Source organism: Eleutherodactylus coqui, chromosome 5 (assembly GCF_035609145.1).
Source record: "Eleutherodactylus coqui strain aEleCoq1 chromosome 5, aEleCoq1.hap1, whole genome shotgun sequence".
NCBI classification, from domain to species: domain Eukaryota; kingdom Metazoa; phylum Chordata; class Amphibia; order Anura; family Eleutherodactylidae; genus Eleutherodactylus; species Eleutherodactylus coqui.
The window spans coordinates 144227440-144371618 of NC_089841.1; the positions used below are offsets into that span (position 1 = coordinate 144227440).

At 42.3% G+C, this 144179-nt stretch overlaps 3 protein-coding genes across 3 annotated transcripts in view; all 3 read left to right on the forward strand.

Moving 5' to 3' along the window:
- Positions 1–7837: 7837 nt before the first annotated feature.
- On the forward strand, positions 7838–35637 carry TCTN2 (tectonic family member 2). The gene is made up of 18 exons (XM_066603359.1): positions 7838–8014; positions 10084–10188; positions 12031–12119; positions 13932–14127; positions 15045–15145; positions 18991–19190; positions 20807–20939; positions 22166–22310; positions 23895–23951; positions 24166–24297; positions 25802–25876; positions 27383–27463; positions 27982–28090; positions 29479–29585; positions 31264–31417; positions 32336–32446; positions 32603–32691; positions 35392–35637. The coding sequence occupies exons 1-18, from the start codon at positions 7930–7932 to the stop codon at positions 35511–35513; spliced, it is 2091 nt and encodes a 696-aa protein (XP_066459456.1). The 5' UTR covers positions 7838–7929; the 3' UTR covers positions 35514–35637.
- A 5127-nt stretch (positions 35638–40764) lies between these two features.
- ATP6V0A2 (ATPase H+ transporting V0 subunit a2) lies at positions 40765–85132 on the forward strand. The gene is made up of 20 exons (XM_066603358.1): positions 40765–40954; positions 42936–43014; positions 44608–44705; positions 50697–50834; positions 54013–54110; positions 56229–56355; positions 57008–57090; positions 59620–59713; positions 61573–61785; positions 62278–62428; positions 64199–64338; positions 71174–71331; positions 72589–72676; positions 74155–74273; positions 75170–75386; positions 76237–76356; positions 78537–78656; positions 79090–79207; positions 79972–80146; positions 81260–85132. The coding sequence occupies exons 1-20, from the start codon at positions 40838–40840 to the stop codon at positions 81345–81347; spliced, it is 2541 nt and encodes an 846-aa protein (XP_066459455.1). The 5' UTR covers positions 40765–40837; the 3' UTR covers positions 81348–85132.
- Positions 85133–89015: 3883 nt separating this feature from the next.
- The window catches only part of DNAH10 (dynein axonemal heavy chain 10), a 147721-nt gene continuing 92557 nt past the window's right edge, over positions 89016–144179 (forward strand). Inside the window, exons 1-28 of the mRNA XM_066603357.1 lie at positions 89016–89248; positions 90659–90763; positions 91327–91454; positions 94558–94666; positions 95221–95336; positions 98350–98563; positions 98682–98839; positions 99775–100005; positions 100101–100291; positions 100455–100653; positions 108661–108855; positions 108962–109132; positions 110262–110438; positions 110639–110815; positions 112659–112828; positions 114158–114309; positions 116595–116756; positions 118388–118595; positions 118761–118917; positions 119337–119813; positions 121727–121885; positions 122846–122962; positions 124870–124972; positions 126538–126716; positions 129090–129301; positions 130792–130948; positions 131797–132030; positions 132112–132234. Coding sequence (XP_066459454.1) covers positions 89017–89248; positions 90659–90763; positions 91327–91454; positions 94558–94666; positions 95221–95336; positions 98350–98563; positions 98682–98839; positions 99775–100005; positions 100101–100291; positions 100455–100653; positions 108661–108855; positions 108962–109132; positions 110262–110438; positions 110639–110815; positions 112659–112828; positions 114158–114309; positions 116595–116756; positions 118388–118595; positions 118761–118917; positions 119337–119813; positions 121727–121885; positions 122846–122962; positions 124870–124972; positions 126538–126716; positions 129090–129301; positions 130792–130948; positions 131797–132030; positions 132112–132234 — 5013 coding nt within the window. The 5' untranslated portion in view covers position 89016. The remainder of the gene's footprint in view (positions 89249–90658; positions 90764–91326; positions 91455–94557; positions 94667–95220; positions 95337–98349; positions 98564–98681; positions 98840–99774; positions 100006–100100; positions 100292–100454; positions 100654–108660; positions 108856–108961; positions 109133–110261; positions 110439–110638; positions 110816–112658; positions 112829–114157; positions 114310–116594; positions 116757–118387; positions 118596–118760; positions 118918–119336; positions 119814–121726; positions 121886–122845; positions 122963–124869; positions 124973–126537; positions 126717–129089; positions 129302–130791; positions 130949–131796; positions 132031–132111; positions 132235–144179) is intronic.

The window sequence follows — 144179 nt, forward strand, 5'->3', positions numbered from 1 at the left end:
TTAGGCTTTTGAGCGTACAGTGCACTATGAACCCTATCTATCCCCAGCCATTCAATAGGGATATTTGGGCAAAGCTCCTGAAATAAAGCAGTCACAGTCAAGTGCAGATCTTTAATTAACTTAAAGGGGTTGTCCCGCGCCGAAACGGGTTTTTTTTTTTTCAACCTCCCCCCCCCCGTTCGGCGCGAGACAACCCCGATGCAGGGGTTAAAAAAGATCACCGGACAGCGCTTACCTGAATCCCCGCGCTCCGGTGACTTCTTACTTACCTGCTGAAGATGGCCGCCGGCATCTTCTCCCTCGGTGGACCGCAGGGCTTCTGTGCGGTTCATTGCCGATTCCAGACTCCTGATTGGCTGGAATCGGCACGTGACGGGGCGGAGCTACACGGAGCCCCATTGAGAAAAGCAGAAGACCCGAACTGCGCAAGCGCGTCTAATTTGGCCATTAGACGGCGAAAATTAGACGGCAACCATGGAGACGAGGACGCCAGCAACGGAGCAGGTAAGTGAAAAACTTTTGATAACTTCTGTATGGCTCATAATTAATGCACAATGTATATTACAAAGTGCATTATTATGGCCATACAGAAGTGTATAGACCCACTTGCTGCCGCGGGACAACCCCTTTAAGAAGGCCCCAAATGTGCAGGTTATCCCTGGTGCTCTATTCTCCATATCTCCCAGCTTATTGTGATGAAGGTTATAAAAACTGAAAAAATGCTCTTGCGCTGCCTCAACAAACAACCGAGCTTGACAATATGATATTGTCTAAAAAGATTTATTAGAGTACAACGCGTTTCGTCGCGTAAAAGCGACTTTATCAAGTACATAAAACATTAAACCACAATGCATATTTATATAGGGACTTACATTTGTGATGTGGTGATGCTGAGATAGGTTTCTGGGTGTATGGAGCACACATGACCTCCACGTCATGTGTGCCACGTCAGCTAGATGATTACCGGTGGAAAACGAAACTGAAACCACTTCCGGGTACATGGCGATCATGTGACCTGAATGGCCACATGTATAGATAAAGGTTTGTAGCTCTCCGCCTCATCCGCTATCTAATAGATGTATAATTATACTATCGGCGGATGGCTAGATACACTATAAGCTCCGGTTTAGAAACCGGCAGCTGAAGTGAAACGTCATGTCGCGGGGCGACGTCATGACGCTAGTGACGTGAAGACGCATAGTAGCGTTAGTACCTATTGGTGTGTTTCCATGGAAACTGGCAACGTGGGGTAGCGTGGTGACGTCAGTAAGCCGGCAGCGTCATCGGCATCCCAACGTGCGATCATAGGACCGCGTTGCTATGGAGACTGGTGTAGCAATAAGGTGCTATCAATCTATGTTATGATGACTATGAACCCTATCTATCCCCAGCCATTCAATAGTGATATTTGGGCAAAGCTCCTGAAATAAAGCAGTCACAGTCAAGTGCAGATCTTTAATTAACTTAAGAAGGCCCCAAATGTGCAGGTTATCCCTGGTGCTCTATTCTCCATATCTCCCAGCTTATTGTGAAGGAGTTGCATCTCATGAAGCTATTCGACTTCTATTTCATGGGACTCCAAAACTGTGGTTGTATTGTCCTTGCATTCTTCCACAGCTGACGTGCGCTGACCCAACTCTCTAATTTCATTTAGTGAATTAGAAGGTAACATCAGCAAAAGATTTGTATTTTTCCTTCTGTAGGTTTTGCATTTAAAGAATATCAGAGTGAGGAGCAGTTGAAATTTCCAATGGGTGAGGGCTTGCTGGGGCTGAATCTGAGGAGACAGGGTCCCATGTAGATGAACAGGACCATGACCATGCTTCACCTCTCTTTTCTGAGAAGGACTCATGGTTAGCATATAGTCAAGTATCAGAGATTGGCCCAAATAGGAGAAAAACAAGAAAGTCTTTTCAATGCTATATCCTCTCCAATGCGCTATGTACAGACGTGACTCCATGAAGACTACATGGTCTTGTGTGAGTCGCCTCCACAGAGCTACCAAAGTAATTAATGGCAATGCTACAGCTCTCAAGCTCAAATTAATGAACCACAGCTGTAATCAAGCTTAGGGAGATACATTTATCAGCAGCGAGTAATGCAAAATAAGGTTAGATCCACTGAGTATTAAAAGCAAAGCAATTTGAAGTATTCTCTCTTGTTCAAATGTGTGACTGTTAGCTGTATGGCTTGAATCAGGCAGAAATCTCTCCAAACGGCTACTAGGTGGGAGCAGGATATCACTTTTAACTGACTGTCAGGAGAAGAGTTATAATCTGATAGTTACTCAAGGGGATAGAAACACTTTTCTAACAACCCTCACACCTTTTGAGAGTCTCTTTTCAGGAGGGTCCCCTCCAACACATGTAGTATCCCTGATATATGGTCTGCTGATCCAAGAAACATATACCACGGATCCTGGTTTCAAATGGGCTTGGGAACAGGAAATTGGAGTCATGATTTCAGAGAATGAGTGGCGGAAGGCATTCATCTTTACTCATAAACTGTCTATGGCCTGTGCTGCACAGGAGAAAAATTACAAAATTCTTACAAGATGGTATAGGTATCCTACTAGCCTCCATGCTATATTCCCTTCGGTGTCTGAGATGTGTTGGCACTGTGGAACTGATAGGGGTACAATAATGCACATCTGGTGGAGCTGTGACTTGTTGAGACCTTTTTGGGACAAGGTATTCTCCACATATAACTTAATCAGTCGGGGAAATATTAACAATAATGCCCAAATTGCTCTCCTATCCATACTGCCTGGCTCAATAGGTTCACAGAAAAAGGGTTTACTCAGGTTCTGCCTAGCAGCAGCAAGAGCAGTCATCCCGCGCCATTGGCGTTCAACATAAATTCCTTCCATGACTGAGTGGCTACAGGAAATGTCTCATCTGTGCCTTATGGAGGAATTAAGTGCAGAACATAATAGAGAATCTGAAAAATTTCTGTGGGTATGGCAATTGTGGATCGACTTTGAATCTTCTTCAGAGTTTCGAGCGCTGTTTTCCTAGTTGCTCACTCTCTGCGGAGATGAGACGGGTTATTAAAAGGTAGTAATCCGGATATTAAACACTCCCGGGGGTGGCCCTGGATTTCCCTTCTCCCCTTTCCTCACGCTTTTCTCAACCAACTATCTACCCCTTCTTTTACCCATCCTTTTATTAACTTATTTAGAAATATAATTTATTTTTACTTATTCATTTTACCCTCTTGCTCTTCCTCTTCCCATAACTCATCTTCTGTCTTTTTATCTCTCTTCTCTCTTTTCTATATCTCATTTTTGTTTTCATTGTTGCAAGAGGATAAGTCCTCAGGCTTCTACCCGAAGAATGCAGACTGCAAACATTTTATTCTCAAATTGCATGTTCGGGTATTATCATTATTGGGGTCACCCACTAGGCCCCTCCAAGAGTTTTATTTAGATGGATATTTTCAAGAAGATGTGCACTGTCGAAGACCTGCAGCTACTTCCGCTTTCCAAAGTCTAGCAGGGCACCAAGGTCCACAGACCCACCATTGTGATGGGGCAGCAGGTGGACACCATGTGTTACAGAGGAGCCAGGGTCACCACTTGCAGGGTCTCCGGGTGTTCACTGTGCCTTCCCCCAGCAACAGATTATGATGGCACCGTAGGTCAAGATCAGGTAGGCCGCAGTGGTAGTGAGTGAACCACAAATCTGTTGGGCACTCGAGCGGACTGTAAGGCACTCCAGGTTGTAGCATCTGGACTCAGGGGGAAGGTCAGAAGTGTTGCAAAAGGTCATTTTGGCACCAGCAGCAGGATTTTCACCACATAACAGGAGCTATCGCTAGTAGCTTTCCCTCAGCTCGCTGTTATCCAGGTAGAGGATACCTACCTGACCAGAGGAAGCTCTACAGACATTAGGAAGGGTATATTTTGGAAGAGTTAACAGTTTTATGAGGTACGGTTGTATATATCACAATAGTGCTGCTAAGTGTCTAAACCTGAAGTCAGGAGGGAAGTCAATATGCATCATTTATCAAAACAGTCTATAAAAACCTGTCTTTGTTGCCCATAGCAGCCAATCACAGTGCAGTAAAAGTTGCTTTTATGATTGGTTGTTATAGGCAACAAAGACAGTTTCTGTTAAACAAGTTTGATAAATGTGCCCCACTGTGTACATAAATGCAGGACACAGCTATGCATCTGGGAAATTATACTTTAAACTCCTACCAATTAAAACACCAGCTATTTAGAACCTTTTTTATGTTCCTTTTTTCTACTTACATGTGCAGTAAAGATACCAGAGCCCTGTAGACTGAAAGCACCAATGCTATTAAATGACTAACTGGGCCTTCAAAAATGAGAAAATGCCCCCACTGAATGACAAGAGCTCAAGTGGGTCAGGACTGCTGAGGAACCTTCCACTGGACCACAAGGAACCAAAGGAACTGCAAGAAATGAGGAGGTCCAGAAACTACAACGGCAAATCCAGGAAGATCTAGTTTCTCTGGGCCACCAGACAAAGATGTATATTTAGATGAAGCAGCTGTGCTCATGTGCATCCTCTGCTCCTTTCAGGTGGAGACCATTGAGACCCCATTGAATTATAAATTTAGACCCTGTCTTGTGCATAGGGAATAAAGGTTGATTTACACGTAACGATTATCGCTCAAAATTCGTTCAAATGACGGCTGTTGAGCGATAGCTGTTGTGTGTAAATGCGTGTCCATCATGCACTTACCGTGCACTCTTCGTGCATCACTGAGTTCAGGTCAGCATGAAATCTGTTGTCCCTGATAAGAGAGACGGCATTTTGGGTTCTTTGGGGGCAGCGCTGATAGCATTGTATGCAGCCGGCAGCCCATGGGAGAACAAAAGTGATGTATTTAGAGAACAGACCACCTGCTGTTCTCTAAATACTTGCAAATGAAGCCAGTTAGCTACTAATGGGCTGATTAGCCCATTAGTAACTAATGCAAAATGTTCACTCAAAACTGTCAGTTGCTGATGAATTTGGAGCGATCATCTTTGCCTGTAAATAGGGCTTAACTTTATGTCTTGGTATAACCAATTAAGGGGGTATTCCAAAGATTGACTTTTATCACCTATTCACAGGATAGCAAGTATAGGATCCAACAGCACCCGCTGAATAAACAAAGTCCACACAGGGTATCATCTATTCTCTCTATTCACAGGATAAGTGGGGGTCTCACTCTTGTCCCCCTCTTTTTCATTGTGGACTGCACACTAAGCATTCATGGAGATTGCATGGAGTTGTGGCCGCTGAGCACGTGTGTTGCTGTTCCATTGATTTCAACGTGGCTCATGGAAATAGCAGAGTGTATGCGCTCGGTTATCTCTTGCACGCCCAGTAAAGATGAATGGAGGGGCACTGGACATAGTTAAACACTGCTCTATTTAAGCTCCTCACTGCAGGGGTAAAGTAGAGAGGAGAGAGGACAAACATTCCAGTTCTAATGATCGGTGGGGGTCTTGGTGGTGAGACCCTCATATGATCAGATATTTCTTACTTAACCTGTGGATAGGTGATAAAAGTCAGTCTTGAGAATACCCCCTCAAGCATTTGCGGATCAGCCATAAACACCTTCTAGGTGTACGTCTCACCTCTTGGACCCTCAGTTTTCTGTAGAAGGGGGTCTGGTGATCCATCTACATGCCTGTCTAAGACCTCATTCACACAGCCGTAAATACGCTGCAAATGTTTTATGTGCAGAATTAATAAAACCCTTTGATTTTACATAAGATTTTCAGTCTCGTGAAAAAATATGCAGCATGTCCTGTTTTGCTGCATATTACACATCGAAATAGGCCATTGGAGTAAATGGTATTGCGCAATTCCACTGTGAATACGAATGATACATAAATATTTACTTAGTATTTACGCAAGAAATGAATGTGCTTTCTTTTGCTCGCTTAAATATGCAGCATTAGAAGAAATTGCAGGAAGGCCCAAAATACGCAGGAATAGCAGGCAAAATCGCATCTTTTATTCACTGCGTTTTGTGAGCGTCAGCGATACTTTTTTGAGAGAATAATCTCGCATCGCTGCCACCTGCGATAAAATTGTGCGTTTTTTATCGCAAAAGTCAATGGGGTTTCTAATGTTACCATTGCAATGCGTGTTTGCAGTGTTGGGATGTGCTAAAACGCAGGCTTCATAGAATATGATGGGAGATTTAAAAAATCGCAAAACGCAGAAAGTTAGAACATGCAATGATTTTTTATCTCCTGAACATCGCATCAGTGAAAACGTCGCAGGTGGGAAAGAAACAATTGACTATCATTGGTTCCATAATCTGCTTTTTAACTGACTATCACAGCAGGCGAAAATCGTGGCAAAAACGTGTGTTTTTTTCGCCCGTGTGAAACCACCTTAAGGCTAAAAACGCACAATTAGCATCAGATTTGCGCATGTGAAAAAAACAATTGCTTGTGGTTCTAGCAGTAAAATGCTTTAAAAATGCATCGCATGGCTTGTGACTGCAATAGTATTTATCACGTTCCTCCCCAAAACAATGGGTGATTCTTGAACAAGTCCAAGTAAAAAACAATGGCAGCATGTCCTATTCTGGTAGCACACATCAATGTGCAGCGTTCAGCACCCTGGACAGCACACAGATGGGATGTCCAATGTGAGTTGCACACGAGAATTTCGGGCACAATTTATATAAAATGCCCACGTGCATGTATGTACCCTTAGGGTGCCTTCACACGGGCGAGTGTGATTTTGGTTATTGGCCATTTTCCAAGCAATTTTCACATACGTGAAAAACACGTTTTTCTTGCACGGTTTTCACGGCTCTGCCCGGTTCTTTTGTTTCATGTGGTTCCCATAGTAACCAGCATTAAACAAGCATCGCACTCACATGAAACTTATATGGCATGTAATACATTTTTTTTTACGCTGACACAGAAAATAATGAGCAAAAAGGTCACACAAAAATAAGATACGCTGCGATATCTCCAGCTTGGACTACAGGGCCGAGGGACAATCACTTGGGGGAATTAAGCCATTTAAATGAATGCGTTATTTTCCCGTGCGAGTTCCCTGCATCTGGGAATCAGACAGAACTTGTCTGGGTAAAATCCCCCGGGGAATATACCCTCAGGGCGGTGCCACATGAGCGGATGTGTATTTATGTGCACATTTGCGGATTTTACTGTACTTTTTGTGCGTGCAAGTCATGCGCAATTGTGCGTGCAAAAAAACATGCATTGATGCTCTCAGCCATTGAAATGGCCAACTAGTTTAAGAAGTTCAAGATGAGATCTTTCCCGTGCGAATGTGCAGGAAAATAGAGCATGCTGCGTGCCCAAAATACGCAAGAAAAGTACGCGCTTGTGAAGGAATCCATTGAAATCAATGCGTTGTAATTTCTGCGTGTTGCGTACATAAATACATCCATATAACACAGGCCTGAAGGGCACAAAGAGACCCACTTCATGCTATCCTTCTTGGGGTAGTCCTGCAGTTCGGGGGCCACTTGGGCCCCCAGATCTAGCCATCAGCTGCGGCCCCAGCATTCGGACACCCATCAGTCCAGACTTCAGTGGTTTTATAGATAATCTACTGGAAGATTTAAGAATGGCTATTCCAGTAAACTAAAGCTGCCGCACTCCATAAGCCGCGTCCTCTGAACACTGATATCATTAGTTAACAAGGCATAAATATATTTCTCGTCCAATAACAAAGCATCTCCAGCAGAGGCCGCAAGAGAGCAGCACTCGTCCTAGCAGCCTCTGCGCTCAACCAGCAGCCACTCTCATGTCCCTTCCGTTGCCGTAATACACTTCCGATCGGCTGTCGCGCCTGCAGAAACTCACGTGATCTAATTTATCTTTTTGATTGGTTAATTCTCGCTTGGTTACCGTGGAACGCACCGCGGGCTTGATATGGCGCCTTAGCAACGTGGGTCTTGTGAAGACTAAGGGCCGCTATGATGCCGCCTCAGGGTACCCCGTGCCCGGTAACGCTGGCGGTGCTCGGAATATTAGCTCAGGTGGGCGCACAGTCGGTTATAGGTGAGTATGAAGAACGGTTTAGTCGCTGGGGCTGTGAGAGGCGGCTCAGATATGGCAGAGTGCTTGTACGCTATGCGGGATTGCAGAGACTCTGTGCTATTTCTTTCCGTACATTCCGGTAACACAATCAGGCCCTCTGCTGTTGCTGCTTCCATCTGCAGGAATCTGTCTGATGGCGACCAGATCACTAAATCTTTGTAAAGTAGTGAAATCTAAGGTTGCCTTGCAAATTACAGCTAATTGCTGGCAGCCAATGCTGTCACCCCTGGTCATCCGCTTATTTCCTGGGTACCCTTTTAGACTGGCAGCTTTCTTGCCAGGAACAAGTGCCAATCAACATTTTTGTAAGTCTTTGGCAGCTCATTCAGCTCCACAAATGTGGAACTGCCCAGGTGTGCCCGAACCATCGGCAGCATGATCACACAGCCAGATACAGTTCCATTGTTGTGGGCAGCACATCCCTGTTTACACAGAGTAGTATGCTGCCCAAACAGATGCGTTGTGGTGCCACATACCCGATGTGATCGCCCAGTAAGGGCCCATTCACATCTGTCTGTGCCCTTGTTTTTCGTTAGCTGTTCTGTCGAGGAGCTGCCAAATGGTAAACATCTGTTTAAGTTCTCATTGATTTCAGTAAGCAGTGAAATGCTTCAGTTCAGCTCAACGTGCCTCTGTTCCGTTTGATTCCCGCTTCTAAGGGCGCCCACCCACTAGCGTTTTTTTACTGCGAAATTCGCGGCGTTTTTTTTTTCTGCAGGTGTCTTTGGGCTATGGGACATGCAAAGCTAAAATCGCGATTGCGCAAAATCGCGATATCGCGGTAAATCGCGATTTTGCGCGATCGCGATTTTTACATTACAAGTCCCATAGACCCCCTGCAGAAAAAAAAACCTGCGAAGTTTGCAGTGAAAAAAAACGCCAGTGGGTGGGCGCCCTAAGGCCGAATGCACACTTTATGCACAGAATCCGCGTGGGGAATCCTGCATGGAATCCGTCAGTGGCCGCGGCGGGTTACCCTGTGTACCTGTGTGTGTAGGCGGTGGCATCCCCATGGACCGCTCTTCTTCCGGTTTCTCTGTACTACAGATGGTCTGCGCGACGCACAGTACAGATTTTTTTTAAACTCCTGCTTTTCCCACGGAATCCGCGGCCCATCCACAATGTCAATTGCAAACAAGTCAGAGGTCGGACAACTTGTATTGACTGTAAAGGAAGCCGTCCATGCGGGAACCACAGTAATATGGAGCATGCTGCAATTTTTCACCCGCGAGTAGAAACCACAATTTGGTTTTTGCTCGTGGGCATGAAGAATCATTTTTTCATAGCGTGCTATGGAGGGTTATTGCTGTGGTTATTGAAGTGGACGCCTGCTCTGGATTCCGCAGCAAAAATACGCCTGTGGACATGACGCCTTAAACAAAAATAATAGCTTGGACTGCTGCGCTATTGTTTCCATGTAAATGACAGAAATCAAAGAGAAATGACACTTTTGTTTTTTTAAACATTTGTAGTCAATGGATAACAGAACTGAACAGAAAGTGTTCAATTTGGTTCCGTTTTTGATGTCCGTTTAATGGACCAGTTTGTAACTCTGTATGCACAGGGGGTTAGAAAGGCCAAAGAATACAAAATAGATCCATGAAAAATGAATGTAAGCAAATGGAAGCAAACTGATAGAAACTGCCTGTTTTTCTTTTTACTGGTCCGTCCACTGGATCCGTTTAAAAAAGGGAAACTATTGTCTCCGATTTGTTTTCTTCTGGATTCCGTTTTGTTTTCGTTCCATTTAAAAAAGAAAACGGATCTTTTAAAATAGAAGTCAAAACGCTGATGAGAACGCTCATTTCTGATTATCAGCCCATGTAAAAGGCCCTTAAACAAAAACGGATTGTACAAATTGGGCATCCTCTTTAAGTTGTGTTATTCTCCCCTGATCATGGAAAACATTTCAGGAAAGGGGAAGGAAATTATAACATGAGTAGAAACTGGGTTTAAACCGTGAATGTGGCCATGTCCTATTTGAGACAGAGTTTTATTAAAGTTTTTTTTCTTTATACTTCTGTATTTAGGTTTCTATCCTTCCACAGTCTTTTTGTCTGGACCACAGATGACAACATTTCTTGTTGCAAACGTATCTTCTGATCAGTTATCTCTTGCAGTCATTGCCAATACAAGTAAGTTCTGTCTTTTTCTTTCTTTTTCATTAAGGTGCTTGTCTCATTTCCAACTATTGATTACCTTATCATCTTGATGGGTCATCAATAGCAGATCATTGGTGGCCTGTCACCCAGGAACATCGTTGATCAGCTGTTCCTCTAGACGGTGTCTTAGTGTACAGAGCTGATTTTTGTTAAGCTGAGTCCATTGAAGTAAATGGGACTGAGCCTGCAATATGAATCTGTGCTACTGCAGAGCTGTCTGCTTATGGCAAAAAGCAGCGCCTTACACTAAGATAACGGGAGTCAGACCACCACTGATCTGCTATTGATGGCATAGAAAATTGACAGCACGAAAAAGACCACATGGTCCATCCAGTCTGCCCTTATATTAGTTCCTTAGGATAGATATATGCTTATCGCAGGCAGTTTGAAGTCCTATATTAATTTTCAAACCACATCTGCTGGAAGTTTGTTCCAAGCATCTACTACTCTTTCAGTAAAAAAATATTTCCTGACTTTGCTTCTGATTTTTTTTTTTTTTTCTCCAATTAATCTCAGATTGTGCCCCCTTGTTCTAGACTTTAGTTTACTAATAAAAACACTTCCCTCCTGAACCTTATTTCTACTTTTAACATATATATAAAACTTTTGATCATGTCCCCCCTCTCCCTTTTTTGTTCCTGGTTATAAATATTACGTTTTTTTAAGTCTTTCCTGATAAGTTTTGTTCTTGAGACTTGAGACCTTCCATCCTTCTTTGGACTTGTTCTTGTAAATTTCTTTCTGTAGGTGAGGTCTCCAAAACTGAACACCATATTCCAGATGTGATCTCACCAGAGCTCTATAGAACTGAATCACAATCTCCCTCTTTCTACTGGTTACACCTCTAGCTATGCAACCGAGCATATTACTTGCTTTCTTTGCTGCTTGACCGCATTATGGACTCATTACCTGTTAAACCTTCTCTTGTGTCACTTCCAAACAGATTAAAAAGAATGGGACCCAGAAAAGACCCTTGTAGTCACCAATTGTAAATAATCCCTTTTTAGAATACACTTCATTAACAACAACACTGATAGTCTAGTGGATTCACAATCGGTTAAAAGATAGATATCAAAGGATTAAGTGCAATTTTCAATAACTTATGTATAAACTCTTTATGTAAAACTGTGTCAAAGGCTTTACTGAAACACAGGTAGCCGATATCCACAGCACCAGCTTTCCCACCAGCATAGGCGTTTTTACATGCGCGCACACCGGCGCCATAAAAACACGTGAACAGGCGCACAAACCTAACATTTGTGTGCCCATTCAAAAAGGCACGGGCCCCGGGCATATGCGCCAAGGCGGCAATACCGTTGCCTTCCCTTCCCTCCCCCTTTGCCGGCTCACCTCCTCTCTCCTTCCCTACAGCTGTTTTCAATGGGAGTGGGGGGCGAAGCTAAGCACCAGCCCACTCCCATTGTCCGCAGCCAGCAATGGGAGGGGACAGAGCTTAGCTCCGCCCCCATCCCACCACCACATCACATTGCAAACATCCGGAGGGGAGGAGAGAAGGGGTGGGGAGTTTAGCTGTCATTGGCTCCCATAGGAGTCTATGGCAGCGGCTGACGTATTACGGGCACAAAGATAGTTTCAGGCCAGGCGCTCTTGCACTGCGGGCATACGCAATCTTGCAATCATGTGACCACTGGGAGCCCCCTGTAAAGCAGAGCTGCAGGGTCCTAGCAGGCCCTCATTAGCTCTACCAGCGACTATAAGGTCATCAATAGTTAAAACGTGGGTCAACCAAATAGTTCATACGTATTTAGCATTTATGGCATTTGTGTCTACCAGTTCTTTTCCTTTTCCTTTTAGCTTCTTTACCATCTCCAAGCTGTAATGGACAGAATACCACAGACAACTGGTTATCAAGTATTGAATCTTTTGCTGATGGGGCACAACTGGTGAGAGAAATGCTGGAAGAATAATTTTCTGAAATATAGGGTCCATGAGTTTGGACTTGTGTTGCTTCTTCCCAATCTTGTTTGATGCTACCCAAAAGAACACCATACTCACTTTATTTGGGGTAGTAGTCAGTATTCTTATTCCTAAATCTACAAAATGTTCTTACGTGTTTATATCAAACCGGCATGAACATAATTACTAGATTGTCAGCTGCTATGGTGCCCAGCAGGATCTGTCAGCCTCCATTGACATGTCTGTTTTAGTAGACTTGTATTTGCCACAAAGTGACAATTCTGGAGCATTTTTTCTTACGACTCTGAATGATGCCGCTCCTGTAATTCCTCCTGGAAATTTACAAATTGATTGACAACTGGATGTTGCCATTCTCCTTGTCAAAGGGGTGTTCTACACATGGTGTCATTGCCAGCACTGATTGGACATCCTCACAGTGTGATGGAACCCCACCCAAACTTGTAACAGCCAGACGTCCATTCCTTCCTAAATTTGTGGGAGTAGTAACACAGGAACATTATAAGGTAGTGTTGTATCAAAGATGCCCAAGAATTGTTATTTTATGGGAGATGCAATTATTTACTAAAACGGCTATATCAATAGAAATGACAGGTCCTCTTTTGGAGTATGTGCGTTCATACATGGCATTTACGGTATATATTTTCCACCGTGGACTTATGCATGGAAAATGCACAATATATTACTGCACCAAATGGATGAGATTTCAAGAAATCTCATTCACTTGCTATGGAAACATACACAGCGTAAATTGACCTGTGGGAGGGATTTTAAATCCGAAACCTGTTAAATTGTGCCGTCAATTTTCACAGTGGATTTAACTGTGAATCCGCATCTAAATCCACAGCAAATCCACCTGTAACAAATTCTGATTTGGGCCACAGACTCATGGTGGATTTTCCATTATGCACGGTATGTCCCATGTGGACGTATCCTAAAAGGGAGCCACCTCTACTCAAAGCCTGGTGAAGTGCAGTTAATGATAATTGTGGACAATGGAAGTGGAAGGAGCTGTAAAATTGAAGGTAGATCACTGGGAAATCAAGCAAAAGACACAGTGGTGATCAAAGTAAGGGCTCTTGCACACTTTTGTTTTTCTTGCGCTTTTTTTTTGTCACGCGATATCGCTGCTTTTCTTTAACACAAATATCAATGGGACTTTCTAATGTTCAAAAAGGCATCACACAAAAATCACAAGTTTGGGCTTTGCGATTTTTGTGCGATGCGTTTTTAACATTAGAAAGTCCCATTGACATCTGAGTTAAAAAAAACCGCAGCGATATCACAAGAAAAAAACACGCAAGGAAAAATGCAAGAGCCTTAATCGTGATATATATAATTTTTTTTCCCCTTGCCCTGTCCTCATTTGTTGCTGAAGGTTGTAATGGTAAAGAGGGGTTCCATTCTAAGCTTCGGGGCCCCATGGTCACTTGTTAGGCTGTGTCTAAACACTTGCATTGCGGCTTCTATACCTGTATGACTGATACCTCTAGCGTATGGCGATCCCCATTGTCTGTTGCCTTCTGTCTTGCTGTGCATTGTTTTTAATGGGTGCTATTCTTTCCATCAAATTTGCTGGACTTTTTAATCATTCCCATGCAAATATGAATAAAGCATTACATCTGCATATTCCACTTAAATGAATGCATTTTATCTAAAGGGGTTTTACAGTTTTATATAATGATAATCTTTGGCAGTAATGCAAGGGCATTTCTACAATGTCTGCTGTACACATGGAAAGATCTGTTAATTATTATGCTATTCTGTGTTTCATTTTTCAGATTGTGTCTAAAGTTATGGTGATGCTGCGTAAGAATCTGACCTTATGTTCAGACAATGACACAAACTGCTGCCAGGAGGATCGGTGCATTGTGGAAACCCTTCAAGTCACCGCCTGTGAGAATAACCGATCCATAGCTAGCTTGCTCATTCATGCAGACCTATTTATCAATACCACTTTTCAAGGGATTGTCTCAGGTAAGGAGCTATTCACCATGCTCCATTATTGAGGGTTGTGCTGCGTGTAATGCAGCGTTTCCCATGTCCAGTTCTCAGGGACCGCCATCAGGTCATGTTTTCAGGATTTCCTCAGTATTGCACAGGTGATGTAATTATTGTCGATACCTCAGACATTGCCACAGGGGTTGTTACTATAGGAAATCCTGAAAACAGGACCTGTTGGTGGTCCCTGAGGACTGGAGTTGGGAAACACTGGTCTAATGGAAGCCATGGCATAGCATGGTATCATGTTCCTTGTACACACTGTACATGTTAATTAAAAGGATTATTCAAAAAAGACAAATTGGAATATGAGCCAAAGGACTAATAACATTTTATAATTGTATATTTAGACTGTAGCTACAAGGTGCCGTTTGGCTGCTTTTAAGTTATGGCACGAACACTGTAAAACCTCAGTGTTTTCCTATGGAGAACAAGTTTGTTGGTGACGGTCTGACTGAAACATAAAGTACAATTAGGTTTGACTTTTTGCAATGGGCACACGGTCAACCATAACTTTGTTTCCCTTATGGAAGCATTGAGGTTGCAATAATCTCGTAATCACAGAACGGCTGATATCTGGACAAATCGTGCAATGCAGACCCAGTTTTAGGTCCACAAAAGTCCAGTACTGCACGTATCACACCCCAACCACCACCCGCAGTGGTCAATGATTGCACAAATGTATCACAAAACCGTGCGGCTGTTGTCCACCGCAGATCGGCGCGGTTTGGCTGTATGTGGTTTGTTCAGATAAGTGAACTTCTTTAGCATCAATCTATTTCAGTATTGAAATCTGCTGTGTCTCTGTCAACTTATCCTCAAAATGTGCACAAATCTTTACTGAATGACAGAGTATTTTGTCGGGAAAATCACAAAGTTGTTTATTTTTTCAGAAAATAAAACAGTGATACCTAACCAAGTGTACCAACCACTAGGACCCTGTCCCTGTAATCTAACCGCCGGGGCTTGTGATGTCCGCTGCTGCTGTGATCAGGTAACTTGCTTGTTGCTTCTGGGGCCATGTTCTTTTATCTTAGGTGGCATCTTTGTAATCACTGGAATGTGCAAAGTATTAAAACTTGGCTTTTATTGCAGCTGAAAATGCCACACAATGTCCTGGAGCCCCCAAATACTTATAAGTATTAGGCTACTCTCACACTACCGTTCTCTACCATGTATCACACGTGCGGGTTTTGCACATGGTAATTACCTTTACGTTACCGGCACTGGTACCTCTCACACAACACGCAAATGTGGACGCAACGTATTACGTGCCAAGATAATGTATGTGGATTTGTTGGCATGCAGCAGTACGCAGGGTGGTATGTGCTAGCACAAGCTAATGTAAGAGCGGCCTTGGACCACCTCCACACAGGCAACAGGCAGTAAACGCTGTGGAAATTCAGCAGTTTTTACAGTATAATGTGGCCGAGATTTCGGAAATCTCCTTCACAGGATTTGGGAATTTTCCGAACACGAATCTGCAGCGGTTTTAATAAAAACTCTGTGGATTCTAAATTTGCAGCATGTCTATTTATGCTACAGAATGATGCTGCTGAATCCAACCTGTGAAATTCCGTAGGTGTTACGCAATTAATAACGCAGCCAAATCTGCACCATTCAGGTGTGGATTTCGCCACCACAGGTTTCCTGTGGAGTTGCTGCAGGTATTCCATTGCCGAGTCCTCCCAATACATTTCCTTCCAGTGTGTAGCTGATTATTTTTCATATTTACAAACATGTACATTCTTGTGATGTAAAAGAACTACCGTATTTTTCGCTTGATAAGACGCACCTAGGTTTTAGAGAGAGGAAAGTAGGAAAAAATATTTTGAACCAAAAAGTGGGCTTAAATATTTAATAAAATAACAGAATAATATGTAAGCATGAACAGCAGTCAGTCAACAGCCGCATTAAGAACTATTATCACTGTAATTAACAGATGAGCAGAGCTTTTTATTTTAGAACAATACACCTCTAGTCATCAGGAAACCCCAAAAACTCCTCACTGCTGTCCGAACTTATCAAGCTCAGTGACTCACTATCACTGGTGTCAGCATCTTCAGAAAGGATTCCATCCTCAGAACCGTCCAAGGCATTACTGATGCCACATTTTTTGAAGGATCCTACAACAATTTCCTCCTTCACAGCCAGCCACGATGTTTTCACCCACTCACAAACCTGAGTGATAGTGGGCCTTTTCATGCGTCCAGTGGGTGTCAGGTCATGATTCCCAGCAGCCATCCACTTGTTCCACTCCTCTCGCATGAAAACTTTAAATGGCTTGTTAATAGAAACATCCAGAGGCTGCAACTGGCTGGTAAGCCCCCCAGGAATTACAGCTAGATGGGTCTTTGCTTCTTTAAATATGTCTTTTGTGTTTTCACTGATATGTGCCCTAAACTGGTCAAGTACTAGCAGGGCAGGTTTCTTCAGGAGCCCTCCAGGGCGTCTGGACCACATTTTTTCGATCCATATTTTCATTCCACCTTCATCCATCCATCCGTTCTCATGAACATGGACAATAACTCCTCGTGGGATTGCCTCTTTTGGCATGCTTTTTCTTTCGAAGATTAGCATTGGTGGAAGTTGGGTGCCATCTGCACAGCAGAACAACACAACCGTGTAATGTGTTTTCTCATGTCCTGACTGAGGTTTTCACAGTTATGGATTTTGCACCTTTCAAATCAACAGTCCTGTTTGATGGAACATCAAAAGTTAACAGGACTTCATCCATATTCCCAATCTGGCCTATTTCAAAGCCATTTTTCTTTCTTGCATCAATTACAAATTTATGAAAAGAAACAATCTTGGCTTCATATTCTTTAGGCATTTTTTGCGCCATCCTAGTTTTGGTGCACATAGCAAGGCCACATCTCCTCCTGAACCTGTAGCACCATGATGCGGATCCAGTGAAGTCCTCAATGCCTTTCTCTGCAGCAAGACGCTTGGCTTCAAAGATGATCATTTTTGTAGAGACTGAAAATCCGTTGTTCCTGTGATGTATTATCCACTCTTTCATTTCCACGTCTATCTGTGGCCATTTTGCAGTACGCCCATGAAAAGTGTGCTTACTTTTATCTGCTTTTTGCAGCTACTCCTGCATGTTTCCTCCATTCACGTATCATTTTTTTCTGTTGGAGGCAGCCCAAAATGTCTCTCAGCTGCTCTGTTCCCATGTTCGTTGGCGTATTTCACTACCTCCAGTTTAAAAGGGATATTATATGCTAGTCGTTTCTGCTTTGACATCTTTCTAAAATTGGATGGATGCAGCAGGAGACCAAGGTAGCTTTGTCATGCAATAATGAAAGAACTGTAAGCACTTCCTTATAGGAGGAAGGGGTCAAGCTGATTAGTGGAGGAAGGGGAGCAACAGTTGTTCCAGCCGGTGCTCACCACCAATCAGTGGGCAGCAGTGCAAAGGAGAAAGAACTGATTCTTTGGCCGAATGTTCGCATGATTGCGCGTTAAACTCGCAATCGTGCGAACAAGCGGCACGTTCACTCTATAAGATGCACTGACTTTTCTCCCCCACTTTGGAGGGAAGAAAAGTGCGTCTTATAAAGCGGAAAAAATACGGTACTTATTTCCAAAGAGAAAAAGATTGGTATGGAGTAAAATGTTATTTCTGTGGACTCGCTTATGTATTCAGACATGCAGAAACATCAGCAGTCCTTTTTCTCCACTGTAAAGCAGTCCCTTATTATATAAGCCTTGGTTTAATCTATCATTAAAGGAGATGTCCCGAGGCAGCAAGTGGGTCTATACACTTCTGTATGGCCATAATAATGCACTTTGTAATATACATTGTGCATTAATTATGAGCCATACAGAAGTTATAAAAAGTTTTTTACTTACCTGCTCCGTTGCTAGCGTCCTGGTCTCCATGGTGCCGACTAATTTTTGGCCTCCGATGGCCAAATTAGCCGCGCTTGCGCAGTCCGGGTCTTCTGCTGTTCTCTATGGGGCTCCGTGTAGCTCCGTGTAGCTCCGCCCCGTCACGTGCCGATTCCAGCCAATCAGGAGGCTGGAATCGGCAGTGGACCGCACAGAAGAGCTGCGGTCCACGAAGATAGAGGATCCCGGCGGCCATCTTCAGCGGTAAGTATTGAAGTCACCGGACCGCCGGGATTCAGGTAAGCGCTGTGCGGGTGGTTTTTTTAACCCCTGCATCGGGGTTGTCTCGCGCCGAACGGGGGGGGGGTTTAAAAAAAAAAAAACCCGTTTCGGCGCGGGACATCTCCTTTAAGGCCGCCTGTCCATGGGCATTGCGATATACCGCCGCGGGGGAGCACTAATGTCACCGCGATTTTCCGCATTGAACCTTTTTTTTTTTTTTCGCTCGTGTACATTGGGCTGTGCTTTCCATAGTTATCCTATGGAAAGCATGTCATGCGTGCTCCGCGTGCAATTTATCACCGCGGATAACGCTATGACAAATTGCCTGTGGACAGCCAGTTTGCTAGTTAGTTTGCTATTCTGGTATTTCCAGTATTGTACAGACTGCAGCATCATTATCCATCATATTGGGTGTATATATCCTGCAATAGGTTTATTCCTGCAGCCGTTCCACATTGCCAGCAATTCCTCTTGGACCATATCTGAGGGACTGTTTGATGCAGCTTATTAGTAATGAACGCACTCCAGCGTTCTGTTTTCCTGATTTAATTCCAGACTAATTTCCCTTAACAGCCTTGAAGTTGTATGATGACACTTAGCTTTCAGATCTATATTGTATAGGTTATCTATGAAATGTCCAGAGGCTTCTAGCTTCCTCCAAGAATTCCTATTAATTATACATTGCCACTGAGACCTTTCTTTCACTTCCTTCTTTGACAGGACTGCAGTCTTAGCATGAAAGAGCTATTTAACGGATCCTGTTACTCTGGGGTTTTCGGTGGAAATGTCTCTCCACCTTTTGACCAGCTTTGTAGTATCCAAGAAAAGAACCATGCTCCAGATTGGTATCCATTCCTCTGCGTCCAGTCTGACATGGACAATTCCCCTTTTCTGGGCTATTTCTACCAGGGATACACTGGGTAAGTTTCCATATGCTCATCTAAAGAAGTTGTTTGCTTTATTCAACCCTTTTCGATATGGAGGTAATGGAGGGGAAGGAGAGGGATACCTGCCTGGAATTCTCCTCTACAAAGAATGTTTGAAACTGGAGGACCTGGTCTATTGATTTGTATTGGGTGCTGCATCATTTCTGCATCAGCAGCGGCTCAAAATAATTTATACTACTGCTTTCTTGGGACCAAATGATAAAAGGAAGTCTGCTTTCAAGGGGTTGTCCCACTTTTAGGTGATAAATGTCTGACCGCTGGGATCCCCACTGATCACTAGAATGGATTCTGCCCAACCACAGTCAGTAGGGAGGAGTTTGAATGTAATGCTGGGGCTTGGGACCCCTGTTTTAATGATGGATGTGGGTCTCAGCAGCTGAACAGCCTTGTGTGGTCCAGTGTTAGGCTGGGTTCACACAGGGCGGATTCCCGTCGGAAATCTCGCGGTTTGGCCGCAGCAAAAATCGCGAGATTTCCGCCGGGAGAACCGCTGTGGTTTAAGCCGTGGCGGCTTTGAAGCGGCCCAGCCTCTTGCTTTTCCGTTGCGGCCGGCGCTCTCATAGAGGAGAGCGCGGCCGTGACATAAATAAACAAAAAAGAAAAGGTAAATAGACACGCTGCTTCTTTTGAAACCGTGGCTGCGGCGGCCGCAGCCGCGGTTTCAGCCGGATTTACCACAGCGGATTAGCCATCCCGTGTGGACAAGGTTTCTGAGAAATCTCGTCCACATGGCTGGCTAATCCCGAGATTAGCGGTCGCGGGCGGTTTTGCCGCGGGCGGATCTGCTGCGGCAAAACCGCGCCAAATCCGCCCTGTGTGAACCCAGCCTTAAGGCAGCAGAAATACAGTCCTAAACTCTCACTCACGAACTGAAGGTTGCAGGTTCAATTCCCGCTTGGTACAGGTAGCCGGCTAAAGGTTGACTCAGCCTTCCATACTTCTGAGGTTGGTAAAATGAGTACTGGGGGGTAAAAGATGACTGGGGAAGGCAATGGCAAAGCACCCACAAAAACAGTCTACCAAGAAAACGTCACAGTGGGACGTCAGCCTAGGAGTCAGTCATGATTCGGTGCTTGCACCAGGGGACTGTACCTTACCTCAGCAGTGGGGTGCCTAAAAATCAAATATTGAGCACCTCTCCTGTGGATAGACCATTAAGTGTAGTTTGAGGGCTCCTACTCACTTGCGTTTTGTTAAGGCTGCGTTTTTTATTTAACGCACTTTTCAATGGGGCTTTCTAATGTTAAAAATGCATCGCAAAAAAATCGCAAAGCACAAACTTGCGATGCGTTTTTATCTTTAGAAAGTCCCATTGACAATCGCGTTTAAAAAAACACAGCATTAAAAAAAAAAGGCAAGTGGGTAGGAGCCCTGAGGGACCAACCCCTTTAAGAACTTCATAGAGAGAGCTGTCTGATCATATGGCTGCCCACAGTTATCCCTGCTGTCTTGCAGATCTATTATTTCATCACTACAATAGGTTTTGATGTATAGTCAATGACAGGTAAACCATATCTTTTTAATTGGCAAGGAAATAATATCTAATATAGTTGTATAATTTCTGACGTTTTCTTTCTTCATGTTCACAGAATACCATCTCCGAGTCCATCTTTTAATTTGAGCTTCCAGTCCATTTATGAAAAAGCCCTCAATGGTTATAAACAAGGAGATGCAATATTTGTAGATCTAATTGGATTTAACGAATATCTTACAATTCCACAGGTACTACTTGCCCTGGACCGCAGACTTGTGTGTGCAAAATATATTTATATGTTTATAATAGGAGTGTCTGAACTATTATTGCAGGAAGTTTACTACATGTTTCAGTAGTTCATGTTTTTAACTATTTCATATCATTGGTCTATAATTGTAATGAATTAGGCCTCATGTCCACGGGCACGCACCATTTCTGATTGTGAAATCCTGCAGTGGTTTCCACCCATGCCCGCAGCCTTGAGGCATAAAAAACATTTTCTTTCTTATCTGTTCAGAGCCGGTGCGTCCAGATCTTCTTTCTTCTGCACTGCGGATGCGCTCGACGTGCCGGCCGGTGTGCCGCGTGCATGCACAGTGCTTTTTTTTTTTTTTGCTTTTTTTTGCGTGTGCGATCTGCACACTGGGATAAAATGACATCCGCATCCTTTTAATTATTTTGCCGACGCTAATGCATCCCTATGGGCGGCTTGATTTGCATTCCGCAAATCAGATCCGCCAGTGGACATTGGGCCTAAGAATAGACATACTCCAAGTAGGGCTGGGCAATTAATCGAATTAGGTTGATTAATCGCCATTTTGTGGAGGCATGATTCTAACTTTCGTCAGAATCATGAAATCGTAGATTAGCCGAAATTTTCCCTGTGGGTGGAGCTAATGTCAGACTGGAAAAAAGTTGATTGTGCAGAACACTGGGAAGTAGAGCTGGGTTGACATGGAGGAGGAAACTACATGGGCTGTTATAATGGGGGAGAGGGACAGTATTTGGAGACTGTGATAGGGTGCGTGCTTAGTACATATGGGGGCCTAAGATGATTGGGGGTGTGTGCATAGTACATGGGAGTCTGGGAATTGCATACACCACAATTCCTTAATATGTCATTCTCTTGCGTATAAAAATGCGTCTTCATCTTTTTAGCTTGTTTAGCAACAAAAAGAAAAAGAAGATCGAGATTAACATTGAAATTCAAGGAGAGATTGAAAAAAAAATTTGAGATTTTAATTTTCTTCCAAATGGCCCAGCCCTAACTCCAAGATAGTGTCTGATAGGTAGTAATACATAGTGTAAGCATCTGCTGCTGAGCAAATCTGTGGCCGCCTGCAGCTTCTCCTGGGGATATCTGCTGATAAACAAGGGTTTCGGCAGCCGGGAACACACAACAATCGGTTGATTCAATCTCTCCATGATCTGACAGGTACTTGGGTCAAAGTGACATTTTTCTTTTTCTCCCCAGCCTTCTGCTATTGGGACATGCATGAGAAATGCACCAGTGGCTTATCTTCAAGATTTCAATGCCACATGTGTGACTGATATAACGGTGTGCTCAGATGCTTGGACATTTCATTTGAATGATGTGGAAGTTAAGGATGGCAGTGGAGGTAAGTTCTTAAATAATTTTATTTATTTTTTGCAAATTTTAACTATTTTAGGCAAAGTAAGATAGACGTGGTGTTTGACTTCTCACATGTCATAGAAGTATGTCCATTTTCTTTAACCCCTTGAGTGGCACGCCCGGAAATTTTCCGGGACTAGCTCCACTGCTCATAGTGACATAGCCCGGAAGATTTCCGGGCTATGTATCACTATGGGAGCTGCAGAGCACAATGCCACAAGCTGTGACAGTGTGCTCTGCCTGCACAGACCCACACAGAGCAGTGCAAGGGCTTTGAAAAAACAAGCCCTTATATGGCTGTGTCAATGGAAAAATGAAAAAGTTATGGCTCTTGAGACGCAACTGCAAAATTAGTTGAAATTCAATGATTAGACCATTTTAAAAAACCTGCCCTGGTGGGCACGACCGGGTGGTAGGAAACCCGCCACTCAAGGGGTTAATAGAGGTTTATCAGCTAGGCCCCCACCCAAGCATATATGTACGACAAAGACACCTGCTATGAGATCCATTAGGAAGGGGGCTAAGGTTGGGTTAATTGTTTCCTCTGCCTTTACAACTTTACCCCTTCTCACCTTTTCACGTGCATATTTTTTTTGCATGAAGGATCGCTTTCCTGCATTCCAGCATACATGCATGTGATTTATTTTTCTCAATCACTACTCGCTTCTCTCCAGCCTTCTTAAAAAATACATACGCTCGTGTAAATAAAGCCTCAGTGTCAGGCTTCATTTACACGAGTGTATGCGTTTTTACGGTCGCCCGCATGTGAATGTAGAAAAGACGTGATCAAGTCCCGAGCTTAATTTGCGTTTTCTCGTCCATTCATACGGCTGGGTGCGACCTATTAGCGAGAAAATACGCCGCAGCCCGGAAATCCCTTGCTCAGCATTCATCCTCGGAATTGGTCAAAGATAGATCAAGACCTAACTTTTCCGGCCGCATATAAATTTAGTCATGTATGTGCTATTTTTTTCCATCATGACCTTTTTAGGTGGCTAAAAATTGGTCATCTGATCAAATACATGATTTGATACAATGCTTCAGATGGCTGCGATTTTTGGGCAACGTAAAAAAACCGCGGCTAAATAACCGCGTAACAATGCTGGCGTAAATAAAGCCTGAGGCTGAGGATTCCCTGCAGTGATCACATGTGCTGGGTCATGTGATCATAACCAGGAAGTCAGTGGGGCAGTTAAAACTAAATGGCGCTGACTACTGCCTGAGGGGAAAAAATTCTGAAAAAAAAATTAAGGAATGAAGGCATATTGTTGGTTCACTTTCCATTCGTTTTTGAGAAGCTAATTCAAAACTGCCATTCTGTCAGCCTGTTAGTAAGTAAGTGACAGTTTTTTCCTATTTTGTGTTGCCCTATTTATTTTTTTTAAATTTTAAACACAAACCAGAAGTGGGAACTATAAAGGAAGGACTTCTACTTCTCCTTCCTGCTGGATCCATTTCTGGCTTTGACTCAGAAAATTGCACTTTTTTTCCCCTCTAAAAACTTTTATGTGAAACCACCCTACATTCTCAAAGCCTTTTAAACATGAATCCATTTTTGTTTCTATTCCAGGCACAATTCCTCTTAATGTACAGCTTACAGATACTACACAGGATGTTGTTCCTACGGGTATGGCATTTGTCTAAAAGAAAAAAATATATAAAAAATTAAATAATTGCAATATACATGTTCCTAACTCTTTATAACCTATTCTCAGGATGGGTCATCGATTGTTGATCGGAGTGGGTCTTCCGCTTGAGACTCCCAGCGATCAGCTGTTTGCTAGGCCAACTCTTAATATAATTGTGTGGATGTTGTTTTGTAACTCCTCTTTTCTCTGTAGGGCCCGCCCTCCCACAACCTGTGCAATGTGAAGTGAATGTGTTTGCGGACTACACATTTATTTGGGAAGCAAATAAAATAAAGGAAATACAGGTCACCATTGAGACTGCTAATATCACTCTTACTCATCAGGGTACCATCATTTTTATTACTTTGGATAGCATTTTGCCAGTTTAACACATTCTTATGGTGCCTATATTGCACTGCTCTTTGTAGTAGAATTTGGGGATTAAAATAGCTTTTGTATCATAAAGTACCATATATACTCGAGTATAAGCCTAGTTTTTCAGCACATTTTTTAATGCTGTAAAAGCCCCCCCTCGGCTTATAATCCAGTGAGGTAAAAAAGAAAACAACAAAAAAACCCCCGCAAAACTCTCCTCCCAGCTGGCATCTGTGTCCCTGGCGCGGTGGTCTCGCTGTCATCTCCATGCTCAGCTTTGAATTCCCCCGCAGTCAGCGCAGTGTAGGTAAGCGCTGTGGTTGGACTGAGGGCCAGCCAATCACAACTGGCGCTCGATCATTCAGTGGATGACATCACTTAATGGCTGTGATAGGTTTATTGAGCGCCGGCTGTGATTGGCTGGCACACGATCCAATCACAGCGCTTACTTACACAGCGCTGACGGCGGGGGAATTCAAAGCCGAGCAGGGAGATGATAGTGGGGAGAATTCTCAAACAGCTTGCCGCACCACCAGGGAGACCATTGCACCGGGGACACAGACGCCGTCTGGGAGGTGAGTATTGCATTTTCTCTTTACCTAGTATATACTCGAGTATAGCTCGGCTTATACTGAAGTCAATAAATTTTACAATTTTTTTTGTGGTAATACTTATTGACTCGCCTTATAATTGGGTCGGCTAATACTCGAGTATATACGGTACCTATTTCACACTACTGTTGACTATTACTTGAAGAAAAATCCACTCTGTCTACTTTACAAAGTAATTTTGTCAATTTATGTACATGACTGTTATTGTCTTTGGTATCGGTTCACATGTGCAGACTATGTTGTCTGTAGTCACCCCTCCCCCCAATTTGGTTTGAGGTGTGTGGCTGCATTTTAGTTTGCACTGAACAATTGCTCCCTGACTCTCAGCATGTTACTAGGGAACATGGCGATTGAGCCTGTCCTGCAGCGTATCAGGGGATGCATGTTGATTTCTATGAGAGCTGCATCTGCAATCACAAGCCGCGGCCACTGCATGGGGTCAAAGCAGAGCTTCCGCTCAGAACCCGGTGGACGCTGCCTAGAAAACCTCTTTAGGCTGGGTCCACACAAGGCGGATTTGCTGTAGAAATTCTGTGGTCTTTACAGTAACAGCAAAGTGAGTGAGACTTTGAAAATCCCTTTAATTGCGGCTGAGTCATTCCCAGCCTGGGAGCTACAGCAACCCTGGGTGGGTTCTAGCGGCACCCCCATTGGGAATCGCTAGGGTAGACCAACATATGACAATGTTTTTGATCATTTTGATCCTTCCTTTACCGGCTGCTAACATCCACTATTTTATTTACACAGTATAGTAAGCTACCAGCAAGTGCATCTTCATGTAGTGGAAGTGAATGTTTGTGACTTATCATTTGTTGGCTTTTACCTTTTGCATTGAAAGTGATTATATTCTATTCTTTTCACAGCAAAACTAGCTCAAAGGTTCACCGCTACATTTCTAACAAGCAATGCTACAGCAGATGTTTTCTCTGGAAATCCAGGTATAAAAATTCTTAAAGGCGTTGTCTGCCAAGTTTTTCCACTTGATTCTCTCAGTAAGGGCTCCTGTCCATGGGCGATGGTTCATTGCATTATCCGCGGCGATAATCCGGCCGCGGGTAACACAGTGAACGCTTTCCATAGCATTGCTATGGAAAGTGCAGTCCCCTGTCCACAAGTAGAGATTAATAGGCTCAGCGCGGAGACCTGACAGGTCTCCCCACTGCTCCCCCGTGGCGGAATATTACATTATGCTATAATAGTTTACAATATTGGATTGCTCACAATACAGCTATATAGGAAATTTCCAATTTTATTGTGGCCTGAGCACCCTCTGCCTGCAATGTGATCTATACCTGTACAATCTAGATCACTTCTGCAGTGAATGCTTCTTGCGGTTATTACAGGAGGAGAACGTTGTATGTATATAACTTCTTACTACAAAGTACTAATCTGTGCTGTAGGCACACGGGTGACAAAATCACGTGATTTTCTAGCGATCCGACAGTGCTGCGAATCGAATATATGTGAAGCCCATGCTTTCCAATGGGTACTGTCACATAAGAGATGTTTTTTGTAGCCTGCTGCATTGCGAGAATACAAAATCGCGGCATGCTCTATACAACCATGATTTGCGAGGTTTTGTAGCCCATGTTTCCCTATGGACCCTTCCTATATGTTGCAGCACACGAAAATGTGATTTTCAAGTGCTATAACTTTTACAATACATAATCCTACTGTAAAAGCCCTAAAATAAGCCCTATCTGCATTAAAAAGACAATGCATCACCTAAGGGGCACTGTCAGCTTCGTCACACATTTCCTCTGCATCTCCGTCAGACTTGCTTGTAGTTTTCAGCAAGCACTTCCTGGTTTGGAGGTTCAAAATCCCCGCCTACAGGAAGCGCTGTGTGTGATTGGTTTTCGAGTGCAACTGCTCAACCAATCGCTGCAGCGCTCGATAAACCAATCATTGCCAGCGCTTCCTCGAGGTGAGATTTTGAACCTCCAAACCAGGAAGAGGCAGGGTTGACTGCACCTCTTAGGGGATGTATTGTTATCTTTCTTTTTTCAAAGGCAGATAGGCCTTATTTTTGAGGTGCGCCATGCCTGTTAAGGGATTCACGGACTCTATCAAATGCTCGTAATTCCTTGCTATTTATCATTTCAAAATTTACCCTGTTTTATATCAAAGTTCATAGAATGTTAGAGTTGGAAGGGACCTCCAGGGTCATCGGGTCCAACCCCCCCCCCCCCCCCCCCTGCTCAGTGCAGGATCACTAAATCATCCCAGACAGACCTGTTTAAGCTCATGCCTCAGTGGCCTTTAGGATAATTGTTTGCTATAGACAACTGCTCTGAGTTTTAAAAAAAAATTTTTTTTTCATTTCTCTAGTTCACTTTTGCCTTCCAGCATCATCAATAGTTTCTGGTCCATCCACAATTTACTCATAAATGGTAGTACTCTGCTGTAATTTTTATATTTTCTGTGTTTTCTTTTACACGCAGGATACCAAGTTGGAAAACCTGTAATAGCTGCTAATGGAAGTGCACCATTTACTAAGACCACTCTTAATGTCTGGAAGCCTGGTAAAACTTTGTTTTTGTTTAGTACATTTTTCATACAATGTGTGTATAACACAGATCTAATATATCTAGAGGAGTTTTCCAGCTCTAAATAACTGATAACCTATCCTCAGGATAAGCTATCATCAACTGAGCCACCACTTGGATCCCTGCTGGTCAACTGGTCGCTGTTTCAGTGCATGTAGCTGGAAACAGGCCCTTTCGTACATTGTACAGTGGCACAGCATGGTAATGCATGCACAGCTCCCATTCAAGTGAATGGGAACTGTGCCTGCAGTAAATACCATGCTGGGCCATTGCACAATGTATGAAGCTGTCTGCCTCCAGCTCTGCACACTGAAACAATGGCCTGGCAAACGGCTGAGCGGAAGCGGTCCTGAGTGGCAAATTCCTGCAAGTAAGCTATTGATAACCTATCCTGAGGATAGGTATTTAATTATTTAAAGCTGGAAAACCCCTTTAATGGATGCTGTATGCATTTGTTCAATTAAAATAGTTACAATTTGCATACTTTATTTCAGTTTTGGATAGTTCATGCTCTAGCGTAACTCAGACAGCTATTCTCTTTGGAGAAAATTATTTTTCTGGATGTCTCTTCAAAGTGGTGAATGAGAACTGTACACAGCTAAGGTGAGCCTGAATCTTTGTTGTTCTTTAATTCTATATTTAATTGCCAATAGCTTGTGCTTATACATTAAATCGGGGTTACACATCTTGTGCCCTGCTATGCCGTTTTATATGCCCCCCCCCAATCATCAGGACATGGTCATGCTTGTTATTGTATCAAGCATTCAGAAAAACGATGCTGTCAAAGGATTGCATTGATCAAAGTATCGTCATTCGACGACCGCTGAATTCTCTCTTCCCTGATCATAGATATCCGATGACTGTCCACATGTATCTTTTATGTTGGAGAGAGGAAGAATGGTGTGCAGTGCATGAATAGGCTGGTGCATTGTGTGGCCTGCACTGTCATGGGGGGGTACCGTCGGGCTGTATGAGTTTTATTTTAAACACTTTAATGCCTCAATTGCTCCTTTCTGTGTTACAGCTAGTGCAAGTCTGGGGGGTTGATACATGACTTGAATTTTCTTTTTGAATCTCTGCGTTACCACGCAGTGCCTCAGTTTTTCCCAGATTAATGCTTTATATTGTTATTCCCATCTGAGATGTTTATAGCCAATCCATAGAGATGCCATACATATATGATAGTCCCAGAGATGGCATCCCCGCCTGACATATATCAGGAGTAGAGATGAGCGAGTATACTCGCTAAGGCTAACTACTCAAGCGAGTAGTGCCTTAGCCAAGTATCCTCTCGCTCGTCTGTAAAGATTTGGCTGCCGGCGCGGGTGACAGGTGAGTTGCGGGGGTAAGGGAGGGAGAGAGAGATCTCCCCTCCGTTCCTCCTCACTCTCCCCCCTGCCGCCGCTCCCCGCCCGCCGCCGGCCCTCGAATCTTTAGAGACGAGCGAGAGGATACTTGGCTAAGGCACTACTCGCTTGAGTAGTTAGCCTTAGCGAGTATACTCGCTCATCTCTAATCAGGAGTCCTCTGTTTGGCACTCCAGAGAGGAGGAAATAGGATAAAGAAGTGGCCAGGCATCTATACTATTCTTGATGGGAGTTGCGAAACCTGGTTACCATCCTCACTCATTAAGCGGGAGTGCCAAAAGTGTAACTTTCACATGTCATATACTCTCGATACCCCAGAAATATCTCATATGGGAATATCCCCTTAATTTTACTTGTCATACAAACTGACAATATGTTACTTTGGCCAGAAAAGGTTGTACCATTCTATATTAAGCATATTCTTTACTTTCACTATGAGAGGGATTATTGCAGTTTGGTCAGCATGTTCAAGCTGACAGACTCTCTTTAACAAAAAACATAGTAAAACCTAGGCAAGCTCCTGAGGTTTCTACCTTTTTAATACCATTAATGCAGTTTATCCAATAAAAAAAACCTGTTTGGTCTTCCATTAATAAGAATATATAATTATTTTCTGTATTGTAGGGAGAATGTACTTTCCTGGTTTCAGACTTCACTACTTTCTGTGAATCGCATTTCTATGAGAGGAAACTCAAATGTCCGTGACCCAAGCGAATGGATATCAATAATATGTAAGTCATTGAGTGTCACTGTAATTAATTAGCTCCTAGAAGTAATTGTACTGCACAGCAAGATGCAGGTGCTTAGTTGAAGAATTCTTAAGTCCAGTCATATGTGCAAAGAGTATCCATAACACACTTTCTGGCTGTAAAAATACAGTTTTGCTGCAAACTATGGGTAATTTAATAATCACGACGTTTAACAAATTGGTGTGATATTACATATCTTAATAGATAACCTTCTGAAATGGGAATACCCCTTTTATCAACAGGATAGGGAAGAACTTGCTGATCGGTGAGGCAATGAGTGCTGGGAACCCCCACTGATCCCAAGATTTCATCCCCAGCACATCCCATCTGGCAGTGCTGGCCATGCGTGCATCTCAGTTCTCGTTACTTCAGTGGGACCACTGGTGATTCCATAGCTCAAGCACTTATACATGGCGTGTTATGCTGAAAAAAGACAAATGTCCATCTAGTTCAGCCTATTACACCTCCAATGTTAATCCAGAAGAAAGGAAAAAAACGCCAATGAGGTAGAAGCAAATTTTCCTCATTTTAGGGGACTAAAATTCCTTCTGGACGCCGATATGGCAATCAAAATAACTACCTGGATCAACAGTCCTTTTGAGTAATGAGTCACTATAACATGGAATACTGTTACTCCCAGTCCATGTCTACGCTATCTTCCCCTCTATCTCTCTGGTTGCATTCCCCCTAGTTTACACACTCCTCTAACTTTCTAGCCATCTTCAATCTGTCAACCCAAACCACGATGTCTTGAACTTGAGCACCAGGAAGACCACAAACTGTTCGACAATCCCAGTCTTTGTGGCAGATGACTGCCAGTTCTCCTAATAACTGAGCCCCTCACTGTCAGGACTTGTCTAGTCTGTCCTGCACTCTTATTCACCTTCTTACTGGAGTAGACATGTCCCTGGCGGTCAGAGACCATGTGGTCCTGCAGCAGTGCTCATCCTGTAATGGCATCCCCCTCATCTGCCAACTTTGTAAACTTGTTGGAATGTCCCAGTTCAGGACTAGCCTCCCTGATCTCTTCCCTCTACCCTTCCTTTTCACTGTGACCCAGTTAGTCTGTCGTGGACCTTTGTAAGCTTAATCATATTTGTGTACAGAAATGATGACTGTTAGAAGGTACATGAAATATCCATTGAACAAATAATACTAAATGTAGTAGATATTAGCAAGCTAGAACAACATAAAATATACAGACTATAAAAAGTTTGTACAGGCAAAAATGATGTTATGGAAACAAACGAATTATAGGAATATATTGTATCCCCATAACTGGGGGGAAAAGATTGAGTATGTTAGATATGAAAATGCTCAATCCTTTTTTTTCTCCTGGAAAATAAGTTATTGCCAGAGGTGTCTGGCAGGGATTTACAGCCCTCTTCCTGTTGAAAACCGATGCACGCTCAGCTGAACCGAGCATACACGTGTATGGGGAAATAGGGAGAAATAGCTGTCAAAAGGTGCATGACTTCTTTTTGGTTTGTACATGTTAATGACCATATCCCGTTCATTCACAGGCAAAAAAAAGTTCTAAACGTTGAAGAACTGTAAGACACACTACATGAGAAAGTTGCATAACTTTGCATTATACAATGATTGTGCTTTAGTTACATAAATCTGAAAAAAAAACATTATTTGTTGTGATTTCCCATAGATGAAGAACCCAACACAACATGCACAGAGAACTGCGAGACAGAAAATGTAATGTGTTTAGGAGTGCCATCAAACATGAACATTCAAGTCTTAACAGCTGTAACTGGCGTTGTCGAGGGCATTCCTCAGGAAGAAATCCTTGCAGCTAAAGTTAGGTCAGTGTCTAGTTCATCTTGTTGTTCATGCCTGCGCTGCTACTTTTATTTCTTTGTGCCTTTGGATAACCCTTGTCACACAATAGCTGTAGTGTGAAGCTTCCACCAATTAAACTTGTAAGAAATTATATGTTTGTAACAAAAAAGTCAAGATTCTACACATATTTTTACTTCTCTCTCTAAGGTCCATTGTCCACGGGTGGAATTTAATGATAAAATCCGTGCGCGTCTCCAGCGAGGGAGATCCACAGATCTAGAAGCCCGTAGGGATGCATTAGCATTCGCAGGGCAATTTAATGTATGCGGATGTGGGGTTTTTTTTCTCTCCCTCCCCCCCCCCCCCCCCCCCCCTACCATGTGCGGATTGCACACTTTGGAAGCAATCGCAGCACGCTCCATTTCTTTGTGGATTCCGCGGGGACGGCTAAAATTGAAGTCAATGGAAGCTGCCACACCCGCAGCTGTCACTGTGGACGTGCTTGAGAGCAGGAGATTTAAAAAAGAAAACGTGTTGCATGCGCACCCGCCGGGCAGAAGAAAGAAGATTGAGGCCACGATGGAGGAGAGCAACGCAGCGCTGGATAGGAAACAAAAATTTCCTTTTTGGCCTCGGGGCTGCAGGCACGGGTGGAAACCACTGCGGGATTCCACACTTTGAAACCGTTCGGGCCCCGTTGACATGAGGCCTAACTCAACTCTTGATATGTCGGCCTTCAATTTGTCACCTCTATTTCTGAAATGGTGTAAATGGTGGCCAGGGTTTTACAGCAGCTGCATGATGTGGATTCAGAGCCAGAAACTGGGCACACTTAGTGGTGCCATAGTGTTTCAAGCAAATGAGTTAAAGCTATTATTTTAGTAATAAGCCACTTTGACATAATGTCAAGGTATTTTATATGTGCGGTATTTCTTTTTCAGCTTCTCAACAATAATTGTGAATTGTGTGTCTGCTTGTAACTTGTCATTACCGCTCACTGCCTCTGTGGAGTTCATCAAAGTTCCAGCCCAGCCGCCTTTGAGCATCACAAGGTATAGAAATATGGAACAGAGTCCATTAAAATTATCAGTGCCATGTAAAATCAATGTTTAATTATTTTCACCTGTTTACGTGTGTGTAATAAATATATACAACTACATACACTAATAGGATTAATATAATATTGACCAACTTCCTTTAACATCTAGATTTCAATTGATGAATACAGAGTATGACTGTGAGAAGAATGATGTCTGCTGGCAGCAGCTTGCTTATCCACTGACTAAGTATTACTCAGGTAAGAGACATGGTAGAATATCTATGACTATCCCCCACAGAACAGTTAACTTTTTTGTTTCTAGATGTTTGTATTTCACATATTTCTGAAATGGGTAGGTTAAAAACTGTATTTATGAAAAAAATATGCAAAAAAAATACAAGAATTCCAATTTGTGACTAATGCCCCATTTACACGGGACGACTGTCGGCTAAACTATCTGCCCGAGCAGGTGACTTCACCACTGGTTCTTCATGTTCATGTAGAACGTTTTAGACAGGCCAATCTTCACTGAAAATTTCTCACTTCTTGCTAAATTGCTTAGTACGTCACATTCTATGTGAAACACTGAGTGGGGAGAGTTTAGATGCAGCAAGAAGTGAGCAAATCAACAATGATTTTTATGCTGGTTGAAAGTGAGTGGCAAACAAAAAGTAAATGAATAGTGCACAATGGCTCTGCATTTAGACACAATCATTATCACACATTTTCATTCGGTTGAACACATTTTGCGTGATAATCGTCCTGTGTAAATGGGGCATTACGCTTTAAACATTGTGTTATCCACAGATTTTGGGTGTCGGGAATGTCTACATATTACATTTGACGGTCCAAATTAACACGTGCACCAGGTTTACAGTTTTTATAAACTAGTTTAATACACAGTAGTCGGCGTGCTCCAAATCTATTTCAGGAGGTGGTTTTCCATGATGCGAAGTGGTCTAAACTTTGGCAACTGCATTGATGCCTAGAAGAAAGCAGCAGGGGTCATTTCTTTGCACAGTGCCATTCACAGTCAGCAGCTGTACAAAAGCTACAAAAGCAACTCATTTGAGTATGGCCGGACTTACATGGCCATATGTGTGTTGCAACTCACAACAGACAGCACATAGCTGTACATTACATGTCCTAGTCTTGTCCATGAAATAGAAGAGATTAGGCCATACAGCGATTTCTTCTTTTTTCAAACAGACCACTGGGATGCATAGACAGTCTGAAAATACAGCTGTATGAATGGACCCTTGCTGGCTTTGTAGTCCTTTCATTCTGGAGATCAAGTGGTTAGGCCCCTAGCAGTCAAATAATAAAGATTTTCTAGAGATGTGCCATCACTTATGCATAGAAAACCTTTTTAATGCTGATAAACAATCCCCCTATATTCTTTTTCAATAGTTATGATAAATCCCCTTCCCACCACCACCACCAATGACTGTGAAAATGTTTTACAATGGGACAAAACATCCATGGCCAATGTGGCAGAAGTGTTTTTTTTTTCATACTGTATATTCTGTCAGCCCTTTTACAGTTCTGCTTGGCATTCCTCATTTCCAGATCAGCTCCTCATATGCTCTGTCCTGTAGTACAAGTCTTTTGTTTGAGTTTTACTGTGCATTTGGGGATGCAAGAATAAACAGGCTCCTTCGTACACATTCTAAACATTTATAAAGTTTACATAAAGTGATGAAAAGTGGAACATCACAAGATGATACATAAGATCAAAAGGTACAAACAGCATACACATATAGTATATGAACACGATCTGGAAAAGTAATACAATATTATACCTAAAATCCATGACATGCAGTTAGCCATTTGGAGAGAGACCATATTGTGCCATTGGTCAACAGCCAAACTTCAAAAGTAGACTTCCATCTTTGTACAGTTCGATGGTGGACTCTGGCTGTCCTTTGTCTACTACAACCTTATATACCATGGATGACACTACGTGTTCTATTTTACAAAATGCCCAATAAAGCATTGTACAGCCATTTTCTTATCAGTTAGAGAGGTTCAAGTATCTTCCCTAAAAAATGTAAAGCATGTTCAGCAAAGCTAAAATCAAGTAACCCTTAATATACAGTTTCAGAGGCTTAATTAAAGTGGTTAATTCACAATCCAACAATTTTTGTCAAAAGCTACATGCCTATATGAGCTCACTTTGTGCCAGCCTAGCCTGAGGCTCAATATAACGTCAACTAATCTTGTAGATATCCTACATTTTATTGGCTAACAAAAATACATGGTTTCTCTTACTGAGAACAATCACATCTTACAGTCAAGGTATTTACATTCTGTTAGTCCCATTGGTAAAGTGTTCAACACTTAGCAAACAGGACGGTCCTACTGCTCAGCCGATGTGACCAATATTTCTAATTGGCAAACTACAACTCCCAGGAGTACCTGCATTACCTCCTACTGCCAACATCTCCTAACTCCGTGCATTTACCAGTAACACTATTCTGCCTGTGCACTGAAACGGTTAATTGGAGCAGGTTTACCCTTTGTCCATCCCCTGAGCTTATGAAGAGCAGGAGCCAGTATTTACAAAGTGTGAGGAGGGGAGCTCTGCTTAACTTATCTCCCACAGTCCTGATAAGACCCATGCAACTGGACCTGTTCATATGAAAGGGTTAATGTTTTTGTCCAGGGAAAGGAGGGGAAGCTGAGCAAATTGAATGTAGAAGAGCATAGACCAAGCCTGCCCTGGACATACTCATTCTGTGTCCTAAAGGCCGGGACAGAGCAATTACACAAAAGGCAGGATGAACTGAGCGTGCTCGACCACAATTACTGGAGGACATGTCTATGAGCAACCAAAAGGCAAAGAGGAGTTGGGGATGAGAACTAAGGATTGGCACATTTTCAAAAGTGGGTGTATTTGCAAAAATGAATCATTTCAGAGATATAGCACACTGTTCATAGTTTGTGTCTTATTTTTAGGAGAACCACAGTACCTGACGCTGGCTAAAGGATTGATTCTGGCCTTCTTTTTCATAAGTGCTGCAGTCCTTGGAGCCCCATGGAACAGAATACGTAAAGCATGGAATGAAACTACCTTTTAAAAGGGGCATACAGAAAAGATACTCTAAGATTAGCTGGAAAATACTCACCTTTAACAGCCCCATTAGGCATTTTATCAACCAGACCTACCTATAATTTTTATTTTAAAACCCATTAGCCCCTCCCCCCAAATAAAAGTGTAATTGTAACTTTTTTTTTTTATAATGTAAAGGGCTGCATACCTCCAACAATTCCTCCAAGTGTGTCTGGCAGGCACTTCAAAGTTTCTGTCCTCCGCACAGCCCCAGGCATAATGCTTACAGATCAATTTATGGTCTTATTAAGATTGTAAATGGCTCTCTTTTTGTCAGAACGGGGGATCTTGCATTCTGAGCCCGGCGCTATGAGGAATGTTGGGATGCCACAAACAAAGTGCCTGCCCTGCCCCCCCATTGGATGAATTATCAGATTTACACAGTGGTATGGAGCTATTTTTTTTTACTAATTAGTAAAACTTTTGGTTTAGGGGAGGAGTTACTGGGTTTTAAAATAAAAATTATAGGGTTAAGTGATATGCTCCCTTTCAAGATCATTCAGCTACCCCATGTCTCAAAAACCATAATTTTTTCATTGCTTTGGTTTTTACGGCACATAAAATTGGCACAATATTTATATTTTAAATACCGGATTGCATTCTTGTACTTGAAGATATTACAACTTTATTTTTTTATGTAAATTGTCTCTTATCAAAATATTTTAAATGCTTTATGAAACTGTGTGTTTTGGCTCTTTTTTTAAAGGTATATTTTCATTTTTTTCTTTTAGTGCTTCTTATAGAGCTGTGCTTTAATGATGTGTATCTATATTTAAAATGGCATAACTTACTTTATTACCTTTGGGAAACTACATTAGTAACATGAAACTAGACGGAAGAACTGATGGAATTTCCTGTGAGTGCAAAGAACTCCATTTTTAAAAAATTAAGGCACCTCAGATCATTCTAAAAGTTGCCAAAGGACAGCAAAGATCTGTCCGTTAATAAAATCTTCACTCCGAGGGTACATTTATCCTGGTGATTTTCATGAACAGTTTGTGTGCGTTGCGAGATGCACTGAAATCGCATTTGAAAAGAACCTATTATTTTAAATGGGTTAATTTACAGGGGCGATTTATACATATTTTTAATCTGTTCTCTCCCAGAGATCCCGCAGGATCGAAAAATGGTAGCATGTCCTATTTTTGGATGATATTGCCCATTATTTTCTTTGAAACTGAAAAAAAATTGCATTGAACTTGCATGCCATATCATGCGATTTCTCTGTTTCAATAGTAAAAAAAAAAAAATAAAAATCTACGATTTTTCCCACATGAAAATTGCATGTGCAGCAATGCGATGCACATTGCTGATTTCACATATCCCACACAGCTCTGATAGGTTTCTTAGGATGCTTCCAATTACCGTATATACTCGAGTATTAGCTGACCCGAGTATAAGCCGAGACAATAAGTTTCACCACAAAAAACTGGGAAAACTTATTGACTCAAGTATAAGCCGAGCTATACTCCAGTATATACTAGGTTAAAAAAAAACTCCATACTCCCCTCCCAGTAGGCGTCTGTGCGACAAGCTGTTTGAATTCTCCCTGCTGTCATCCCCCGCTGTCCTCTCTGCTTGGCTCTGTCAGTACTGCGTATGCTGGTATTTTTTAACATGGAGGAATAAAGAATTTAAAGTTTAATTGCATCTCCTGCTGCCTGGATATTCATTATATGCTCTGGTGTAAGCAAGCGCTGTGCTTGGATTGAGTGCCAGCCAATCACAGCTGGCGCTTGATGCAATCACAGCGCTTACTTACACAGCACTGACGGCAGGGGATTTGAAAGCCGAGCAGGGAGATGACAGAAGGGAGAATTCTAAAGCAGCTTCATTGGCTGTGAATGATTGAGTACCGGCTGTGATTGGCTGACGCTTGATCCAATCACAACTCCTACTTACACAGCACTGACGCCGGGGGATGACAGAGCCGAGCAAAGAGGACAGCGGGGGATGACAGCAGAGAGAATTTAAGCAGCCTACCGCTGGAGACACAGACACCGTCTGGGAGGTGAGTATGGAGGGGGTTATTAAGCCTTCCCTGACTCGAGTATAAGCCAAGGGGGGCTTTTTCAGCACAAAAAAAGTGTGCTGAAAAACTAGGCTTATACTCGAGTATATACAGTAAATAGTATTACTTTTTTTGCATAAAAGAACATCTATTTATATAAAATACAAGCTGCTACATTAACTGTAATGTTTCCTATAAGGCCAAAAAGGCACACCTTAGGATGCAAGGGGTCCCAATTAACCTATATTCCAAATCTATCAAAAATGGAGAGCACCGAAGTCAAACAAGAACAGAAGAGTGTCGTCGGCATAGAATGCTATATCCTACTCATAAATCTGCAACTTAAACCCAATTACGGACATGGATGTACTGATCTGCATTGCAAGTGGTTCAATTGCAATAGCAAACAGGGCTGGAGTCATGGGGCAACCCTGGCGTGTGCCCCTAGTGAGAGACAATTGTGTACCTGTATGTATTGGTCGAGACCCGAGCTACAGGAGAACGATACAGAACTTGCACTCACCTAATGGAAATCAACCCAAACCTAAAATGGGTCATCACCGCCCATAAATACCTCCACTCCACTGAGTCAAAGGCTTTAGCTTGGTCAATAAATACAGCAATACACTTACCCAAGTTAGAATGTTTAAGTGTAAGAGTACTAAATAGTTGCCTTATATTCATATCTGTACTCTTGCTCTTCATAAATCAGTGTGAATAATCTGATTAAGCACTCTATTTATGCAGATTGGCAGTACTTTAGCCAGGATTTTGATTATGGAAGAGAAAGATAGGGCGGTAAGAGCCTCAGTTACCTGTATCTTTCCTAGTTTTGATCCCCAAACCTATTAGAGCCTCCTGCATAGTAATTAGTGGGACTTCCACCTGTAAAATATAATTTTAAGTAGTATCTGGGACCATACACTCAATATTTCTCTTAGGCTCTCTAATGAGTGGTATATCAATGCCTGTGGACTTTGTACTTTGGAAAGATTGAATATTCTCTACACTACCTTCCTGCCTCAAACTCCCATCTAAAGAAGCCACACTACTTTGGGATAATGTTGGGAAAGGAATAGCGTTCAAAGAAGCATCCAAGCTTTCCTCGGGAAAAGGAAATATATAGAGTTGCTTAATTCCTTAAGAAGTGACTCAAGATATTCACAGGGTTGTCTCTATTCCTTCTGGCAGTCCTATCAATCTGATATTGCATTGGCGAGTGCAGTCGTCCAAGTCATCAAGTTTGTTGTTGTGCCGAAGACGTAGACTCAAGAGCCTGTACCTGAGCTGTAAGTGGTGCAGCCACATCCTCCAAATCAGAAACCCGTGTTTCCACTGTAGTAGTGCATTTTCTTAAGTTTTTCACACCCGCTCATAGAAAGCTAAAATTGGGATGTAAAGCATTTATCTTTGCTGTTACGTGGACCGACACTCTGTTATTACTTTGATAACATCCATAATGGTCAGGCCAGTCGGTAGCTGTGATAGCAGTTCCAGAAGAAGACTCCCTGAGACTCTAGAGACACTAGGCTGAGGATCCAGACTGTGCAACTTGCTGCACCTTATTAGTGAGCATGATCTGCTTGGTGGGGGCCAAGCAAACTGGGAAAAAGCATAATCTGGAGCAGGAGCAATGCCAAGCCAGAGCTAATGTCGTGTCGCAGAGAAAGAGTTCAGTTTTCACCACATCATAAAACGCATATAGATATCAGACCCTCATGAGTAACCCATAGCGGCCACCTGGCGGCAGCAGCAGTCCTCCATCTGCGTGCAATACTGGGAGCAATTCCCTATAGCAGAGTTATGACAGAGAGAACGCTATTTCAGGAGAGGCGGGATGGGGGTGGGGCTAATTATCGGAACTTAGCCCCACCCCGTCCCACCTCCTTTCATTGCAAATAGTGCAGAGGGGCAGAGAGGAGGCAGAGAGGGGGGTGGGAGCTGCAGATGAAGACGACGTATATCGGCTCGGCGTGAAAACCGAGCCGATATACGTTGGTGTGAATGCAGCCTGAGGGCTCCTTTCCACTGGCGAGATAATCGTGCGTTTCCAGTGCGATGCGAGAGTGCGAGCTCTCGCGGGAAAGTCCCACACATGTTGTTATATAACAACCTTTCCATTAGCGATGTTTAAGGGCAAGCTGCGATGCGAGGATTAAAAATCGCAGCAGGGGAATTGTTTCAGTGTTTTGTGTTTTTCCCTCGCACATACAGTGTAATGGCAAGACAGATTATCGCATCACAACGCGTGCGATTTTGCAGCGATGCGATTTTAACATTGCTATTTTCTTGCAGCGATTATTGCCATCGCCAGTGGAAAGGAGCCCTAAGGGGGAGGCTTCCCAATGATGGACTACGGGGGTGCACCTCCACCCTTGGAGTCCCATGGAATTTATTTTAATTGATACCATAGGCATTTTAGTTTTATTTGTATATATAAATAATGTATTTGGAAAAACGTAGTTTTAGAAGAAGTGGCTAACGGCTTCCGGCTAACGAGGACCCCGCGCCCCTCCTCTGCGGCTTCCGGCCAACGAGGACCCCGCGCCCCTCCTCTGGGGCTTCCGGCTAACGAGGACCCCGCGCCCCTCCTCTGCGGCTTCCGGCTAACGAGGACCCCGCGCCCCTCCTCTGCGGCTTCCGGCCAACGAGGACCCCGCGCCCCTCCTCTGGGGCTTCCGGCTAACGAGGACCCCGCGCCCCTCCTCTGCGGCTTCCGGCCAACGAGGACCCCGCGCCCCTCCTCTGCGGCTTCCGGCCAACGAGGACCCCGCGCCCCTCCTCTGGGGCTTCCGGCCAACGAGGACCCCGCGCCCCTCCTCTGCGGCTTCCGGCTAACGAGGACCCCGCGCCCCTCCTCTGGGGCTTCCGGCTAACGAGGACCCCGCGCCCCTCCTCTGCGGCTTCCGGCTAACGAGGACCCCGCGCCCCTCCTCTGCGCCTTCCGGCTGGCGAGGACCCCGCGCCCCTCCTGTGCGGCTTCCAGTTAATGAGGACCCTGCGCCCCTCCTCTGCGGCTCTTCGGTAACAAGGGCCCCGCGCCCCTCCTCTGCGGCTCTCCGGTAACAAAGACCACAGTGCCCATCCTCTGCGGCTTTCTCTACAAATGACAGTAAGCTTCATAACGGCTCCTTCCTCCCTCGCGTCATACCAACTGCCCGCTGTCCCGCGGTCACGTGGTCTCTACGTCACCTGACTCATCCCGGAAGCTGTGTGGAGAGTGCAGCTGCAGGAAGCGACGTGGAGACCCTTAGAGCGGCGGCAGACTGCGGCGGGGCACCATGGGCTCTCTGTTCCGCAGTGAGGCGATGTGCCTGGCGCAGCTCTTCCTGCAGTCTGGCTCTGCCTATGACTGTGTCAGCGAGCTGGGGGAGATGGGGCTGGCGGAGTTCAGGGATGTAAGTACCGGGTGGGGTTACCTTGCACCAGCTGACGCCCCCCAGCGCTGGTGTCACCTGGAGCTCCAGGTCCCGTTACTTTACAGTGCTGGAGGGGGCGTCGGTGGGGGTGGTGCTGGGCACACGTGGGTACCTGTTGTGTATCCCTCCCCCGGGTCACTCAGCCTTCTTGCTTTGTGATCTGATTGTTCTTCTCATAGACGTCACTTAAAGTTTGACGTTAAAGTTTGTACCAGAATCACAAGTTATTCTCTATCTGCAGCACAGGGGATAACTTGCTGATCGGTTGTTCTAGAGAACAGGGGTCCTGCGCCCCTCTGCAGTGAGGAGACTGAATGCAGTGCTGGTCACACAGGCATGCTGGCACTTCATTCACTTTCCATAGGAGATAGCTGAGTGGCAAGGGGCCCGAGTAGTCCCGCTGGCACCAATGAATTGAAGGGAGCACGAACCACGCATGCTGCTCTGTACTCCATTAGTTCTGAAATTACTGTGGGGGAAGAAGTGACCCTACAGTCACAGTCAGGTGTCAGAGGACTGCTGTTCTCCAGATAGGTGGGGGTCTTAGAGGTGATTCCCCCATTATCAGCAAGCTATACCCATCTGGTGCATTGGGGATAACTTGTAATTCCGGCACAACTCTTATGAAGAATTTTTTTAAGCAGCAGCGTCCTGATACTTCTCCAAGTTCTTACCGTAGTTCTGTCCTCCAGGGCGGTGGAGTCAGTAAGCCGAACCTCTGACTCCTCTGCTTCCTCGCTCCGGCTCCTTCATAAATGGCTCATATATAAGAATTAGTAATGGCTCTATGTTAACATCAGGCTTAAAGGGGTATTCTGGGACATTTTTAACTTTTGCTATTGATGACTGGCAGGTGATAAATAGGGGGGCTCAATGCTCGGATTCCTGGCGTTCAGCGGATTACCAGCGCCATTGTTGCTATGATCGGCACAGAAAGCGCTGACCGTAATGCAGCTGCCTGGATGGTACTGCAGCACACTTCCCATTGAATTCAACAGGAGCTGTGCCTTCAATATCAGTCCGGGATGCTGCGCTATGGTCAGTGCTTTCTGCTTCCTCTGTGACCATGGCTACAGTGGCACTGGAATCAGCAGATTGGGAAGGATCCGATGTGCATACCCTGCCGATCAACTACTGATGACCTGTCAGTCATCAATAGCAAAAGTTAAAAATGTCCCGGAATACCCCTTTAATATATTAAAGTGACCTTTTGGTTGCAGAACAAAATTTTGTACCGTAAGCAGAGGGTGGGGGAGAGCTGTTCCCTGCTGATGTCCCTCTGATCCACCAGGTCCCATGTTCAGTCGTCCGAGATGGCTGATAAAATCTTCAGGAATGCCAGCCCTTTTTATCCCCACAGTGCATTGGTAGGATTAGCCTGGGTTCCCATACAGCAGAATCCCGGCAGAAATCTCGCGGTTTGGCCACAGCGAAAAACCACAAGACTTCCGCCGGGAGAAGCGCTGCTTCAAAACCCGCGGCACTTAGCCACAGGTTTTGAAGTGGCACGGCCGCTCGCTCTTCCACTGCGGCCGGCGCTCCCATAGAAGAGAGCTCGGCCACAGCGGAGGAAGAAAAAGAATAAGCATGCTGCGGCCGGCTAATTCGCGCCGCAGTGTCGGCTTTGCTGCGGCGGATTTGCTGTCCCGTGTGGACGAGATTCCTGAGAAATCTCGTCCATATGGCTGGCTAATCCCGGGATTAGCGGCCGCAGGCGGATTTGCTGCGGCGAAATTCTGGACGGAATTTCCACGGCAAATCCGCCCCGTGTGAACCCAGCCTTAGACTACTAGCACACTATGCCTGGCCTTATTGGTCACATGGTCAGCGCTGCTCAATCAGAGAACAGTACAGAGTTTGCACTTGGTTAGAGAATCGTAGCAGTCATGTTGGACATCCCAATCTATAATCCTAAATGTATTTGTTTAATTAGTACTAAGTGTCCATTAATTTATTGCAGCTCAACCCTCAAGTCAGCGCGTTCCAGAGGAAATTTGTTGGGGAAGTCAAGAAATGTGAAGAGCTTGAAAGGATTCTAGGTATGTAGATGCAATACTCTGATTGCAGTTGTGCAAATATTTGTCCTGCTGCCTGCACCCCTTCCCAATGTAGATGTGGGTTCTGTGCAGGGGTACTAGGCACTTCACTCCCACTTCTACATGTTAAATACATACGTATGGAACATTTATTAAAGTATGTTTAAATATTGTATCAGCACAACAATTCTATTAGAAGTTACAAGTGATCCTCACGTTTCAGTAGTTTATCTTTAACACACAGCCGTATTTCTTGGGCCATTGTAACTTGAAACCACATTCAATATACAACATCACAGACAATCTGGATTTGCAAGTACAAGTGATCAACAGGAAGATCCAAGCAACCAGCGAGGGCATTTAGATGACCTTTTGGGGATTTGGAACATTTATTTATTTTCTATAGAGGTATGGTCTCAAATTTGGAAAATGTTCAACTTGCATTGTGGGTCTACATCCAGAGAATGAAACAATATGCCATCACTTCTAATAGTGAGAGAATTCATTTAACCTCTTGCCTGCTTCTGAATGACGTTGTAGCACTAGACTGTTAAAGGAGATGTACTATAAACAACAATTATCACAGAATAGGTGATAGAAGTCACCGCTGAGACCCCCCACCAGTCACAAGAAATGGGGGTCCCATGTCCCCCTCACCTCTTTACTGTGGTTGCACTGCACCCCCTCCACCATGGGGAGGAGGAGATGGAATGAAGGTTCAGTAGCACATGGGCAGTGCCATTCCATTCATTTTCATTGGGACTCCCAAAGATATCAGAGTACAAGTACTCAGCTCATTTTCATCAGCCCCATTGAAATGGCACAGCACACCTCACTATGGGTGGGTGCAGCGATTCCCCCAGTGATGAGAAAAGGGGGACATGGACCACAAGACCCAATTCTCTAGTCTCCGATCAGACTTTTACCACTTGTTCTGTGGATATCCTACTTAAAGTGCATTTAGAGTGCAATGCAATCAGACCGATATTGCACTTTGAAAATTGTGATTTTTGTGCAATCTCAACTCGTTGTGGTTTTCAGATCTGTTTAAAAAAAAAAGTCTATTAAAATTGCTCATTATTTCCTACGAGAACATTTGCATGAATCCTGCATCAATATACGAGCACAGTGTTTTTCTTTAGCTTCTTAAGATAAAAATGGGCAATTTTTAAAATGAATTGCCCCAAAATAGCACGTGCTACAATTTTTTTCACATTCATGCAAGAGAAAAATTGCACACGTAAATACACTCATTAAAGACAATTTACCCATGTCATTTTTGTGCATCTTGTAAAACATAGAAAGCGTGCAGGAAAATTGCCTGTGTAAATGCACCCTTGTACTTCTCCTTCCTGCTGAAATCTCTTCTGGCTTCTTTAAAAAAAAAAAAAACTGCTAGAAAAAACATGCATTTGTGCTTGTGTGTGACCTCCGTAAAATAGTTTTCATTGTAGCTCCAATGGTTAATTGTATTACTTCACATCAATATATCTTAACTACAAATTGGCTGTTTAGGCTCTAAAGAACGTACTGAAGATGGACTTTATTCTGCATGCAGATAATAGTATACTAATATATATTTTATTTGGTTGCCAGGATATGTAGTCCAGGAAATAAAAAAGGCTGGCATTCCTGTTCCAGAAGCAAGTATGCTGCCAGCAGCCCCCCTCCCGAAACATGTGCTGGAAATACAGGTAATCTAGATCTACTGTTTTATTTAACCCCTTAACGCCACAGGGCATAAGTGTATGTTCTGGCTGCAGGGTACTTAACGCAACAGGACGTACACCTACACCCTGTGGATAGCATGAGAACAGAAGAGATCCATCCGGTAGCGGGAGCAGACTGTTTTTGATAGCCGGGAGAGCAGGGAGGAACGGAGGGGAGATCTCTCTCTCCCCCCGCTCCCCCCTGATCCCCGCCGCAACTCACCTGTCACCGACGCCGGCCCCCGAATCTTTAGAGACGAGCGGGAAGATACTCGGCTAAGGCACTACGCGCTCGAGTAATGTGCCTTAACGAGTATACTCGCTCATCTCTAGTTATGAGAAGCTTCATGCATGATAATGTATTTGAGCTGACTCTAATACCCTGCAGATTTATTCAAAGGAATGTAATCGCTTTTACGGAAAAAATGTTACATCACAAAATAGGAGTATACAAGGAGAGTTATTGTGCTTATACAGGATTGGTTAATACAATAATGTGGTAATTCGCATGTTAGTAAAGTATCAAAAGTGAAAGAATCTTATCTGTCATAAAGCAGCTTATCCAATCAGAATACAATGCTGCTCTGTGAGAATCATGTGTGGGAGGCAGATACAAGAGTCTAACACATTCTGATGTACATGAACACATTTAACTGCCAGCTATTTCCTATAAAGGTGGATATAACTGTGTGTGTGTGTGTGTGTGTGTGTGTATAAAATATATACATACATACACACGTTTGCCTAGGCTGATTTAAGAAGCACATTTATTAATACTACAACAGCTATTACAAGCGATAAGGCATTGCAGAACTGATCATAGCTGTTATGGTACAAGTCCCCTCCCGAGATATAAAAAGTGTGTGTGTGTATAAAACGAAAAGCTATTTGTGCTTTTTTCCCCCCCTATTTGTGTGTGTGTGTATATATGTATATGTGTGTATGGTATGTGAAATCCCACATATTTGGTGTTGTCCTATTCGTAATGACTTGCACAGTAAATTAAACACACTTTTTATCCTACACGGCAAAAAGCATTAAAAAAACTGAGGCAAAATGTTTATTTTTTTCATTTTACCTCCCAAAAAACGCAATTAAAGTGACCAAAAAAGCTGTATGTACCCATAAAACCTACAGCTCGTCACGCAAAACACAAGCCCTCACAGAGCTCCATCCATGAAAAAATAAAAGTTATACAAAAAATGTATTGTTATGAATAACGCTGTAAAAAAAAAATCCCAGTCACCACCATCCAACAAAAACTAGACGACTACTTCCAGCACAATGGCCCAGAAGACACAGAAGTAGATATAAGATGGCTGGCACACAAACCAGTAATACGAGGGACCCTTATCTCCATAGCATCACAAAGGAAAAGGGGGAAAAAACAGAGCCTAGGTTACATTAGAACATAAGATCCGCAAACTTGAGATAGCATACACACAACGCTCTTCACAGTACTTAAGAAAAGCCATCCAGGACACAAGAATAGAATTAAATACATTACTAACCCATAAAACAGAAAAAGCTTTAGCCTGGACACAAGCCACCTACTACCAACTCGCAAACAAGCCTGACAAATTACTAGCAAGAAAACTCAGAGAAAAACAAACCACCAATGTAATCCACAAAATCCAAACAAAGCACGGACAACTAACCTCTAACCCCGACAATATATACAAAGCATTTCAACAGTACTATCAAAAACTATATAACAACCAAAAAAGTATCTCAGAAGCACAAATAACCGAATTCCTAAGCCAGCTCAAATTGCCCCGACTATCTGATTCTGGACTACAAAATCTTAATACCGCTATCACTGAGGAAGACGTAGATTGGGCGATTAAACGTCTCAAACGAGGGAAAGCCCCAGGCCCAGACGGCTTCACATCTCTATACTACAAGAAATGTACTCACACCCTAAAACCACACTTGGTTAACCTATTTAATCCCATACTTCAGAAAGGACACATACACTCAGACTTTCTACAAGCACTCATCACAACAATCCCTAAGCCAGGGAAGGACCAAACCCTCCCACCCAACTATAGACCAATCTCACTTCTTAATATAGATCTAAAATTATTTACTTCCATAATAGCAAACAGCATAAATAACTTACTCCCTGCACTTATACACCGAGATCAAGTAGGCTTCATACCAGGCAGGCAAGCCCCTGACAATGTAAGAAAAATCCTTAACCTTATAAATCACGCAAGCATAAATAAAACCCCCATGTCACTACTAGCATTAGATATAGAGAAGGCCCTCAATTCCCTATCCTGGACCTATCTCCGGTCAACCCTACAGAAAATGAGGTTCTCCGGACCTTTCTTGAATGTTCTATCAGCTCTCTACTCCAAACCTATAGCATATCTAAAAATCCCCTCAACCTACCCCAATCCAGATACTTAGAGGAACGAGGCAAGGCTGTCCTCTCTCACCAGCTCTATTCGCCCTAGCGATAGAACCACTAGCAATAGCCATATGAGATAATATCAACATCACAGGAATCCAAACCGGTAATACTAACAGCAAACTAAGCTTTTTCGCGGACTATTTACTTCTCACTATAACTAACCCACTGACCTCTCTCCCTAATCTAATGTCGACACTAAATAAATTTAGCATCATCTCAGGCCTTAAAATAAATCAATCAAAATCCGAAATCCTCTACTGCAATACCCCACAGAACACACAAACTAATTGAGATAAACTTCCAATTTAAAACTCAAAAACACTATATATCCTACCTAGGGACCAAAATTACCAACTCACCAGAATCACTGTACAAATGGAACTATGAACCACTATTTAGACAGTTGACCCTGGAATTAGCTAGATGGGAAACTCCATACCTTTCCTGGATCGGGCGCATACATAGCATCAAAATGACCCTACTCCCAAAATTACTATATTTGTTCAGATCTCTCCCCATCCCAGTCCCAATTTCAGAGCTACGAGCATTCCCCAAAAATGTTTTCACATTTATCTGGTCAAATAAACGTCCCAGAATTCCCAAGTCCCTAATGTGCTTACACAAGAAATATGGGGGTCTCTCAGTACCCTGCATCATAAAATATTATAAAGCTGCCAGACTAGCTCAGATACCCCGGGTATTTGCAGGCTCACAACCCCCGCTATGGACCACTATAGAAGAGTCTAATCTCACACCCCTCACCTGGTCAACATTACTGTGGACAAAGGCACCCTTACCAACCAACTTAAAAACTAACTCCCCATACTCCTTCTATTCCATCTTACTATGGAGACAAACAAGATTTAAGCTTAATCCAAGTCACAACCTATCGCCATTGACTCCCTTACTCCACAATCCTGACTTCCCACCTGGGATAGTAGAGACCCAATTTATGTGGTGGAAAGCAAACAATCTGACATCCCTATACGATTTCTTGATCCACGGTACATTGATGTCGATGGCTACCTTCAACAACCGTCATAACCCACCACCCCAATAATGGTGGAGAAAACTACAAGTCTTCCACTTCTGGTCCTCAAAACTGCCCCCATCAATAAAAATAGAACTGAATCGCATGGAAGCCATGTGCAAATTCTGCCCAACACATCCAGGCACACTCTCCCACTTCTATGCCATGTTAAATGGAGCACTGACGGACTGTAAACTACTGTACATGCTACGATGGGAGACTGACTTTAACACCACTCAATCGCTAAGTCGCTGGCACCACTGCTGCGAAACCCTTAGCAAAAATAGTTGGCAAGTCTCAACTGAGATTTCTTAGGGTACTACATAGAGCGTACCTAGTACCAGAAAGACTGAACGTCATCTTCCCAGAAGTCTCCAGTATGTGCTTTAGAGGATGTGGAGATACGGGCTCCCACCCACATATATGGTGGACATGTCCAGTAGCTCAGACCTTCTGGAAAAGGATTTCTCACCTTATAGCCATGGTAACAGGGACAAGAATTAGATTAGACCCATTTATCTTCCTACTAGGAAATAAACCCACTGGGATTCGCAATCCAACCTTTAAACTACTTCAGCATATCACCATGGCGGCTCGCATCCTAATAGCACAACACTGGCGAAAGCTTTCACTGCCATTTGAAGCTTGTATAACTCGCATAAATAGAATTTTCGTGAGCGAAAAGCTTACCGCCATTCGCCAAGACAAAACAACTCAATTCGAAAAGGTATGGAATCCCTGGATAGAGCACATTAATATCCCTAACTTATATTACTATTTGAGAACATAAGTGGAAGACTGAATGACGGAGCCTAAATCCACCTAAAACATAATTTAAGAGAGCGAGGGGAGCGGGAAGAAAAAAGGGGAAAGGGAAAGGAAAAGTAGAGGAAAGGGAATAAATAAATAAAAAAATTTTATTTGACTGAAATTCTGTGAGATATATAATTACCTAATACTACATTATTACAAGAAGTATATATTTTTACATCTTTGTTTTGTTATGTTATGTTACAGGTGACTCTGTACAATTTCGTAAAGTTTAAACTATATCCACCTGCGAGGGGCTAATGCAGCAGAGTGTTGCCATCCTTAACTTTTAATTCAATAAAAACCGTTGAAAACATTTAAAAAAAATCCCTGCGATCGTAGAAAATTAATAAATGTTTTACAATATAGTCTATGTACCCAAAAAATTGCTCCAATAAAAACTACAGTTCGCCACGCAAAAACAAGCCCTCATATGGCCGCGTCGATGGAAAAATAAGGTTATGGCTTTTAAAAAGTGGAGATGAAAATCCCCCAAATATCATTGTGACCTTATGCCCAAAATAGGCCGTGTCCTTAAGGGGTTAAACAGGATAAAAGTCGGCTAAACGAGTGCTGATGTCACCACTAGGTTGTTAGCGCTCATGCTCATTATGCTGATGTTTAGACAGGTGGATCCTTGCTGGCTTCTTCATGTGAAGCGAGGAGTGTTTACGCTCAGTGAGAAGTCAGTTGTCCAATAATTATTTTCATGCTGGTTAAAAGTGAGCGATCAGCGAACTTCTAACAAGTAGTGAACAATGGCTGTGCATTGAGACACGACGATTATCGCAGACATTTGTTTGTTTTGAACAAATTTTTCACAAAAGTTGTCCCGTGTAAATGGCCCCTAAGCATCTTCTCAGTGCCACTTGTAATGGGAAACTAATCACCTGGTTTCTATCTACTTTTGTATACATATATTATAACTGCCCCTTACGCATTTTCTTCCATTACACCTGTTACTTGTAAGGCAATAATCGACATAATACGTGCATTGTTAACCAACTGGGGATTTTCACATTTTATGTACATTAGGGGACATATTTGCTAACACTGGCAATTCATGTGTTTGTCTTGGTGAAGAACTTACCAGAGTAAACGCCCATTTAGACACAACGATTATCGTTTAAAAGCCATCTTTTGAGCGATAATCGTGGGGTGTAAATGTGCCTGTCTTTCAGTTTTCTCACAAACGAGAAATTTCAGTCCTGCTTGAAACCATCGTTCAGCAGAACAGCTGATGAGCAGGACTGCACACTGTGTTCTGCCCAGGGAGAGCCGATTACAGCTGATAACATTGTATCAGCTGTTGTCAGCTGTCTGCCACACTGGCAGAACAAAAGGAATGTAATCAAGGAACAGCGGGAGGTCTGTTACTTAACTACAGCTCCTGGCAGCTTACAAGCTACTACTTGGTACTAATAGGCAGTAGTACCAAGTAGTAGTTTATGCAAAATAATCGCTTAAAAGCCATCTTTTGAGTGATCATCTTTGCAGTGTAAATGCACTTTTTAGATGCGACAAACTTATTGAGAAGCGCAGATCTGTTAACAAGGTTATTGCATCTTGGGCTGTCCCGTGTGGCAAAAAATCAAATCTGTGCCATTTTTTTTATAAAGGTGGCGAGGTGCACAAGTACAACCTGCACAAACGTGCAACTTTTTTTTACAACAGAATTCTGGCACAATTCTCCTATAAATTGTCCTCTGTTTTCTAGGAACAATTACAGAAGCTTGAGTCTGAGCTGAAGGAGGTGAATAAGAACAAGGAGAAGTTGCAAAAAAACTTACTAGAGTTGACTGAGTATATGCACATGCTGAGGGTGACAAGGAACTTCGTGCAAAGATCATCTCGCGTAAGAAAAAAAATGTGTTTTTTTTTTCTGACATTTTGCCTGCCTTAAAAAAATAAATAAATAAAAGCTGTCGCGGATGTTGGCTGTGAGGCAGTAGGGTAATCTGAAATATACCACAAATAGTGCATTCTTTCATGCGGTTTTATCATTTTTTTTATTTTATTTTTTTTGCGGAGGAAGGGGGGTCCATGGCATTTTTTTCATATACAGCATGCTTTTAGGTATGGCATTTATTCCAGGTATTTTCCATAGGCTTTTCTATAGGGAGGCAGAGAAGCTTTTCCAAAAACCCACCTGAAATTCATGATAGCTTTCTGTTATTTTCTATATAGAAGGTGGAAACGCAAGACTTAAAGGGGTTGTCCGGCCATAAACATTAGATCTCATTACTTCTGTTTGCCCAATACCATGCACTTTGTAATATACATTGTGCATTGTAAATTAGGCAAACAGAAGTTATTCACTTACCTTTTGGACTGCCCCCCCTGTGTTGCTCCTCGGTTGCCATGGGTTCCGACAAGTCTCTTGTCCTCTTCTTGTCGGGACGACGGAGACACGCTTCTCCAGCACAGCTCTGCGCATGTGCAGAAGAACTTCAGCCGCTGGGAAGCTCAGTTCTGCCTGCAGGGGAGGTGTGGCTGCTGGCTCTTCATCTCCAAGGTAAGAATGAGTGGAGGGGCGGGCTCTCGCGGGGGGAGGGGGGGTGGAGAGATGGATGGATGTGTGCAGGGGGGGGTGTGCAGTGATGTGTTTGTGTGTGTGTTCGTGGTGTCTGGAGACCCGGCTGTCAGAAGTCCCGGGGGGAGAGGGAGAGATGGATGGATGTGTGCAAGGGAGGGGGGGGGGGGGGGGGGGGGGGGTGCAGTGATGTGTGTGTGTGTGTGTGTGTGTGTGTGTGTGTGTGTGTGTGTGCGCGTGTGTGCAGGGACCCGGCTGACAGAAGTCGGGGGGGGGGGGGGGTGGTCGCTGTGGGAGGGGCACTATGAGGGCATGTGTGTGTGTGTGTGGGGAAATGTTTTGTTTTACTTTACTTTAGCAGGGTGGGGGGGCAGTAGGCAGCCTTGCAGTGTGGGGCTGCAGGAGAGTTCTCTCTCGGCTCTCCCCTGCCCCTCTCCATTCACTATACACTGTGCTGCTGTTTACACTCATGGTAGGATTTTATCGTGAACCATGAGAGTATAACAGTCTCCCCTGGCCACAACCCCTCTGATTATAGTATGCAGCAGGGGGAGGGGGCCTGGGCGGGGAGAGACTGTAGATCAGTTCAATAGAGGTGGGCGTGTCGTGGGCGGGGCTAGGACGTGAGCTGAGGGAAATCCTGCCTTTTCATGTCTCTTACTACCATCGAGAGCGCGCACACAAAAGAGGGAGAGCGCAGAGCATTGTGGGAAGGCAGCACAGAGGCGCCATCTTTGAAAGCTGCAGTGAACATCAGATTCTAAGGTAATAAACTGACATTGCAGCTGATCTGCCGGCCGGTTTGAGCCCCTGTATGCTGTGTGTTACTATCCTTACTGAAAGGAAAGCAGCAGCATTATAAAAATTTTTACCCTGTGTGGCCGGACAACCCCTTTAACCCCTTTGTGACCTACTTTGTGCTTAAAAGACCAAGAAATTTTCATTGTGGCATTGTAAGAGCCATGACTTGTTGACATAGCCATATAAGGGTTTTGGGTTTTTTTTAGGACAAGTTTTATTTTTAATGGCACCACATGGGCTACATGTAATAAAAGTTAAACACGTAATTTTAGAGGGCAGATGCAAAACATACCCATAAATTCTGACATTATTCTCAGGTTTTGTTTTTATGGCGTTCTCCATTTGGTAAAAACAACATAACTTTCTTATGTGGATGAGCACGATTAGTGCAATACGTTTATATGGATTTTTTTTCTTCTTTTCACTACTTTTGCACAACCAAAACGTGTCTTTAAAAACAATTGTATTTGTATCACCGCATTCTAAGACCCATAACCTTTTTGTTTTTCGGGCAGAGATGCTGGCTGAGGAGCTCCCCTGTCCATGAGGAGAGATTGCCGCAGCACACTACAGGCGACAAAGCCACTTCAAAACATGCGCCGAATGGAGCGACTTTTGAAGCTGCATTTCTGTCGCGGAAATCTTGCTGTATTTTCGTGCGGTCCCGCTGCGATTATTCCGTGGGATTTACGTCCAGTGGCAGCCTAGCCTAAAGTCACAGGCTGGACGCAGGTCTGGTTGTAGAGTAATTACGCTCCAGACGGATTTATTTCCCCATTCAGGGTGATACAGATTGCACAGGGAATGCAGGAAACGCGTTTCAGAGGTCTTATAACACAGTTGCCTCGTTTTTGAAGCATAGGTGTTTACAGTATGAAGGTCTATTTAAAGTGCGAAAGGCCATAAGTGCGAGCGTATGTTTGTGCCAGCATTCAGACGAAGTGTAAGCATACCTTTTTTTTTTTTAATTCAGGTTTTGTCGATGGCCCAGTTGTCAGACCTTTTACTACTTATGGCACATTCTGCTAGTGTAAGGCCTCATGTCCATGGGCGGGTCGAATTCCGTGTGGGGAAGCCTGCAGCGGAATTCCAACTTGCCTGCCGCAGAGGACCCTGCGGACCTGTGAGTGAAGTTGGCAGCGTCCGCACGGACCTCTCCACTTCCGGGTTATCTGTACCACGGCTGGTCCACACGGCGCGCTGCCAGACATCCGCAGTGCGTATTTTATTTTTTAAAATATCCTGTTTTCCCGTGGGATCTGCGGCCTGTCCTTGAAGCCAATGGAAGCCGACTGTGCGAGAGGCGCACAAAAATGGAGCATGCTGTGATTTGTTTTCCGGACCCAAAGGTCCGCAAAACAAATCTGCATGCTTTAATCCATTTGCAGATGCCAATGTTTCTCTATGGGCGGCTTGATTTGCGGATCCCACATGTGGGTGCCCTACTGATCACCATGGGACCCTCACCATCTGCTTACACTACTGATAACAGCTGATTGGAAATTGCGCATTTAATGGGCATTACACATTTCTACTTTATGTACGAACTTGCGTATTTTTTCTTATCTCCGCATCCAGTTATATATGATCTGTGGTTTTAATTTTGTACTGGGCTTAAACCAGTGAGTAAGGATCTCATTGTGTTCACATAAAGAAAAAAATCACACCTATAATGAAGCTATATGTACCTCCCTTTTAGTATGAAACCTCTCATATCGGGTATGAAGAATTTCCTGCATTAGAGAAGGAAACCTTGATGGACTACACTTGTATGCAGAGGCTCGGAGCAAAACTGGGGTAAGTTCAGATAGATTTTCAACAATCGAATATCACTTTGATTGTGTTTCAAATTACTGCTCACGGTCTGCATGTGCTTTAACGTGTAATCCTAAGTGGTCTGTTCTGTCAGTAAAAAGTAAAGTTTTTGTAAGCCAACACCACCACTCTTTATATAATACAATAATGTTAAAGGGGTTTTCCGTCAAAATACTATTGATGACCTATCCTCAGGATAGGTCATCGTTAGTTGATCGGCTGAGGTCCGTGCGCTCAGGACCACTACGATCAGCTGAGCGGGCACAAGCTGTCAGCGCTGCAGTAACACAGAGGTCGGAGCGAAAGCCTCCGTATCGACCTCTCTATAGTGGCCGGCGTCTGTAACTGCAGGCACGGCTCCTGCAGTTACAAGCGCTGGCCACTACATGGGAGGTCGGTGCTTGTAGTCGCCGATCAACTATTGATGACCCATACCGATGATAGGTCATCAATAGTATTTCTACGGAAAACCCCTTTAGCGTGATTGCAATAGTCGAAACATTTGTTTAAAACCTGCACCCCCTGAAAAAAAAAAAAACAGCTGACGCATTTCAAACTTGAGTTAGTTCTTAATCATAGCATGCTACACCATAAAAAAACACCTCATTTTTATAGGTATAATTACCGAGTACATTGTTAACTCATTCTCCTCCAGAAAGAACTAATAAAAGATTATATAATACCCATCATATTTGTATATATACATAGTTATCTCCTGTAATTTAACTCTTTAGGATATCATGTACGTAATGTAAACAATCACCCCACCTTTCGGGATTACTTTACTTTTACTTTTTCCCATGCAATAACTGCTAAATAATTCAAGTTGCTTTGGTGGCAAACTACAAAGTGCAACAAGGCACCTGATAGAAGCGCAGGATCATGAAATCTAATATCAAAAGTGTGCTCTCCAATACACTTCCGCAAGCTGCTGTAGTGCACCCCGCGTATTGGAGGCTACACTTACTACAATGAATCAGAACATTCGAATAATCCGAACTTATAAAGGGTTTTACTATTGTACACCTTGTGACTATGTACGGACTGAAATATCTTGGTCTTGCATTCATATTAACATAATCAGGTGTGGTACTGCACGATGTTCATGAAGTGTAGCCTCCACTATGCGGGGCGCGCTACAGCAGCTTGCGCAAGCGTGTTGGAGAGCACACTTTTTGACAATTTGAAACTCGGGATCACGCAATCTATTGAGTACATCGTTGCACTTGATCACCAAGGCGACTTGAACTATTTGGCAATTATTGCATTGGAGAATGTAAAGTGTCCCAAAAGGGGTGGGCAGAAGCCGGTACTGCGGTGTGGATTCAACGGCTACAGCATGTCCATTTTTTTTTCATTCTGCTGCAGCTGCGCTCTCCTCTATGGAAAAGCGTGCGTCCAGGCCGCTTCAAAACCCGCGGCACTTGGCAGTGGGTTTTGAAGCAGCGCCTTTCCCAGCGGAAATCTCGCATTTTTTCGCTGCGAGCAAACCACGAGATTTCCGCCGGGAATCCAGCGTGGGAGAACCCAGCTTTAGTGTGTTGTGAGTGAGACCACCTTAAAAACTGCAGACCTCAGTGCTTTATTAATATTTCTTTTTAAAAATAGATACAGGGCCCAGTATATAGCTAAATAAATTGTTTTTGAGGTGCATAATGGGTGCCCATCGATGTAAAGCAGACCTATTGGTTCTTCTGAATGTCCATTTTATTAATTTCTTTCCACATGAAATAATTCTGCTGTATTTTTTTTTTTTAAAGTGCCGTTCCCTCGGTTATTCTACCTGGAAATCTGTGTGCCTATTGACCAACTGGGTGTTACCATTCTCGATATCCTTCGCATATGACCCTTCATACTCTGACCCTGTTCAATCACTGTTGGTAGTGTCAGACTTTATGGGGACACTTTGTGCTTTGCCACTCCCAGTTGTCAGTTTATTCATTGAGCACCTGCCTTTCTTTTGCAAATTGTGCTTTCATATTTTTTTTACTAGTATGTGTTGTGCCTTTTTTCTCTTAAATATTTAAAAAAAGAACAGATTTAGATCTTCACATGCTTAGTTTTACCCTATAAACAATTTTATTTATTTTCTGTATGCAGCTTTATATCTGGTTTGGTTCAGTATGCAAAGCTGGAGTCATTTGAGAAAATGCTCTGGAGGGCTTGTAAAGGCCACACCCTCCTGACCTACCAGGAGCTAGATGAGTTTCTGAAAGATCCGGACACGGTGAGTTGCTGTTTCGCTATCGGTGTCACACAGGCATGACCACATTTACGCCGTGTATTTGTACACTGGGTGTTGTGTGTTTTACTGTACTTTTTTGCATGCGCAAAATAAAAGAAAAAAATGCAAGAATGCTTCTATTAATTGACATGGCTAATTAAGTTAGTTCAATGGGCTATTTTCATGTGCAAATGCGCAGGAAAATAGAGCTTGCTGTGTATTTGTTTGCGCAAACGAAAAGCGCACGCAAAATACGGTTACGTGAACAAACCCATTGAAATCAGTGGGTTTTATTCATTGTGTATTACACGTGTAAATTGCTGCAGAAATGCGCTTGTATGACACAGGCGTTATTGAGGTCGCAGTGTTCTAGAGACATTACACGTTGCGGAGATGTTGTCAGAAAAAAAAGTACATCTCTAATGGCCACAATGTTTATTTACGAGGGTTCAAGGCTGCACAATGTTTATATATATATATATATATATATATATATATATATATATATATATATATATATTATGGATTATGGATTGTAAATGACTTATTTTGTAATTGGGAACAAGTTCATCAGATCCCAGAACATCTTTTTAATAGGTGCTTAATATGCTGTATATTTCCACTAACTCCTCAATTATCTTTCTTTAATTTACAGGACGAACCAACTAGGTGCTTTGCATTTTTAGTTTCTTATTGGGGAGACCAAATAGGACAAAAAGTAAAAAAAATATGTGAATGGTGAGTAGAATTTCTATACAGAACTGCCTGGTCTGGTTTTACACAAAATGTGTCCCTGGGCAAAATTAGAAGTGGAATCCCAAATGCTGTAATAAGTTACTCAGTCAATGCAGAGGACTAAAGCACTGATCATACATGTAGTACATGGTATCAATTGGTCGTCATGTAAATTACAATATGTGGGATCAAGCTTAAGGCGCCCTGTCCACGGCAGTGATTTTGCCGGCAGTAAATCGCCAGCGAATCACGCCGTCTGAAGCTTTCCATAGCGTTGCTATGGAAAGCACCGGCCGGCCCCCTGTCCACGAGCAGAGAATCGCATGCTACGAATTGCCCCGATTCTCCATGGTCAGCCTATCTGTCGGATAGGCTGACCTGTGGAGAACCGTCTGCCGGCTCCCATGGCAGAGATTCGCCGCGGGATACCGCAATGTCCGTGGACAGGGGGCCTAAGACCGCTAAAAAAAAAGTATTACGAAATATATTTAGGATGCCTCTCATATTGGTAACTGCAGAATTTCTGCAGTTTCGCAACATTTTTTTTTTGTTTTGTTTCAGAACATTTCGTCCAATTTTTTTCATCCAATCCATAGATTTTGTCCATGGCTTTCCTCGTCCACTAGGACAGTAAGACGTGTGACATTTGTTTTTGTTTTTTTCGTCCAATCCACTTTGTCCAATTTGCTTTCCTCGCCCGGTAACACATGTGACATTTTGCCATTGATACTTCATGCCATACTTGAGAAACATTTTGTCTATATGAAATCACTGTCCAAAGGACGACTTCGGACGTCGCCACGTCTTGACCTAATACTGTAGTAAAAAAGTTGTAATTTAAATTTTTTTTTAACTGATCACATGATTGTGACATCATCACAGCTCCTGTAGTGCAAATGCTGAAGGGCCTGTGATGACATCAATTATACACATCGACAGACATTTTAAATGAAGAAATGGGCAGAAACAGAGAGGCCCAGCCACGACAAAGTTCCCTAAGTAACTAATGTACTGTGCATCTGTGATACTCGATTCTCATAAACACCTGCGGAAGTAGAGGCAAGGAAGACATGGTGGAATCCTCTCCCCTTCAATGCCAGAGCATTGAGGGTGGGGGATTGGTGGATTCTGCAGCAGAGAAGTCATACAAATTATACCACCTAAATGACGTACAATATGTGGCGTAAAAAAACAATGTCCGAATTTGCGGAATTAATTTATGTTAAATTGACACATGTCGGATTTCTAAAATTTGGCCTGGTCATCAAGGCACAAACAGGCCTGGTCACTAAGGGGTTAAAACAAGTGGCTCAGAATCACTTTTGCTTTTCCAAGGCAAAGTGGATAAAATCTAGGTTGGACATAGTGATAGGACAAATTGAAATTAGACGAATTGTCTGCCCGGATGAGTTTTTCCTTGGACAAACTTATGAAAGGACAAGAAAATCTTGGACCAGCTGCCCTCAAACTTCTTTTTTTTTTTTTTTATATTTGCACATTTGGGCAATCCTATGATCCTGTGTCATTTCAGGTTCTGGGTCTTGAGAGGGTTAACAAGCCTCATGGAAGTTAAATTTAAAAATAGAGTAGCCTTTTGGATAAGGGGTCTAGACAGTCGCCATCTTGGGGATTTGAATTACCATTCCGATTTACAGATGTTTTGTGTTAACATGTTCTAGTATACCACCGCACTGTTGATTTGAGGTTATGTGCATCCTTAGGGCTCCTTCACACGGAGGTATTTGCCCGTGCAAACTTTCCCGCGCATTTCCCAGTGAATAGAAGCCATTGATCTCAATAGGTTCTTTCACATGCACGGATTTTGCATGCATATTTTCGGCCACACGAAAAAAGATAGAACACGCTCTATTTTTCTGCGCGTTTGTGCACCAAAAGTCCCCATAGAAGTCAAGTTCCCCTTTTCTTCTGTCTGCTTGAATGAGGATGTTCTTAAGGATGTTATGATAGGTTTTGTTTTTACTTCATATGAGCACTGGAAGAAATCTTGTGTTTTGGAAGTGGGGTTACCTGTCCGTTCAGTCTCTGCCTGAATGCAGTGGTCACAGCGCCTGGTGGGAATGCGGTTATTGCACCCGTTTTCCACATGGGTGTGGGTTAGCCAGAGGTGGGAAGTGCATTTTATGGTAAAACCTATTAAAGATGGGAAAAGGTTTCAGTTTTTTTGTGTATGGAGCTGAAGCCAGTAGTGAATTCAAAAGCTGTAGAAAATCTAAAGGAGGGATGACTTTTTCCATCAAAAACTACAGTGGCTTATAGATATCTCAGACTGAATCCTTAGCACATATGTGGATGTTTTTACATTGTTTTTCCCTTTTTAGTTTCTATACTTTTTATAAATACATTTAAGGATAATACAATGTATAACAAGCAGGTGAATGGGAACTGGCCAATAGGGCAGGGAAAAATATCCATTTGAGTAGACCTTGCAGAAATAATAATTATCTTGCACATTTTAGCTGATGGAAGCTGTAGTTGAATGACTTAAATGCTGCTTTTCTTGACTGTTTTCAGTTACCATTGCCACATGTATCCTTACCCGAACTCTTCTGAAGAACGGCAGGAAATCATATCTGGGCTGAACACAAGAATTCAAGACCTTCATGCAGTACGTATGTTTGTATATACCCCTTGCACTCATTGTTACATATGGTTTCCTGTTGCTATTACATTGATATGTTCTTGGCCAGATCAACACCTGTTAGAAGGAGAGTAACACAGTTGAATACTTATTGGCTGATACTGGCCATACTTAAGATCTTTTTTACAGCTTCAAACTACATAAAAAATAGGTAATAAATAGAGATGAGCGAGTATACTCACTAAAAGCAATTGCTCGAGCGAGCATTGCCTTTAGCGAGTATCTCCCCCGCTCGAGACTGCAGGTTCGGGTGGTGGCGCAGGGGAGCGGTGAGTAGCGGCAGTCAGCAGGAGGGAGCCGGGGGGAGAGAGATCTCCCCTCTGTTCCGCCCTGCTCTCCCCCGCAGCTCCGTGCCCGCTGCCGGCACCCGAACCTGCAGTCTCGAGCGGGGGAGATACTCGCTAAAGGCAATGCTCGCTCAAGCAATTGCCTTTAGCGAGTATACTCGCTCATCTATAGTAATAAACTAAATTTACAAGACGTTGCACTACTGTGACCTTACTTCAATGTCAACTAGCACACCTTCTGATGCCAAGTCCCCAGATACCACCTGTCTAACTGCCTGCACCTTCCGGGCAAATAAAGCTTTTCTGTATGGCATGTAAATACAGAACCACACCTTCATTAAATACAACTGTCAGAACGGGGATCTGTCACAACGAGCAGCATAAGGTAGTGACAGGCAAAATGATAAAAACCATACATTTTATCAGCACCATTGCACACCTCACACTGGGAGGAAGTAGTCCTTGATGGTCATGAGATGTGGGATAGCCTACTTCAGTCACTCTGCACAGTGATGGGGAACAGCTGTCAATCGGAGGGCTCGTCCACAGCTCATGCATATGGAGGGCTATTCCTCAAAGTACAATGTGTGCACTGCTACTGATAAGTCTATACGTTTCTAACAAACTATTTTACAGACCGGCATATCGCTGGAATGATTTAATAAATACCGGACACCGTGGTCCAATGCTAACTTGTTACTTTTCTATCTCATGGTTTTCAAGCCATACATTCACAAGGCTTTTTTCACTGTAAAGTACTTTTAGTCCACGATGTGCTTCAATTCATGGAAAGCAAGACAAGGTAGTGACAAGACAGAAGAGCTGAGCGTGGAGGCACATCGGCAATAGCAGCAATGTTTCTGGAAATCTCCCCCTTTCTCAGGCATGTGTGATCAAGCACCCACCACCCTTTTTATACAATAATCACATCCCATAAGTTTACAAATATGAATAAATACTTTTTTAGATACGTTTTATAAATGTTTCATACAAAGTTGTTACAAATATAATCTTCCCTATTTGAAGCCCTCATAGCTGACGTTTAGTGACACTCGGATACATAAATCTGATATCAGTGGAAACAAATTCAAAAATAGTCATTTCGTGAAACGGTCTACCAGTAAGACTGTCCTTGTTGGCCATAGCAACCAAGCATAGCTATGATTTCTCAAACTGCTGAGTTTGAATGAATGCTGTGCGGTGATTGGTTGTTATCGACAACAAGGACAGTTACTTTTAGACAATTTTGCTATATGAGGCCCAAAAAGTTTTTTTATTCTGCTATAGTCATCGCTAGGGAAATAGGAGGCAAATTGGCTGCCAGCGAAGACCGGAGAGCCTCACGTGATTTTTCAGTGTGTTAGTGTGCAACATCATTTTCGAACAAAGTTTAGTGAAGATCCACCCAGTGGGCGCACAATTAGTAAGCGATGCTCTAATTTTAAGAAAAGGGTTTTTTTATTCTTGCTTTAACAGTGCTTGCACTTTCTGCTCACCCATGCGATGCATGTAAGTTTTCCTGTTTACATCTTCATGCAGGTGATTAACCAGACAGATGATTATTTGAGACAAGTTCTCTTCAAGGCATCAGAGTCCGTCTACATGTGGGTTATTCAGGTCAAGAAGATGAAGGCCATTTATCATGTGCTGAACTTTTGTAGTTTTGATGTCACTAATAAATGCTTGATTGCTGAAGTTTGGTGTCCTGTGGCAGATCTTCAGAACCTCAAAAGAGCTCTTGAGGAAGGCTCGGTAAGATATTTATATTATTTGCCTTAGAACAAGTATTAACCTGTTGCAATTAAAGGGATTTTCCAGACTTCAATACTGATAACCTATCTCAGGATAGGTCATCCCTATCAGATTGCTGTGGCTCTGTTGCTTGGAACTCCCTACCTATCGGCTGTCTGAAGTGGCTATGGTGCGCAGGTGAACGCCACTGTCGCTTCACTACGTGCTAGGTGCATGTCATAGCTGCTGTGCCTGGTATTGCAGCTCAATTTACTTGAATGGGACTGAGCTTCTCTTTGGACAAATGAATGATTATTATCAGCAAGGCCTACTCAATTAGCTGATCGGTAGGGGTCACAAGTGGTGGACTCCCACCCATCAGTTGCCGATAAGCTATCCTGAGGATAATCATCAGTACTTTTAGTCCTGGCAAACCCCTTTAATTTGATATGTTATGTCTTTTGAAAGCTATACACTGAAATGACGGCTGCCTTGTCTGTTCTCATTAAACAGAGAAAAAGCGGTGCTTCTATTTCCTCTTTCATAAACCTCATTCCCAGCAACGAGACCCCTCCAACATTAATACGTACAAATAAATTCACTGCTGGCTTTCAGAACATAGTAGATGCCTATGGTGTAGGGAACTACAGAGAAGTAAATCCAGGTATGCTTCATATTTAAAACAGTTTGATTTTCATTTTCTTTAAAGCTGATTCTCCAGTCTAGAAAATTGATGACCTATTATTAGAATAGCTCATCAATAGAGATGAGCGAACGTACTCGGTAAGGCCGATTTCGCAATCGAGCACTGCGATTTTCGAGTACTTCACTACTCGGGTGAAAAGATTCGGGGGGCGTGGCGTGGTGGAGCAGGGGGTAGCAGCGCGGAACAGGGGGAAGCTCCTCTCTCTCTTCCCCCCCCCCCCCCCACTCCCCTTTGCAACCCCCCGCTCACCACCCACGGCGCCCCCCAAATCTTTTCACCCGAGTAGTGAAGTACTCGAAAATCACGGTGCTCGATTGCGAAATCGGCCTTACCGAGTACGTTCACTCATCTCTACTCATCAATAATCAGTAAGCGTTCAACTCCCAACACTGTGACCAGTGTCTTATTCCCTTCATTGTTTACCAGGCACAGTGCCATACATCTGGTACTGTCTGTGTGTGATATTACAGCTCAGTGAGCTTCATAGAGCTGCAGTACCAGGCACAACCACTACAAGATGTACAGCGCTATGTCTGGTAAAAAATTAAGGGCACATGTGCTAACCAGAGCACCTCATGGCCCCATTGGTCAGCTGATAGGGCCATGTCACAACACCAGACACAGCCCATGGACAGAACTGGTGATTTTTTTTTTAGGGAAAAGAAAATCAGACCCTCTTTTCTAATTGCCTTTTAATGCTTTTATGTCATTTTTGGCAATGGTGGGTCAGATGTACTATTGAATATGCATCAGAAAACTGTTTTTCATGCTTGCCACCACATTCAGTGCTTTAGACAATTTTAGACCCTTTTTGCCATTGTTGAAAAAGGCGCATAACTTTTTGAAAGGGGATGTTGATTTGCGCCAAGGATATGGCTTTAATGCGACATCGTGTGGCAAAACTTGCACAAAGACTGGCATAAACTAAGCCAATTATTATAAAAAGTTGGATAAGTGTTTCAAGATGTGCAAGATTTATTATCTAGCATGAATCACTGTGGTAAATGTGTTTCGCAGATGCAAAGAAGCTTAAGAACGCGCTAAGTTATTCACAGGAAACCCCCCAACAGAAGAATAACTTAAAACAACTGTTTTATTGATAAATGATGAAAACCATGTGGCGTAAAGGAACAAACACGTATACACCTAGATTCTATGATAAAAAATAAACCATAGTACAAAGCTGAACAAGCCCCAGAGAAGCGAAAAAGGGGATAACAAAGCCCTGATGGATGGTAGGGCCCCCAACACTATATATCTCTCTATCTCCAGGCTAGCTAGTACCTTGTTGTGGTGTCTAACCACAGCCCTCAGAATGGAGGTTGAGGGCTGTGGCCGAAGATGGGGAAAAAAAAACTGCTTAAAACACTAATGTGCGGGGTCTATCCAGCTTACAATCCCTCCTTTATTAGGCCCTACCATCCATCAGGGCTTTGTTATCCCCTTTACACCTCTTTGGGGTTTGTTCACCTTTGTACTATGGTTTCTTTTTTACCATAGATTCTAGGTGTATAGGTGTTGGTTCCTTTACACCACATGGTTTTAATTATTTATCAATAAAATGGTTGTTTTAGGTTATTCTACTGTGGTACATTCTGTGCATTTAAGACCGTCTATTCTAAGGTATCCCTTTCAGTTAGCTAGCATTAGGAAATCTGTGCTAATTTTTGAATATAGAGAAGATGCAATAATGTCACTTGTGTTTTTTGTTTTTTTTTCTCATACCAGCTCCCTACACCATTATCACATTCCCTTTTCTGTTTGCTGTGATGTTTGGAGATTTTGGACATGGTCTTCTGATGTCTCTCTTTGCTGTCTTTCTGGTTCTCCATGAAAACAGCCCAAAATTGCAACGCACACAAGATGAAGTAAGGAGCTTCTTTATCTATTAATTGTTATCACACTTTCTATTTAGTTTCTTCAGTTTAGCACCAGGAGATTCTTCTTGAATAAGCTAAATATTTTTTTTATTAAAAATGTCTTGCAATAAGAAGTTAAGCCACAAAGTCTTCTAAAATACAAGGTTATTACAGATTGCCTTCCAAATTTGCAACCCTCATAACTCACGTTTAATGATGCTCTGATACATAAATCTGAAATAAATGGAAGCAGAAACTCTAAATTGTGCTGCACAACATCCAAAAAATGTTTTCCACATCAGAGGTGATAAATGTGAGCCCCTTTGTCACTCAGTACATCTCAAGGCTATAGTCAAGTTCCTGCCATACACATTGTAGCGTATCATGATTGATGCCATGGCTTCTGTGATATATACTCGCAGACTATGTATGGTGGGCGGTAAGGGGGGCATATAGACTCTTAAGGCCCATTTACACCAGCCGAATAACACAGCCCCACTACCCCTAGGGGGAAAGAGAGGGATAATGCGGATTGAGCAGATGGTTTTTATTTCACAGTCTTATCTAACACAGACAACCTCCTCCTCATCATACACTGATCTATTACACAGACGACCTCCTCCTTATCATACACTAATCTATTACACAGACCTCCTGCTCTTCTGCTCCAACTACCAAATAGCTTCCCACCAGCACTAAGCCACTAGATACCACACAGAAATGAGCCCAGCACCCACTCTTATGAAAGCTGTCCAAAGGAAATCTGTGTTGCCCATAGCAACCAATCACAGCGCAGCTTTCATTTTACCTCAGCAGTATAACAAGTGACAGCTGAGCGACGGACCCCAGCTGATCATCAATAGTATTTTCCGCGGAAAACCCCTTTAACTATTTTGTGGTGTTTACTAACTGGAGCATAACTCAGTTTGAAAATTTCGAAGTTTTCCAAATTTTCTGTAAATGTGGATTTCTTTTCTTAATAAAGACATTTTGTTGATGAAAACTGTCCACTAACATAAGCTGCAATATTTCACGAAAAAACTGTCTCGGAATCACATTAAGTAAAGGCATGCAAACGTTTTTAACACAAAAGGTAATGCATGTTGGATTAAAAGAAAAAAAGGTTTCGTCATTAAGGCAAAAATAGGCCATGTCCTTTTTAAGGAGTTAAACGTGTTATGAGGGTGTCAGATCTGGAATATCATTTGTAATAACCCTGTATTCTCATCCATGTGGCCATTGATCCCCCCCTTCTGTACAGCTCTTACCACATGCAATAATTACAGCTCAGCCCAAACATAGCAGTGCAGGTACATTGAGTCTGTGGCTGCTATATCAAAATACAAACTACCGTCTGTCCGTCCGTGAGTGAGTTACATGCTCCGCCCCTGATCACATGACTGTGACGTTGTCACAGGTCTTTCATCCCTGTACACATTATGGGCGGACTACATCCCATACAAACCTCCGCGGCCTAAGTTGCTATGAAACACTAACCACCACCTGTCAGAACCCATGATGAGGGCATCTTCACATGTAACTCACAGTTACTCACTTAGTCACTGGGGCTCTGATCTCCGCCCCTGATCACATTGCAGTAACATTATCACAGGTCCTTCACTTTATTAACCCCTTAACGACCAGCCCATAGTGTTTTTACGTCCTCCCGAAGTGGGCTCTATTCTCTGAGGACGTAAAAACATGCTTCCTGCAGAGAATAGTGCCCCTCGGGCTGTGGACGTGACAGCTCCATGCTGTCGGTGTCCGCAGGTAGCTGACAGCATGGAGCTGTCATCCCGGGCTGTTCGGAGCCCCCCCCGGCATTGCGATCGGCGCTATGCAATGTATAGCGCCGATCGCAAAAAAAGTACATAAAAGTACATAAAAGTTAAAGATTCAGCTGCTCTGATGGATCGGATCCATCGGAGCAGCTGAAATTACTCACCCAGGTCCTGCACGCTGCTCCCCGCTCTCCTGCCGCTCCGGGGCCCGAAGCCGGTCTTCTGCGCATGCGCGCCAGGCGGCATTACGTCAGCCGCATGCGCAGAAGGCCCGGCGGCGCGGGAGATTTAAAATCTCCTGGCTCCCGGCTCCTGTAGGTAGCCGGGAGGCAGGAGATGTCAGCGGGGACTGCGGTGAGCGGTCCCCGGTACCGCGATCGCCGTTATCCAATGGTTAGCGGCGATCGCGAAAAAGTTAAAAAAAAGTTTTAAAAAAGTCAGTTTCACCTCCCCTCATGGATCGGATCCATGAGGGGAGGTGAAAATACTCACCCCCAGTCCTCAGCGGTGTCCCGATGTCCCGGGACCCGAATCCCCGTCTGCGCATGCGCGCCCGATGATTGACATCGGGCGCGTGCACAGACGGGCTCGAGCCCCGGGGAATTTAAAATCCCTCTGCTTCTGGCTGCCATGTGTAGCTAGGAGCAGAGAGATTATACCGGGGACATGATCACTGTCATCCAATGGATGACAGTGATCATGTAAAGTGAAAAAAAAGTGTAAAAAAGTTTAAAAAAAAAGTAAAAAAAAGTTTTTAAACGTTTAAAAAGCGTATGTTTCATCTCCCCTCATGGATCATATCCGTGAGGGAGGATGAAAGTACGTACCTAAGGCCCCCAGATTTATCCGCGGACCTTACCACAGCTTCTGCACACGCGCCCGTCGCCAAAATGGCGGGCGCATGCGCAAAAGCTGTGGATTGCCAGGATAATTTAAATTCTCCCTGCTCCTGGCTACAAAACGTAGCCAAGAGCATGGAGATTTAATGGGGGTCCGCGGTGAGCGGTTCCTGGTCACGTGTTCGCCATTATCCAATAATGGCGATCACGTAAAAGTAAAAAAAAAAATTTGAAGTTTCATCTCCCCTCACTGATGCGATCGGTGAGAGGAGATGAATCTTTTTACCGGAGGCCTGCGTATTTGAATCCCGACGCGATCTTCCTCCGTGGACCTTCCAGGATTCTGCACATGCGATTGCCGGCAAAAAGCCGGACACATGCGCAGGAGTCAGGGAGCCCAGGAAACTTAAAATCTCCTTGCTCCCAGCGACCAACGGTCACAGAGAGCCTGGAGCAGTGACGGGTGGCCTCGTTGAGCGGTCCCCGGTCACGTGATAAAAAGGTAGCGATCTACCATAGGCCGGTCTCACATGACCGGATAGGAATGACGGATTCCGCATGCTTCTGATCCGCGGTAATACGCAGATCAATCGCATTGGATTACACAATTCCGCTCACATTAGCGGGTCGGAATTGCGTAATCCACTCGCAGAAAAGAGAACGCAGCAGGTTCTATTTTACTGCGGAATCGGCAACATAGAGCCCATTGTGCTCCATGGTCGCGGATATACCCGCTGCCCATACGCAACTACCTTGTATACGGGCTGCGGGTACCCGTGTCATCGCTAAGCGACGGTGCGGGAAATACAAACAAAGGTGTACTGTGCATGACCGCCTGTGTGAGTAGGCAGTTATGCGCAGTACATTACGCAGCCGTACGCAGGGTCACAGCCGGGCTCACAGATGGGATCCGCTGTGGGCCTCCGCAAGCGGATTCCGCCTGCACCCGCGTGAGCCCAGCGTTATTCAGACCGCTACCTGTAATACGCAATTTACAAGAAGCCCCGGGAACGCTCGCCTTCCTGCAGTTCCAGGAGCACCTTGTTGAGCGCCTTCTGTGTGAGACCGCCGCACCTCATCAAGCTTACGGAGACTCACGGAACGCCACTTTTTACACCCCATACCCGCCACTGAGGTCATGAAATACCCCCAAAAAGCATGAGGGGGGGGGGGGATACCCGGTTTTATTGCCCCATGGGCCCATTCCAACCAGCCTCCATAATTACCCCTGTCTTCGGAAATACTACACAGTTCACATTTTTACTTTTATCTAAGATTTGCGAACGCCAAAAAGGGCGTGGAGGGGGAGGGGGGGAATTTTTAGGGAGTCAATCTTTATTCTGTACAAATAAGCAATGGGGCCTGGAATGTATTCAGTTGTGCCCTAAAATCCAACGGGTGTTCCGTCCTTTATAGGCCTTGCCATGCGTCCTGTAAGTAGATTAGGGCCACAATGGGTATGTTTCTGAACTCGGGACAAACGGGGGTATCCATTTTGGGGTGAACGTCTTCATTCCTATGTACACTGTACAAAAAAACTGTTTTTAAATTGAAAAAATTGCCAAAAAAATTGAAAATCGTAACTTTTTCCTTCTGCTTTGCTTAGATTCATTCAAATACTGTGGGGTCAAAATACGCAGTACACCCCTAGATGAATTCGTTAAGGGGTCTAGTTTTCAAAATGGGGTCATTTGAGGGGGTTCTTTATAGTTTTGGCCGCTCAATGGCTCGATAAGTGGGCAATGGGGCCTGAAATTTATTCAGTGGTACCCTGAAATCCAACGGGTATTCCTTTCATTGTAGGCCTAGCCATGGGTCCTGTAAGTCTATTAGGGCCACAATGGGTATGTTTCTGAACACGGGACAAACAGGGGTATCCATTTTGGGGTGAAAGCCTTCATTTATATGTGTGCTGTACAAAAAAAACTGTTTTTAAATTGACACAATAGCCCAAAAAATGAAAATCCTATTTTTTTCCTTTTGCTTTGCTTGAATTTATTCAAAAACTGTGGGGTCAAAATATGCAGTACATCCCTAGATAAATTCGTTAAGGGGTCTAGTTTTCAAAATGGGGTCATTTGTGGGGGTTCTATATGGTTTTGGGCGCTCAAGAACTCTACAAGTGGGCAATGGGGCCTAAAAGGACTTCAAGCAAAATCTATGTTCTCAAAGCCACCGATTACTCCTTTTATTTTGGGCCCCGTTGTGCATGCGGACATAAGATTAGGGCCACAATGGGTATATTTCTGAAAACAGCACAAACAGGGGTATCCATTTTGGGGTGTAAGTCTTCCTTCATATGTGTGCTGTACAAAAAAAGCTGTTTTTAAAATGACAAAATTGCCAAAAAAACAAAAATCCAAATTTTTTCCTTTTGCTTTGCTTGAATTTATTCAAAAACTGTGGGGTCAAAATGCGCAGTACACCCCTAGATAAATTCGTTAAGGAGTCTAGTTTTCAAAATGGGGTCATTTGTGGGGGTTCTCTATGGTTTTGGGCGCTCAAGAACTCTACAAGTGGGCAATGGGGCCTAAAAGGACTTCAAGCAAAATTTGTGTTCCGAAAGCCACCGGTCGCTCCTTTCATTTTGGGCTCCGCTGTGTATCCAGACATAAGATTAGGGCCACAATGGGTATGTCTCTGAACACGGGACAAACAGGGGTATCCATTTTTGGGTGCAAGTCTTCCTTCATATGTGTGCTGTACAAAAAAAGCTGTTTTTAAAATGACAGAATTGCCGAAAAAACAAAAATCACAATTTTTTCCTTTTGCTTGATTTGAATTCATTCAAAAACTGTGGGGTCAAAATATGCAGTACACCCCTAGATAAATTCCTTAAGGGGTCTAGTTTTCAAAATGGGGTCATTTGTGGGGGTTTTCTATGGTTTTGGGCGCTCAAGAACTCTACATGTGTGCTATGGGGCCTAAAAGGACTTCAAGCAAAATTTCTGTTTTGAAAGACACTGACTACTCCTTTCATTTTGGGCCCCGTTGTGGACTCAGATATAACAATAGGGCCACAATGGGTATATTTCTGAACACGGGAGAAATAGGGGTATCCATTTTGGGGTGTAAATCCTGATTTTCATGTAAACTATAGGAAAAAAATATGTCTTTAAAATGACAGATTTGCAAAAATATGAAATTTTACTTTTTCTCCTCTAAATTGAATTAATTCCTGAAAAAAAACTGTGGGGTCAAAATACTCATGACACCCCTCAGTGAATACATTAAGGGGTGTAGTTTTTAAAATGAGGTCATTTGGGGGGGTATCTATTATTCTGACACTCATGAGCCTTTCCAATCTCGGCTTGGTATAGGAAAACAAAGTGTTCCTCAAAATGCTAAAAAGTAATGTTAAATTTGTACGTCTCCTAAATAGTTAAAAAAAAACGAAAGTTTTTCCAATGTGCGCCCAAAATAAAGTAAACGGGTGGAAATATAAATCTTAGCAAAAATTTCTATATTATGTTTGCACATATTTAAGATATTGCAGTTGGAAATGTGAAAAAATGACGATTTTTTCAAAATTTTCCCAATTTTGGCGCTTTTAATAAATAAACACAATTTCTATCGGTCTATTTTTTCCGCCTAAATGAAGCACAACATGTGGCGAAAAAACAATGTCAGAATCGCTTGGATATGCAAAACCTTTCTGGTGTTTTTCCATGTTAAAGTGACACATGTCAGATTTGCAAAATTTGGCCTGGTCATTAAGGCGCAAACAGGCTTGGTCACTAAGGGGTTAAAAACCTGCAGGGACGGACAGCAGCCGTGTACTTACAGCACTTTGATGTCACCATCGTGATCAGTCACCTGTGTGGGAGGAGTCCAGGGTCACAAGACCAGTGGGTAATCGTGTGCAGGTCTGTGCTGTGCTGATTGTGATCCCTGTTGTATGGGATGAAAAATGTATGTAGCAGAGCTGCAGGTGATGTACATGTAGCAGAGCTGTGTGTGTGACGTGTAGATAGCAGAGCTGCAGGTGATGTACATGTAGCAGAGCTATATTGCACCACCAGAAACACTGGTACTATATATTCCTAATAATTACTAGTAGGCTTTATACAGAACTCTATGTACAATATATAGGCTACACTATGACGTACAGGATGACAACCAAGTCTAAACTAGATAAGCATTGTGGTGTGCAATCCTGTAACTGTACTGTAAAGTCTGTGATTTAACGTGTACTATTTTGTCTTTTTGTGTTCTATCTAATAGTTCATGAAGGCCTTTTTTGAAGGGCGTTACATTATTCTGCTGATGGGGCTCTTCTCTGTCTATACTGGGCTTATCTACAATGACTGCTTTTCAAAGTCTATGAACATATTTGGCTCTAGTTGGAATATTAAAGCAATGTTTAATGCAGGAGTTTGGACGTGAGTATATCCTATTAACCTTGACTAATTTGAATTTCTTTAGCTTGACATACTTGGTTTGTACTTCTACATAGCTGTATATATTGCTGAAACGTTTGCGACAACCACCCCAAACTGCATTGAAAAATGATCTTCTAGAGCAGTGATGCCAAACCTTTTAGAGACAGTGCCCAACCCACTTATTTATAGCAAAGTGCCAACACTTGGGGTGGGACTTATCGTGACATATGAAACGACCTGTGTCGTCTTTTCTCCTAGCTGGAGCATTGGAGTACCATTGGTGTGGATTTTGACTGTAAATCAGTTGCGTACCCGCAGCAGATTTCATACTATGCGGTGCTTCCCCTCACCTCCTCCATATGCTTCCTGCTGTCAGTGCTCCTTGGCTTCTGATTCTTAGTGGCCTCACCTTACCAGCAGTGCTCCCCCTGACCAGGCCAATGGGAATCGGAAGCTGGGCAGCGGTGACAGCAGGAAGCCTACGGAGGATGTGAGGGGGAGCGCCACATAGCATGAAATTGGCTGTGGGTATGCGATTGATTTCTATTTAAAATCCGCACCACTAGTGCAGATTTTGACTGTTTAGTTTTTGGTTTTTTTGTATGCAAAAAGGCTGTGGAATTTGCCACGGAAATTTGTGCTGCGGACATTCCGCAGCATTTCCACAACATGTAAACATGCCCTCAGTCAGCTTGAGGTATGCTGTCACATGCACAGTGGCCCCAGTAGTGACAGTGGCCCCAGTAGTGACAGTGGCCCCAGTAGTGACAGTGGCCCCAGTAGTGACAGTGGCCCCAGTAGTGACAGTGACTCCCACAGTGCCTCCACAAGTAATAGGCTCCCACACCACCACCACCACCAACATACTCTTGCCTCCTCCTTGAAGTCAGGGTGTGCAGCGGGCTCAGCACTGCTGCGTGATACCGGCCGGTGAAGAAGAGAGGGCTTTGCATGCCTCGTCCGACACACGTGCCATAGGTTCACCACCACTATTCTAGAGGGTTGGTCCTCTTAATGAAGAGGGTCAGCATGCATAGGATATTATGAAACTGAAAGTCCATTGTAGAACATCTGCTTGGTCTTTTAAAGGGTTTAACTGTATGTCTCAAACCAAAGACAAGACCAAATTTATGGAGGAACCAAAATGCCTCTATAGTCATTTAGGTTGAACTGATCTATTTGTATGTAAATTAGGACTAGAGACATGAGTAAATTAAATCTGTCACAGCATAATGTAAGTTTCTACTTTTACACCAGGCATAAAGATTTATCCAATCCTTATTTGACACTGGATCCCAATGTAACAGGAGTTGTCATGGGAGTGTATCCGTTTGGAATAGACCCAGTGAGTATCATATGTACATTGAGTGTTTTGTTTGCTTTTTCTTTCTTAAACAACTAGTATGTTTTATAAACTGTGTATCCCATTTGTCTAAGTATATATGTAAGGCCCCTTCTGCGCATGGACGAGCTGGATTCCGTATGCTGTCGGTCATACACAGTACAGATTTATTTATTTTAAATTTTAAATATTTGTTTTTCCTCATTGGCCGATGACGTGGGTATCCGCGGCCCATCCGCAATCAATTGACTTTAATGGAGGCTGTCAGTGCGGATTCCACACACAGAACATTTGTGATTTTTAAATCCGTTCGCGGAAATTGCAATTACTATCAGCTCATCTGAGCGGACATACAAAACTTCAGTCTTTTCAATAGACGTAGATCGTTCACGTAGGTGACAATCGCGGATTCTGCAATTGGAATCCTTTCGTGTGAAGCTCCCCCTCTAGTTATGGCTTCAGGATCCTAACATACTGATTTAACATAGAAATGGTCATTCCCGGGCCATCGAAACTTGAAAACAGATTCAGTTTGCAATGTCGCAAACAGTCTGGATCTGCAGCATGTGCACTTTACCAAAAATCCAGCCAATCATGGCCATTTCACTGTTAAAACCCCGGTATTACATGGTTGGCAACCAAGTAGCACCTCCTACAGTACAGTGCTGTACAGCACTGCTCTATACTGGCACCAGGATGAGTGGCTTCTTTGGACACCATATGAGGGTGGCCCCATTTTATTCTCCTCTCCTTCTATAAAGGGTGATTTGCATCTTTTTCTGACTTTTATATGTAAGGACTTGCCTTGTCTGTTAGTTATCTGATTATTTTTCTTTAATCATTATTTTGTAGTATTTTTGGTTGATACTTTGGGGTTTCAGAACCAATTCCCAGTTTTCCACAGGCCTCATGTCCATGGGCGGGTTTGATTTGCAGAACCCGCGTGGGAGATCTGCAAATCAAGCCACCCATAGGGGAGGCATGGGCGTTCGCAAATTAATTAAACCATGCAGGTTTGTTTTGTGGACCTTCTGGTCAGGAAAACAAATCGCAGCATGTGCCATTTTTGTGCGGATCCCGCACTGGAGGCTTCAATAGAAGCCATCTGACCCGCTGCCTGTCCGCAGCTGACACTACAGATGTGCCATGGATCCTGCTGGAAAGCAGGGGATTTAAAAAAAAAAAACAAACCTGTACTGCGCATGTTTGACGGTGAGCCTTGAGGACCATGCGCAGTACAGCGAAACCGGGAGTGGAGGGATCTGCGTGGACGCCACTGCCCGGGAAAACTGGCAAAAAGGGGTCACCGGCCGCGGTCAGAGCTTGATTCCGTGCGGGTTTCTCTGCCTTTATGGTTTCAACATATGATGCTTGTACTACAACCAACTAATATGGTTTGTTGAGGGATCACTGTATTTATAATTATCAATATCTCAGCTTCCTTGTGCTAACTTTACTTTTTTTTTTTTTTATCTACTAAGATCTGGAATTTGGCATCAAATCGCCTCACTTTTCTGAACTCTTTCAAAATGAAGATGTCCATTATTCTAGGAGTAATACACATGACATTTGGGGTTGTTTTGAGCGCTTTTAACTATCTGTAAGTGAACATTTGCAGTGTACCAGATAATATACTCTTTCTTACCTATGTTACAAATCTGTTTCTTAGCCTTTTCAAGCCAAATACCTGCTAATTACAAGAAGTTCCAACTGAGCACTAAGAAGGAAGTGTTCAGTTTATAAATGTTAACAAAATAAAGAATAGACGCACAATGCCACGAGAGGCTCCATTTGTTATTTTGGATTTGATGGGAAGAATAGCACAGCTGCAGCTCCATTCTACCTGTCAAAATGAAAGGCCACATATGGGAACCTGATAGACCCTATTAAGTCATAATGGGGTCTGTCAGGCACTACAGATGATTGGCTGACTGATCTTATGCTATATCATGGCTCCTGCTCAGGAGAGGGTAATGTTTGTTTTTTGTTTATTCAAATGCTCCCCCTATTTATTTAGCACATTCCCCCAACTGATCACTACTTGTACATATCACGTCTTCAGTAGACCCCCAAATGAATACAGACCACACACAAGACCACCTAATGTGCAGACCCCAGATCAGAATCACCCTTTACAGACATGACAATATGACTTTTCTGTATGGTAGAATGAAGGTGGCGGGACACAGGACATGGCACCAGCCAGGACCGGCACTGTGCAGATAGTAGACAGTTGCTCCTTTGCATTACCTTCCTGCCCAGCGTAATACAGTCCTCCAGTCTCTTGGTGATTGTTTAGTCAGCATGTTTAGTGCCTGAGATGTTAACATTTTAAAAGCAACTTTCAGATGTCTGCAAGTGATAAATTAAAACGAGCATTTTAGGAAGTTTTTTTTTTCTCCTTATTTCATGCCTTGTATTATAACGTGGTATTTTAAGAGTTTTTTGCAGATGTATATAGTTTTTTTGGATTAACTTAATTTTATTTACTTTCAGGCACTTCAAGAAGAAATTCAGCGTGCTTCTAGTTTTTCTCCCGGAGCTCCTCTTCATGCTATGTATCTTTGGTTATCTTGTGTTCATGGTTGTATATAAGTGGTTGGCATGGTCGGCAGCAAATCCAAAGAAGGCACCAAGCATCCTTCTTCACTTCATCAGTATGTTTATGTTTACCGGGAATGATGATGGCAATACTCCTCTCTATACAGGGCAGGTCCGTGATTACTTTGTTTGTTTGGCATTTTGGTGTCATATTCAGATTCTTAATTTTGCATTTTACGTGATTCTTGTATGTGATGACTTTCTTATATTTTAACATTACTGCTATTATCATATGAGAGTGTGCTTGCTTCTTATTTTCTAAGATAAAAGGCACTGTTTTAATGTTTATTCTTACATTCAAGGTGGTAAGAGATGAAATAATTATTTCACAAGTTACATGCTCTAACACTTGGGCCTCCCTCACACAGGCGCTTTTTACAGCGATTAGGTCATCAATAGCTAATTGCTGAGGATCTATCACATGGGATTCCCAGCAATCACCTGATCGTTCGGCTGAACTATCGGTGCAGCAGCATGGACATCATAGGAGTCAGGATCGGAAGTGACCTGAATGGCTTCACTCCCAAATCACTGGCAGCTGAAGCAGCTATTAAAATTCTGATACTTCTGCCTCCGACAATGGAGACAGGCACAGAAGAGTAAAAGCCACTTCTGCTCTCATTGATTTAAATGGGAGTGTTGCCAGCTAGGTTCCTTCTGGTCCCATCTCCTATGACACATGTCTGGCCCGCTGCACTGACGGCCAGGTAATCAGGGAACCCATGAGGTGGCTCCCAAGTAATTGGCTATTAATTACCTATCCTGATGATAGGTCATCAATAGTTTCTCCCGGTAAACCCTTTTAATGTTTCTGATTTTGTATTTCATGATTTATTTTTCGTTGTGACTATCATCCTTGTTTTTCTTATGCTATAATGATTTTGGATGCTTTTGTAAGATAATACATTTTAATAACATTTATATGGAAAATCACAATTTAAAATCTATTTTCCACCATTTAGGCTGGTTTTCAAATATTTTTGGTGGTGGTTGCGTTCTTATGTGTTCCTGTACTACTGCTTGGGAAGCCACTGTATCTGTACTGGCAGCATCATGGAGGCCAAACATTTGGAAATTACCGGGTAGGCATTGTCTTTATTCTTTTTGTACCTGATGGTTTTAATACCTGATTATACCAAATATGTGGGGTTTTTGTTTTCGTATCCGCAATAAATTGAACACCCTATCCTGCATTAAAATGTAAAAAAAAACTCCAGAAAACTGAGGCAAAATGCTTATTTTGGTACATTTTGCCTCCCAGACAACGCAGTAAGAGTGATCGAACATGCCAGATGTACCCCAAAAGAGTACCAATAAAATCCACAGCTCATCACGCAAAAAACAAGCCCTCATAGAGCTCCGTCCAAGGAAAATAAAAAAGTGGTGAAACTTTGAATGCAACGATGTAAAATCAAATAATTTCCAAAAGGTTTTATTGTGCAAAAGTGGAAAGACCTTTGAAGAATGGCATCATCATAATTGTATCGATTTGTAGAAAGAAATTCATCATGTCATTTATGCTGCATGATTAACTCTATAGGGAAAAAATATTGGAATGAATGCGTTTTCTCTCCCTGCCCTCCAAAAAAAGATTAATTAAAGGTTTTACAATAGATATGTACACAAAAATGGTGCCAATAGAAACTACAGTTGACCACGCAAAAAACAAGCCTTTATATGGCCATGTTGATGGAAAAAAATATATATAGTTTTCGAATTGTGGAGATGAAAATCCATCTAAAATAATCGCATCCTTATGGCCAAAATAGGCAATGTCCTTAAGTGGTTAAAAGGTTTTCTAGCATTATACTATTGATGACTGACGCTCGGCATTTACTTCAGTGGAAGAGAGCTACAGTACCATTCTGGGCCACTGCACTGTGGATGGTGTGCTTTTTTTTCCTGTGCAGTGGCCTGTAATAACACTACAACTCTCTGCCATGGAAGGGAATGCTGTAGATAGGTTATCAGTAGTATAGTTCTGGTACCCAGGAGAGCTCCGTCCTCAGCCATCGGGCCAGTGACACAACCTGCAGAGACCCCCGCACCGCTCTCTCCAGCATTGGAGAAGCATTTAGAGACCATTTAAGGTCTTATCGGAGAGGGAGAGCCGTTGCGGCCTACAAGGCCTGAACATCCCCAGGCTCGTGTGCCAGGCGCCGGTCCTCGGGAGGAGCCCGGCCAGAGCTCTCCTGCACTGCAAACCAGAGCAATACTTGAGGCCCCTACAAGGGAAGAGCGGCTGCCTACCTTCATTCCACCGCCTCTCTGGCTTCGGATGAATGCCACTGGCAGCAGTTCGATGGTCACGTAGCTAGACAGAACCCTGCCCACCGGCCCCTGTTGCCACGGCCCTTCTGTACAGCCAGGCCGGTATTCCCCAGTTCCCTGGGCTTTGGGATCGCTCTGGTCCTCAGAACACTCTGAAGCCTCGCCGTGCGGCCGCCATCTTGCAGCAGGGGGATTTGGAAGAGTGCTACCCTTGCTGTTCCTCCATAGCTGTGGGGGACTGGAGGGTAGAGAGAGGCGACATGGAGGGGGAAGGTGAGAGGTGAGTAAAGAATAAAAGTGAAGGGGCAAGCAAAGCAAGGGACAGCAGCACACAACAGAGTTTTTGGGATCCCTCCTCAAGTAGTCATACGGTGAGAAAGGCAAAATGCCCCTATTCCGTGTTACGGTGCATTCTACTCGGGCAGTGGGTGCCTTGTGGGCGGTACACAACTGGGCTTTCACCATGCAGGTGTGTAAGGCCGATACATGGAGCTCTTTGCACACGTTCTCAAAATTTTACCAGGTGCAGAATTTTGCATCCACAGACACTTCTCTTGGTCAAGAGTTTTACAGACTGTTTTAAACTGACCGCATGTGTCCTTATAGACTTTTCCCACCCCTGAGGGACTGCTCTGGAACATCCCACAGTCTTCAGCTGTCCTCCAATGATGCACATGAGAAAACAAGATTTTGTACTTGCCGTAAAATTTTCTTTCATCTCGTTCATTGGGGAACACAGCACCCACCCATTTTGAATATATGCTTTCGCAGGTGCTACGAGTTAGTTTTTGATACTTTGTTCTCATGTCATGTTAACTCCTATTTTTCATATCCTACTTGGTTGCTCCTACTGCTTGCATACAAACTGGTTAGCTTAGTGCCTGCAGGGGGGTATAGCTAGCAAGAGGAGCTGATACTTCTCTGCTTGGTGTCACCTCCTAGTGGCCAATTGACAGTGAATTCAAAAATCTTGGGGTTTTTTTCTCCATAGAAAGGATATACATTAGTTCGTCGTGCAAGTGAGGAAGAACTGTCATTGCTCAGATCACATGACTTGGAAGAGGGGGATAGCCATACAGGCCATGAATCTCAGAGGGAAAGAAAAAAAGAGGTGAGAAAATAACTAAAGGCTTCCAGCAATTGACAATTGTTATTCTTTATTATATGGCCATGTTTGCCCATGTGGGATTTGCCAGTGGCACATCCACTGTGTATTTTTTTAAAAAGAATGCAAAACTGTGATTTCTGCTACCAACATTGCAGCGAATTTACATACTGATTAACCCCATTCTAATTCACTGGGTCTGATCCATGTTTTTTTTACGTTTGGAATCTGGCACTAATCAACATTTTGTGGGCTGTAAAGTCATAGCGCATTCATAATCCTATGCTCATTTTTTTTCAGCAGTGTTAATGGGGTGTAAACTAGTTAATTCACTTGCATTTTAGCTGCAGAATATCCGCAGATTCTGTTAAGATTTAAGTAAGGATTTAGGAATGGATTCAATGTGTTCTCATGTGTACTGTCTTGGTTTGTTTTGCAGTTTGATATGCCTGAGGTATTTATGAATCAAGCCATCCACACCATTGAGTACTGCCTGGGATGTATTTCCAACACTGCTTCCTACCTGCGTCTCTGGGCTCTCAGCTTGGCACATGCCCGTAAGTGTTGCCTTCATGTTTCCAAATTGAAAATAGTTTGACAGAGCAGCAGAGCCATCTTTTTATGTAACTTTTCTGCAATCCAACAGTATTATGTAATGATTTGTTATCGAGATGTTGTGCAACATTTCCATTGAGTTCTGTGAGGAGGTGGCGGAGGACCCTGCATACCTGTCCGGGTCATCTTTTATTTCTGTAGTGTAGATGTGTGCAGAAATGCCGGCCAGCGCACAGATGCAGTACTTTTCTTTTTTTTTTTTTCCTTAAAACTCCTGCTTTGCCGTGGACGAACCGCTTCCGTTGACTTTAATGGAAGCTGTCCGCACAGAATCCGCACTACAATGGAGCGTGCTGCGATTTGTTTTCCGCATACAGAATCTGGAAAACAAATCTGCATGTGTAAATTCAAGTGTGGACGCCCATGCTTCCCTATGGGTGGCTTGAATTGCAGATCTTGCGCTCGGATTCCGCAATTCAAATCCGCCCGTGGACATTAGGCCTAATGCAGATAAAAACCATGTACTTTCCATATACTTGCAATACTTCTACAAACTGCATCACAAAATCTTAGCAATCTGCAGCTATTGCTGTGTGGTCCCTGGCTCCACAACACACTCGCTGCATGTATGACATACCTTTTAAAACTCTCTGAATAATAAATAGATTTTGCTACTTGTCAGCCATTATTTGACGTAGTCTGGTAAATATCTCTCTCGCTTTGTATGCAGATTCTTCTTAAAATATTACACTTCTTTCCCTTTCAGAGTTATCTGAGGTCCTGTGGACAATGGTGCTCAGTAAAGGCCTCCATATGCTATCCTCCACGGTTGGAGTCTTCCTGCTGGTGCCAGCCATGGCTGCGTTTTCTGTGCTGACCGTTTTTATCCTTCTAGTAATGGAGGGCCTGTCTGCCTTCCTTCATGCACTTCGTTTACACTGGTGAGTTTTAATAGGTAGCCTTATGTTATGTTAGTTAAGTAAATGTAATAATGTACGATTGTGTTAGCCAACTGATGACAGACGATCCTATGGAAAGAAGTCACACTTTCTAAATTTTTATCAAGTACATGGACGAAAGATCATTTTTTCTTTTTCTTTTTTTCAAATAAAGATTTTTCTTGGACGAGTGATCGTTCATTAAAATATTCCTAGAAAGATCATTCGTCCCGCACCCAGTGTTATTGAATGTGTGGGGCCAGTATGGTCAACTGTGATCGTCAGTATGGACTAAAATGTGTATGTCTGTGTAGTGAATGTTCACTAGCCAATCTTTTGCTCAATTGTTATTGAATTAGCAACCTACTTCTGTCTAATGTATATGGCCAGCTTAAAGGGATTGTTGAAATTGTAAACTATTCATGGCCTATATTCAGGATAGGTCATCAATAGTATATTGGCAGGGGTTTGTTGCCAGGGACCCACACATATCAGCTGTTCTCTATGCTGCTGAGCTTGTGCACGGAGCTTATTTTTGCAGGAAGCAAACAGCTCTGTTCCCACTGCAGTGGCCTGGCTTGGTATTGCAGGTCAAGTTCCTATTTATTTCAATGGGAACTTTGTAATAACATGTCGGGCCACTTCAGTAAGATTGGAGCGGTTTGTTCTTATGCACTGAGCTACTTTCTGCAGGAAATAACCCAGCAAACCGCTGATCTGCAGGGGATCCTTGGCGACGGTCCTCAGCTGATCTTGTCATAACTGGACAACCCTTTTTTAACCATTAAGCTGGGTCCACATATGGATTTGACCAAGGATTCATGGCGGATTTCTTCCCTTTACATTGGAAGAAGTAAAATCTGCTGTGAAAAATTAAAGCAGAAATTGATATGCTGCAGATTTAAAAATCCGCTCCAAAGTGAAATAAAGGGAAAACTATTCCTGTTCTGTTGCAGAAGTTCATGAAGAAAAATCTTTTATATATTTTTTTTCACAACTTATGAATATGATTAATTTAAAATACAATACATAATGTGAATTGCAATTTATGTACTATATCATTGACTGAAGGTGTGTCTAATTGCATTGTTTTTTTCCCTTTCCCTTCATTAACAGGGTGGAATTTCAGAACAAGTTTTATTCTGGTGCAGGATACAAATTTACCCCTTTCTCCTTTAACAATATGGCCTTGCACCTGGAGTAAGACCTCTCTAGGTCTTCTATATGGATTGACAATAAATTATCTATATGAACTCTTCACTGCAAGTATAAAACCCATGGTTTGAGAGCATCCACAAACTTCATTCCTTCAGTATTCTCTGTTAACGTTTTTAAACCATACCATTAAGACAGTCAAGTGTTCTCCTTGTTTAGAAGTACTTTGTGCGCAGAGAATTGCTTGAATACCAGTCTCTTTATATACTTAAATAGTTTAAAGGGCTCTGGGAGAGAATTGGAACAACACGAAATGACTCTTAAGGATCTGCAGCCGCTTCTCCTGTGGACCACAGACTGCTGACTGCATTTGTTTGCAGCTTGTCAATGGCCGACCAATTTGGCTTTAGACCTCTGTAAAATCAGCATCGGCAGACCCAGAAAGAATTCTAACTGACTTTGTTCCGTTCTTTTGAAGCTGACCATTAAACATTCTTTTGCACGTTGATATTGCTTTCAGATGTCAACTGCATTTTTCCCCCCTTTGGGCAGTAGTGACATGAATGCACCTTGAGTTTGGCTAAGGCACTAAAACTTCTCAGGATGCAGAAAGTAGCTATTTCTCCAAAAGTGCCCTACGCTGAAGTGTTCTAAATGTTCCTAAATATTAACAGTACCTGGAAATAACCCTCCGCTGAGCGATGTGTAGGAGTCCTGCCCTTTTTAAAGTGTCTTAAAGAGAATTTTTATGAAAAACCAATTCCTTACTACTGACTGCATATACAAAATAAAATGGTGCCAGTACACAAGCGGAAAGTGTCCACTGCCTTCAATGGATTGACTGCATATATGTCAAGAGCGTCGCCATAACTTTTTCAACTGCATTGGACAGCATAGTCAACTTCGCTTTCATGTACATGGACATTTACTGTATCGTATACATTTTTTTTCTTAAAGTGGGCGTTAAAAGCTGATGTGACTGCATAGCATACAATTGCATATGTCTGGCATACACATGATGTAAACAGAATCTAATATGCACTTTGATTTGTATCTTTCACCTGCTCTTTAAGGGTTTTTTTTCTAGGAAAATACTGTTGATGACCTATCATCAGCATGGGTCATCAATAGTTGATCGACCGAGGTCCGTCACTCAGGACCCCGACCAATCAGCTGAGCGGGCACATGCTGTCAGTGCCACAATAACAGAGGTCGGAGTGGACCTCTGCCGACTTCCATGTAGTGGCTGGTGCTTGTAACTGCAGACACGGCTCTTATTGAAATCAATGGGAGCTGTGCTTGCAGTTACAAGTGCAGGCTACAATAAGGAGCTCGGCGCGAAGGCTTACACTCCGACCTCTGTGTATTTGGAGTGAAAGTCTCTGTGCAGACCTCCCATGTAGTGGCTGGTGCTTATAACTGCGGGTATGGCTCCCATTTCAATGAGAGCCGTGCCTGCAGTTACAAGCCCCGACCACTACATGAAGGTCAGCGCGGAGGCTTGGGCTTCAACCTCTGTGCTGTTGCGGCGCTGATGGCTTGCACCCACTCAGCTGATCGGTCGGGGTCCCAAGTGACGGACCTCAGCCAATCAACTATTGATGACCTATCCTGAGAATACATCATTGATAGTATTTCCCTGGAAAACCCCTTTTAAGGCTCTGTCTACACTGGCATCGTGATTCAGGTTTCTACAGTACCCATGACAGATCCGCTAGGATATGTCCCCTTCCTATTAACATATGTCTGTCAGGTTTCTTTCTTACTGGATAGAATAAGTGCATAATATTTCTTTATTGTGGCCTAGCCTAACTACTACAGTAATGCAGATTTTGGATCTGGTCAATGATGGTGTCAACAAACTAAATTTGGACATACCATTAGTTATTAACTGTCTCTCCTCTAGATATGCATGACAGATCGGCCAAGCCATATCGGGAGAAAGATAAGTTGCTACCAGACACTTATGGTAGTACTTATCTGCTGAGGTACAGAAGGACGTCCAATATGCCACATGCTTGTTTCCCCAGCAGATGTGTACAAGATCAAGAGGAGAGGGCTTCCTTTTAACCCTATTGAGTTACAACACACATTGATGAATGAATGCTTGGTAAATGTCTTAGCTAATGAATGTAAGACCTCATCATCTGAGATCACATACTTTCTACCTCTCTAGCCACATGCTCTTCTGATTGTCACATAAATGTATGTGTGATTGTTTCATAACCCAGCTTTCTTACGTGTTATAGGTTTTAGGGCTCCTGCACACTGCGCGTTTTTTTTAAAAGCGATTGCCAATGGTACTTTCTAATGTTAAAACGCATCGCAAGTTGGTGCTTTGCAATTATTGCGCGATGCGTTTTTAACATTAGAAAGTCCCATTGACTATCACGTGAAAAAAACTGCCCAAGAAAAACGCAAGTGTGCGGTAGCCCTTATAGAGATCCTGTCACTCTCCTACCGTAAACCCACTATTTTTGCATTTTACTGCTTTCCAATGGCTTTATCAACCTCTTCCTGTATTAACTGTTTGTTTTAGCATGTGTAGAACATTTTATAATGCTACTCATGCTATATACGGATTACCCTAGGAGAGGCAGGTTGGTGGTGCCACTCGGGTGAAGGATCATGCAGGCTGGTCTGTAGTCATGTGACCTGATTGACATCCCATAGTGTTACGCTCTGTAGAGTTTGACTTGCTTTGGCTTCATATGTGCGCAGCGTAGATGTCTGATGATTGGCGCTTCCCTGCACCGTACGTGCTAGAAAGCGGAACTCAACAGAGCATAACGCTCTGCTGGATGTCAGTCAAGCCACAAAGGGCATAATTACAGACTTCACCCAAACAGCACTGCCCTTATGCCTTTTATGGGGTAATTGGTCAATAATGTGCACAGTATTATAAATTCATTTTCTACTCCATGCTGAAAATTGACAGTTTTTACAGGGACATATTTATAAAGCTATTGCTAACAGTAAGATGCTAGGGTAGTGCTTTGGGGTAGGAGATGATGAGTTGACTTTAGGGCTTCCTTTACACGGCATCTGCAATGTTAGTCTGTAAAAAACGCACTGTTTTCTCTTCATGTGTGCATTTTAGATGCACATACACTTTTTTTATGCTCGAGTTGAATTGCGTTTTTTGTGTGTAGTAAAAAAATTAAAAAAATAAATTTTAAAACCGCATGGCCCAACCGATGGCACTTTTTTTTTCACTGTCTCCTGGCAACATTCCTAACAATACAGCGAATACACGGGGGCCATCTGTTTTTTTCACTGCGGTTTTTACACTCCCATAGACTTGCATTGACAGTTTTGGTCTGTGTCATGGGGCCAAAATAGGACATGTTGCAATTTTTTACTTTTTTTTTTTTACCCGTAAAATATATGAATGTTTGAATACGCAAATTTAGTTTGATGGGTCCGTATTCACTCAGTAAAAACTACTGACTACAGAAAATGCTCCCGTATGAATGGACCCTAAGAAAGACGTGTGTGGTGATCTCCAATTTTTTATAAAGTGTTAATTGTATTAAAATTTCTCCTTTTTTAAATGAGCTAAGAATGAAGTTTGGATGTCGCGTGCAAGAAAATGTTATAAAGAGTTTATATATTTGTAAGATTGTACGATATGAACATTTTGAACAATTATAATGTACAGTATTTCAGATTTTGACTTTTGTGATTCCCTTTTTAAATAAAGGATGAAGAAGAACTGGAATGTCTATGTGCAAAGTGTAAAGATATTTTGGCAAGTGTTTGTTTGCATTTTATTCTTGTACAGTCTGTGGCCAGGAACAAAACTCTGCAGAAATAAACTTTGAAGAAGCAACAGTGTGAAACCAACGCGCACATTCATTTTCACAATGAAGGGGGAAGGGGGAGGGGGGGGGGGGTAAATGGCGGATTACCATAGAGGAAAAATAGTGGCATAGTCTAGTGACCGGAATCCACCCTTTTAACTAAAGCCAATCTTTTTATAACAAAATATAATAAACAGTGGCATCACAAGCAGAAGGGAGTTCAAGCTGTCAGTTATTAGGCCAGGGGATGGGGTGCAAAGGCCTTAAAGCAGAACCAGGACCAGTCAAAAGCGAGAAATGCCCATACCTTGGGCTCATTTGCATACCCTATGGGGCAAAAAAGCAGGTTTCTCTGTAATGGCCAGGTCCACATCCAAAAAAAATAGAAAGTGATCACATATATCAACAAATATTTTGATGTTTTCCAACAACGTCTTAGCTGCCTGCTCCAAGGTCACTAATCCTGATTGGTTATGAAAGAAGAAATTTACCTCTGCTTTTGTACGTTACCACTCCACTCTTGTCGTTGAACCCCTGCTTTACTAGACACATTCTACGCCTCCCTGAGAGAAAACTGGCAAGAATCGCCATCTCGTGGAATCCAAGATATGGGAAGCGTCAGTGGGAAAGGTAAAAGATCACTTGGCAACATACATTTATAGAGGACTTGCACCCTGTTGACTTTTCATGGAATGATGCTAAAACAGCGCCTTTGACCACCAACAATGGTGTTTTTTTTGTCACCCGATGGGCCAAAAGGTGGTGTAGGACCTGAGTCTACGTCTGAGATCAGTGTCCTAAAGCACCTTTAAGAGCGCTTGTCAGCTGTTCTAATGTCTGTTTCAGTAAATGCTTATAGTTTTGATGAAATAATAAAACTGGAGCATTTTTTTCTCATAAGTCTGTGTTGTGCCGTTCCTCTATTATTACTCCTACATATGCATGCATACATAATGCACACACTGTAAAACAAAATCAAATGCCTAGAAGGAGTTGTTGCATTTTAATGCCTTTTCTCTGTGTGATTTGTAAGGCATATATAAGTAAGTGATTACAATATCAGAGCAAAAGGATCATTTATTGCGGAAAACTGAACAAGGAGTCTCTAGTACGCTGTTGTACCGCCTCTAGCTTGTATACAAGCTGTGATACGGGAGGGCATGGAAGCTCTAGTACCCTGTTGTACCGCCTCTAGCTTGTATAGAAGCTGTGATACGGATGGGCATGGAGGCTCTAGTACCCTGTTGTACCGCCTCTAGCTTGTATACAAGCTGTGATACGGACGGGCATGGAGGCTCTAGTACCCTGATGTACCGCCTCCAGCTTGGATACAAGATGTGATACGGGAGGGCATGGAGGCTCTAGTACCCTGTTGTACCGCCTCTAGCTTGTATACAAGCTGTGATACGGATGGGCATGGAGGCTCTAGTACCCTGTTGTACCGCCTCTAGCTTGGATACAAGCTGTGATACGGACGGGCATGGAGGCTCTAGTACCCTGTTCACCTCTAGCTTGCATACAAGATGTGATACGGGCAGGCATGGAGGCTCTAGTGAGAAGGATACATATATATCCTTGTAGGTAGAAAAGAAAACACTGGAATATATGCATTTATATAGATATAGTTATGTGCCTTTCTTTTTATATGCATACTAACTTTATTCTCATATGTACTAACTCTATGAAAAACTTAATACTTCGCCTTATATCAGATATGCCAAGATGCTTTGCAAGGCAAACAGAGAAAGAATGTCCAAAGAAACTAGATGAAGGATGAAGGTTAAAGTGAAGGAGAAAAGAGATATGGAGAATGCATGCTTAGCCGCTTTCTTAGAATTGAGTGGGTGATTCTTTGCACTGGAGTTAATTAAATACGTGATTTTCTGTACATAAGCCAGAGACCAAGTATGCCTTATCAAGATGAAGACCGGTCAACTATGCATCTGAACGTTCACTGTCTCAGGCCGGAAATCCGGACTTTCCATATATGGTTATATGGTGAATTTGAGCCGATGAGACCAAAGGGTATAAGATCCCATGTAATCTGTAATGAAGTGCGCAGTCATGTCCCCATGTGAGGAGCTATACCAGACTTCCGTGTGTGGTGTTTTCTTCTTTACCACCGGCAGCGGGGCATTGGGGTGGGCCTGATTGGTGCTGTACGCAGAAGTTTCCCTGACACTAGTACCCTGTTGTACTGCCTCTAGCTTGTATACAAAATGTCATACGGATGTGCATGGAGGCTCTAGTACCCTGTTGTATCGCTTCTAGCTTGGTTATAAGATGCAATACTGACAGGCATGTAGGCTTTTGTACCCTGATGTACTGCCTCTAGCTTGGATACAAGATGTGATGAGTAGCCATGGGCGCATACAGGTTCCGTATGGTATCTTGCGTCAAATCGATCCACATTTGCTGTAACTGAGCCTCTAGATCGTGCAAACTCGTAAGCTGTTTAAGTTGGCGTTCCAGATGGTCCCATACATGTTCTATTGGCGATTAATCTGGTGAATGGGCAGGCCACGGAAATATGACAATGTTGGGGAGACATTCCTGTCGCATCCTGCAAAAGGAGATGACAGTGGGTGGGTGTCAAAGGCAATACACAGAATGGATGCTGTGAAACCAAATGTCCTTCAGCCAAGTGCCTGGAAATGGTTCCAACGGGTGGTAACATTGTTAAAGACCCTTTTCTCTATCTCTGGAAAGCGGATAATGAAACAATTAGAGCTGCTTGTACATGTTAGACGATCCTCTACTGGTGGTCTGGCAAGGGCATCCTGAACCCGGTCATCTGGTGTGTGTGCCCTCCAATCATCCACTAGTCCCTAACACTCTGATCAGATGTGCCCAGGTAGCAGGCAATTCATCAATACGACCATCCATCTCTTCGCATTCCATAATCGTCCCCTCTCAGACTCTGTAAACCGGGCGAAATCTCTTCCATTGGATCGTAGAGGCGACTAGTGGTTATCAAGCTCCACACTAACGGAAGAAGAGGTCACTACACACAAGTAGCCTCTGAGAACCTCTCTATAGGCCAAGGGGGGAACCACTTTTAGTGCCTCAGTTGCCAAGACTGTTCATCTAATCGCACCACAACTATAATTGCTTATCTACTGGAGACGTAAATGCTTGCTGAGTTTTGTAGCAAAATGACAACTCCTAGGTCCTTGATTGTTTTTTTGCAGTGTGTTTTTATTTATAACTGCTAATTGGGTGTAGTAATTCTTTTTTTTTTTTCAATGGGGTGTGTCCTATAGCCTGACATTGTCTGCACTGATAGGAGATCAGCAGAGTGTGTAGCACCCCTCTCCAGCTGGCAACACCCATTTGTCAAGTCCTACATTTCTAGGAAGCATAACACCACGTAGGGTTCTAATAAAAGATACTCCAGAATTGTTACATTATGGCTAAATCAAGTAGTGACTAAAGGAGACATGTCGGGAGAGCCAACAGATCGTCTGTACAGGTGTTGTCCAAGAGTTATACTAATCACCTGCCTGCAATAAATGTCATAAAATAGTGAGCAGATACATCTCCCACGGCTGCAGCATCGATGGTCCTCACAGACCCTTATTTATTGGACCACTGTAGCTAATCACTGCTGTACACGCTCATGTATTACATTCTCATTAACGGACATTTTTTTGTGTAAGAAACTTGAGCATCCAGATCACCGGCTGCAGGCGGCGCTGCTTCCCTCCGGCGTCTCCCTCCTCTCAACCCTCGTCTGCACAACAAACTGCACTGAGCTGAGAGGCGATTATAGATAGGCGCAGTACTGCTTCCATTCCGGCAGGGGGAGCACAGAATCATTGCGTTCCAATTTGTACTCACGCCTCCCTGTGGTTTTTGCAAGTACCGCCGCAGCGTCCCGTTGCCATGGTCACACAGCACAAACTGAAGGAGAACATGGCCCTGGACGATCCGCGCCTGGAATGGATTCGGGACCGGGTGTTCTGTGGCTTTGGCCTCACAGACCCGAATTGCTTCGAGGAGCTGCTGAACCGGAACGATGGAGAAGATGAAGTGAAGCTTCTGAGGTTTCTCAATGAGAGCTCCGAGGAGAAGGAGGAGAGGGCGTCCGTGCTGCTGATCTACAAGAGCTCCAGGCAGGAAGAGCTGGAGGTGGAGATAGCAGTCGGTGAGAGGCTTGTGGCTTCACAATGATACTTTATATCTACTACTGTTATATGTATAGTATTATGTGTGTATCGTCATGTATTATACTCCCATGTGCATTATTATCCTATAATGTGTATTATTGTACTATAATATAATATGTATTAATATACTATAATGTGTATTATTGTACTTTAATGTGTTATATTTTACTTCAATGTGCATTATTATACTGTAATGTGTATTATACTATACTACAATATGTATTATATCATACTCTAGTGTGCATTATTAAACTATAATGTGTATTATATCATAATGTAAGATTGCTTTATGCTGTAATATGCATTATCTTACTATACTACAATATGTAATATATTACATTATAACAATGCTTTCCTATTGCCTCACACATCTGACCTTCTGTTATAAGGTGTCTAATATATTCGGAAACTTCACAACTAGCAGTTACTCGATCGTTCTTGTTATTTGAAGCGCTCCCTTTACCTGCTGGGGTGATCAGTAATAAGGTTGCATGAAAGTGGAGAAATCTAATTTGTTCTGCAAATCTGTCAGCAGAATACAGAGATGTGTGCAGTATTCTATAAGTAGGCCCACATTAGGTAAAGCCATAGTTGTTCTTAAGAGTCTTAGAAGTATCATGGCCTGCGTGATACGGAAAATGTTTTGTACATTGCGCACAGCGTCATATTTGGGCCACAGCGTCAGAGTGCCACCACTACTACTGCCAACCTGCACCCCATTAATAATGCCAGAGTGCCCTCATGTATAGCAAAGAAAGTGCCAGCCTCACAGCTTTATGGGAGACTTGTTTGGGGAGTCCTGCAGTTTTCAACTTTTTTCAGAAGAATGGCAGATAGAGATGAGCGAGCGTACTCGCTAAGGCAAATTACTAGAGCGAGTATTGCCTTTTGCGAGTACATGCCCGCTCGTCTCAAAAGATTCAGGTACCGGCGGGGGAGAGTGGGGAGGAACGTTGGGGTGATCTCCCCCCCCCCCCCCCCCCACTCCCATCTGCTCACTCCCGCAACTCACCGCTCACCCCTGCCGACACCCGAATCTTTTGAGACGAGTGGGCAGGTACTCGCAAAAGGCACTACTCGCTCGAGTAATTTGCCTTAGCGAGTACGCTCGCTCATCTCTAATGGCAGACAATCTGGGAAAGTTTTCTAGCTATGAATGAAATCTCCCTCTGGTTTGTAAAGGGAGCAATTGCAGTAGTGTCAAGAATGAGCTGTTTTATCTTGTTTTTTTTCCTTTAAACACATGCATTCCAAAGCATTGGCATTTTTTACTATTTCTTCCCAATTTTACGTTTTTAAGGGATGTTTACAAACTTCTGGATTGCAACCAATAATCGAAAACATTAACATAGGCATGATTTCATTTTCAACATTGTTTTTTTTCCTAGAACCTGAAGAATTGATAACTCAAAGCGTTGTTCCACATGTAGAAGATAACTCTCCAGTCAGGAATGGATCTGCTGATGCAACCTCAATAGCTCCATCTAGTGGCAGTAAGAAATATAATTCGTTTGTGCTGTTATGCATGTATTTTTGTTACAAAGAGCAGGGTTTCCAAGCTTCTGTAAATTAATGGCAGTCCATAATAGGGGACTTCTGTCTAGTGCTTTTAATGTAAATGCATCTGTGATCTCAAGTAATTGTGTGGTTAAGGAGGTTGATAATCTTCTAAGACAAATATATAACTTTTATTTTTGGTTACAAATATATTTTTATACTTCGTCTTCTTTTCTAATTGTGTTACATTAAGGGGACGGAAATGATGTGGAATTTATACAGCAAAATTCTACAGCATTTCCACATCCAAAACAAGGCAAAATCATCTATACTATTGGTGCAGATTTCGGCTCAAAATCAACTGCATTAAGAAATAGCATGAAAATTTTGTTGTAGGCGAAGCTAATGAGAAGGTGGTATAACGTTGGACTAAAATGTGTGAAGATGCACTGAATTTATCGTCCACCATTAGCTGCTGTGATAAATGTAGCATATTTTTAGACTGTCGGCTGTAAAATGCTATGATCTGTAAATCTGCCCCATTGTATTTTGAATTTAGAAGAAGAGACATCGGACATAACAAGTAATGGAAAAGCAGAGGCTTATATCCCTTTGGGGACAGAAAGTAGACCAGAATCAAGCCAAGGGAGCGCTCAGGAGAAGGCTGTTGTTCCCATTAAACTCACAGTAAGACGGAATTATTTAATTGGCCTCTACCTATCGTACCTGCAGCTTTTATTTCATTTATCACTGCTTCTCTGTTATATAGATTTAGGCAAGTATCCTAGTACGATATGAGAGAGTAACCAGGGCCAACAATCCGATAACTTGCGTACCATCTCTGTACCATTCTGAGATAAACTCTTTTTATAACACATTACATTTACCTACATTAACCCCTTAATGACGCGGCTCCTTTGTTTTGTTTTTTTTCCATTTACGTTTTTTCCTTCCCCATTTAAAAAAATCGTAACTCCTTTATTTATCCATCGACGTCGCTGTATGAAGGCTTGTTTTTTTGTGGGACGAGTTGTATTTTTCAATGGTGCTATTTAATGTCCCATATGATGTACTGAAAACTTTAAAAAAAAAACAAAGTGGAGTAAAATGAAAAAAAAAACCACATTCCACCATCTTTCAGTGCGTCTTGTTTCTACGGCGTACAAACTGCAACAAAAACGACATGATAACTTTATTCTATGGATCAGTACGATTACTACGATACCAAACTTGTATAGTTTTTTCTTTACTATACTAGTCTTTTTTTTTTTCTTTTTAAAGACATTTAATTATTTTCAATTATTTTCTGTTGCCATCTTCTGCGCGCAATACATTTTTTATTTTTCCGTCGACATAGTTGAGTGAGGGCTCATTTTTTGCAGGATGTCCTGTGGTTTCCGTTAGTACCAATTCGGAATTCATACGACTTTTTGATCGCTTTTTATTGTTTTTTTTCTGGGAGACAGGGTAACTGAAAAAGTGCATTTCTGGCGTTCTTTATTTTTTTTTTGGACGACACTTACCGTTCGGGGTAGATAATGCGCCACTTTGATAGATCGGACTTTTATGGACACAGACTTTTTTTTTATTATAGATATGGCAAAAGGGGGTGAGTTTAAACTTTTAACACTTTTTTTTTTTACAATTAATAAAACTTTATTGATCTTTTTTTTCCACTTTTCTTTTAAGCCCCCCTGGGGGACTACAACGTGTGATGCTTTGATCGCTCCTGCAATATGACGTAATGCTGTAGCTATTCTGACAGGCAGCCTATCAAGCTACCCCCGGGGATGGCTTGATAGGCAGTCTCCCAAGGCAGCCCTGGGGTCTTTTAGAAGGTCCCCGGCTGCCTTGACACCTGCACGGCTCCCCAGATCGCACAGCGGGGAGGCCGTACGGGACCCCTGAACATCGTTTGGAGATTTAAATGCACACGTACATAATAAATGGCCGCTGTTACCTAGTTACAACAGCAGCTAGATGAGGTTGATTTCTAAAGGGGCAGGTAAGAATCGTCAGATGAATGAGCACTACTAGATGAATGAGTGCTACTAGGGTTGTGGCACGATTATATTATTAACTTCTGTTAGAGTAACAAACTGGATGTATCATTCTGCGTCTCTGGAATCTATTTTAACATTTTTTCCTCAAAAAAAACCTCACAGCCGCAGCAATGCAAATGCATTGAAAACATCTGGGAGCAATATCAGAGTGTCAGTGTGACCATGCCTGAGGGACCTACAGTCACCTGTTATACAAGAGAACGGTGGTACTACAATTATGCAAGTCAATGACTCTTGCACCATGATGCTAGCCATCTTTTAATATATATATTAGGCCACTCTCACACAGGCGGTAGTAAAAACTCTGAGTTTTTACTGGGGCAGAGCTGCTTTGTACAGGATTCAGTGTGAGTGTTTCCCTGTACGGCCCGCATGAGACTGGCCTTCATGTTAAATTTTATATAGAGCATAATGGTTTTACTTGTTATAAAGCCCAATCTTGGACCTACAGTCTCCACCATACTGTGCAGCAGGGGTGTCAAACTCATTTTTACTGAGGGCCACATCAGCCTTATGGTTGCCTTCAAATGGCCAACTGTAGTTGTATAGAAAGGGCTTGTTCACATTAGCATATTTGCACAGTGTATTAAACGCGCAGTTTTTGCGCACATTCGCAGTGAATAGAATCCATTGATTTCAATGGGTTTGTTCACATGAGCATATTTTTTCACAGGATGTGTAAGTACGTGAAAAAATACGCGGCATGACCTATTTTGGTGCATATTACACACCGCAATAGGCCATTCAAGCGAGTAGGTGGGCGCAAATACGCAGTAAATACACAGGAAAACTGCCTATTCACTGTGCATTTGTGCATCATTTCAGTGAGCCTGTCTGTGTTCTTTGTGTGTGCAAATACTCAGTGTCTAAAATACACAGAGCGGCTGAAAAACACGGGCATAAGTGATTTTTGGTCGTGCAAATATGCAGCATATTGGCATGACCGGAACACGTTTACGCCTGTGAAAATAAGCCCTAAAGTGACCCCCATAGTGGCCTCAGTAATAACAGCCTGAGTAGTAATAGTGGCCGCAGTAGTAATAGTGACCCAAGTAGTAATATTATCACCTATGTTGGTCCCAGTAGTTATAAGTGACCCCAGTAGTAATAGTAACCCCCATAGTAGTCTCAGTAGTAACAGTGGCCCCAGAAGTAATAGTGTCCTGTATATTGGCCCCAGTAGTAATAGTGACCCAGGTAGTAAAATTATCACCTATATTAGTCCCAGTAGTAATAAGTGACCCTCACAGGAACCCTAATAGTAATAGTGACCCCCATAGTAGTCTCAGTAGTAACAGTGGCCCCAGTAGTAATAGGGACCCCCATAGTAGTTCCAGTAGTAATAGCAACCACCCTATTGGCCTCTGACCGGGCAGCATCCCTACAGGGTTTCTACTCATCCAGCCTGCAGCTCTGGTCTGGCAGCCGCTGCTGAGTCTGTGACTACTGACCTCTCCTCTGGTGTCTGCACTGTGTATAGGACAGAGCATGCAAACGCCATGGGGAAGGGGTTAGTCGTTACATACTCTGCATGGCCATTGCAGGCAGGGTAAGTAGAATTCCTGTTAGATTTGAGACATATAAAATGAGGCGGCAGGCCGGGTGTGGCCTGCGGGCATTTTGTTGGCATTTGTGCTGTACAAATATAAGTAGCCATCTCTTAATTTATAATGACTGTGTTCTTGAATTCCTCCCCTGACACAAATGTGCTAATAATTTCATTCCAGAAAACATTCAAACAGATGGTGAATCGTACTGTTCTACATGTCTCTTTCAACTGCATTCCACAGGAGTTTGCAGAATCTACTGCCTTGTATTTTCTGCGGAATACCCAAGGTATGGTGTTGCTGTGTTTCTATGAATGCGCATTGGTTAATAAATATATTTAAAGTATGTTTCCTAATTGTTTCTTTTCCACTGACATATGCTGTATATTGGACCTAAAGAGGGGTGGGGTTATGCAAATGTGTCCCAAAGAAGTGTTTCTTGGGTGTTTATGGGTGGACCAGGTACAGTATCTTGAGGGACCTTTTGCAGAGCAATTTTCGGAAAGCTTGTGTACACACAGCCACCCACAGGGCACTGAGCAAAAAATCGCTCTCTTGTCGGAGGCAGTTGGTTTTCAGCTCAAAAGCTAAAACCATGGCTGCCCACAGAACAGGAGTTGTTTATTTATGATCAACTGTCTGCAATGAATGGAGGCGGGCAGCCAGAAGAGATCTCCGGCCACACAGCTTCCATTCTCTAAATGACTGTCGCTCCTGTGTGAAAGCCCAGGAACAACAGTCGTTGGGATCACTATTGGGTGCTTATGTTCCCAACTGTTGTATCTTTAGACATAAGTTCACCCAGCTACCATGAATATGTTAATGAACTCCATCTGTGTGTAGAAACGATTTCAGAGCCCAATGATATGCAGGAAGCTAATGATGTCATGCCGATGTTCTTGGAGTATGGAATCCTGAATGGACATTACCTTCTGATGCTGAAACAAGTGTTCTCTCAGGTATTATATAATTATGTGTTAGATGATGTTGGTCTTTCCGTTGGAATAGTAGATTCATAGAAATATGGACTTTGTAGTAAAGAGCTAGTTCCATGATACAATCCACTTTGTGCTGTTTATCTTTATAAAATAGCAGAGTATTGTTATATTTGCTTAAGTATAATTTTTTATCATTTGTCTCTCTTTACTAGAATTTCCATTAGTAAAGAGAGACATGCATGAAATGATTTCTTGCAGATCAGATAAATGAACCCACATATCTTATCCAGGTGTACTATATACTCCAGCTGGATGTTTAAGGCCTCTTTCACATGGGCGACAGCGATAGTACCGCAAGAAAATTGCTTTGTAGCGCTCTTTCGCCGGGATTTTTAGGGGGGAAGGAAGTGTGGAAGCTTGAAATATAAGCCCTACCATCAAAACGAAGTCCTAGCTACATTAAAAAAAAACAGTGCATTACCTAACAGGCGCTGTCCGCTCTGCCGCACTTCTCCTCCGACAGTTCCATGGCACTTGTTTGTAGTTTTCAGCCGCCTCTTCCTGGTCAGGGGGTTCATAAATCCCGCCTCCAGGAAGCGCTGGCTCTGATTGGCTGAACCGCGGTGCTCAAAACCAATCACTGCAGAGCTCAATGAACCAATCACAGCCATACAATGCGATGACTGTGATTGGTTTATCGAGCGCTGCAGTGATTGGCTGAACCACGGCGTTTAAGAACCAATCAGAGTCAGTGCTTCCTGGAGGTGGTATTTTTGAACCCCCTGACCAGGAAGTGCTTGCTGAAGACTACAAACAAGTGCCATGGAACTGCCAGAGGAGAAGTGCGGTGGAGTGGACAGCGCCTGTTAGGTAATCTATTATTTGTTTGTTTTTTTAATGCAGCTAAAGCTTATTTTAGGGACAAACAGTAGAACTTCCTACTGTAAAAATTGCATCTCACCGCATGAAAACCGCAATTTTGTGCGATGTGATACAACACAATGGAAGGCTCAATAGGGAAGCATGGTCTACAAAACATCACAAATCGCGGATGTATAGAGCATACCGCGATTTTTTTTCTTGCAATGCAACAGCCTACAAAACATCGCTAATGTGAAGGAACCCATTAGAAAACATGGGCTTCACATACAAGTGATTTGTAGCTCTGTCACATCACGAGAAAATCGTGCGGGTTTTTTTTGTTTGTTTTTTGTTGCTTGTGTGAAAGCAGCCTAAAGAGAACACTTTATTACAGACCAGGACCTATGGTATAGTAAAACATTCAGTGATTTTTCTTATTTTAATTCCCCCTAATATTTAATCTATATACTGTAGGTACTCTGGCTACATCCCAATAAAAAATGCATAATACACAGAGGTGCAGTTTAGTATGCTAAATGGTGTTTCCAGTTTTAGACAATGCCTTTTTAACATTCATGCAAGAAATTAACATCTACCACCTACTTATTGTATACACAACCATAGGGTGCTACAAGTGTTAAAACTATAGTCATTATTCTATACACTCATTGTGAAAAAAAATCAAGCCCCTAGAAGGAGTTGTTGCTTTGCTGCCAAACTTGTCATGCAGTTACATCTCAGCAGATATGCAAATTATTTTAGTTGTGTGATTAGATGAACGGTCTTGCTACTTGGTTCCACCCTTGGCCTATGAAAAGGCTCTCAGAGGCTACCTTTGTGTAGTGGCCCTCTGTTTCGACTTATGTAGGGCTTGTTGACCACTAGACACTATGATGCAACTGAAGAGATTTCACCCAGTTAACAGACTGTGAAAGGGGGCGCAGTATTGGAAGCTGGATTGCCCGCCATCTGGGCTATTCTGATCAAACTGTTAGGAGGTGTTGGGACCAGTGGATATATAAAGGTATGTACACAAGGCCACCGGGCTCAAGACACCCTAGATAGAGCGCCAGATTGTCTGACAAACACGAGCCGCTTCAACTGTTACATTGTCCTCCATCCAGAGACAGGTGGCACCATCGTAAAGACTCCTGTGTCTGTCAGACCCATGTCCAGGCGCATTGCAAAAGGACATTTGATCTCACTGCACCCATTCCATGTACTTCCTTTGACACCCACCCACCATTGTCTCTGTTTGCAGTGGTGTCATGGACAATAAAATTGGACTGCTATGGAGTGTGACTGGATTGCCTTCAGCGACAAATCCAGGTTTACTTTGGACACTGACAATGGTCGTGTTTGTGTCTAAAGATCTAGAGTTGAGCACCGCAGTCCTACCTTTACTGTGGAGCGACACACTGCACCCCATTGCTGGTGTGATGGTCTGGAGGGCCATCGTATACAACAGCTGGTCGCCCCTAGTAGTGGTACGAGGGACAATGACAGCTCCGCGATATGTTGAGGACATTCTGCAGCCACGTGTTGCTTTTCATGGATGGTCTATCAAGATGCATTTACCAGTAGGATAATAGCTGCACACACAAGGGTGTCACAGGAATGTCTCCACAACATTACTACACTTCTGTGGCTACCCGTTCACCAGATTTATTACCAATAGAAAATGTATAGGACCATCTGGGACGCCAACTTTGATAGCTTGTGAGTTTGCATGATCTAGAAGCTCCGTTACAGTAAATGTGGTCCGATATCCCGCAGGATCCTATACGGAACCTGTATGCCTCCATGCCCGCCCCTATCACATCTTGTATCCAAGCTAGAGGTGGCCCAACAGGGTACTAGGGTCTCCCTTCAAGGGTTCAGTTTTCCACAATAAATTATCCTTTTGCTCTAATATTGTAATTACTTACTTAGAACGTTACAATCACACATATAAAGTTTCATTCGATTCCAACAACTCATTCTAGGTGCTAGATTTTTTTGATGATGAATGTAGAATAAAGTAAAACATGAAAAAATATACACAACCATGTAATTAGAAAATAAATCTCTGTGTATCACATATACACACAAAAAGAACACCCAAAGATTTAGATAGAAATATATAATTTAGATAGAAATATACGTATATAATGTTGTTTTGTTCCTATTCTAGGTTTTCATGCCTATGTTGTCTTACAATGAACACAAAAGCAAAGATATCTCCCTTCAAGAGGATCAAGATCAGCAAATAGGGTCCCCTGAAGAGTCCCCTAAGCCGGAAGGACCCAATATGGTGTCAACAAGTGTACAGCTAATTCGAGATGAATTCCTTATGAATATGCAGAAATTCCTGAACCATATTCAACAAACGATGCTACAGCTTGAAGGTAAGTTTTTCCAGTACATTTTAGATCAAAAGTGCTTTTCCAGGGCTAAAGCATTGATGGCACACTCTTATGCTAACTTATGATTTTTGTTGGTTTCTTCTTTTTTTCTTAACATTAGGAGAAATTAAATTAGAAATGCCAGATGTGAACCTTGATATTGAACCTGCCGTAGCGGCGGCGGATAAAACAATTGTTGAGAAGCTTGAGCAATGTGTAATGAATTGGCAGACACAAGTGTCTGCAGCTCTGGAGGAATTGTTGCAAAAGAAACCACAGGTATTTTATATATTATGTACAGCATATATCATCTCTATTTTATATAGTCTTGGGTGTTAACATGTTACATCTCAGATTTGAATTTCTGCATATTATTATTACCATTATTTTAAAGTGCCATTAATTCCAGGGTTTTGTACATATTAAAAACGGCTCTAAGAACTTAACATAATACAAAAATAAGTACAACAAACAAGAAGTAAATGAGGTAGAGAGGACTCTGCCTAAGGGTATATGCACACGGGCATTCAGAAAAGCTGCGCCCAAAATTTTAAGGCACAACTTGGGTCAGACAGCACACGGACATCCCGTCTGTGTGCTGTCTGATGTGCGGGAGACTGCAAATTGACATGTACCATTCATGTCCAAAAATCAGACAAGAATAGGTCATGCTCGATTTGTTTTTTTGTTTTTTTTCCTACTTGGACTATTTCTTCGAGTAATAAAAAAGCCCATGTACATTCAGCCATTCAAATGAATGGGTGTTATTTCCATCTGATTTTCGGACCAATTTTTTGAAAAACGGATGGAAAAAAGCCTGTGTGCACATACGCTAAGAGGGCTTGCAATCTACAAGGAGACATTAGGTGATGGTGGAAGCTGCTCATATACTGGTGTGGTGTCAGCAGGCTTATTGTCATAGGTTGTAGGCTTTTTTTTTTTAAGAGGTGGGTTTTCAGGTTGCTGTTGAAGGTCGGAGAGTATCTAATCTGGTGGGGTAATGGGTTCCAGCATATACTGGATGCACCAGAGATATCTTGAAATTAGTTACAATGATTTTTAAGGTCACTCTCACGCTTATGGTATTTGTACATGTTTTCTATGTACAATTATGTTCAAGTTTCAAGTTGACCGATTAAGAGAGGAGAATTTGCAATAAAAAGTCTTTTTGATGTTTGCTTTAAGGTCTATTCAAGGTTTTCTTTTGTTCTCAGGGAAAGGCTCCACTGGCTGAAATTGACTTCTGGCGTGACCGTAATGCTACTTTAAGTGCACTTAGTGAACAGCTGAAACTTCCCACAGTGAAGAAGGTCTTAAATGTTTTGTCAATTGCAGATCCTGGATTAGTACAAAATCTAGATCTTACAGTAACTGAGCTTGCAAAATACCATGTAGAGGCAGCTGATAATGTTCGATTCCTAACCACACTTGAACGGCATTTGAAGGTCAGTACTGTAAATGCAATTTATCTCTGCCAGCCAGTATGGTGCAGTCTTCAAAGCTTGCAATATCCTAATTTTTGAGGTATTTTCTCTTGTAGAACTTAACACACGGCACAGGTTTTAATATAGTGTTGGATACAATTCCTCCAATGATGAATGCTCTGAGAATGGTGTGGATTATTTCCCGTCATTACAATAAAGATGAGAGAATGGTCCCATTAATGGAGAGAATTGCCTGGGAAATTGCAGAAAGAGTCTGCCGAGTCCTGAATATTCGCAGTCTGTTTCGGTAGGTGATTAATAAATATATCCAGGTTGGTTATATCATGCAGTCACTGAATGAGGAAAAAAATGCGTTTGTTAAATAAATTTAAAATGGGAAGTGGTCACCCACATCAACATACTCTGTATGTGTACGTTTTTTTTAGTAATTATCAACTACTGTTTTTCAGAGAGAACAGAGAAGCGGCAAAAAACAAAACACTGGAGGCAAAAAGGACCCTGGAATTGTGGAAAAGTTACTATTTTGAAGTCCGTGCTAAGATTGAAGCTTCAGGAAGGGACCAGCGTTGGGAATTTGATAGAAAACGTCTCTTTGAGAAAACAGACTACTTGGCCACTATCTGTCAAGATCTCTTTGATATCTTGCAGGTACTATTTTGATTGATAAATTACTAGAATAACCAAACTCTACAAATGTTTGTTTGAATCAAAAAATAAGCCTAAAAAGAAAAAATCTGTCAAATTATGCAACAATACAAATTGGGCACCTTTTTTATGAAGCTTACACCTGAGTTGATTAAAAAGTTACTTTTAAGAATGCGTGAAAATTCCACAAAAAATGTGTCTTCCCATGCCAAAAACAAGCAAGAAAAGTGGGCAATAGAATTCTATTAGCCTAATTTATGATTGGGAAGGGTTAATAAATGTGTAAATTAGTAAAACTCACTATATATATATATATATATATATATATTGTTAGGGATAAATCCATGTTACGTTAATATGCTGTGGGGCTCCAAATCAGAGGTGGTTATGGCGGCCACCGTGAGAAAGCAATAGACACAGGCATCACGGTCGTGTCTTAGAGCAATCTGAGTTTATTGTGTACATTGCCTTATTCTTATACAAAAATAAGTAGGCGTATCCAAGTGTCGTCCGAATCAAAGGCTAGTGTTACAGAGGTCGACCTGTTTTACTGGTAAATAATTGTGTCTTCTCTATAAACAATGCTTTATTTGTTTGTATGTAGACATCGTGTCTGGTACCCTCATTATCATCACAATCTACATTTTAATCACATGCCCTACCTAGACAGCAGTTAAAAACAAAGCATTCCACACAACCTTTTGATCAGTGTAATGAGATAAACAAGATCTTGGAGACATGATGGACATTTAAGATTACACCTCTACTTAATGTAATTAAGTACTAACCTAAATGTACAAGCATTTAATGTATACAATTCAGGCCTAAAAGCCTCCGGAAACGTATATCACAGATGGATGAAATGTATACATATATAAGTTTTCATGTTCATAACCCTCACAGTCCCCCATTTTGAAACAGTCCATCTTGAAAAGAGCCTTTGTAGTGGTACTATCAAGGGTGCTAAGCCACCCTTGCCGGTCTTTCTATCCTCTTCGCCGGATCCCCACTGTTGTTGCTCTTTTACGTATGACTGTTTTAACGATATCGTAGAGGGAGCGATTCCAGATAATTTGCTTGTATCCGTATCCCACAGAATGTCCATAAATTGCAAACACTCAAAAGAATGAACAAAAGAAACAGTATTAGTAATGGGTGAAACATAAAATCCATCATCTTTCCTGCTGTAGGTGACCATCCAGTAAAAATATCATACCAGTTATACTCTGTGTCTACCTGGATCTTATTACCTATGCTGACCAACTTATCTCCTACCCATACATGTTTTTCTAATTCCATAAGGGAGAGGTTAGTAACATCCAAATTCTTTTTGAAGGTGTTCAGTGTCTTTCATTAGTCTTAAAATTCTACCCAAGGATACAGTCAGAGTTGTCATAGGGATAGCATCTGGGTGCCAGTAGTACCTTAATGTTGCTTCAGCATCTGGCAAAAAGGTGTAAGTTTCTGTGAATCATTTCCCCAGTGCTATACTCATCAGAGCATTCTACACCATCAGCCCCGGGCCGTATCCAAGATGCTACTGGAATTACATTCTTGAGAATATTTCTCCACAATTTTTCATTATTTGTCATCACATCTGACTGCTTTGTCCCTCTCGTGAATCATATATACATATTGCAGGCTACATTGTGTATAGTTCATGAATTTACTCATATTTACAAACAAATCCTTTTAAACCGCAAAACCAGATTAAAAAGCGTTAATACATCCTTATCATATCCTAATGCAAGACATCGGGGGAGGAACAAGGAAGGCATGCATTGTGCCTGAACATTTATCAATCTAGAAACATCCTGTCCTACCCCAGCCATTTTATTCTTCATCACCTCTAAATCTATAGAGTTCAGAACCCCTACACCTGTACCAATTCCCCCTAATAGGGTATCATACCATTTTCGTTTTCCTCTGGTGCAGGGTTTCATTGCCTGAAGAGAAATATTATAATGCACAATGGTTTTCTGGCTCTTTGTGGATGATAAGGGGTGTCAAATGCCTGGGAGTTACCCAGGGCAGACATGAAGTGTTGCATTATTTCACCTGTGAAATGTGTACCTCTATCTGACTCGATTACCTCTGGTACCCCGTATCTGCAGATTACCTTATTCATGAGCTTCTTTTCGGTTACCTGCTCATTTACTTTTGTAACAGGGTACGCCTCCAACCTGAAAAACATCAACAACAACAAGCACATATTCATACTTCCCAACACGTGGGAGCTGAATGTCGTCAATTTGCAATCCCTGAAATGGGTAGAGTGGTCCTGGCAAGTGCCTTTGTGGTCAATTTACTTCTACCCTGTTGCTTACGGCATAGCTCATGCAAAATTGGACAAATGATGTAGCAGCTATAGAGAACCCAGGGGCCACCCTTTCTCTCTCAAGCGTCAGTAGCATAGCTGCCTTCGATAGGTGAGTCTTTCTATGGATCAGCTGGGCCATCATGGGGTACAGGGATCGTGGTAGGCAAGTTACTGACTGTTTGCCATACGCCACCCTGTTCTACTGCTCCCATATTAGTCCATTTATCTTTTTCTTCTTTGCTGGCTTGTGACTGTCAATGTTCAAATTTTTATCAAAGTCCAAATCATAGTCTCTGACTTATGCGGTCAGTATCTTCTTTTCTTCTTTCTTCCACGGCTTAAGGACCACTGCTTTTGCTGTGAAGTCTGTGAGGGCGTTGCCTTTTGCTTCTGCAGTGTTGGCTTTAGTATGAGCTTTCACCTTTAGGATTGCTACTTTGTCTGGTAGGAGTAGGGCTTTCATAAGGTTCTGCACTGCTACACCATTCTCAATGGGTTGTCCTACAGAAGTTTAAAAATGTCTGGCCTTCCATATTGGGCCGTAACCATGATCTATGCCGAATACATACCAGGAGTCAGTGTAAATGGTTACCTTCTGTCACTCTACATGCCTCAGTGAGGGCCTTCAGTTCCGCTTCTTGTGCTGAGACATGCGGAGGCATTCTGCTTTTAGAGATCTTGTTGTGTGAACACTGCATATCTGGTGTGGAGTTGTCAATCACCCTGGTACCATCTATAAAAAAAAAAACAAACTCAAAATATGTATTAACAAGGGGTTTCAGTAACTCTTTAAAACTTAAACTTTCTTGTTGCATCAATGCTTGACAATCATGCTGATATTCTATTCCAAATAGATAACGTTCTTATTTGCAAAATTTTTTACAATGGGAGAACATTATATACCTGTGCTTTGCTATTGAACAGTATATATATATACTTCATATAATACAACATACGGGCCTTTTTCCTGTGCAGCCAAATATAACCAATTCTCAATTCACATTTCTTTGCAAAGACAAGTAGGCCCTCTAGTCTACAGAGAAACTTCTCCAGACAGATAGCAAAAGCTGTATAACAGGTTCCACTGCCTGTAAACATCTTCAAAACTGCAAATTCACACTCACTAAGGGAGGTTTTATTCATTCCTATACGGACTGATAATATGTGAAGTAGAAATTGGGATTGTATTTACTGTACATCAGACTTCCCCACAGCGGATAAATCACATATATAAGAAAAACTCTTATTTACCGCGGTTTTTACGTGTTTTATCCAGTATAGGTTATCCAATGACAAACATAATACAACTTATGCCCATTTCTACCCATATACTCATATTCACCACACTGCGACCACTCAGCGGCCAATATATTATAGGGGGCTTTATTCCACCCTGGCATAATTAACAATTCATCGGACACTTCTTTGTTCTTAGCTACCGACATTTTCGTACTATTGCGGATTTTCTTAAAAGACGACATTTTCACACTATGCTAGATTATCACAAGAAATTCTTCAACTATCAGTTTATCAAAATTTTCCTTTAAAACAAACTAGTGTATTACTCTCTGCGTAATCCGGTTCACAGCGCCATTAATATATATTGCTGCAAGGAGCAAGACTTAGTTCAAATTACGCTTTAAAGAGAGTAAAAGGTTCATACTGTAGTGGCTAAAGCAGGAGTTGATTGGGACCTTAATAAGTGGGATGGGGACCAATATTCATTTGCACTATTTTCTGTGCAGTCTTCCACACCTTATCCTCTTTACCAGCAGTATGACTAATATCTGGCGGCTTATGTACACCAAGAGGCTTATTATTATTATTTATTTATTTTTTATTTATACACATAAAACAATTGTTTGTTTCACTATTTTCTGTGCAGTCTTTTACACCTTATCCTCTTTACCAGCAGTATTGCCCATGGCTGGCGGTTTATGTATACCAAGAGGCTTATTGTTTTTATTATTATTTTCTTTATACACTCTTCAAATAAAATACTGTTGTTAATTGAAAATGAATTACACTTTAAATAGAACTTTTGTTATTAATTTGACTAAAGTACTTATCAGGTGTTTAAAGTACACAATTATCTCATATTAATATCTTAATTCAATAATATTCAAATTAACACAACTCAATATTTTTGAATTCCACATATTCCACGAATCTGTATATACATATATACACTGTGATAATCCTGGGCTATTATCTCACACAACTAGTCTCAGGAATAAAATTAGATGCCCCTCCTTTGGTCACTCCATTTGTTCAAGTGAGAGACTTAACATGGAGTCTAAGAGTGACCTTCACTCTATACATTACCACAATATACATATATATCCACCAATATCCACTTAAAATGGAGACACACTTCTCACCTAGGCTGGACTGTGTGGAGGGTGGAGCAAGACCTGTTCCTATTGTTCTTCCCTCCCATCTCCTTACATCACCTAGCTCCACCCCCTGTGGTCTGGCTCAGCATTTGGTCATTTTTGCTTCATTTCGTTTCTGGTTACCGGACAGTATACACCATATAACACAGTCTAACTCTCATACAGGTCCTTCCATTTATACACACACATAAAGACAAAAACATTTGCATGTCAGTTACTACTTTTTAAGTGTCAGTACTTCCTCACTTGTCTAAAAGTGTCGGTACTTCCCAACCCTGCTTATTTCCCCCCGTCTCAACTTCTTCTCTTATACCTATAAGAGGCTCCCATCAGGGATTTTATCCCCTGAAAATTTTAGGCTTCCCTGGTACAATTTATACCATGCCTTCCTGAGATCGGCAAGAGGGTTTAATATTCTGTACTTCCTCACCCTGCATATTTTACCTCGTCTCTACTACTTCTCTTATGTTTATAAGAGGATCCCATCAGGGGTTTTATCCCCTGAATACTTTAGGCTTCCCTGGTATAACTTATACCATGCCTTCCAGAGATTGGCAATAGGGTATCATATTCTGTACACTGACCATGCAAAGTAATAGATAAAAACAATAACAGTTAAACACCCGCACAGCATATTCAGCCCACCATATGGATTCTTAAAAGCTTGAAGATTTTATAAGAGGCATGCACTTCTTACCCCTCGGACAGGAAAGGAGCAGCCAGGAAGCACGGATAGATTGTGGCAAGATAAAACCTTACCTTACTGCGCAGTTTTTGTCAATCCGTGGTTCCGAGTGGCTCCTTATCCCATCTGGGTCCGGGGGGGTTCGAGGTGTAGGTGGTCCTCTTGTTCCATCAAGCCCCACGTTGGGCGCCAATTAATGTTAGGGATAAATCCATGTTACGTTAATATGCTGTGGGGCTCCAAATCAGAGGTGGTTATGGCGGCCACCGTGAGAAAGCAATAGACACAGGCATCACGGTCGTGTCTTAGAGCAATCTGAGTTTATTGTGTACATTGCCTTATTCTTATACAAAAATAAGTAGGCGTATCCAAGTGTCGTCCGAATCAAAGGCTAGTGTTACAGAGGTCGACCTGTTTTACTGGTAAATAATTGTGTCTTCTCTATAAACAATGCTTTATTTGTTTGTATGTAGACATCGTGTCTGGTACCCTCATTATCATCACAATCTACATTTTAATCACATGCCCTACCTAGACAGCAGTTAAAAACAAAGCATTCCACACAACCTTTTGATCAGTGTAACGAGATAAACAAGATCTTGGAGACATGATGGACATTTAAGATTACACCTCTACTTAATGTATTTAAGTACTAACCTAAATGTACAAGCATTTAATGTATACAATTCAGGCCTAAAAGCCTCCGGAAACGTATATCACAGATGGATGAAATGTATACATATATAAGTTTTCATGTTCATAACCCTCACAATATATATATATATATATATATATATATATGTGTGTATGTGTATATATATATATATATTTTTTTTTTAATTTATTTATTTATTTTTTACGCCTTCTGTATGCAACTATATATATATATGGTTGCACGCAGAAGGCATAAAAAAAGTTTCTAAGAGACCATTCTAAATGCACCAGATTTAATAGGCAGGCACCTTTAGATGAGACACCGTTCCACCAGTAACGCAGAGTACACTATTAATAATAAATGGGGTCCATTGTGTATTTCCAAGTTTTACAGTGGATAGAAGTATACTGCTGACCGCTAAGAAAAAGTTCTCATGGGATGTTTTTTTTGCAGCGGACAATCCACAACAAACGTGTTACATTCAGATCTGCTCTGGATCTTGCTGCAGATTTGCCGAGGAGTTCATTCTGTGTATTAAAAAATTCATGTGAAAGTATTGTAGGATGTCCTATTCTGGTCTGTTTCCATGGACGAGAATATGACATCAAATCTCTGTGGCTCTGTGATCATCAAAAAACATCAAACAGCAAAATGATGATGCTTGTGTGCTAACCAATGTTTTTACATCCGAATTTGCAGACCGCTCCTAGGCGTGTCCATGTGAATTCGGTTAGGATGTGTTTGACATATTTGCCCTTGGTTACCCAAATTATGAATTGGCCATTTAGCACATATGGAATAAATTGTGATGGGTCAGTTGAACTGCTGGTAATTTGTCCTAACAGAAAATAAGGAAAAAAATCTTCAATATTTTGTGCATACTCATTTGCTCATACAAAGTGATAAGTTTTGCTACTGGTAGTATTTCACTGCTTGTTCTTTGCTGTATGCGTGTAAACAGCTCTGTGCCCCAACATTGAATGAAGCAACTGCTGAATGAATCTAGTTAGGCTGGGTTCAAATCTGCATTGGGTTCTTTATTCAGGCCTCAGCCACAGATTCTGATGGGAGTGTAGTGTAGCATGCATCACTATTCTTCAAAATTACAGACATTCCAATAGAATTTAGTCAACCCCATTACAAGTCAATAGGGTTCATCCTGCTCTGTTACGCTGAGTATGCTTTATGGGCTTATTTACTATTGAAAGTTCAACAGTTTTCTGGTGCAAATAGTGACATAAAATTGTTAAATTTGCTTTGTGCCACATTTATTATGTGTTTCAGATGCTTTTGGGCACTTTTTTTGCTGTGTCGGAGAAGAGCATTCCTTCATAAAAAAGGAGGTATAGCCTAAATTGCACAAAAAAAATTGTGCCAAATTGTACCAAAATTTTGGTACAATTTTTCATGTAAACTAACCCAACTACGAGGTGGTCTGAACTTAGACTAGACTGTCATAAAACTCAACAGATTTATTATTCAGCAGAGCTACTGTGAATGGTACATTTTAAGACAGTTTAGTCAAAATTTGTACTGTGTGCGCCAATTCCTTCAGACTTCATATGGGCAAAATTTTCCACATTTCGCATCAAAAGTCATGGTAAATTCCAAACCTAATTCCACACGGCACTATGATGTGGAAAGAAAGAGGCTTAAATCAGCCTGAAATTCCACATCAAAATCCATAGTTAGCCCTGCAGACTTTAGTGTGGTATTCTGCCCATGTGGAAGTTCCCTTATCACCTCCTCCACTGAATCATATACTGGTTCTTACTTCTTTTCTCGGTAGGGAATCTGCATTTAAGTAATGGGGGAAAAATGTAAAAAATGTTATATTAAAAGAAAAGACAATTTGCAGACAATGGAATACGTTCATCTTTCTGGAGTGCTAACAGCCTCCAGCAAGTTAATGGGACATTGTAACAAATTCACTTTATCTTATTCCAATACACAGGTTTTAGAAGAGTTTTACAACATTTTTGGTCCAGAATTAAAAGCTGTCACTGGAGATCCCAAGCGTATTGATGATGTATTGCATAGAGTTGATGGTCTTATCAAACCAATGGAAGTCTTGTCTTTTGATCCCTTTAATATAAAGTATGTCCATCAATGGAAACTTGTCATAGATGACTTTAAAAGTGAAGTCCAGGTATGAAAGGAGTGGAAATTATGTGCTGCTTTAGACTTTGGGCAAGAGCAGTACCTGAATGGGATTATGTTCTGTGACATGTTTCTATTATGTTTCGTATGAGTAGGCCATTGAAGGAGAAGCCATAAACTTCATTGATGAATCATTTAAAACTCTTCGCTCAGCGGAGGCTGCATTTGACATGCTATTGAAGTTTAAGCACATTCGTTCTCGAGAAGCCATTAACAAGCAGATGATGATGAAATTTAATGCTATTTTGGAGCAGTATTGTAAAGAGGTAAGGACGGAAGTCACTGTTGAAATACAGAGCATTGTAACATTGTCATCATTTAAAGGGGTATTTACCATAATCTTAATCAAAGCTCATTTTACATAAATTCAGAAATAAAAAAATTTGCATTTGTAATTGCAGTGGTAATTAAAAAACAATGGTTCCTAAGTAATCACTATCCAAAATACCCCTTGATGTCTGTTTGCTACTATTTAGTTGCCCTTAGTTATGTGCTCAGTAGTTTTTATTTCTTACCAGGCCAAACACGTGAAGTACAGCACCACTATTTTATTATAAAGGTGCTCCTTCTCTCTGTGCTGTGTGACAATGCTTGTGTGGTTCCACTGCACAGGGCAAGCATGCACGGTTCTACACCAAGAACACATAGGAAAGTACGTAAAGTCAAGGGACTTGTCTGTATTATAGGATATAATTGTTAAATGGTGGTGATGTGTGCTAGTTTGAATGAGCGCCTAGAGTAGAAAGTGATTCCAACGTATTGATCGGAAGAACTGGAGGTCAAAACTATGAAAAAAGTACATACTAAGTGTCTGAGGGCATGTAACTACAATTGAGCAAACGTACTCTGTCGAGCTTGAGTATTAGCGTATTCGATGGTGCCCGTTACGAGAGAGAGAAGCTCGGGACCCGGCGTCCCACATACAAAAATGCTCGAGTCTCCCATTGTAGCCAACGAGGTTCGTTACTCGAGCAGCGCTCTCGAATTTTACGAAAAGCTTGACTCGAATAACGCGGACCCGAGCATTTGGGTGCTCGCTCATCTCTACATGTAACCATATGTTTTCAGGAATTAGGTGGATAGTGAGTGTTCAGTAAAAATGTCTGTTTCTGGACAACACCTTATATACAGTCATTGATGATAAAGCCCCCAAAAAACCTTTAACATGCACTGACCAAGCGTGCATGTTTATGTCAATGAGTAAAGGGCAATATTATGTCCTGCAGGAACAGCATCTGCCATTGAGGTACAGTTGGATCCTGCTAAAATCAGTGGGTTTGCATTTCCTCTATTTCGCTGTAATATATGATCCCGTTAACCCGCAGATCTAAACATTGCACATGTAGATATTTTTCTGCCTGGACTGTGAAGTATGCTTCTTATTTTGCATTGTAGGTTGATATAGTAAACAATCTATTCATGAAAAACCTGGAAAATCCTCCTCTCTACAAGAATCACCCTCCAGTAGCGGGGGCAATATATTGGCAAAGGTCTCTTTTCCTCCGAATCAAACACACAATTGTTCGGTTTCTGGAAATGGAAGAGATGTTATCAAGTGAACATGGGAAAATGGTAAGTACCTGCACTCTGTGGAAGGGTCCACCAATATGGTACATTGGCCTAGATTGGTGCTCTCAAATTTATGGCTGTCAATGCAGTCAGGACATTTTTGTCATTGGGTTAAACTACTGGTTGACATGATGTAGCCATAGAATACATGCATTGTGAGAACTCAGACTATTGTGATGTTATAATTTCTTTTCTCATACTAGGCAAAGGCAAAATATTTGGAGGTGGCAAGAAGAATGAAGGAGTATGAGGACAAGAAGTATGAGGCTTGGAAAGAGAACACAGATCAGATCCTTCCATCACTGCTGAAAAGGAGTTTACTTGTCAATGTGCATGTACCTGGTCTTATTAACTCCACCAACACATCACTTAATGAAATGGTAAATCTGCAGTACTTGCCTGATTCCTTATAGTTTCCTTATATGTATCTTTGGCTTATGTCATTAGGCACATTTATTAAATGAATTCCATTAAAGAACTGGTGCATTGTGCCTTACAAAAATAGCACATGTTACATGCACTGCATTAATGAATAGTGAACATTTTCAATCCTGTTTTGAAACATATATGACAGATTTTTTTTAAAGACGCATATAAAGGGTGTAGTTAAACAACTAGAATAGTTAGGCCAAATTTATTATGGACTAGTGCATATATGGGAGCCTTGAAAGGACACAAGGAAATTAGTGTGTCGCAGATATCAGTCGTGTCAGATATGAGCTGTTTCTTTATTTTGCATTTTTTTTCCAAATTACAGGATTTGCTTGCAATGGGGCAAAATTTGTATTTTATACCAATCGTGTCAGTCTTAGTTATGTACATGTTCCTCTCTCCTTTTGTCTCATTTGTTGATGTTCAGTGTTTCTTATTATTTGTCACTCTTTATGTTTATTGATTCTCTCGACTGTATTAATCCTGTTTTGACACTATGAATATTATTATTTTTGTTAACAACTTATTATTATTTAGTAATGCTGTCTTTGTAAGGATTCTGATCTAATTTTGTGTTTACTGCCATTAGCATAAATCCCACAAAAAAGTATAGTAACAGAAACATGAGCTTCTGCACTCATACACATTTAACATCTGAAAAAAATTGGACAACCTTTGTTTATATTAGCCACATAAAAATGCAAGGTTCTCAGTGCACATTTTAATCAAAACATATGGGCCCATCCGTCACGTCCAGGCAAACCTTATCGGATGAGTCCCTAACTCTTTGGGCTAAAGAGCCTCTAAATGAATGGAAAAGCAGGATACCTGACAGTTGGGTGAATGGAGTGCATGACAACAGTGAAGCCCGCCACTGCTCACCAAATGCACATGGAACACAGGGGCTCTCTTCATTTTTGTCATGCATTCCATTCACCCATCTGTGCTAAGTATTTCAGTAAGCATATTTAGTCAGGTATCCAGCTTTCCCATTTATTTGGAGAATTTAAACCAAAGAGAGATCTCTTTAGAGCTAGGAACACATCCAATAAGGTTTGCTCAGACATGATGGATGGGCCCACATGTTTTGATCCAAAAGTGCACTAAGAACGTTGCATTTTTATGTGGTAAGTATGAACAACAGTTGTGCAATTTTATTCAAATATTAAATGTGTGTGAGTGTTGAAGGTCAGAAAGGGTATGGTTTCTCCTTAGGGAGAGCACCATATGAGGAGACTTATAAGGCCATCCATGCTCCTCTGAGAAATGTAAAATTCCCAGAGGAGCATGGATGGCGTTATAAATTTCCTCACTAGGTGCTTTCCCTAAAGGAGAAACTAGACCCTTTCTGACCCACGTTAAAGGCCTCTCTCTTATCCAATCCAGCAAACCTACTGCACACTAATGAGGGGCAAAACCCCCGAAATAGCTGTCTGTGTATGGTTTATCTTTTCATTGTGCTGAAGATTCTAGCTTTGACTTATATTCCCAGTCATTGTTTCAAGGCTTGTTAAAAAGTCCGACATTGACTTGCAGGAATGAGGCATTCCAATAGCTGGTTTGTTTCAGAGGCATTGTTCCATCTTCCTATTTGCATGAGTGCACATTGTTTCTGTTACTGTAATTTTTGCAAGCATGACTAATGTGCATCTTCACATTTAATGTATTTGTTGGAAGTGCTGACTTAGTTTTGTGTGCCTCAAAAAAGTTTAAAGCTCACATTAAGGTTCTGAATGAGTATGTGATGGTCAACAACTATGGAAAATTGCCTCCTGCATATTTTTTTTACAGGATGTGGATCAAATTAAGGCTGACACCAATTATAAGAAGGTGCATTATGCTGTCAATTTTGCTCCAGAGCTGCAAGAAATTATTACAGAAACCAAACACATGGAGCAGTTGGGCTTTTCTGTTGGTGAATTGCCAAGGAATGTAGCCCTGCAAGAAGACAAATTCTTAAGGTCTTGTATGGATTGGTATCTTACTTAAAGACACTTCACATTCCTAAAACTCACTTGTGTTTAACATAAGTGAATATTTTATGCATGGAGCATTGACACCCTACAATTGCCATCATGATCAGCAATGCTTGCTGGACTGGCTTAGCTCCACAGACAAGATCGTTCATCTTCAACATGTGGCTCTCCAGGTGCTGCAAAACAGCAGACTATCAGTGCTTAGTTGTACTTTTGCAACAGCTGAAGAGTTGCAGTTTGGAGGTTAAACCAATCTATTCCAAGTTCTATATCTCACCAGTCTCATAAATAGGGTAATGGAGAAAACAATTACATGTGAGTGTGGGGTTCTTGGACATGCGTTGTGGATTTTTTTGCTAGAGATTTCCATTAAAGGGGTTGTCTAGGAATTCTACAAAATGGCCGCCATCCATATAGCCTGTGGAAACCCACCCTAGGACAGCAGAATCCATTTCTAGACTGGATGGAAAGGAAGAGGGGCCACAACTGGCGGTGGAGCTTAACATCAGGCTGTTTCAGTCCTGTTAGACTTAATGGTAAGTCTAACAGAAATGAACAGTGTGGCATTACGCTCTGCCTGCTATCTCCTACCCTGGATGGGTTTCTACAGCCTTCAGACTCCTCAGGCGTCTGTCATATTGTTGAATTCCTTGACAGCTCCTCTAAAGGGGTTTTACCAATATAGTGAATGATGTCATATTGTATTCCGTGTCTCTCCCTCCTGCTCCCCTCCATTCTGTTCTCTTTTCCATAGATTTCTAGGAGCAACATGAGTTACCACAGATGTACAGTATTCCAAATGACCCCCTGGTTGCCAGCACTTTAGAGCGAATTTTCAGCACAGATATGTCATTTTTAATAAAGTGCTTTGATTTTTTTCTAGTTAGCACTCTGGCTGTCATATTAACACAAATTGTCTCAAAGTGCAGTGACCATTTAGGTTCTTTCCTTTCTGCAACCTTTCAAAGCTGGTTGTCTAGGTGATAAATACTGTAAGGCCCAATGCCCACGGAGGGAAATTCCGCAGCGAGATTCCGCACAGTTGGAATCCAACCCGGCCGTGTGCATGAGGCCTATGTTGACTGAATAATGATGATTCCTGTGTTATAAATTCCTTTTTAAGAATTATTGTTCCAATTGAATAATTGAAATTTCTTGACAGACATTATGGTTTATAGTTTTGGCTGTCATTCTCAGAACATTAACTTGACTTCACCTGAAACCACATATCACATAGACCATCTATGACTGTAGTTCCTCACTTATCTCAGCATTTATGCTACGGTCATTATAACAATGTTTACACTTTTGCAGATACATTGATGACATGAAGCACATTCTTGCTTCTTATGAAAAACTAATACAGTCACTAAACGAAGCTGAAACCCAACTTCTTGATAACCACATCCGAGAAGTGTTGAAAGTATTTAGGTCTGGATACAGAAGATTGAATTGGAACTCATTAGGTAAACAATTTTCTTTTGTTCGGGTTCATTTTATTTTAAAAAGTAAGAAGATTTGATCCAGCACTAGAGATGAGCGACCATACTCGCTAAGGGCAATTACTCGAGCGAGTATTGTCCTTAGCGAGTACCTGCCCGCTCGGAAGAAAAGATTCGGGTGGCGGCGGGGTTGAGCGGTGAGTTGCAGGAGTGAGCAGGGGGGAGCGGGGCGGGGGGGAGAGGGAGAGAGAGATCTCCCCTCCGTTCCCCTCTGCTCTTCCTCCCCGGCACCCGAATCTTTTCTTCCGAGCGGGCAGGTACTCGCTAAGAACAATGCTCGCTCGAGTAATTGCCCTTAGCAAATATGCTCGCTCATCTCTATCCAGCACCAATGTTTTTCTTTAAAAAATCACTTCTTTATTGAATACATATTAAAAAACTCCCATGCGCACAGGGATTAAAAGACAAGCTGATGCGTTTCGGCTGTAATACAATGAGTGAAAACTTGAAAACTCATCCTCTATCTAGAATACCCCATGGCTATGATCAAATCTGTGTTCTTTTATACACTTTGTTTTCTCTATTCAACATTTTTTAAAAAATGTCTAACAGATGCAAACTGAAGCAAACAAATCGGTAGTTTGATGGAACCTTTCCAATCCAATTTCCCTGCCACCTGCACACTGCTCTTATTTATTTTGGGTGTGAAAACGCATTGTGGATTCCTTGGAATTACTCAACAGAAATACATAAAAATGACCTGTCATCATTTTCTTAACAATTTTTTGAAAATTAAATGGGAGTTAATACATATATTACATATGTATATTACACTTTATGTATATTACACTATGCAGAAGATAGGTCCGATGTTGAAGCTCTCTTCTGCATAGTGCAATATACATATGTAGAAAAGAGCTCCGACGTTGGAGCTCTCTTCATAGTTTGTAAACACGTGTTGGACCTCGCCTGACATGGAAGCTATGAAGGGAAATCTCATTGTCAGATGAGGTCCAACACTGGATTGATAAGGGTTAAACAGAGACGTCAACAAACTCAATAGTTAGGATCCGTTTGCATCAGTTTCTTATCCGTTATGGTCCATTTTTAATAAATCCTTTCTTTTAAGCTCTTATTTTACAACTCCATATACGCAGTGCGATTTAACTGATGTGTTAAACTCAAGGCGAAATAGATACAAATAGTTTCCATTTCTGTATGCCCACTATTGAATAGAATGCAAAAAAAATGCTCCATTAAATCTGGTTTCCTTTTTTTGTCAGAAAAAAATCCTGCGCACCAGTCTTTTCTTTCTGCCAAGAAAACAGAAACTAGGTGGAAAGGAAGCAAAATTAACATAAGCCCCATTAAAATCACCAGGATCATTTTAAGTAATCCTTCCTCTGAGGATGAAATAGAAAATGAAACGCTGATGAGAGCTTAGCATAATAGGCCAAAGTTGCAAAATTTGCACCCTCCCAAAAACCCCACCCACTTTTCAAAAAAGTGCCTGGGCCGCCAGAAAGTAGAACATTGTTTATTTTTTTATGCCAGAAACTGGTGTAAAACCTTTCATAAATGTGCCCCTTTGTTTTCAAAAGATACTTAATATTTCCTCTTTAAAGTGAAACTCCATGCTGAAAATGACTCCTATTAAATTGTTTGGAGGGAGCATGCTTGGTATAAATACATATACCAAGGCCCCGCTGTATTAGCTACTTGTCCCCTAAGTATGTTAGAATCATAATACTTGCAAAAGCAACTTCTGCTGCATAGTTCAGAGAGGACAGAAGTATTTATGAAAAGGTTACTTTCGGAGGATCATTATATAATGCAGCCATATATACTAGGTGTGCTTGTTTTTACTAGTCCATTGTTATTGAATTAAAGTTGTTTTCAGCCTGAAGTTTTGCATTCTATGAAGTTGTAGAAACATACAGTACATGTCGGTCCAGGTGTTTAATTTTTTACTGCCACGAGAAAAAGTGCCAGTCTTTGATTGTAATAAGAGGGCACCTATGAGGAGGAGGTTTCTTGAATTTAGTGCAGATTGTATGAGAAAACATTTAAATCTGAAAATATTTCTTCCACTCTATGTTCTTTGTGAAATATGGGTTGGAGATCAGCAGCAATTGTCCTCAAGATGCTCATTTGGGGGTTGTATGGGACCACTAGAAGCTCTCTGCTGTTCTCTTCCTTCTGTCTTTTTGACACAAAAATACTTGATATATGTAAATATATAGGAGTAAAAAGGCAGCAGTATTTTCTTTGTAACAATAAAGAGAAACATTGACATTATTGATTACTAGGTATTGGCGACTTCATTAGCCGTTGCAGCCAAGCAGTCTCAAAGTTTGAGTCTTTGGTACATAAAGTTCAGAAGAATGCAAGCGACATTGACAATAAGCTGTCAGCTATCGAATCTGCAAACCTTTTTAAATTTATCAATAAGAAGTCATCAGAACTTCCAGGTATGTTATGTTTAATCTGTGTATATTTAAGGTTTAACAAATCAGAACACACAAGAACAAGGGTCATGTAGGACCCTAAGGCCCAATGGCCACTGGCGGATTTTCATTATAAAATCTGCGCCTGTCAGATCTGCACCTCTTGCCGCCCATAGGGATGCATTAGCATCCTCACAGTAATTGAAAGCATGCGGATGTGATTTTTTTTTTTCCTGGCATGTGATCACATGTGCAGGAAGAAATCGCAGCATGCTCCATTTTCCTGCGGATCCTGCAGGGACGGCTTCAGTTGAAGTCAAAGGAAGCCGTCCGATGCGCGGCACACCTGCAGCTGTCACTGCAGGACATTCAAAAACAAAAAAGAAAGCACTGGGCATGCATCGGGCACGTTGGATCCCAGACGCAGATCCCCGTGCTGAAGAAAGAAGATCCGGCCAGCTCAGAGGAGAGCCGCACTGGATCTGGAGAGGTAAGAAACTGTCTCTTCCTTACCATGTGGAAATCCGTGCGTGCAAGTCGACATCAGGCCTAAGAAGAATATAGAACATAAGGTTACATAAGTAACAGAGTGCAATCTACGCTGCCTCGATCAATGAAAAAAGCATAAATGGCAAAATAATACACATCAGTATTGTAAACTATCCCATGAGGTTATAGCCAGGTCCATAAGATACTAAATACATCTAGGTTAAGAGACCTGACATACGGAGCACAACAGGTACATAGCACGTATACAGAAATCTAGAATAGAAGACAAGGGAACATAGGAAAGAGTAAGAGAAAGAAAGACAGGTAAGAGTGAAGAAAAGGAAGAGAAAAAAAGGGGGTCGAAGAGGCAGGGAAAGGAAAACCACAGGCAAATGACACCCATTTGAGATAGCAGGCAAGCCCAGTAGACCAAAACACCAAACAAACTGTGAAATTCAGGAGAACAGGTGTAGGAAGTCGGGGGACTTTGTAAACTCTAGCCGTGGTTGCTAGACCACTAGAAACTTTGAGACATCTCGTTCACTGTCTGATCCTCCATACAGCATAGATAAGACATTTCCTGCTGTCATTCGTTCATGCCAGGAGTATAATTAGAGTGCCAGAGGTAATGGATAACAGATCTGGCTGCCGTCAGGCAGAAATGGAACAAACTCCATTTTTGTGAGCCAATAGAACCCAGCAGAATAGAGAGGAGGGCAACTTGAAGAGTATTATATACTCTTTTTCTCTTCCAGGTATGTTATAAATCAGCCCATGTACTTTGCACAAATTTCAAACAAGCTCTTTCATGTTGTACATGGATCAAATAATGCTGAAGTGATAAGCATAAACTGAAATTAATCATCACTGGATTCTCTAGGCTGTTTTCATGGCAGTCACTCATGAAACGCAGTAGAATCGTCACTGGTTGAAATATGAGATAGTTACAAGGTCACTTCATAAGAAGTAATTGAAGTTGCATTCTGATTGTAATATAGCCCCAACACTAATGTGAGATGTGCAACAAAGTAAACAGTGAAATACAAATAGTTCAGCAGATATAAAGTTGCAGCAGCTGAACTGGCATTTATTTGTGCCTTATCATTACCATTTGATGAATTGCCCCACTTTGTATAACTGCATTGTTATCATTGCTGCTTCTGTAGGTGTCAAGGAATTCTTTGAATACATTGAAAATGAACGGTCCAAAGACGTTGAAATTATGGTCAGAAAGTATACAGCTATTGGGTCTATCTTAATAAAAATAGAAGGCCTAGTGGTAAACACAAATACAGGCAAAAATCCCCAAATGGCTCAATATTATGCTTTCTGGGAGAACAAAGTATATACCACACTGACAAAGATGGTCATAAAGTAAGTGAAGCCTTGGATTCCCTTTTCAGCAGATCATTGCATGTATTTCTATACTGGAAGAAGCTGTTACAATTGATGGGTGATGGACGATGAATGATGAGTATACTGTAGATCTATCATTGTTCTATTAAGAAACTAAAAAGCATTAAATTCTATTTTTTACAGGAATTTCCAGGCTGTTAATGCGGCTATTGTAGCACATGTTCCTCTCTTTGAAGTTGAAACCATTCTGTCTGCTCCAGAAATAATTCTTCATCCTAATTTCAATGAAATTTTTAAATTGATTATGCAGTGCTACAAGGGATGCCTTGAAACCACAAAGGTAACACCATAATAAGGGGAAAAATTATAAATGTAAAACAAATATGTACCTGCATTTTTTTTAATTCATATTTTTAATCAATATTTTCTTTTAAATAAACTACAACATAAGTAAGTACATAGAAACAGAAACAGATTCTGCGCGGATTGTATTTTTCTAGTGGACATGAGGCCTAAAATTTAATGTATCTATCTATTATCCCATATTCGAGTAAATATATGTATACAGTACGTCTTTCTTATTTCTAGGGGAAATATGCTGTGGGCTATACCTTCAGTTTGCATTGACTAGGTTGTTTCTGTCTGCTTCATCAATATTATTCTTAGTATACATTACAAGTAATCATTTATATGGAATGTATCATAGTTCATTACCAATTCTGTATGCTGTTTCCTAACACCCATCTGTTCTGCTCACAGAGTTTTGTACGCTGGATGCATGGAACCTGCATTCTCTGTCCTTCTCAGAAATCAGAAGATGATGAATCTATTATCTACAGTTTCTACAATGATATTTACCAGAATCCTCACATTACAGAACAAGCTCTCCTTATCAACCAGAACATGCACAAGCTGCTCACATCACTCATAAAGTACCTGAACATATGGAAGAGATATCGGCCTTTATGGAAGCTGGATAAGGCCATTGTACTTGAGAAGTTTGCTGCCAGGAATCCATCCTGCATTATGTACGATGAAACGTTACAGTTCTATAGTCGACTAGCACTGGAGGTTGCACAGCAACCCTTAATAAAAGATGAACAATGCATTAGACTGTATCTGGGACCGCTAGCCTACACTGTACAGGAAAATGCTAGAATATGGGTAAACTCACTTGGACACCTTCTAAATGAGTCTGCACGTGAACAGCTGTACAGTCTCAGGGATGAGTTGGACGTATGTGCAAATTTATTTCACCTTTATGTCTTTAGAAGATGTACTAGTCTACTATTCTGTAACCATCAATTACCATTTGCCAAATTACCTAGTAATCCCTGCTCTTAAAAAAATCTAAATACATGTAACGTAGATTGCTTGTTATGGTATATTTGTGACAAGTCTTTCATACTAACATATAGTTTTATGTAGAACTCAATCAACAGGCAATTTAGTTTGTATTTTGTATCATGCTACCTTATATACCTGGTGTTGCTCGGGTACTCCTTGATATCTTGGCTCTTTCCCTCTCTTTTGAATTCTGGCTTCATGCTGTTCTGTGGTCTTTGCTGCCTTTGATGTAGTGGCTGTTTCCTGCAGTACTTGAAGTTGGGGTCACGTTCTTCCGTGGTTTCTGACAACCTTGACGTCCTGGCACTTCCACTCTTCTTTTGAATTTGGACCTCATGCTGTTCTGAGATCTCTGAAGCCCTTGATGTCCTGGCTCTTTCTTTCTCATTCTGAAGTCATTGGTCATGTTTACTTCTCTCAATCGTTCAAATAATTTTAATCTCTTTGCTTTTGGCTGGACTTGTCCAATGGTTTACCGTTTTTTTGAGGCATTCCTGATCCTCCACACATCTAAATTATTCACTACACTGAATCACAACGCATCTTTTTTTTTACCATAGATTTTACAATAGGCCTCACTTATTTAAACTGTGTAAAAACTGTTTGTTGCACATAGCATCCAATCATCATTTCTTAAGCTGCTCTATTAAAATGAAAGCTGTGCTGTGATTGGTTGGTATGAGCAACAAAAACAGTTGGTTTCCCCCAGTATTTTCAGTTGTATTATGAAGAGTATTTGTTCCAAGTTTGTTTAAGATCCAGCAAGGCATGTAGGAACCGATGAAGAACAAAGGAGCAAATATACAAGCAAATTTTCACTTTTATACATACATTGATACTAAATGAGCTATTTATGTTCGACCTGTCTTGCCGGTCGCCTTTGGATTTAAAAGGAATCTGTAACTTACTTTTAGCCTTATGAGCTAAGCTTATGGGCTGAAAGTAGGTGGCCAGTGGAAACACAGGATGTAAGTTTTATACTTACCTTTCCTTTTGCTCACCTGATGTGAGTGGTGAAAGTCGCCATTGAATGCATTGAGCGGCGCTATTAAGTAGTCCGCCTGTTCTAATTTTAGAATGAGCGGACTACTTAGCAGTGCTGCTGAATGCATTTAGTGGCAGCTATCAGCATTCACATCGGGGGAACAAAGGGGCAGGTAAGTATAAAACTTACATTCCTCGACTTCATGGGTTACCTACTTTAAGCCTATAAGCTTAATTTATACAGCTAAAAATAGGTGACACACTCCCTTTAAGCTGGCCATACACATAAGATAAACATCTTCAAAACTGGCCTATGAGGATATGAGGGCTTCCTGACTCTCCCTCGATGGCAGATATTGGGGGAAAGAGGAATCGGATTTGTTAGTCTTCAACATACCTGATCCTTTGTTCCTGCAGAGGATAATCCCCTTCTAGTGGGGTATTATAGTGGTGTATTCTTCATTTCCCAATGAAATAAGCAGGCATGTATAACCAAACAAAGGGTGCATGCTTATGGTGAAGTAGGGAGAATTAGCCACCTGCTGGGTGAGCATTCAGCCGACATTTATGTCATATATATGGCCAGCTTAAAAATTTTGGAGAAAAGTTGGTACTTAATTTATTTTTTTCAACCTTATGTTTGCTCTTTTACTTTACGCATTACAATTGCTCTACTATTATTACTATATTATTACTTTTCTACTTTGGAGACTGGTGGCCATCTTGCTCTAGTACAGAAGAAGTAAGTACTGTACATGTGTATGACTACTCTGATCTCTTCTCAAAACATAATTTTTTCAATACTTTTCCTGTTGTAGAAACTGTCCATTAATCTGGTGACGACTCCGGATACTCTGGAAGATCTCAAGTTTGTTCTTGCCACAATTGCAGACATTAGAGATATGTCTCTAGTTGTTGAAATGCGATACCGAGATATCCAAGAGAGATATAGGACCCTAACAATGTATAATATTGAGGTGGGTAGATGCAGGAATATAATTGTCTTTTGTATTCAGTAGGACTCATGTGCAATAATGTGTTTAAAATGTTGTTATAGCGAGGGCTGGTAAGCAATAAGTGACTGCGGTGTATAGAAATCCTGACTATAATTGAGTAAACCTGTCTGTATCACCAAGTATTGTACATAAGAAAGAGTTGGAGAAAACTGACTACAGCTATATGCTGCTCAGCCATAACATTAAAAGCCTTGCAGATTTCCAAAATCGCATTACAGCACATGTGCATCAGTCCTTACTGTGCATTGTTTACAATAATGTAATCTGTTAGATCATTATATTAGCTGCACCATAGGCCTTATTCACATGTATCGCTGCCTATACGCAATGTATTACCTATGGACAGTGTTGCATACGCTGCCCATAGAAAAGATTAGGGCTTACGCTGCATGGTACGCAAAGAAGTAGAGCATGCTGCAGTCTTTTTTTCATGTGTATCTACACATAGTGTTTATACACTAATGTGAATGCATCAGTCAATTTTCTTTCATTGACTCCATTCACCACGTATCACGCATCCATGCGCTGCGGGCATAACACATGCCAAAATCACAGTCCTGTGAATGAGCCCTAATGTGGGGCTTTCGCACCAGGTGGGTCATGCTGTGCTTTTTGTTTTGTAAGTTGTGATCCTATTTATGGTTTTGGCTCCATACAGAAGACTTTCGTTGTTGCTGTAATATATAGAGTACTTCTAGCACTGTAGCACTTTCTTGCCATGTATTCTCACAACAGGTTTTTCTTTTCCTTACTATGTGTTCCTTTTAAGTTGTAAAACAGAAAGATTCCTTGCTTATGCATTCTAGATCTGGGTTGGCATGATGGTTTTGTTTTCTAGACTGTGTTGCTTGCTATTGCTTTATAATTTGTCCACCGGCCTCTTTCATGAAGATATCTATACTATGTTCATTTTCTCTGCAGTTTGATGAAGAAGAGAAAGTTTTAGCAGAGAAAATAACACATATCTGGGAAGCTCTGTTCCTAGAATCAAAACAGGTGGATCACAGCCTTGGGAAAGTGAAAAGGAAGTTTACCCAGGTAATTTTATAAAATTAAGTATAACTTAGTAAATCTCCATTAGTATGCAGTAATCAAAATATTAAACAATATGCATTCTAACATACTATATTACTAGGTACATCTTCACTACTATGTAGCGGCGGATTAAGGAGACCGGGGTTGTTCACGCAACTTGGGCCCCCCATGTCTGCAGCAAATCTGTTGTGTGTGTGAAAATACCCTAATAGTCCCAATATGATTGCCCCTAAGCGTATGTTCATATGTACCAGATTTGGTGCTGCTTTTTATGTAGATCCGCAGCAAAATTCATTCTTTCATTTCAAAAAGTGAAATCTGTTGAAATAGTGCGGATTTTGATGCAGTTTTTGGTGTGGAACCACATCAAAATCCCGCTGTAAGTGAATGTAGCCTAAGGGTATCTTCACATAGTGGATTCTACTGCGGAATTTACCACGGTGAATCTGCCTGGTGAATCGCAGCAGAAATCCATGGCTACTCTGCCACAAATATGCATGTGGATGTAGCCCTGTTAACCTCTTTAGTGGCACGCCCAGAAAATTTCCAGGGCTTGCTTCACTGACCATGCAGTTAAACCCCAGAAGATTTCCGTGGACAGCTCTAGTGCTGAAATGTGCAGAGCACTGAGCTGTCATCTGAAATCCACCACGATTCTGTGTGGATTGTACAGCAAATTGTTTTTAATGGGAATCCGTTTTCTAGTCCACACAGTACAGATTTTTTTCAAGTCACATATTTGAAATCCACTTGCAGAAAAAAAGAAGTGATATGTCATGGCAAGTGCATGCCAAGACTGCATAGGGAAATTTGCACATAGATTTCCATATTAAAAAAACGCTAAATTCGCTTGCAGATCTGCAGTACATTGAACTAAAAATCTGCAGGAGAAATCTGTGGCCAGATATATAGCCAGATCCACATTGGATTTTTCTGACAGTTAAATCCTGTTCTTCCGCGAATCTTCCTGCAAATCCGCACACTCCAGCCAATGAGATAAATCCACGTGCAGCTTCCTGACACGGTTTCTGTAACAAGGATTGACATATCAATTCTTTTCTCCATAGTGTAGATTTCAAAAAATGGTGCAGATTTTTCTCAACATTCAATAGAATGCTAAAATGCTATGTAAGTCAATGTGGATTTATATGTGGAATATCGGTGAAATTCTGCTGCGTGAACAAAGCCTGAATGAAAAATTATGAAGAAACAATAATGTTTATTTAGGAAGAGTTTGATATTTTTCTTTTATATCCCAAAACAAGTACCTTCTCTCGATCTTACACATGCTTCCAAGTTCACTGTCCTGCTTCTATGGGACGCCACATTCCTATACCCGTAGAATAATCAGGTAAATCAACAAGTGACACTGAAGGAAGTGCTTGGGGAGAGTCCTGATTGGCCATTTAACTTTCATGGGAGTGTGGAGGGGTCAGTGGCTGACAATGGGGACTCTGAAGCTGGCCGTGGGGGCTCTGTTGCTTGCACTCTATGGGCTCTGTGACACTTAATAGGGACTTTGGTTAGCGCAATATGGGTTCTTTGTGGTTGGCACAAAGCTCTGTTATCTACATTATATGGAGGCTCTATGGATGCTATATTGGGGCTGTGGTCAGCCTTCCTGTGAACGAACTATGACTGACTGTATTATGGGACAGTGGTTTGCATTGATATGTGGGCCCTGTGGATAGAGTTGGGAGACTGAATGACATGGTTATGAAGGCAGCTAGTTCTGTGAAGATCTGTCATCAGTAAACTGACAATGGAATAGGCATTGGCAATGTTATGGGGATGCTGAATAAGGTCAGCTTGTGTACATGCAAAAACGTATGTGTTGATGGAAAACCCTTTCTTGAGAAATTACTACTTATACCTGTGTGCTTTCTAATTGTTTTCTTACTTTTTACTAGATTACAAAAGATCAAATTGAAAACTATAAGAACCAAATGTTGCAGTTTGCGGAATTGTTCCGTTCTGAAGGACCTGGAGCTGTTGGAGATGACCTCGACCAGGGTACCTTATAATATATAATATAATGTGTGCAAATTGTAATTTGAAGTTGAAGGAATTGTTTCACAAATGACATTTATCACCTATCCATGGGATAAGTAATAAGTGTCTGGTTGCTGGGACCCTCCTGATCACTTGCATGGGCATCCCCAGTTTATCTATACTGCATGAACACAGTGAGGAGAAGTTTAAATGAAGTGATGGGCATGCTTGTGCCCTGCTTCTCTATCCAAGTCTATGGGACTGATGGAGACAGTTGAGGACAATGTCTCATAACTCATAAGCATTGAGCAGAGTAGCAAGATACATGCATGACCACCACTCTAGTCAAACTCCTCCTCATCTTGGTCAATACGAGAGAGAACCAGGAATTAGGGGCCCCATTTTAGTGATTGCTGGTGGTCTTAGCAGTAGAGCCCACAGTGATCAGATATTTGTAAACTATCCTGTGGATCAATGTGAAATATCCTTTGTGGGACAACCCTTTTAATGTTAAGGTTTAATGTAATTTGTTGTTTCTGTTAATGCTGTTTTATGCCCTGGGAAAGTGGCTTGCAGTATATTTAAATAGCATTTCACTTTTATATATTAACATCTATATATAAATATAGTTTGGCATTGACTTTTATTATTTCATTAGTTAAAATGACAATTTTCTACCAAAAAGCTAATACTGAAAGATCAGTGATGTGAATTGTATGCAGTTTTTTTTGTGCTTCGTTGGTAGTGGACATCTAAGTGATTAAAACTACTGTTTAAAGTGCAAAAGACTAGAACGAACAACTGATCACGAAAAGAGGTTATTCTTCTTCTTTAGTTTCACGTAGGATGAATCTTTCTAGTGAATTTCTTTATAGTAATAGTTTGCAAACTTATAGTAGTTTAACCCTTTGCAATCCAATTTTGGATTCAGGGTTTCCTAGGGGGCTTTCTCTTTCTGCCATTATACAATGGCGCCATCTGCTGGCTAGAGCCAGTACTGCGGTATGGGACATGCTGGAGAGGCCCCCGACAACAGAGCAGCCAGTAATATACAGTAGGAATACCCTGCCGGACGTCTTCCGACATCAGAGCTGTACAACCTTCAATCAGAATGTCTTCAGACGTCAGACAATGGATTGGAAAGGGTTAAAGGAATTTTCTAGCTCTAAAAAAATGTTCCCAGGACCCAGACTGATGAACTATTCACTGGGCCACTTTAATGGTATATGGTGTAGGAATCAGATAGCTCCAAACATTGTGCAGTGATCTGGCTTGCTATTGCAAACACAGCTCCATTTCACTTCAGTGATAGCTGTGCCTGCAATACCATGCCCAGCCACTGCACAATGTACAGAGCTGTCTGCTTTCTGCTCCATACACCGTGACAGCAGGTGAACAGCTGATTAGGGGGGGGGGGGGGTGAGGATCTCATCCATTTTTTTAGAGATGGAAAACCCCTTAAACAGCATAAAATGTGCAGAAAAAAAATCTAACTATATACTTATAACTTTAAAACTTTTTTTTGTACACTTAAATGACATCAGAAATTTGTTAAAAATGTCTATATGATGCCTGTTTGCTTACAGGTTTACAGGTTCTTGATGCTTATGAAAAAGAGCTTGTGAAGTATGAAAAGAACAGACAGGAGTTGGCAAATGCTGAAAAACTTTTTGATCTTCCTATAACTTTATATCCTGAACTCTTACAAGTGCAAAAGGAAATGAAGGGTTTGCGTCAAATTTATGATATCTACAGTGCACAAAAGGTTTGTACATTGGTCACCCTGCTGTACTATTCTATTCAGTAAAATATAAATTACATTTTTGGTGGATTTTAATGGTCCTTTTAGCAAAGATGCTTCTGATGTGAGCCGTTGTGATTTAAAAAAAATATGAATGTATGGTGAAGCCTCAGTATTTGAGTATCCATAAAATCGATCATTATTGTAGTCATGTTAACAAAAGGCCTTTTGTGAGTGTAATTGTAATTCACCCAGAAGCGTACAATGTACAGTACTGTAAAGGTCCTTTTACACGCAAAGATAATCGCTAAAAACAGCCGAAAGTTTAAAAGATTTAACAATAGTTTTGCATAAAATTAAACGCACAGAATCACTCAATTTCTCTCATTAGCTAAAGCAAACTCAGTAGCAGTGCAGACATTGTGTTTGTGTGAGGGATTATCTGCCCAGAGGGATTTCATTGTCCTCTACTGACATCTGTTACTTGCATAATCAATAAACTAATTGTGTATGAAAGGTAAACAAATCAATCATGGGGCCTTTTAAAAGACTCAGTGAAATGCATTTCAAAGATGGAATTCACTCAGTCTATTAGCGGCTTCAATGATGGATTTTGTCCAAGCTGAAATCCATCGTTAAATGAAAAGTGCACAACTGCCTGCATTTGCACGTAACGATTATGGCTCACTTTCGCCATTTGAATGAATTTTAAACAATGATTGTTGTGTGTGAAAGGGCCTTAAGGGCTCATGTGAATGGCCATAGTGTTTTCATAAAGGTGCACAGAGTTTCTTTTTTCCTATGTAGGCCTTCAATTTTATATGGAAGCATACTGAGCATTTTCTGTTGGCTTTCATAATCCAGTAGAATAAAGTCTATGCATTCTTCATTTGATGGTATATTATCAGGATATTCTTCCTTGGAAGCATATACAGCACAACATGATGGCTATAACTCTGGGCTCCATGTGCGCTCATACAGTTTCTGTGGCTCTGCGATGTACATGAAGCCCTAAAGTAGCACCACATTTATGTGTTGAGTGGATTTATTACTCAAGAAAAGATTAATGTTTGAAAATTATATTCAGAAATTTGTATTATAAAGTTATTTTTCTATCACATGTAGGTCTGTATACCAGTGTTTCCCAATCTTTTCAGCCTTGGGGCACCCCTTGTAAAAATATTTTACCTTGGGGTAACCCTATCAAAAAAGGGTGAGATCAAGGGGTCAGATATTCTGGGCATCACCTGTGCTCACCAGAGTCCGCTAAGTGGCTAGTGAACAAAATAGCGTGTATAAGCAACACCGCATAGGAATCTTCAAATAGTCATCAGGTAGTCCTTATTGGGATTAAATTCCAAATATCATCTTTATTGGTTAAAACTCCATCCGCTATAGAACTTGGACGTTTCGTCCGACACAGCGGACCTTGTCAACTTTGACAAAATCCGCTGTGTCGGACGAAACGTTGCAAGTTCTATAACGGATGGAGTTTTAGCCAATAAAAATGATATTTGGAATTTAATCCTAATGATGACTACCTGATGACTATTTGAAGATTCCTATGCGGTGCTGCTTATACACCCTAATTTGTCTACTGGCTTATGGGACCCTTGAAGTACGGATCCTACAGTGAGCGTGCACCTTCCAAATCTGGTTTGCTCTCCCCCACTGCTGTGGTTACTTGGCGTGCTGCTGAAATCTCTTCTCTGTTTGAAACTAAGTGTCTAGTGAAGGAGACGTTGAAAGCATGAAGACTTTGGAGGTGAGATGGAGCACAATTGTTTTGCGTACATGCTGTGGATTTTGCCACTGAATTTTCTGCTGCGGAAGATCTACAGCATTTCCGCTATGTGTAAACACATCCTAAGCCTGGGTCCACACGTGGCTGATTTGTTGCACATTGCCCGCAGTGTACATTCTGCAGCAGATCAACAGTGGAATGTCTGCCTCAAAACCCACTTATTTTTGTGTGGAATTTACCCCCTCATTGAGAAGAGGTGAATTCTGCAGCGGAAACGGCGATGAAATTGACATGCTGAGGAACTAAATTCCGCACTGCAAGTCAGTTTTTGCACTGGTTTTGTGCTGCCTCTTTCCGCAGCTTGTGGACAAGATTTTCAAAATCTCATCCACTTAGCTGCTATTGTAAATGTCGCAGAATTTCCATGTGGAGGGTCCGCATGAAAATTCTACGGCAAATCCACCTCGTGTAGACCCATCTTAAAGAGGTTCTCCAGGCAGCGCCCGCCGGGATGCTCCGGGGTCAGATTGGAAGCTCTGACCCCTGTATATTAGCCAATGATTGTAATTGCAGGTGCAGCACCCCAATTGGGAATCATTGCTATGTACAGTAATTAGTAAAGAGCAGCCTAACAAGCATATTTATTTCTTTAGCTTGCCAAAGAAGAATGGTCACAAACACTGTGGGCAAATTTGAATGTTCAGATTCTCCAAGATGGAATTGATAAATTTCTCAAAACTTTCAGAAAACTTCCAAAAGAAATTCGCAGTCTGCCAGTGGCTTTTTACCTTGAGTCCAAAATGAAGGAATTTAAAGACTCAATTCCTTTACTTCTTGATCTGAAGAATGAAGCATTGAGGGACAGGTTTGAATCTTTTTCTTTAGTATCGTAATTATTCAGTATTGCAGTCTTTAAATATTGAAGAACCAAATGTAATCTTCATGATTGGGTAAACCAAACAAAAAATGTACAATTTAGTCATTTATGAACAGAGTTTAATAGCATGCTTTCACACGTATCAAATCTGCATCAAAATCTGTGCGCTTTACATGTTTATTTTGCCCTGGATTGTTGTTAAATTGCTGCTGATTCCATCCTTAGCAAATTCACTGCACTTCCACAGCAAAATGTACATGTAAGCATGCAGATTTTGGCGGAGATTTCTTAGTGGCAAATTTTTTTGCCACATTTGAAAGCACCTTTATCCCTTTGCAATCCAATTTTGGATTCAGGGTTTCCTAGGGGGCTTTCTCTCTTTGCCACTATACAATGGCACCATCTGCTGGCTAGAGCCAGTACTGCAATATTCCATATGCTGGAGAGGCCCCCGACAACAGAGCGGCCAGTAATATACAGTAAGAATACCCTGCCAGACGTCTTCTGACATCAGAACTGTACAGCCTTCATTTAGAATGTCTGAAGACAGACAGTGGATTGGAAAGAGTTAATGGAGCTCTAAACCTAGTATAAAACCATATCAAAAGACATTGCATATCTGAGAGAGGTGAAAATTAGCTAGCCAAAGCTTCTTAATTCATTTACGGAGGGCAAATTGAAATATGCACCAAAAGCTTGTTCTACACAAGTTGATTAAAGGGGATAGGAAAATGTGTTGTTGTTCTAAGGCCATGTTCACACGGCGCAGATTTGCCATCAATTTTTCTGAGCAAAAAATCTGCAGCATTTATAGTTGCGGGATGTGGATGAGACTTTCAAAATTTTATCTACATGTTGTGGAAAAAATCTGCACTCAATTAGCGCAACAATTTACATGCGGTGCGAAACTTAAATCCACAGCATGTTAATTTTAGCTGCAGATGTGGTGCAGAATACTTGTGAATTCCTGCTATAGACTTCAACGGAAAAGGTCAAAATCTGCTACAGTAGCTGCAGATTTGGAAAATATGCAGATAATCTACAGCAAAATACACAACAAATCTGCAACAGTAGCTGGAGATTATACCAACAGAAATGCTGCAGACTTTCCACTTTGAAAATTCATAGAAAATCTTTAGCAAAGTGGCCCTGAGTAAACATATGTCCACACAGGCACGGAATTTGTTGCTATAATTCACAAGCTGTAGATTTAAATTCTGCATCGCATCAATTTCCGCAGTGCATTTTTTCTGCAGTGTGTGGAATGAGATTTTGAATATTTTTTCCACTTTGCTATTACTGTAAATGCTGCGGATTTTCCATGCAGAAAGTCCACACGGAAAACCCACAGCAAATTTGTCCCATGTAGACAAATCCAAAAGGGGTAGAAATGTTTTCTCTATATTTATGTTACTACTATGTTGCTTGTCTTCATTAGCTCATGGCATTGCTTTTTGCATTAATTCTCGCACTTGCAGACATTGGAAGGATCTAATGACCAAAACAGGGACAAGTTTTGAAATGAATCCTGACACTTTCACCCTGGAAAACATGTTTGCCATGGAATTACACAAGTATGGTGATGTCATCAGTAACATTGTAGCTTCAGCAGTTAAAGAGCTTAGCATAGAGAAGGTAAGAGGTGGGAAACAATAACTCTTATGATACAAAATACTTATAAATGAGGCCAAAAGACATACAAATGGGGTTTCCTATTTGTTTTAATGGAGACCGCAGAAATACAGTTTCAGCAATTGTCAGCACATTATTACTGCACCTCTTCTTTCTCTATTCACAAAATACTGGCACTGTAAATGGCACTGGTGCTGAGGGGACTGCTAAAGGGAAATGGAGCTTTGGGGTCAATATCTGTGTTTTGGATAATTGTTGATAATTTCTTATTTAAAGTGGCCCCAACTTGACTGTCTACATATACCGAAAATTAGAGACAGTGATATCTCTTAAAACATAAGCACAACCCAATAGAGAATAGGTAATGTAATTTTTCTGTGATGCTAATTGTGCCCACATTACTGATATTTGAGAAACTGCTGTCTTAATAAAAAAAACTTTTAAAACATAAAGTGGCCCCAAAAGTGAAACTTCACTATTACTAGGCTGGCTTTCCACGTAGCAGTAGTGTACTGCATGGCCAATTGCTGCACAGCAGAACCGCATGAGTTTTACTGTAAATTGGCACAGTTTAGTGATGCAGGTATTAGACACATGCTATTTACAGGTGAAACATGTTAAAAACTGTGTTTCACCTGTAAAAACCGAGCAGTTAGTAGCTGTATCGCAAAGGTTTGGCAGTTTGCAGTAAAACGTATGCAGTTTTGTGACACGGTACTTGGGTGTGTGACACACTGTTGCCATCAATCTGTGAACAGTGAAATGAGTAAGTACCTTGGCTTTCAGCAATTTGATGGAAACTATATGTTTCATTAAGGCAATTAACCACACATTGTTTTGTCCCCTTATAGGGTGTTAAAGAAATTGTAGACACTTGGGAAAATATGAAATTTACTGTACAGAAGTATATAAAAGGCACTCAAGACCGTGGAAGTATATTGGGGTCTGTTGATGATATTCTACAAATACTTGATGACAATGCAGTGAACTTACAAAGTATCTCTGGAAGTCGGTTTGTTGGTCCTTTTCTGAATACAGTACAACAGTGGGAAAAAACACTTTCTCTTATCGGAGAAGTAATCGCAGTAAGTGCATAGTTATTTTCTTTAATGAAATTTATATTTTTCCGTAAAATTATCACTAATATTGCTTTGTCTGGTTTATAGGTGTGGATGGTAGTTCAACGAAAATGGATGTATTTGGAAAGTATATTTATTGGAGGTGATATCAGGTCACAGCTACCAGAAGAGGCCAAAAAATTTGACAATATTGATAAAGTATTTAAAAGGGTAAGTAGAATTTCAATAATAAAAAGAAAAATAGCATACATTTATTTATTAACTACTTCAGGCATGTGCATTCATGGCATGTTGACGCATTGGCATACTATTTCACCTAATGACCCACTGCTGACTCGCCACCCCCTTACCTCAGAAACTCTGGCCAGCATCAAAGCAGTCTTACTAACTCACATGACTGTCACTGGAAAGCAGGAGACGGGGAGAAGCAGGGGAGTAGCTAAAGGCTGAGGGGCTCGGTTGTAAAAGTTCAGCTGGGTCCTCTCCCCAACTATACCTGTACCCATATCTAAACCGTGCTGCATACAGCTGCAAAACAAATTTACATACATGATCTAGCCCCTTGATCTAGCTTTCTAAACATGACTAAAGGCCCATTCAGACACAATGATTATGTCTCAAAAGTCGCGCAAATTACGTATTTTGAGCGATAATCATTGTGTGCATTTACACGGCAAGATGATTGCTCAAAATTCGCTCAAAAGGCATTTTGAGTGACCGTTTTGAGCATTCACTTTGCATAAGTGTGTAAGTGAAGGCTCATGCTGTATGCAGAAGACAAGCGGGACTGCTATCTTCTGCATACAGCTGTTGTCATCTCGGAGCGTTCAGCTGATATCCAGCTGAGCGCTCCGAGCGGGGTATACAGAACACAGCTGGAGTGCTAACTTCTGCATACTCCTGCTGTGTTCACGGAGCACACAGCTAGTATACAGCTGAGCACTCTGAGCGGGGTATGCAGAACACAGCTGGACCGCTGTCTTCTTCATACTCTGGCTTTGTTCTCCAAGTGGGATACCAGCTGAAACAATAGTATCAGTCGTATCCCACTGATAACTCAGCACTGATAAGGCTCATTGTTCTCTTTCAGCTTGTTGAAAGAGAACGATGAATGACTTGTTAACGAAAACTGCACAATATCCGTGCAGTTAGATCCAACAATTCTCGCTCAAAAGATGTCTTTGAGCGATTTTTGAGAGAGAATCATTGGGTTTAAATGGGCCTTAATTTCCTGGATTCCGTGAAAACCTGTTTGTAGTCACCATTAGGCCGCTTTCACATGGCCAAGAAGATCGCGTGAAATTTGTGCGTTGCAAGACGCACAAATCTTGCAAGAATATAAAGCCCATTCTTTTGAATGGGGTCATACACATGAGCGTTTTTTGGGGGTTTGTTTCCTGCCTCGTTCCACGGGTAAATATTGTGACATGTCCTGTCTTCGGGCCTTCCCTAGAAACACCTCGCATCGCCCACTGTTTTCAATGGGGCTACCACAGCACGCACAGCGTACGAAGTGCACGCGAATGCAATGTAAGGTTTTCCCCATTGAAAACAAAGCCTACAACCGTGAACTGATGCAAGGTGGTTTTAAAACAAAACACCTCACATCTGTGGGGACATCTAACATTACATGCACTATTGAAAACCACATGTGGATTTAAACAATACATGAGTTTTTTTTTAAACTGCATGCAGGATTTGATGCGTTTTGTATGTAAAGTGTGCAATTATAAACAGGAAATACCCACGTTATACCAGCATTGTGTATATCCCTATATACAGGAGATGTATAACTTATTCCAGTTGTACATATATAATTAACTACAGGAGAAACCCAGGTTATACCAGCATACTCCATCTATATATATATACATCTCCTGTATACAGTGATATCGACCATGCTGGTGTAAGGAGCATAAACTGAAAGGAGAGAACCATTAATGGAGATAACGCTGAACAGTTTTATAAAAATAAGCTATATACACGTCTGGCTTTACAAAATAATTTTTATTCAAGTAGTTAGCAAATGTTCAATTATTTTATTAGCATTCTAGCGAAAAGCATTAAAGGGATATTCCGGTTCTAACAAGTTATTCCCTATCAACGGGATAGGGAATAACTAGCTGATTGGTGGCGGTCTGACCACTGGGACCCACACTGATCACAAGAACCGGGGGGCCCGGTTGGTACTCGAATGAAGGAAGCACAGGTTGGCCAGTGCGGGAAGCATAGGTCGGGCAGGCACACTTCGCTCCATTCGTTTCAATGAGAGTGCTTGACTTGGGAATCTTTGGCACTCTCATTGAAATGAATGGAGCGCATTTGGCTTGCTCAACCTGTGCTTCCTGCACTGCCCAACCTGCGCTTCCTTCATTTGGAGACCAACCAGGACCCCCTTCTTTGTAATCAGTGGGGGTCCCAGCGGTTGGACCCCCACCGATCAGCTAGTTATTCCCTATCCCATGGATAGGGGCTAACCTGTTGGAACTGAATACCCCTTTTAAAACATTACCAAATTTCAAATATAAATATCCCATACACACCCTCCCCCCCATATCCCACAACCGCCCCCACCTCCTCCCCCCATATCCTACAAACCCCAACTGTATACCCTCTCGAACGTCTAATTATTTACTACCACTTTTTCTATAATGCTAAATTCCTGTAGCATTGTTGTGTCTGGAACTGCCTGTTCAGCAACTGCACTACCACAGCCAGACTTGGTGCTGGCTACTCTGGGTAGCAGGACCTAAGGATTGCAGGTTTTCACCCTTTAACCCCTGTACAGGGATCTGGACTTCGCTGCTACGAATCCCTAGGTTGCATCTGCAGAGTAGTCGCTGACTGGTGGAGCAAACAGGCAACAAAGACAACAACAAGGCCTGGAGTCAGAATCAGTAGAGCTGAGCATCAGACCAAATCAAAATCAACAAACAGAATCGGGATCAGTGCCAGGTCAAACCAGGAGTACTGCAAGTCACAGATTGGGAGACAGAGTAGTCAATCAATCCAAAATCAAAAAATTTGTTGGTGCACTATTATTTTTGGAGAGATTATTACCATTGGGACCACTATTTGGGGCACTATTGCTATTGGGGCCTTTAAGGAAGTGCATTACTGCGGCCATTAAGGAGGTGCACTATTGTTATTGGGGCCATTAAGGAGGTGCACTATTGTTATTGGGGCCATTAAGGAGGTGCACTATTGCTATTGGGGCCATAAAGGAGGGGCACTATTGCTATTAGGGCCATTAGGGAGGGGCACTATTGCTATTAGGGCCATTAGGGAGGGGCACTCTTCCTATTGCAGCCATAAAGGAGGTGCACTATTACTATTGGGGCCATTAAGGAGGCGCACTATTGCTACTGGGGGACATTAAGGAGGCACACTATTGCTACTGGGGACATTAAGGAGGTACACTATTTTTATTGGGGCCATTAAGCAGGTGCACTTTTGCTATTGGGGTCATTATGGAGGTGCACTATTGCTACTGGGACAATTAAAGAGGTGTACTATTGCTATTTGGGCCAATAAAGAGGCGCACTATTGCTACTGGGGACATTAAGGAGGTGCACTATTGCTACTGAGCAAATTAAGGAGGTGCACTATTGCTATTGGTACCATTAAGCAGGTGCACTATTGCTATTGGGGCGATTAAGGAGGTGCATAGAGATGAGCGAGCGTACTCGGAAAAGCACTACTCGCTCGAGTAATTTGCTTTATCCGAGTATCGCTGTACTCGTCCCTGAAGATTCGGGTGCCGCTGCGGCTGACAGGTGAGTCGCAGCGGGGAGCAGGGGAGAGCGGGCGGGAGAGAGGGAGAGAAAGATCTCCCCTCCGTTCCTCCCCGCTCTCCCCTGCAGCTCCCCGCTCCGTGCCGGCACCCGAATCTTCAGGGATGAGCACAGCGATACTCGGATAAAGCAAATTACTCGAGCGAGTAGTGCTTTTCCGAGTACGCTCGCTCATCTCTAGAGGTGCACTATTGCTACTGGGGCCATTAAGGAGGTGCACTTTTGTTACTGTAGTGATTAAGGAGGTGTGCTTAAGCTACTGGGGATATTAAAGAGGCACACTTTTGCTACTGTGGACATTAGGGAGGCGCACTATTGCTACTGGGGCCATTTAGGCGCGGCACACTATTGCTACTAAGCGTTCGTTTAGGAGGTGCACTATTGCTGTTGGGGCCTTTAAGCAGGGGCACTATTGCTACTGGTTACATTAGGGAGGCGCACTATTGCTACTGGGGCTGTTTAGGAAGCATACTATTGCTATTGGGGCCATTAAGGGGGAGCACTATTGCTATTGAGGCCATTTAGAAGGCGTACTATTGCTATTGGGGCCAGGTAGGAGGCGCACTATTGCTATTGGGGCCATTTACGAGGTGCACTATTGATATTGGGGCCGAAAATAAGACCTATCCCGATTTCCGGAGGCGGGAGGGGATTGGGCTTTAAAATATAAACACTACTCTGAAAATAAGCCCTAGCTACACTACATGAAAAAAAAAAAGAAATACTTACATAGCAGGGGCCATTTGGCTCCTTCCCACTGTTCTCTGCAATTACGTTAGGCTTCCTTGCAGTTCTCAGCGCTGACAGAAGATCGCTTGCTGGTAACAGGGTTTGTGAACCCTGCCTCCAGCAAGTGATTGCTGTGATTGGTTCCCAAGTGCCGTGGCTTAGCCAATCACTGTGGAGCTTGATGAACCAATTACAGCCATCACAATGAATGCAATTTACAATCCCTGTTTCCAGCAAGCGATTTTCTGTTGGCGCTGAAAACTGCGAGAAAGCCTGACGGAACTGAGAAGAACAGCGGGAGTGACCCAGACGGCACCTGCTAGGTAAGTATGATAAGCTATCCCCCGAAAATAAGACCCTGTGCCTCTTTTGAGGCAAAAATTAATATAAGGCAGGGTTTTATTTTGGGGGAAACGCAGTACTATTGGAGTGACACATTAACTGTAATCTAGATACTAGCAGCTAGACATGGTAATGAGCGGTAGGAAGTAGCGTCAGGATTACATCTTCATCTTCACAACGAGCTCCATTTGTCGTCTGATATGTTGTTGCTTCAAGGTGTGGTATGTTTCTGTAGTAAATGGAAGACCCCTAAAAAGAAATGTAGAAATGTTATGAGAAAATACCCCTATAAAAATATGCTGTTAGCAAATTTAGATTGCTAAATTATCTATGAAATACGACACACGAGCCGAGACCCCTGTATGGAGGTCACCCTTTATAGCTGGTGCAGGCCATAGAGTGTAAGCTCTTCAGGGCAGGGTTCGCTTGTTACTACTGTATTGTCCTGCGGTTTGGCCTCCCGTACAGCTCTGTATAGTACGTTGGCGCTTTATAATTACAGAATAATAGTAAATGTAATATCCCTCTCATATTTCTCTTCCGTTCCCTCTGGTTTATGGAAACTCTCGATCTCTCTGTCCTCACAGGTTGCTTCTCTCTATGTTCTATCATTTGTTACCTTCTTACCTTGTTATCTGCTCGTGCTTGTTTACAAAAATGGCTGCTTGTACCATGGCAACAGCGGTAACAATGCCCATACTGGCCCTTTGACTGTCGCTATGGATATAACACATATTGGGGTATGGTTGCCAGTAACTTTGTGTACCCTAGGGCAGTGGTCCCCAACCTTTTTGGCACCAGGGACCCGCTTCAAGCAAGACCATTTTTACAAGGCCCGGCCGGGTTGGGTGGGACATGGGCGTGGCTTTGGTTATATGGGGCGGGGTTATGAAGGGAGTTGGAGTTTAGTGCATTCTTATTTAATTATGACATTTACAATGTCCTGGCAGTACACACATAGGGCAGTATATAATCTATCCCCCCCCCCCCCAGCACACAGATAGGGCAGCATATAATTTATCTCCCCTCCCCCAGTAATAGACAGCCCCCACCCCTCACTAATAGGCAGACCCCACCTCTCAGTAGTTAGCAGCCCCTCCCCCTGTAATAAGTAGCCCCCCCCAGTAATAGGCAGCCCCTCACCCCAGTAATAGGCAGCCCCCCCAGTAATAAGCAGCCCCTTCCCCTGTAATAAGTAGCCCTCCCCCCCAGTAATAAGCAGCCCCCCCAGTAAGCAATCCCCCCAGTAATAAGCAGGTCCCCCCCAGTAATAGGCAGCCCCCCCAGTAATAAGCAGCCCCTTTCCCTGTAATAAATACCCCCCCACCAGTAATAGGCAGCCCCCCCAGTAATAAGCAACTCCTTCCCCTGTAATAAATAGCCCCCCCAGTAATAAGCAGGTCCCCCTTCAGTAATAAGCAGCCCCCCCCCAGTAATAGGCAGCCCTTTCCCCTGTAATAAGTAGCCCCCCCATAATACGCAGCCCCCCTCCCAGTAATAGGCAGCCACTTCCCCTGTAATAAGTAGCCCACCCCCAGTAATAGGCAGCCCCTTCCCCTGTAATAAGTAGCCCCCACCCCCCCCAGTAATAGGCAGCCCCTTCCCCTGTAATAAGTAGCCCCCCCCCAGTAATAGGCAGCCCCTTCCCCTGTAATAAGTACCCCCCCATAATAGGCAGCCCCCCCAGTAATAGGCAGCCCTTCCCCTGTAATAAGTAGCCCCCCCCAGTAATAGGCAGCCCCTTCCCCTGTAATAAGTAGCCCCCACCCCCCCAGTAATAGGCAGCCCCTTCCCCTGTAATAAGTACCCCCCCATAATAGGCAGCCCCCCAGTAATAGGCAGCCCCTTCCCCTGTAATAAGTACCCCCCCGTAATAGGCAGCCCCACAACCCATATACTTACCTCCTCCCTGCTGTCAGCGTCGCTCTCTGTCTGCTTGCCCTGACGTCAGTGTGCAGCCCGAAACGCTTCCTCCCTGAGTCCTCTCCTGCGGAACTAATGAGCAGGGGACTCGGGGAGGAGGTTCCTGGCTGCACAGACGTCAGTGTGTGCGCCGGGATCAGCACAATTACCAGCGGGGAGCTGCGGCGCCCCCGCTGGTAATCACTTCGGTGGTCAGCGGCGGGCCACATAGCACAAGGCAGCGGGCCGGATTCGGCCCACGGGCCTTGTGTTTAGAGCAAAAGTTCCCGGCGGTGCCGCGGACCGGCGCTAGACACCTAACGGCCCGGCCCCAGTGGTTGGGGACCCCTGCCCTAGGGAATAGGTGTAGCAGGTGGGCTTGCATAGTATGTGTCCCTAATATTGGATAACTGGAGGGGCACCAACACATCTCAGGCCTGATGTAGACATGAAGGTGGGGCAGGAAATGAAATCTTTGCCCTGGGTGACAGAAAGCCTAATTCCGATTCTGCCCAAGTACAGGCGTACAATACCTTGACGCTGTCGGGACTTTGTGTTCGCCGGTCCACACGTTTTTCTTCATATTTTACCATGGCAGATAATCTGTTGTTTTCCATGGTTGGCAGTTGGATGACGCATCATTGGATGTAACAGCTAATCTAACACACAGGGGCTGGCCTTATCCATTGTGACAATGGAAGATTTATTACATCATCTGTAGATAGTTGTTTTTGTTGCCTTAAGCAACCAATTACAACGCAGCTTTCATGGATTATACCGCTGTTATATCGGTATTATATAGGGCCGTCTTTGCTATCTTCTGCGGCTGACGGAGGAGCCTATGTTACTTAAGATTTTTTGTAATGTACGCCATTGCGGTTATACAATGTACAGTGTTGGGTAGTCGTTACATGGGCAATCATAATTGTATCATTCTCTCATATTTCTACTATTTACAGAGGTTTCAGTCGTTTGCATTGTGTTAATGTGTTTTATTTACTTCATATAATAAATCTCCAGTTATCATGCTTCTCTTTTTATGTTCTGTCTTTTTCCACCTTCTGACTTATCGTCTCTCTGTCTACATTCAGGTCTAGTATGGCAGTTCCATGACCTCTCCCTTCAACTGACTGTACCAAAATGGCTGCTGCTACCATGGCAACCATGGTAACAATGCCTGTACTGGCTGTCTGACTGTCCCTTTGGATAGAGAATATTTGGGGGTATGACTGCCATTAACTTTTGTGGCCTAATTTATCAAATCTGTCCTTGTTGCTTATAGTAACCATCAGAGTTCAGCTCTCATGTCTTATACTGCTGAGGTAAAATGAAAGCTGGGCTGTGATTGGTTGCTAGGGGCAACAAAGTAACATGTACCCTTTGAAATGGGTGTAACAGTGGGCTTCCATGGTTGTACAAAGTGCCCCCAGTACTGGATATCAGGAGGGGCACCAACAGACCCTGGTCGGGGTATTTACACCTGCGATGGGGCAGGGAATGAAATCTTTGTCTGGGTGACAGAAAGCTTCACTACAACTATCCGTAAGTATGACCTTCACTGTACCTTCAGCTTGTCAGGGGTTCGTTCTTCGTCTGTTTGCGGGTTTCTCCATCTTCATATTTTACAGCAACAGATGACTGGCGGGCAATCTGTTTTCCTCGGGTGGCAGATGGAAGTGATGCATCACGGAATCTTAACAGCTAATATAACACACAGGGGCGGGGCTTATCCATTGGGATAATGGGAGATTTATGACACGTTTTAAAAGAACACTTTGTTGCCCATAGCAACCAATCACAATGCATCTTTCATTGCATATTCTGCTATTGAAAAATCAAAGCTGCTTGTTCTTTCAGACAATTTTCCTAAATCTTCCCCAATAATCAATATTATCATCACAGACCTACTTATCTGGTCTAATAGTGTAAATTCAGACTAGTCAGTCTAAAAATATGTCACATTTATCACCATGTCCAATACTGGATGATAAGTTTGATGCATCCTCAGACACGTTCATCTAACTCTACACCCCGTAGTGATTGACTTGCTTTGAGCCCAAATTTTGGTGCATATTGTCACATTTACATCATCACTACTTTCTCACTAAAACACATTCTAGAAGTTACCGGATACCAATAGTCCGTAGTCTGATAGACCTAATATGATATATTAGTATCACCAGGGGTGTAACTAAAGGCTCGGGGGGCCGGGTGCAAAAGTTCGGCTGGTGCTTCCCCTCTCCATCTGTACCTGTGCCCATACCTAAACTGTGCTGCATACAGTTGCAAATCAAAATTTACATACACGATCTAGCCCCTTGGTGTAAGCTTTCTAAACATGACTAATTTCCTGGACTATGTGAAAATTTTTTCGTAACCTCTTAGGCCACTTTCACACGGCCAAGAAAATTGTGCAAGATTTGTGCTTTGTGAGACGGACAAATCTCACACAAATATGAACCACATTCTTTTGAATAGGGTCACACATGAGCGATATTTTTTGTGCATCGTAGCATGGGAAAATATTGTGGCATGTCCTATCTTTGGGCGTTCACTTGTAACACCTCACATTGCCCATTGTTTTCAATGGGGCCAGCACAGCATCGCATGGCGTACGAGATGCACACAAATGTAATGCAAGGTTGTCCCCATTGAAAACGATGGGAAACACTCTGCAATCCTCGGCAGAGTATCGCTACGTCCCCGAAGTGATGCGAGGTGGTTTAAACACAAAAACACCTCACATCTGTGGGGACATCGCATGTTGGCAAGTGGGATATCGGGCTGTGTTTTACGGCCCGATATCGCACTCTTCTGTGTGAAATTAGCCTAAGATTTTGTTTAATGCTCTTAGTAGCATTTTTAAACCACAATTAAAATCACATAAAAAACTGCATGTGTTTTTAAGAAACCACATGCACTATTAAAAACCGCAGGTGGATTTAAAAAATACATGCGTTTCTGTTTTTTAAATTGCATGAAGGTTTTTGATGCGTTTTTTTAATTGCGTGTAAAGTGTGCAATTATATACAGGAAATACCCAGGTTATTCCAACATGGTATATATTACTATATACAGGAGATGTATAATTTATCCCAGTTGTGCATATACATTTATATACAGCAGATATCCCTGTCACACCAGAAAGTTCCATCTATACATAAATCTCCTGTATATGATGACTAATTATTAGTATTATTTATACTACCAGTGCTTCTGGTGGCGCGATGCGCCACTAATGTAATATATAGTAAGAGGGATTGGAGTTGGTCAGAATATTTCCGTGCAAATAGTAAGCTATTGACATTACAGGTGGTCCCCGACTTGCGAACAGGTTCCGTTCCGGGAGCCCGTTCGCAAGTCCGTTTTGTTCGCAAGTCGAACAAATGGTATGGAGCGGGTGGATCCCGCTCCATACAACGTCGGGTGCAGGCTGTTCTTACAGCGGGCACCCGGCGGCAGCAGTTCCGACGAGCCGCGCCGCTTGTCAGAACTGTTAACACTTTAAATACCGCTCTGACAGCGGTATTTAGAGTGTTAACAGTTCCGCCGAGCGGCGCGGCTTGTCGGAACTGCTGCCGCCGGGTGCCCGCTGTAAGAAACAGCCTGCACCCGACGTTCAGGGGGCCCGTACAGCGTCCCACGATGAGATCGCGGGACACTGTGCGGTTGCTAGGCAGCCGGGGACCTCCTGAAAGGCCCCAGGGCTGTCTATGCAGAGTGCCCATCAAGCGCACGGCTTGATAGGCGCTCTGCATAGACAGCCCTAGGGCCTTTCAGAAGGCCCCCGGCTGCCTAGCAACCGCGATTTGACCGGACAGGCTTCTATCAGGCTTGATAGAAGCTTGTCCGGTCCCTGCACAGCATGATGTAATGCCATAGCATTACATCATACTGTGCAGGACAGATAGTTCGTATCTAGCGAAATTCGTAAGTCGAATGTTCGCAAGTCGGGGACTATCTGTATTTGTAATTGTGCTGAACACCTATGAATAAGAAAATGTCAGTAAATGTACAAAATAGCAATACCAATACTGCAACATTTCAACCTGTGAACATACCGAAGGGATACAACCAGTGTTACTGGTGGCGCGATGCGCCACTTACTAATATACACTGTAAGGACTTGCAGTTAGTACAAATATTTCCGTGCAAATAGTAAGCTATTGGCATTATTTACCATTTTCCAACATTGCAAACAGTGATCTACCAACTTCAGCAGCTCGCTGAGGAGACATGTTGGCTTGTTGCGTTAGCTTATCTGGTGCATGAGATTTACAAACTTCAGCTGGTGGTTGAGGTGAAATTGTGGCTTTTCGCTGTGTCATGTAAGCTTCATAAATAATCCCTCTGTAGTGACATTTTGCACGCCAGAGACAGTTAGTTTTACCACTGGACAACGGTTCATGATTAGATGAAGGCTGGACTGGTGTTGGTGGCATTAGCACTTGAGATGACATATTACATTCAGGAGCTTGTCAAGATAGTGGTGAAGAACTATGCTTCAATGTTGTTGGTCATTATGCACTGCTAGCTATGTATGTGTACATTTGTGAGGTGTTATTTATTGAAGTCTGCACACAGATGTCCAGCTGTCTCACAATCAGTTACAAACTACCAGACTGAGCAATGCTGTATCCATAGCAACTGAGACTGCGGGGGTTTGTGGGCGATGTAGTCTGCCCATAATTCCTCATTCAGTGCACTAGGATTGAGGACTTGTGATAGTGTTACCATCATGGGATGGGGGGGGGGAGCTCAGAGACCATGTGACTGATCATATGACAGTGACATCATCACAGATCCTGTGAGCACATGGCTGCTATCGTGTTCTGTGTTTATATATTCTTTAGGACCTGTGATGATGTCACGTGATTAGTGGGTGGATCATGTGAAGCACACATATACACACACACTTACGGTAAAGTGGTTGTTAGTACTTTGATATTAACCATCCTGGTGTAAGGATGGTTTCACATCTGCGTGGAGATTTCCTGTATATAATTATATATGTACAACTGGTATAAGTTAGACATCTCCTATATATATGGACCATGCTGGTATAACCTAGGTATCTCCTGTATATAATTATAGATGTACAACTGGTATAAGTTAGACATCTCCTATATATAATAATATGGACCATGCTGGTATAACCTAGGTATCTCCTGTATATAATTATATGTACAGCTGGTATAACTTATACCAGTTGTACATATTTGAGTATGTACAGTACTTACCACCTCCTCCAGTCTTCTCCTGCATTCCCCGACACTGCCGGCTGCGTGATTGGTCAGTGTACTGCCGGCCGGACCAATCACGCACCCGGAAGTGCACTGATAGACTGCAGTTGTGACCAATCACAACTGCTGTGTCTCAGTGGAAAGA

Excerpts from the sequence above, each read along its gene's own strand:
- TCTN2 (XM_066603359.1), top strand. The coding sequence starts at position 7,930 with ATGATGCCGCCTCAGGGTACCCCGTGCCCGGTAACGCTGGCGGTGCTC. Across the intron at positions 15,146-18,990 it reads TCCGCTGCTGCTGTGATCAG|GACTGCAGTCTTAGCATGAA; the intron begins GTAACTTGCTTG and ends CTTCTTTGACAG. Across the intron at positions 31,418-32,335 it reads ATCCTTGCAGCTAAAGTTAG|CTTCTCAACAATAATTGTGA; the intron begins GTCAGTGTCTAG and ends TTTCTTTTTCAG.
- ATP6V0A2 (XM_066603358.1), top strand. The coding sequence starts at position 40,838 with ATGGGCTCTCTGTTCCGCAGTGAGGCGATGTGCCTGGCGCAGCTCTTC. Across the intron at positions 44,706-50,696 it reads AACATGTGCTGGAAATACAG|GAACAATTACAGAAGCTTGA; the intron begins GTAATCTAGATC and ends TCTGTTTTCTAG. Across the intron at positions 74,274-75,169 it reads TTGAGCGCTTTTAACTATCT|GCACTTCAAGAAGAAATTCA; the intron begins GTAAGTGAACAT and ends ATTTACTTTCAG.